Source organism: Populus alba, chromosome 19 (assembly GCF_005239225.2).
Source record: "Populus alba chromosome 19, ASM523922v2, whole genome shotgun sequence".
In the NCBI taxonomy this organism is placed as follows: domain Eukaryota; kingdom Viridiplantae; phylum Streptophyta; class Magnoliopsida; order Malpighiales; family Salicaceae; genus Populus; species Populus alba.
This window is the reverse complement of record NC_133302.1, coordinates 2,770,930-2,915,108: the sequence shown is the minus strand read 5'-3', so window position 1 is coordinate 2,915,108 and position 144,179 is coordinate 2,770,930. Positions and strand designations below refer to the sequence as shown.

General features: G+C 31.6%; 7 protein-coding genes, 3 long non-coding RNA genes and 4 pseudogenes across 10 annotated transcripts; 11 read left to right on the top strand and 3 right to left on the bottom strand.

The window, feature by feature from the left end:
- The first annotated feature begins 1,354 nt into the window (after positions 1-1,354).
- Positions 1,355-5,448, top strand: LOC118045286 (disease resistance protein RUN1-like; annotated as a pseudogene).
- Positions 5,449-8,937: 3,489 nt separating this feature from the next.
- On the bottom strand, positions 8,938-9,779 carry LOC140955087 (uncharacterized). The gene is made up of 2 exons (XR_012168762.1): positions 9,505-9,779; positions 8,938-9,296 (listed from the first exon to the last, which is right to left on the bottom strand). It is a non-coding gene; the product is annotated as an uncharacterized lncRNA (long non-coding RNA).
- A 20,122-nt stretch (positions 9,780-29,901) lies between these two features.
- On the top strand, positions 29,902-34,391 carry LOC118045282 (disease resistance protein Roq1-like; annotated as a pseudogene).
- A 2,781-nt stretch (positions 34,392-37,172) lies between these two features.
- Positions 37,173-40,813, top strand: LOC140955160 (uncharacterized). The gene is made up of 3 exons (XM_073406966.1): positions 37,173-37,513; positions 40,227-40,425; positions 40,548-40,813. Exons 1-3 carry the CDS (start codon positions 37,173-37,175, stop codon positions 40,797-40,799), a joined length of 792 nt encoding a protein of 263 aa, XP_073263067.1. The 3' UTR covers positions 40,800-40,813.
- Positions 40,814-52,877: 12,064 nt separating this feature from the next.
- On the top strand, positions 52,878-58,566 carry LOC118045276 (TMV resistance protein N). The gene is made up of 7 exons (XM_035053862.2): positions 52,878-53,212; positions 53,500-53,995; positions 54,107-55,202; positions 55,301-55,576; positions 55,683-56,579; positions 56,691-57,426; positions 58,189-58,566. Exons 1-7 carry the CDS (start codon positions 53,107-53,109, stop codon positions 58,236-58,238), a joined length of 3,657 nt encoding a protein of 1,218 aa, XP_034909753.1. The 5' UTR covers positions 52,878-53,106; the 3' UTR covers positions 58,239-58,566.
- A 3,222-nt stretch (positions 58,567-61,788) lies between these two features.
- Positions 61,789-67,152, bottom strand: LOC118045272 (phosphatidylinositol 4-phosphate 5-kinase 1-like). Its single transcript, XM_073406965.1, has 6 exons — positions 67,148-67,152; positions 66,458-66,848; positions 62,520-62,585; positions 62,233-62,426; positions 61,988-62,107; positions 61,789-61,891 (listed from the first exon to the last, which is right to left on the bottom strand). Exons 1-6 carry the CDS (start codon positions 67,150-67,152, stop codon positions 61,789-61,791), a joined length of 879 nt encoding a protein of 292 aa, XP_073263066.1.
- A 10,904-nt stretch (positions 67,153-78,056) lies between these two features.
- On the top strand, positions 78,057-78,920 carry LOC140955010 (uncharacterized). Its single transcript, XR_012168738.1, has 2 exons — positions 78,057-78,456; positions 78,582-78,920. It is a non-coding gene; the product is annotated as an uncharacterized lncRNA (long non-coding RNA).
- A 1,724-nt stretch (positions 78,921-80,644) lies between these two features.
- Positions 80,645-86,806, top strand: LOC118045278 (disease resistance protein RUN1-like; annotated as a pseudogene).
- Positions 86,807-88,509: 1,703 nt separating this feature from the next.
- LOC118045284 (disease resistance protein Roq1-like) lies at positions 88,510-95,000 on the top strand. Its single transcript, XM_035053867.2, has 8 exons — positions 88,510-88,647; positions 88,815-89,310; positions 89,457-90,591; positions 90,690-90,980; positions 91,087-92,019; positions 92,289-92,904; positions 93,715-93,781; positions 94,517-95,000. Exons 2-7 carry the CDS (start codon positions 88,820-88,822, stop codon positions 93,735-93,737), a joined length of 3,489 nt encoding a protein of 1,162 aa, XP_034909758.2. The 5' UTR covers positions 88,510-88,647; positions 88,815-88,819; the 3' UTR covers positions 93,738-93,781; positions 94,517-95,000.
- Positions 95,001-95,982: 982 nt separating this feature from the next.
- LOC118045273 (phosphatidylinositol 4-phosphate 5-kinase 2-like) lies at positions 95,983-97,088 on the bottom strand (annotated as a pseudogene).
- A 12,003-nt stretch (positions 97,089-109,091) lies between these two features.
- Positions 109,092-112,256, top strand: LOC118045279 (TMV resistance protein N-like). The gene is made up of 4 exons (XM_073406830.1): positions 109,092-109,583; positions 109,728-110,829; positions 110,927-111,202; positions 111,309-112,256. The coding sequence occupies exons 1-4, from the start codon at positions 109,093-109,095 to the stop codon at positions 112,239-112,241; spliced, it is 2,802 nt and encodes a 933-aa protein (XP_073262931.1). The 5' UTR covers position 109,092; the 3' UTR covers positions 112,242-112,256.
- A 252-nt stretch (positions 112,257-112,508) lies between these two features.
- Positions 112,509-113,117, top strand: LOC140955159 (uncharacterized). Its single transcript, XM_073406962.1, has one exon. It carries the CDS (start codon positions 112,509-112,511, stop codon positions 113,115-113,117), a length of 609 nt encoding a protein of 202 aa, XP_073263063.1.
- A 2,646-nt stretch (positions 113,118-115,763) lies between these two features.
- On the top strand, positions 115,764-119,258 carry LOC140955013 (uncharacterized). Its single transcript, XR_012168741.1, has 3 exons — positions 115,764-116,649; positions 118,600-118,798; positions 118,921-119,258. It is a non-coding gene; the product is annotated as an uncharacterized lncRNA (long non-coding RNA).
- An 8,605-nt stretch (positions 119,259-127,863) lies between these two features.
- Positions 127,864-134,485, top strand: LOC118045277 (TMV resistance protein N-like). The gene is given in 8 exon segments (XM_073406854.1): positions 127,864-128,270; positions 128,388-128,883; positions 129,027-130,119; positions 130,218-130,493; positions 130,601-131,494; positions 131,785-131,841; positions 131,843-132,407; positions 133,956-134,485. Coding segments are annotated over 8 exon segments (3,513 nt in total). The 5' UTR covers positions 127,864-128,191; the 3' UTR covers positions 134,009-134,485.
- The last annotated feature ends 9,694 nt before the right edge of the window (positions 134,486-144,179 follow it).

Here is a 144,179-nt window from a genome sequence, read left to right as displayed (position 1 = left end):
GATAAATTTTTTTTTAAAAAAAATAATGATAATGGGATCATTTGTTTTGCAGTGGAAAAATACTTTTCAACTCTTTTTTTGTTTCAAATTATTATTTTCTTGGTGTTGTAAAATTGTTTTTAATTTTGTTGATCTCAAAAATAAATTTTTAAAAAAATTAAAAAAATATATTATTTAGATATATTTCTAAAAAAAATAAGATTATAATAACTAAATGGTACATCCTTTGAATTTATTAAATAAAATATAATATAAAATATCAAAAAATCTTCTCTGCCTAAAAAAAAATCATATCAACAAAAGAGTTATTTGCTTCAATTTCATAGCTTCCCCTAGCTGGTGGGATCAAACCAACTCTGCAGCGTACCATACAAATTTGAAAGAAATAAGAAATCATGTGCAAATTATACAAAATTTATTATTAATTATCAAGATTTGTTATTGATCATCAATATTGAATGATGGTTTATTTTATAATATAAATTATGTTTGAAATAAAATTGATAAATTTAAATTAATTACAAGCAAAAAAAATATTCAAAATTTTTTAAAACGCCATTTCCGCTGGAAAAACAAAAAATAACAAGAATACGAAAAATGTCTCAGGTACTGGGAATCTTTAGCGTCAACGGACGCCACTTGCATTTGAGAAAGGGCAACTTGAACATTTAAAAAAACCTAAGAATTGGAAAAGAGTAAAGAAAACCCAAGTTGGTATACTTTAGTACTCAATTAGTTGTAAAGCTCAATTATGTGAGTCGATGATCATCATATTTTCATAATTAAACTCAATTATGCAAACAGGACATCAAGCAATTAAAAGAAATTGTTGTGATTGAATATAAAAACTTTGCACCGTTGAGTATTTTACTATTTTACTTTAAAGTTTAAATTATTTATATTTCATTTCATATTCTTTCCCATGTATAAATAATTTGGAACCACTAGCTCGAAATAAATAAAACCCTCCTGAGACTTTCAACAATGCCAGCTGCGTGTCTCCTACTTCCACCTAGTTTCGTGGAGCTTTCTCCAGCAAATGAATAGAAAGCATATCCTTTCTCCTATATAATGAATACAATTAACTTCTCTCTCCCGTTGCTGCCATTTCGTAGCTTACTCTTTGTTGTATAGAGGTATACATGTCTAACTCTTCTTTGCTTCTTTCTTGTTTTCATTTCATGTCTTTACCAATAACAAAAATTTGAAAGCTTTATTTTTTTCATGTTTAACTTCAGTTGCTATTGTCTTATGCTCCCTCATTATTAAGCTTAAACTGTTGTATCATCTTCAATGATCACTTCGCATGTATCTCTTGCTTGTATTTGCAAGAGAGTAGGTACCTTATGCAATTGCCGCATTGCTAAGTGATTTTGCCTTAATTTCTGCAGCTGCCATGATAGAGCCAGCGTCTTCTCGATCTAGACCAGAAGGGGCCTATGATGTCTTCTTGAGCTTTAGAGGAGAAGATACTCGCACGACATTTACAGATCATCTATATACTGCCTTAGTCCAAGCAGGAATCCACACTTTTCGAGATGAGGATGAACTTCCTAGAGGAGAAGAAATCTCTGCACATCTCCTCGAGGCAATTCAAGAATCAAAGATATCCATAGTTGTCTTCTCAAAAGGATATGCTTCTTCCAGATGGTGTCTCAATGAACTTGTAGAGATTCTAAAGTGCAAAAGGAAGAAAACCGGTCAGATTGTTCTTCCTATATTCTATGACATTGATCCTTCAGATGTGAGAAAACAGAATGGCAGTTTTGCAGAAGCATTTGTTAAACATGAAGAGCGTTTTGAAGAGAAGCTGGTGAAGGAGTGGAGAAAAGCTCTTGAGGAGGCTGGAAATCTATCTGGATGGAATCTCAATGATATGGCAAATAGGTATGTCTTTTTTCCAAATTTATGGAGTCAATATACTTTACATTTTTCAATGTGAAACAATAAAATACTTAATTGACTTGCTATCGATGACTTGCTTTTGTCTATGAGCAGGCATGAAGCAAAATTTATCAAAGAGATTATCAAGGATGTGTTGAAGAAATTAGAACCCAAGTACTTCTATGTTCCTGAGCACCTAGTAGGTATGGATCGGCTTGCTCGCAATATTTTGGACTTCCTAAGTGCTGCAACAGAAGATGTACGCATTGTGGGCATACATGGGATGCCAGGAATAGGAAAGACAACTCTAGCAAAAGTTGTATTTAATAAACTCTGCTATGGATTCGAGGGAAGTTGCTTTCTTTCGAATATCAATGAAACATCAAAACAATTCAACGGTCTGGCTCTTTTACAAAAGCAACTTCTTCATGATATTTTAAAACAAGATGTTGCTAACATCAATTGTGTCGATAGAGGAAAGGTTCTGATCAAAGAGCGACTTTGTCGCAAAAGAGTTCTTGTTGTTGCTGATGATGTGGCTCGTCAGGACCAGCTAAATGCTTTGATGGGAGAGCGAAGTTGGTTTGGTCCCGGAAGTAGAGTGATTATTACAACAAGAGATTCAAGTGTTCTACTTAAAGCAGATCAAGCATATCAGATCGAAGAATTGAAACCATATGAGTCCCTTCAGCTTTTCAGCTGGCATGCCTTTAAGGACACCAAGCCAACAGAAGATTATATTGATCTTTCGAAGGATGTAGTTGATTACTGTGGGGGACTTCCTTTGGCTCTTGAGGTTATGGGTACTTGTCTGTCCGTGAAAAACAGAGATGGTTGGAAATCTGTAATTGACAAATTGAAAAGAATTCCAAACCACGATATTCAAGGAAAGCTTAGAATAAGTTATGACTCACTGGACGGTGAAGAACTAAAAAATGCATTCCTTGATATCGCTTGCTTCTTTATTGATAGAAAGAAAGAGTACATCGCAAAACTGCTAGGAGCCCGTTGCGGTTACAATCCAGAAGTTGATTTGCAAACTCTCCGTGAAAGGTCTCTGATTAAAGTTAATGACATTGGAAAGGTAACCATGCATGATCTATTACGAGACATGGGAAGGGAGGTCGTTCGTGAATCGTCTCCAAAAGAACCTGGAAAGAGGACCAGAATTTGGAATCAAGAGGATGCATGGAATGTACTTGAGCAGCAGAAGGTAAGAGCTCAATGCATACACGAAAGCATGGTCAATGTTGTATTTTCTAGTCAAACTTATTACAAATAATCGTATGAAAGTTGTATTGATTTTTTTTCAGTGTACAGAAGTTGTAGAGCGTCTTAAACTGGATGTCAAAGCATCAGAAGCTAAATCACTAAGCACAGGATCATTTGCAAAAATGAAATGCTTAAATTTACTCCAAATCAACGGAGCACATCTCACCGGATCCTTCAAACTGCTTTCTGAAGAGTTGATGTGGATTTGTTGGCATGAATGTCCTTTGAAATATTTGCCATCTGATTTTACCTTGGACAATCTAGTCGTTCTTGATATGCAGTACAAGTAACCTCAAAGATCTATGGAAGGGAAAAAAAAGGTGCGAAAACATGCTACAATCCCCAAAATTTCTCCAGTAATTTATATTTACATGTTACGACTTCTTATGATTAATGTTCATTATTTTGCTCTCTACTATGACAGATTCTCAACAAGCTAAAAATCCTTAATCTCAGTCATTCACAACATCTTATTAAAACACCAAACTTGCACAGTTCAAGCCTAGAGAAACTAATACTGAAAGGTTGCTCGAGTTTAGTTGAGGTGCATCAATCAATTGGAAATTTGACGAGCCTCGTTTTCTTGAATATGAAGGGATGTTGGAGGCTGAAGAATCTCCCTGAAATCATTGGCAATGTAAAGTCTCTTGAAACTCTGAATATTTCTGGATGTTCACAACTTGAGAAATTGCCAGAACGCATGGGTGATATGGAATTCTTAACCGAGCTGCGAGCTGATTGGATTGAAAATGAGCAATTTCTCTCTTCAATTGGACAATTAAAGCATGTCAAAAGGTTATCATTGTGTGGATACAGTTCGGCTCCGCCAAGTTCTTCTTTGATTTCAGCAGGTGTTTTGAATTGGAAACGTTTGCTGCCGACACCTTTCATTGAATGGATATCAATGAAACATCTTGGGCTTTCTAATTGTGGTTTGACTGACCGTGCAATTAACTGTGTTGATTTCAGTGGTTTGTCCGCTCTTAAACAATTAAATCTATATGGAAATAAATTCTCCAGCCTGCCTTCTGGGATCAGCTTCCTTCCCAAGCTAAGGTTCTTATGTGTTGAGGCATGCAAATATCTTGTATCAATCCCAGATCTTCCCTCAAGTTTACACTTTTTGGCTGCAGGTCATTGCAAATCATTGAAAAGAGTAAAAATACCAATCGAGCAAGAAGAAAAACTATATATAGAACTAAAAGGAAGTGATTCGTTAGAAGAGATTCAGGGTATCGAAGGTCTAAGTAATAGTTTCTGGTATATTCGTGTTGATGATCACCGCAGCCATTCACCAAATAAATTACAGAAGAGCATTGTTGAGGTATTATTTCTTTCGGTTTCTCTACAATAATAATCACACACAATTGGCACATACATTGATTAATGTCTAAAATCTCAGCATTCCTTAAAATCAATATGTATATAGGCAATAATCATTATTATTATTATTATTTTATTTTAAAAAACAAAATATCATATTTAATAATATTTTTTATTTTTCTTATTGAATCTAAAAAAATAAATATTATCTTTAATAATATTTTTTTTATTAAATATTTAAAGTCTGATTCGTTTTATTTTTTATTTCTTGATTTAATGATAATATATTTTATACAGGCAATGTGCAAACGGTCGTCACCGGTATCGTATTCAACAAATTCCTGGTGAGATGCCAAATTGGATGAGCTACAGTGGAGAAGGATGCTCATTGTCATTCCATATACCTCCAGTCTTCCTAGGCTTAGTTCTTTGGGTTGTCCATCCACTTGAGGAGGATGATGATTATTACTACCACAATAAGATTATTATTACTATAAGAAATAAAAGCAACGGTCTTCAATTGTTTGAATGTTATGGATCACCAAGAACTGCAGGAGGGATGAGATACATAAGTAGAAGTGAAATGGCAATGAAAGATTACTGTGGAAATGACGAATTGGAACTATACATTTCTTCAGAGCCAATAAAGAATTACAATTCTTCATATGACAAATTGCACATCATTAAAGAATGTGGGGTCCATGTGATCGCAGGGAAGTCAGATTCATTTGAAGAGTCGGCAGTGAGAAAAGATACAGTGATGCCTTTACCACCGCCATATCATCTGCTTCCTCATCCTTATTGTGGTTCAATCACAGCGTCTACACCTAAGCAATGGAGTGACTTTTTATTTGTGAAGCTGCAAGGACATAACCTCGATTTAAAGCTTATTGGTAAGAACAAATATTTCATTTAGTTATTTTTATTATATTCTATTTAATTTATGAGATTAAATATTATCTTTAATATGAGGGCAAGGTTTGTTGAGGCTTTTCTTGGAACCTGGCTCCTTGCTTTTCTAGGAACCAAATTCCTTCCTCAATATTTACCAGCACTACACGTTTGAGAAATTTCCTTGCTTTTTTTCCTCTAGGTACTGTTACCTTTTACCTTTTATAATTATGATTATTGCATTGCTAATAATCTGCAGCAAAGACCAAAGATGATGAACATTTTTTAGTGATTTCAAAATAACAAAAAATAAGGTTTGTTGAGGCTTTTCTTGGAACCTCGCTCTGGGATTAATTAGCGAGAATAAGAAAATGATGTCCAAATTATACAAAATTTATTATTAATCATCAATATTTATTCTTGATCGTCAATATTGAATAATGGCTTATTTTCTAGTGTCGCACCCCAAAAAAAATCAGCGCGCGGCATCGGGCTGGCGATTTAAGTCTCGTTGTTGTTGTTGTTTGCTTGAATTTGGTTCATAGGAGTCGCCACATGGGATTTCAGGTTAACCGAGTTACACAATATTTTCGTTCCAGTTGAATGAGGTCGCCAGATGGGATCTCATGTAGCTTTGGTTAAAGGGAATCGCCAGATGGGATTTCAGGTTAACCGAGTTACACATATTGTTTAGTTCCAGTGATGAGGTCGCCGGATGGGACCTCATGTAGCTTTGGTTAAAGGAAATCTCCATATGGGATTTTAGGTTGACCGAGCTACAACATTCTTTGATTTTGATAAAGGAGGTCGCCAGATGGGATCTCAGATTAACGAAAAAAAAGAAGAGAGAGAGAGAGACAGAAGGAAAGAAAGAAAGAAAGACAAGAAAAAGAAATAGAAAAAAAGTAAGATCTTTAAATGAGTGGATATTGAGCAAGTTAGGAAGATAAGAAGACAAGTTTTTCTTTACAAAGCTTACTATGCAAAACATTGAACAGTTTTGCTTCGTAAGCATTGTAAAGAGGGGGCATTTGTTGCTACCCAATTTTTGACCCATGTTTTTTATATATTTTCAAAAATCCAAAAATAGAGAAAAACAATAAAAATCCAAAAATATGATTTTTAATATATTCTCGTCATTTTAGCATTTTCAGCGTCGTCTAAAAAAAAGAATTTAAATTTTCAAAAGATTTTCAAACGCGTTCGACTTTTCACGTGTCATTTTTAAAATCATTGATTTACCTCATTGAGTCGACGTTGATATTGCTCGTTTTCAAAAAATACAAAAAAATAAGAAAAATCAAAATTTACAAAAAAGAAAGAAGTTAAGGGACCAAGTTGAAAAACCTAGCAATATTTTGCCTATAAATACTGGTTTCCTCAACACATTCATAGGAGGGGTAATTTGGACATCATCAGGAAAAAAAAAACACAAAAACCCTAAAACCCAACTCTTTCTCCCAACTAAAAACAGGGGCCGGCGGCGCCTCACCCTCTGGTTTTAAATTTTTTTCCCCAGTGTTCTTCTCTGAAAACCAGCCGCCGGCCCCTACGTTGAATTTTTTTTCTCCCCCACACAGACCTTCTCAGCCGACCTCATCTTCTCCTGTAGCCTCTCCATCCTCCCCCGGCCATCTCACTTTTTTTTCTTCCTCACAAAGAATCGGCCAAACAGCCCCCCACCACTTTGATTTTTCAGTTTTCTCTTCTTCCTCCCCCGGCCACCTCACTCTCTGATTTCTCAACAGATCCAACTCCCCTCCATTCCGCAACACACAGCAGCCCCTCTCTCACTCACGGCGGTTCCTCCAACAGCAGCAGCGCCCGCAGACCCAGTTCACTGCCTCCAGCAGAGACACCCACCGATCTGCCACTCCTCCGCCTCAACACCGTCAGCCACCTCTCCCATCTCCACAGCAGCTCCAGCACCACCACGGACCAACCGACAGACCCCACCGCAGCACAACCTCGTCTCCCCAACAAGAGAACGGGCGGAGTTGTTTTCCCCATCTCCACCGATCCGATCTCCTCAGCGCCGTCCACAGCAGCGCCGTCACCCACCTTCACAACAGAACTGCCACCGGTTGAAGAAGAAATGAGCGGACGCCATGAAGAAGAAAGATTTGACAGAAAATAACAGATCTAAAAAAAAACAAAATAATCAGAATAGATTCGGACAAAAATGGAGTAAAATCAACTGTTGTGTGTGTTCTATTCTTGATTACAGGTCGTCACCGGCGAGGAAGAGAAGAAGCTGAGCAAGACCCGTTTGTTTTCTGGTATTTTTGCGGCGGCGCGTGGGAAGACGCGCCGCCTGCTGTCCCAGCGGCTTCACAACACTGTTCCGGCGATTTAGAGGTTTCCAGCACTATTCCGGAATGTTTTGGTTCATTTTATAATTTCCAAATTGTTTAATGTAATATTTATTTAGTTTTGAGTTTTTTGTGATTTTGTATTTTGTAAATATGGAGGTAAAAGAAAAGAAAAGAAACAAAAATAAAATAGTGAAAGTGTATGTATGTGCCTGTATTTTGTTTTATTTATTTGTATATATTTTTTAATGATAAAATTGCAAATATATTAAAGAAGAATTTAATATTTTGATCGGATCACGGTTAAGAATTATTAACTTATACGTAAGTGATATTTCTAATTTCTGATGAAAAGACAATTATTAAAACTTCTTTAACACGTCAAAGCCACGAAGCAGCTTACCTCAGGTAGGGTGTGTTAGGGGTGCTAATACCTTCCCTAACCACAACCAGTCCCGTACCCGTGAATCTCTAACAAGACTAGTACATCCGGTTTCCTAGTAGCCTTCAATAAATTACTAGGTGGCGACTCCAACGAACCAAATTCAAGCAAACAACAACAATGAGACTTAAATCGCCAGCCCGATGCGCGCGTTGATTTTTTTGGGGTGCGACATCTAGTATAAACTGTGTTTGAAATATCGGGTTGATGTTCTTAAGTGTTTTTTTTTTATAATTTTAATATATTGATATTAAAAATAAAAAAAAAACAAAAATAAAAAAACTGATTTTGTTTTAAAAAACAAAATTGACAATCAATTACTTGTTTACTATGTTCTTAAGAACCAAAATAAATAAATAAAGTTTTTTCTTTCCGTTTCCAAATTTGGTAGCCTGAAAACCTTGTCATAACCCAATTTTTGACCTTTTATTTTTATTTTTTTAAAAAATGATGATGAAAAAAATAAAAATAAAATAAATGAAGAATTAATTAAAATTTAGGTTAAGGGCAGCATGATTGGAAGTTTAAAGATTTAATTAAACTCTTAACTAGTTTAATTAATTAAATCAAGAGCTTAATTGGAGAATTGATTTAAATTTAGATTAATGAAATCAAGAGTTTAATTGAAGAATTAATGAGGTTGAGGACTTAATTAAACTTTGATTTAATTAATTAAAGGAATCAGGGGTGTAATGGAAAAAATACCAAAGTTTGGAGCTGATTCAAGGAAAAATTGCTAGAAAATTAAAGTCCAAGGACCAAATTGAATAGTCCAGAAACTCAGGACTGTTGTGTAAATTGTGCTATAACTCAGGGATTCAATTGAATTTAATCCAAGGGCATAATTAAAAAATCAATTATACATGATTAAGATCTCAATTGTAAGGTTTAAAACGTCCAGGGACCAAAGTGAAAATTGCCTCAAGCACACAAACGGCGCCGTTTGGAAGACTGCGTTCTTCGTCCCTTCCGTTTCGCACGGACCAGACCGATTCAACAGAGAAAAATCTGGCAGCTTGAACAAGGAAAATCCAGCAACTCAAGGCCACTGCACCACCTCATGCCCACGATCTCGTTCGTGGATTACCGAAGAGTCCTGCAAAGACAGGACTGGGAAGGGGGGAGCTCTATAAGAGAGGAGCAAACGGCAGCAACAAAGAGGGGCGATCAACCTAGAAAAATAGAGCAATCAAAACACAACCCAGAAAAATAGAGAAGAACAGAAACATCAACACAAAACAGAGAAAAGACAGAGGAAAAAAACAGGGCATAAACCGAAAAAAAACATACACAGAGAAGGAGAAAATAGGAGAGTAACAGATACAGAAGGGAGAATTATCCCTGCAATTTTTTGTGCTTCATCTCAAGAAACAGACATACCGACTCAGTTTCTTCATCGCAAGAGGAGGAAATCAGACGAAAAATTCAGGGGAAGACGGGGGCAGGTTGAAGCAGAGGAAAGGGAAGGCAAAATTCCTTCACAACTTCGGCAGCCACAAACAGTAAAGGAAAACCGGAGGGAGCACAGGAGATCGATCAAATACCAGGAGCACGGGAACGAACCGCTTGCAGAATCATAAGAACAAAGAAGAAAGGAAAAACGGGCAGCAGACCAGGTAAGTAATCTGTTCTTCTTGCGCTTTGTTTAAATTGCATTTGCACTGTGCAAGTGAATTTTAATTCACTTGCACAGTGTAGCAACACGCGTGGATTAGCACGCGTGTTGCTAGCCCAGCCCATATGGGCTGAGCTGGGCCCAGCCCAAAAATAAATGCAGGGCTGGGCCTAGCCCGGCCCAGCCCGAAAAAAAAAAAAAAAAAGAGGCAGAAAAAAAAAATGTGTATACATAAATAAAAATAATGTAAATTTATTGGTTTATTCACTAACGCTAGAGTTAGGAATAAAAATACCGGTTTAAATTTATATTATTTTTATTCGTTGTATTTTTATTTTATTTTTAGCTAGAAAAATAAAAAATATGTGCATGCGTAAAAATGAATGTAGTATTATTTATTTATTCATTGACGCCAGAGTTGAGAATAAAAAAAATATACTGATTTAAATTTGTTTTGTTTTTTTATAGCTGCGTAATATTTATCAACACCAGAGTTGGAAATATTCGTAGTTAAGTATTCACTGGTGCCAGAGTCAGGAATATTATAAACAAATTTTCATAACATAAACTAATAAACATTTAGCAATTTAAGACAAAACTAGCAATGCAGCCTGCCTCAGGCAGGACGTTTAAGGGGTGATAATATCTTCCCTTTTACGTAACCAGACCCGAACCATAGAATCTCTGTTGACCAGTTAGGGTTCCTAGTGACCATAATACTAGGTGGCGACTCCTTAAACAAGAATATCCACATTAAAGAACAGGATGCCAGAAATCCATTCTTTCCAAAGATTTTTAAATTTTTTAGGACCGTTGCGATGTCGGGTGTGACAAACCTCATCGCTGAGTAGGTTTTTGTTTTAGTTTAAGCGTGATGGAGATGATACTAAAAATAACAATCACAAAAAAAATGTTGTAAATAATGTTTGTTTTTATATTTCAAAAATATTTAAATTTTTTTAAAAAAAAAACATTATTATTTATTTCAAATTAATATTATTATAGTATTTTTAGATTATTTTGATGTATTGATATTAAAAATAATTTTAAAAAAATAATTTTTCTTAAACATAAAGTTTATCCTGCAGATCTTCCGCTGATCCCATCTCATTGTTGTATGCATCCATGCTAAAGCCAATTCAAGAAAGAAGATTTGAAGAATACCACCAGCAGCATTATGGCAGAAGGAGGGAAGACCTTAGTGCAAGGGCGGAGGCATGTTAAAGGCTTGGGTATGCTATAACTTAGATTAAAACTTTATTAATATATTTGAGTTATAAGGAAATTTAAAATTTACGTGGAGCCTTTTAATATAATGTTTTAACTTAGGTTAAAATTTCAAAATATTTTAAGAAATTCAGAAATTTGATGAAAATCATAATTTGACCAGTTTTATATTATTGGGCGTAATTTTCAATTCGACCATCAGATTGAGCTGAAATTTTACGAGAGATCTTAAAATATATTGAATAAAGTTAAGATGATAAAAAATTGTTTAAAAAGCAATTTGAAACCAATTAATCTTAAAAAAACTAAAAAGAAACATGCCATGAAAAAAAAGTATTGTTCAAAGGAATGCAAAAATGCATTCCAAGTATAAAGTGTTTTATTGTTATAAAGTTTTTCAAACTTACAATATATATAGAGAAAGAAAGAAAAAGAAAAAAGAACAAAAGGAAACAGCCCCCGTCTTTCATGTTCCCTTTCCCTTCTTTACACGGCCTCCTCCATGAAAAAGCAAACACGGCTTAAAGATAAAATAGCTTTGATTTACAACCACGGCTTGAAGGGCCTGGAATATAGGACCAGGAAAAATTCATGTATCTATTACTAGACACAATTAATTGTACATTGCTATAATAAAATTACGTATTTATTTTTAAGTGGGAAAACATTAAGCCATGAGGCCAGGGGTTCTTTGGTCTTTACCTATTTTCGTTTTGGCCACCGAATTTATTTTTTTTCAATAAAAGAGAATGTTTTGTGTAAGTATTAGATAATTGAAATCATCGCTAATCTCCTTTGTTCATTTTCCTTTTTTCATTACCCCTTCCGCTTGGCATGCGCGAAGCTTTATGTCACTTCATGATACCCATGTTTTCAACGCAGTCAAATCCATTGTTAGACGCTAAAAAGCAATAGTAAGAAAGTAAGTCCTTTAATCAAATTTTAGAGTGACCATCCTCAATGTGTTAAAAGTAAATGTTAATTACCAAGTCGTTGCAACCACTACCAAAGGAATGGTAGAGACGGCTGGGAGAGGGAGACGAAGGAGAGGTCAGGGAAAGGAGGAAGATGGGAACGGAGGCCAAGGGGTCTTCTGTTTGTGGAGGTCTGGAAATGTAAATGGAAACGGCTTTGGCTCTCTGGTTCTGTTTTTTGGCAAGGAAATGGGGGGCGGCGGCTGGCTTAGAGAAGATAAAAGATTGGGTTTTTTTAGAGTTTCTTTGGGTTTCCTCAATTTTCTATCTAAAACTGCCTCATTACTCTTTTTTTATGCGTTGTGAGAACCCTTATTTATAAGTAAAATATTGTTAGGTTCTTCCTCAACCTTTTTTTTTTTTAACAAATTTTGATTTTTTTGTATTTTGATTTTTTTAAAAAAAACAAGCAATATCAACATTGACTTCATAAAAAAAATCAATGATTTTAAAAATAATATCAAACCGGTTCAAAAAACCTTTGAAAATTTAAATTCTTTTAAAAATACTAAAAACAATACAAATATATCAAGAATATATTTTGTTGGGTTTTCATTGTTTTTTGTTAGTTTTGGATTTTTCAGAAAAATTATAAAAAAAATAGGTCCAAAATTGGATAACAACATTGGGTCTGTTTTATTGAAAACTCGGGCCTGCAGTTGACCCGGAGAAAACTGGTCAACCCATCGAGTAGATCTGGAACCCGGGTGACCTAACAAAACCTGGTAGAAACTCATTTTTTTTCAAATGTGTTTTTCCTTCTAGCTAGAGACCTCTATTTTTTTTAACATGTGTTTTTTCTTCTAGTTAGAGCCCTTGATTTATTTTTATTTTTTTTTAGTTGGTTACTAACTCATTTCAAAGTTCAGTATATAAATATTAGAAGAATGTTTTATTTTTTTTAATGTGGGATTTGAAGTCTTTTAGTATATATACTCTATGTTTTCTAGAAAAAAAAATTATGGTTTTTTAATATAGAATAAAAAATCTTTTTAATTTAAATACTTCAACTTAAAAGAATAAGATAATATCTTTTCAATGTGAAATAAAAAAATCTTTTGAAATAATCTTTTAAACTTTATTATTTATAACATGTATAACTTATATCCACATGAATTGTTTCTTAATTTTTTCATATAAAATATTAAAATCTAAATATTTTTAAAATTTTTTTCTTTGTTGACCTAAGTCAATCCTTATAACCGGAGACTCAGCTTCTTGACTGAGTCGACACCGACTAAGTTTGATAATTATAAATAAATTTAATGAAAAAAAAAATTTGGATAAAAATTTGGGCAAAAAAATTAAATTATGACATATATCATTAATTATTGACATACTTTTATAACAAACGAAACTTTATATCACTTCATGATACCTGTTTTTAACGCTTTACAGTGCTTTAATAAGTTGTTACAGTAATATCACAGAGAGAAGAACGGTTCAGGAAAAAATAATAATGGAGATGAAGCAAAATCTCTTTTTGATTTTTTTTTTTTTGTGTTTTTGGTACAGTGGTCAACAATAGCTTGGAAGAGTTTGATAGTAGTAAGTTACCTGTTCGACCTCAATAATGTTAACGCGTGGACCAGATGTTGTGGAAACTTTGCAAAGGATCTGAATAGAAACAAGTAAATAGAAAAAATATTAATTTTCAAATATAAAAACTAGAAACCTGATAATATTGAATAAAAAAATAAAATAAAAAAATTATTCTTTTCAAGTAGAAAAAAATATAAAAGTTTAATAATATTGAATAGAAATAAATAAAAATTTTAAAACTAAATAAAAATGACAAAAAAAAATATTTATTATCCTAAAAATTCTTATATTAAAATCTTAATTTATCACATGAACTAAGTCTATATGCTAAAACCGGGAAAAAAAAAACAAATGTAACAAAAAAAAAAGTCTACACAACACAATTAATTATATTAAATTAAGCATACTCGAGATTGTTCAAATTATTAATTAATTATAATTAACTTCATGTCTTCGAAAGAAATAAAAGGGAAGGACAAAATTATGTTCCCCACAACGATAAACCTAGCCCACTTTCCAAACCAATCCCCTGGTAAATAGAATGATGGTCGACCCATAAATTGCTTTTTTTCTTTCCAGTCCGCCAAGCAGTTTGGTCTCCCTCACTGGACCACTTGAGCACAAGAATCACACTAGATGTGATTAAAAGAGTACCATAATAATAATAATAATAATAATAATAATAATAAAGAGTTTGAGGGTATTGGTTTTATTATTTGTTAGGTAAAGATATAATCTAATACGTTGATGTGGAAAATAGCACAAAGTTTTTTGTCAAAAGAGTAACTGTGTAATCTAATATTCATCTCTCAAATCCCTAATCTAATTGATCATATAAATAATTGTTTTAATTAATAAATATAAGAAACAAACTCCCTTGCTAGTTCATTACTTAAAAAAAAAACTCATGATATTCGAGCAAAGTAAATAAATTACTTAACTGGGATCACTAGATGAGTTATTTGTCAAGATTAAGTTATATAGCGGTTTATAAATCATGCTATCATCTCTGTCACCATATATAAAGCTAGACAAAATAGGATAAGAAGGGATTAAATTTATTTTTAGGATATATTTGAGAATATAGTTGAACCATGTTTTTTAATATATTTTTGGATCATTATAATATACTGATGTTAAAAATAAATATTAAAAAATATTATTTTAATATATTTATAATTAAAACATATTTTATAAAGCAATTTTCACCGTATTTTCAAATAAATTAAAAATTTTCAAATAAATGAATTGATATATCGATGACACTCACTAGTCGGTTTTGAGAATTTTGAATCCAAACAAGTGAGTTTTATATGCATGCTTGTACAACTTGATTTTCTCTTTAATTTAATCAACAATAATTTCTCATATTCAATAGAAATTTGGGTTTATCATTAGAGTAAGACAAACCGTATTTTAAAATACTATTATATATGGATCAAGACAACAGTATCATTAAAATGTTAGTTATAAAATAACTTTTACATATTTTTCAAGTTTAGTACTAGAATAGCAGTGGAATAATTCTTTTAATATTTAAAAATTAAAAAAAATAATGTGTAGCTGTTTTGTATAAATTGTAAAGTTAAGGAGTCTTTTGTGCTTGGTAAAATACGTCACAATAAAGTCAATAAATAATAACAAAAGAAAAGAATAAAATTACTAAATAATAGCATGCTTTAGCAGATTGTTACAGTAAAATCGCAGAGAGAAGAACGGTTCAAGACAGAACAATAATGTTAACGCGTGGAGCCATTTGTTGCAACCAGCACGAAACTCTGGCTCAACAATTATCTTTTACCTCTTTTATAATTATGATTATTACATTGCTAATAATTTCCAAGAAAGATGAACATTGTTTAGTGAATTCAAAATAAAAAAAAATAAGGTTTGTTGAGGCTTTTTTTGGAACCTCGCTCTGGGATTAATTAGTGAGAATAAGAAAATCCTGTGTAAATTATAGAAATTTCCTTGTTTTTTTTTTCTCCTGCATGCGTTATATTTTTATCTTTTATAATTATAATTATTGCATTGTTAATAATTTGCAAGAAAGAATATTGTTTCTCTGAAAAGGGCTTCAGAAAACCCTAGATAGATAATCTCTTAGAGGAATCTCTTTATTAAAGGCGTTTTTTAAAATAAAATAATATTAAATTAAGCTCGACATTGTTCAAATTATTAATTAATTATAATTAACTTGAGGTCTTGAGGTCTTGAGAAGAAACAAAAGGGAAAGACAAAATTATCTTTGCCACAACCATAAATTGTTTTTTTCTTTCCAGCCTGCCAAGTAGTTTGCTCTTTTTTACTGGACCCCCTTAGCATGGAATTACAAGAGAAGATTTAAAAGTAGTTTGAAATATCATTACACCGGACAAAAATAAACAATATAATTAAGATGTTTAGAATGCTTTAGTCCTTTCCGAGCACTTTCCACTCAGTGTGAAAGCGGGAAATATCCACTTTCTATTTTAGGCTCCGTTTGTTTGCATGAAAGTGAATTCTTTTTGGAAAGTGAATTCCGGAGAAAATGAATTCCTGGAAAGTATTTTTCGATGTTTGGTAGTGTTATGAAAAATGAACTGGAAAACACTTTCCAGTGTTTGGTTATGTCATGGAAAATAAGCTGGAAAATAACTTATTAATATTTTATTTTTTCTCAAGTTTATTAAAATAATGAGGAACAAATCTTACAAATTAAAAAGTTGAATGAGAATGAAATTGAAAAAAAAAATATAATTTCATAAATGATCTCAAATAAAACAAATAATAATCAAAATAATAGGGATCAAATCTAAAAAATTAAAAAACAATGAAAAATGAAGAAATTAAAATAATAATAATCAACATTTCATAAATTATTTCAAATAAAATAAGTAACAATCAAAAGAATGAGGATCAAATTTGATAAATAAAAAATTTCAATAAAAAAATGATAAGAAAAAAGCAAATAGCAATTATAAAAATAAGGACCAAAGTTAATATAAAAATAAAATTTTAAGAGATGAAATTGAAAAATAAATATTCAAAACAAAATATATATAGCAATCAAAAGTTTGAGGATCAAATTTGATATAATCAGCAAATAATGACATTTCTAAATTTTTCACAACTTCCGGAAAGTGTTTTCCCCTCAAATTTTTCAGGAAAACACTTTCCTGAAAACCAAGCCAAATTTTCCTTTTACTGGAAAGTGTTTTCCATTGATCAACTTTCCTACTAGCAAACAAACACAAGAAAGTTTGGGAAGTGCTTTCCCGGATACCACTTTCCGGAAAACAAACACAGAAAAGGAATATACTTTCCTGAAAACTAAGTTAATTTTTTTTTTTGACTAAAATTGACTGGAAAGTATTTTCCGTTGACCGGAAAGTGTTTTCCGTTGACTAGAAAGTGTTTTCCGCTGACCGGAAATTGTTTTCCGCTGACCAACTTTCCTAATGACAAACAAACACAGGAAAGTTTGGAAAATAGTTTTCCAGAAACTACTTTCCGGGAAACAAACAAGGCCTTAGACGTAATAGCTTTGGCAAAAAGAAACAAATAAAGTAAGTGTTCGCACTGCTTCAGCCCAAGAGTCTTTTACATGGTTGCCTTGAATTGATTGACAAGAAGAAGTCTGAATGTTTTTAAAAAGAATCAGTCATTAACAAAAACTCCAAATCCCGAGTACTAGACACAATTAATTATACTTTGCTATAATAAAATTACGAATTTATTTTTAAGTGGGAAAAAATTAAGCCATGAGGCCAGGGGTTCTTTGGTCTTTACCTATTTTCGTTTTTGGCCACCGAATTTTATTTTATTTTCAATAAAAGAGAAGGCTTTGTGTAATTATCAGATGATTGAAATCATCACTGATCTCCTTTGTTCATTTTCTTATTTTTTTTATTACCCCTAGCATGCACGAAAGTGACGAAACCAATCTCTTTTTTTTTTTTTTTTTTTTTTTCTCTTCACTTAACAGCTTGTTTATATAGTCAAGCAACAACTTGGAGGCTGTACTCTCATGCCCCCTCATCCTAGCCATCTGTGTTAAGGGAGAAAATCATAGCCATCAGATGATGGCGAGGCTCCTCCCTTTGTCTTCTTTCACAGCTAGCGTTGTGTACGTACAAAACCGTTTCTGAAGATAAAACCATGATGTGCAGCTGAAAACTGGGCGTAAGGATGAGAGAATAAAAAACCAGCAGAAACAGCTGCAGATGAGGGAAGGAATCGAAATGCAGAAGGGGGTGCTCTTCTAAAAACAGTACCATACTAATTAATTAAGATGGGGTTGTTTCAAAACGACGTTCTCTTATTTCCTTAGCTGGAGAAGGGAAAAGCAATGTGAATCAATGTATAATTGAAGGACAGTGATGTTTGTTGCTAAAATATAAGGCAACGGTAAGTAAAGAAACAACCACGTAATTTAGTGTGGGAGATTTTTATTGTCTGATCCAAACCCCGTTCTTCAATTCCATCCAATCCGAAAAAATTTCTTCTAATTTCATTTGTAATTAACTCCCTTATTTCACCTTTTTTTTTTCTATTTAGTTCTGCAAACTCGGGGTAAAATCCTTCTCGAGACATGATTTGCTGCTTTCATACTAGAAATCAAAATCAAATCAGGCGATTCAAAAACCTAAATTCATCTACATGTATAAAGCTACAACTTTCATGAAGGATTCAAAATTAGATAAAATTAATTTGAAGTTGAAAGATTTAGAATTAGATAAAATTAATTTGAAGACTAGAATCTAGTCGCAATTAGGTTCATCTAAATGGGTCTCCTAATCCAATTTAGAAATTAACAATGCCAAGCATCTTAATACAATTGAGAATCCAACCTAAAAACAATGTATCCTAGGATCCAATAAAGATGCAAATCAATTTTTTAACATATCAAGAGTGAAATAATATAGTTGGGATAGTCGGTTATTGGAAGAAACCAAGTCAAAATCAAGGTAAAAGTTGAAACAGAGAAGGTTTAGTGTAATTATTAGATAATTAAAATCATCACTAATCTCCTTTTTTTTATTATCCTTAGCATGCATGAAACATTGAAACACCGCAATTTTTCATTTATTAATGCTTGATGAATTGTTAGAAAAGTGAGGTCTCCACAAACATTGAAACAATTCAATTTTTCATGATAAAATCCAAAGGATTGGTACTTTGGTGTTTGTGGGGCTGGTAAATGGAAGAACAGATCAAGAGATGAATTGTTATTTCTTTCAAGGTGCGTACTTTGGTGTGTATCACGTGTTTGTTGCATTTACTAAATATGATAGTGGGAACTTATTTATCAAGAATAATTAGCTCTTCCATCCAGCATTAATTCTATTATCAATTATAGTTTAGTCACTGGTTGTAGATAAATTTTTTTAAGATATTATCAAGTTTTATTTTTATCATTTAAATTTAAAATTAATTCTATTATGTATTTAAATGTGTTTAGTTACCTTGTAAACCGTATGGTAGAGTCCCTCAAATATTCTGGCCACAGCAAATTGTACGGGGCTTGCAACCACTATATTTTATGTCAAGCAGTATTTTGTCTTTGAACCCTTGGCCCTCTAAATTACCCAAAAAGGACAATAATTGAGCACAAGTGGTACAGGTCAGGCTTAAACTCAGCTTGCTAGAGCCAGTTCTCAATTTTAGGCACCAGTTCTCAATCGAATTTTAGCAAAATCTGGGCTAGGATTTGAAACAAATGTATCTATTTTTTCTCCTTTTATTATTAAAAAAATAATATTCATGGATTAATTTTCGTATAATTTAAAAAAGTAAGTCCTTTAATTAAATTTTAGAGTGCTGCAATTAGGAACGCAAAAAGACATTTCCTTTCTTGTCATAAAGTTTTTCAAACTTTTAATATAGAGAGAGAAATAAAAATAAAAATAAAAATAAAAAGCAAAAGGAAACAACCCGCAGCTTTCTTGTGCCCTTTCCCTTCTTTCCCTGAGAAAAGCAAACACCCCATTTTAATTTTCAATCAGTATGAGTGAGAAAGAAAGAGAGGACAAGCCGACAAGGGGTCCTCTCTCTCTGTCCTTACTTTTTTTAACGCGTGGAGCCACCAGTTGTTGCCACCTAATTCCTTCCTCAATATTTACCAGTACTACACGCTAGAGAAATTTCCTTGCCTTTTTTCCCTCTACGTACTGTTACCTTTTACCTTTTATACTTATGATTATTGCATTGCTAATAATTTGCAAGAAAAATGAGCATTTTTTTGTGAATTAAATTCAATTATAGAAAATCCTGGGCAAATTATACAAAATCTTGCTTTAAGTTCTTGGAACCTCGCTCTGGGATTCATTAGCAAGAATAAGAAAATTCTGTGCAAATGATATAAAATTTATTATTAATCATCGATATTTATTATAGATCATCAATATTGAATAATGATTTATTTTCTAGTATAAATTATGTTTGAAATAAAATTGATAAAAGAATGATTACACAATTATTGATAGGATTGTATATAAAAAATAATTAAATTGAGATTTTTTAATTATTTGTAAACATATCATGTTTTAGGTACATCATGTAAATTATAAAAAAAATATTTATTTTTCTGATATATATATATATATATATATATATATATATAGCAATAAGGTTAGAATGCTTTAGTAATGGTTTGTTTTTGTATTTTAAATTTTTTTAAAAAAATTTAAAAATTAATATTGATACTGTTTTAGCCCACGAGTCTTTCATGGTTGCCTTTGATTGATTGACAGGAAGAAGTCTGAATGTTTTTAGAAAAAAGTAGTCTTCATTGCTTTAATAAATTGTTACAATAATAGCACAAAGAGAAAAATGGTCGACACGTGCGTTTTAAAATTATAGTTTATATATAGAAACAATTAAATAAAAAAATTATTAATTTTTAAATAGAAAAATCAGAAGAACTTGATAATATTTAATAAAAAAATAAAAATGAAAACAATTCCTTTTTAAGTACAAACAAAATTATAAAGATTTAATAATACTGTATAACAAAAAAAATACAACTGCATTGACTGGATATTTCACTTAGAATTTCTAGTAAATTATAAAGGAAATTTCATGGTGCTTTCTCATATACATGAATTTAAAAATTATTGTCGCTGGACTGACTTGCATTGATTGACTTACTAAGTATTTGCTGCTCGAAATTTCCAAGCAATTTCGATCTTTAACTTTTAATTCTTTTATTTTGATCAATTTTCAACTCTTTTACTTTAATTTCTTTTAATTTAATATTGACTGAATTACAATATGACCTTTAATTTCTTAATTTTTTTTATTTGTCATTAATTCTTTCAATGTTCATTTTTAAACCAAATAAATTGCAATTTCAATTTTATTTTTCAATTAAATCTCTAATTGAGTTTTTAAATTGGTTATTCATTTCAAACTCATTCTTGAACTTCTATTTTCTAATTGCAGCCAAACTAAACTAATTTAAGCTTCTGTTTTATCTATTCAACCTTAAATTATGATCTAAAAACTCTCAAACTTAATTTTTATGTATAATATTTAATTATTGGTGTAATTTCAATACTAACTATATATTTTTTTTATTATTTTTTCTGATTTTTTTCATGTCACTTCACGATACCCATGTTTTCAACGTCTTACACTGCTTTAATAAATTGTTACAATAATAGCACAGATAGAAGAATGGTTCAAAAGAGAAGAATAATGGAGGGGAATCAAAATCTTTGCTTGATTTTCTGTTGTGTTTTTGGCACATTGATCAACAATAGCTTGGAAGACTTTGATAGCAGAGGAAGAAAAATAATACCAGTTACCTTTTCGACCTCAATAATGTTAACGCGTGGACCCAGTTGCTGTGGAAACTTTGCAGAGGAAGAAAAATGATTGCATTGCTAATAATTTGCAAGAGAGAATTCTTTCTCTGAATAGAAAAAACTATTATTTTTAAAATAAAAACAACTATATAGAAAAATTATTACTTTTTAGGTAGAAAAACCTCATGATATTGAATAAAAAAATAAAATAGAAAAATTATTCTTTTCCAGTAGAAAAAAAATATAAAATTTTAATAATATTGAATAGAAATAAATAAAATTTCTAAACTAAATAAAAATAACAGAAAAAAATATTTATTATCCTAAAAATTCTTATATTAAACTCTTAATTTGTCACATGAACTGAGTTTACATGCTTAAAACTGAAAAACAACAAAAAAAAACAAATGTAACAAGAAAAATTCCACACAACATAATATGATGGGATCGTATATTTTGAAATAAATTGAGGTTTTAATATATCATTTTTTATATTGTTGAAGAGTCTCTCCTAAAACAAATAATAAAAATATTGTACAACTCTTTTGAATGAATTGTTAATGCACGGACTGTTTTGGGTCCTGACCTGGCTGATTTAATTTGAATGTATTATTTGATTGGTCCAAATAAAGGTCGACTCAAAATTTCTATTAATTCACAAAAGAAATTTCCTAGTACTTTATACTGTATATAATTTGAAAAATTATGATAGACCGATTTACTTGCAATGTATTTGCAAGAAAGTTAAAGAATTAGAGTTTTTAAATATTTAAAATTATAATTTTAAATTCTAAGAAAAAAATCAATTATTTTTAAAATTGTTTTAAAAAATAAAAGCATCAACTATTTATATAATAGCTAAATAAATATATTAAAATAAATAAAAAAATAACTAGTAAAATCAAGTGAATAATCCAAAAAATAAAAAGAATTGATTTTAGTTTGTTTTGTATTTTGATTGACCGATTTGCTAAGTATTTACTAACATAAATAGCATAAATAAACTTTATTTTAATAGTATGTTTGATATTTAAAAAAAAAAAACTTATAAATATTATATGGGTTTGGCAACCCATTTTTTTATTAAATTTTAAATTTTATTTGTTTAAAAATATAGTTTTATATTTTTTAATTATTTTAATGTGATAATATCATAAATAAATAAATAAAATTTTTTCTAACTTTTACTACATCTTACTTGCCTTGACTCGAAATTCGTGGTGCTCTCTCCTGCAAATGAATAGAAAGCATATCCTTTCTCTCTCTCCTATATAAAGAATACAATTAGAAATTTTCTTTTTCTTTTTTATTACCCCTTCATGCACGAAACTTTATGCCAATTGTTAGATACTAAAAACAGCACGAACGTATCAAATCCCATGAATATATATATATATATATATATATATATATATAAACAGAATTTTGACTAGAAAAATTCTATCAAATTCTCTACTTTATTACTCTTTCATTTTCTTCTCTTTTTTAACATATCTTTTCAAATTGTTTCGAAAACTTTTATATCAATCAATATATACCTGTTTTCAACGTTTTACACTGCTTTAATCGTCAAAAATAAAATAAAATAAAATATTAGATGCTATAAAACAAGATATATACAATTTAATTTGAGAGTGTAATAGATATTATATTTCAAAATATTTTTGAAATATATTAAATATTACTTTTTTTTTTAAAAAAATAATTTTAATATCATATATTAGAACAATAAATAGTAATAATAATTTAAAACAATAAAAAATTTCATAATCTTTTAAAAATATAATTTTACTGGACTCCAAAACACACCCATGCTCCCTCAGCAACCACCACGAAATTACCACTCTAAATTACAGCTTAATAATTTATTTTAGCAATTATTGCTTGCTCTTTGACAGTTATTGCTTTGCTAATAATTTGCAAGAAACTTAATTTTCTTTTATTTTCTTTTTATCATGGAAATTTTTAAGTCACTTCTGTGCCTACCACGAAATTACCTACAAGTAATTTTGTTAACTTAAGCCATTATTCAAAATAACAAAAAATAAGGTTTGTTGAGGCTTTTCTTGGAACCTCGTTCTGGGATTAATTAGCGAAAATAAGAAAATTCTGGGCAAATTATACAAAATTTATTATTAATAATCAATATTTATTCTTCATAATCAATATGAATAATGGCTTATTTTCTAGTATAAAAATAAATAAATTGAGGTTTTTCAATTACCTTTAAACATATCATAGTTTTGGACGGTACATCTTTTGATTTTATTAAAAAAAACATGTAATGTAAATTATAAAAAATATTTTTTTTTCCTGATATACATAGTAATAATAAATTAGATGATAGTAACTCGAAAATAGAAATTAGTTTGATAAGTTGAACTCCTGAATGAGACGAGTTTAAATTTTATAATTTTTACACTTATACGGTTATGTGAAAAAAAAAAAAAGTTTAGTGATAACTGCTTTAGCCCAAGAGCCTTTCATGGTTGCCACAGGTTAATTATTTAATCTCATGCTCATTGCCTGCAGCTAAGCTTCGGCAGCCACCAAGTTGCTATTAAGGTAAGTTCTGCCGCCCGCGAAATCCCTTTATCCTGCTTTTAATTTTTAAGAGGCGCGTATCAGGTGTTTGATAAAATTCCTCATCTTAAAAAAAAATAATAAAAAAAACCATGTTTACTGTTTAGAATGCTTGAGTCCTTTACGAGTGGAGAGTGGGAACTATCCACTTTCCCATTCTCCACTGAGCGTGAAAGAGGGAACTACTGTGAGAGCTTTATGCCACTTTCTATCTTAGGCTCCGTTTGTTTGTAGGAAAGTGAATTTTTTTTAGAAAGTGAATTCCGGGGAAAGTGAATTCCGAGAAAGTATTTTCCGATGTTTGGTAGTGTTATGAAAAATAAACTGGAAAACACTTTCCAGTGTTTGGTTATGTCATGGAAAATGAGCTAGAAAATAACTTATTAATATTTTATTTTTCTCAAGTTTATTAAAATAATGAGGAACAAATCTTACAAATTAGAAAGTTGAATGAGAATGAAATTGAAAAAAAATATATAATTTCATAAATTATCTCAAATAAAACAAATAATAATCAAAATAATAGGGATCAAATCTAAAAAATTAAAAAAAAAATGAAAAATGAAGAAATTAAAATAATAATAATCAACATTTCATAAATTATTTCAAATAAAATAAGTAACAATCAAAAGAATGAGGATCAAATTTGATAAATAAAAATTTCAATAAAAAAATGATAAGAAAAAAGCAAATAGCAATTATAAAAATAAGGACTAAAGTTAATATAAAAATAAAATTTTAAGAGATGAAATTGAAAAATAAATATTCAAAACAAAATATATATAGAAATTAAAAGTTTGAGGATCAAATTTGATATAATCAGCAAATAATGACATTTCTAAATCTTTCACAACTTCCGGAAAGTGTTTTCCCCTCAAATTTTTCAAGAAAACACTTTCCTGAAAACCAAACCAAATTTTCCTTTTACTGGAAAGTGTTTTCCATTGACCAACTTTCCTACTGGCAAACAAACACAAGAAAGTTTGGAAAGTGCTTTCCCGGAAACCACTTTCCGGAAAACAAACACAGCTAAAAGGAAAACACTTTCCTGAAAACCAAGTCAATTTTTTTTTTTTTACTAAAATTGACTGGAAAGTGTTTTCCGTTGACCGGAAAGTGTTTTCCGTTGACTAGAAAGTGTTTTCCGCTGACCGGAAATTATTTTCCGTTGACCAACTTTTCTAATGACAAACAAACACAGGAAACTTTGGAAAATGATTTCCGAAAACTACTTTTCAGAAAAGAAACAATAACTTAGATGTAATGGCTTTGGCAAAAAGAAACAAATAAAAGTTAGTGTTCGCACTGCGTTAGCCCAAGAGTCTTTCATGATTGTCTGAATGTTTTTAGAGAGAAGCAGTCTTCGCTTTAATAAACTGTTACCTTTCCCTTCTTTACATGGCTTCCTCGATCGATGTAAAAAAGCAAACGCCCTTTTTTATTTTCAATCAGTATGAGTGAGAAAGAGAGGACAAGCGGGTACTCTCTCTTTTTCTCTACTTTTTTTTAATGATTTTAATATGTTAATATAAAAAATAAAAATAAAAACTGGTTTTTGTTTTCAAAAAGAAATTGACAGTCAAGTCATGTTTTTAAGAACCAAAATAAATAAATAAAGTTTTATCTTTCCGTTTCTAAATTTGGTAGCCCGAAAACCTCCTCATCGCTGAGTAGGTTTTGATTTAGTTTAAGCATGATGGAGACTATGCTAAAAATAACAACAACAACAATAAAAATAATATTTTTAAATATTTTTAAATCATTTTAATATATTAATATTAAAAATAATTTTTAAAAGATAATTTTTCTTAAACATAAAGTTTAGTCTGCAGATCTTCCACTGATCCCATCTCATTGTTTGTATGCATCCAAGCTAAGCCAATTCAAGAAAAGAAGATTTGAAGAATACCAGCAGCAGCAGGAGTAATACATTAACATAACAGCATTATGCAGGATGAGGGACGACCTCAGTGTAAGGTCGGAGACATGTTAAAGGCTTGGGTGCGCTATAATCTAGATTAAGATTTTATTAATATTTTTTAATTAATTTTATATATAAAAAATTGTAATTCTTAATTGAGTTATTAAAAAAATTTAAAATTTACGTGGAGCCATTCTAATATAATGTTTTAACATGGATTAAAATTTCAGAATATTTTGAAAAATTTAAAAATTTGATAAAAAAATTACAATTTAACTAATTTTATGTTATTAAGTGTAATTTTCAATCCAACCATCAGATTGAACTGAAATTTTACAAGAGACCTTAAAATATATTGAATAAAATATAGTTAAAATTTTATGATGAACAGAGCTTGATACTGCTAACAAAAAAAACCATCAAATAAAAACAAATCAAAAATAAAATAATTATTTCCATTAAAAAGTAAAATAAATTAACTCTTCCTTCATTTTATACGTTGCCATCCTTACATTAGAGTACACTCCCACATGCGTTATGGCAGCGGTTTGCCCTGTTATTGTTCTCATTTCTCTTATTGTTGAAAGATCCCTTCGCCTCCTTGGAAAAGACATTCCAAGTGTGCAGTGTTTATTGTCATAAAATTTTTCAAACTCCCAATATTGAGAGAGAAATTAAAAGTAGCAAAAGTAAACAACCATGAGGACAATATCCTTGGTTTCCTCTCCAGCTAACCTGATACATATGAGTCTCAAGACATATGACCATTGATAGAAAGGTGTGTTGAAGCAAAATCTTTTTTTAATTATCTGTAGCGACCTCAATAATTTTGTCAATATGCACCTACCATGAAATTACCAATACGTAAATTCCAGCTCAATATTTGTCAATACGAGCTTGAGAAATTTCCTTGCTTTTTTTTTTCCCTGTACGTGTTTTCTTTTTATCTTTTATAATTATAATTATTGCATTGCTAATAATTTGCAAGAAATAATATTCGTTCTCTAAAAAGGGCTTGAGAAAACTCTAAGCATAGTATGTAATCTCTTATATGAATCTCTTTATTAAATCATCAAAATATCAAAGTCTGTTTCCAAAGACTATGACTACAGTTTATATATAGAAACAACCAAATATAAAAATTATTATTTTTTAAATAGAAAACCCAGAGAGCTTGATAATATTTAATAAAAAAAAATAAAATAGAAAAACTATTCCTTTTTAACTAGAAAAAAATTATAAAGATTTAATAATACTAAATAAGAAAAATTAAATTTCTAAACTAAATTAAAAAAAAAAACAAAAAAAAAACTGAGAAAATATGTATTATCTCAATAGTTCTTGTATTAAAATCTCATTTATCATATGTTATATCTATCAAAATAATAATAATAATAATTTGTGATATGAACTAAAGCTATATGCAAAAACTAGAAAAAAACCCGGCAGAGATCCGTTTTGTTTTTTTCAAGCTAGAGACCCTTTTTTTTATATTGGTTACTAACCCATTTCAAAGTTCACTATATAAATGCTGGAAGAATATTTTATTTTTTTTGATGTGGAATAAAAAAATTTCTTTTGGTTTAAATACTTTAATTTAAAAAAAAATAAGATAATATCTTTTTAATATGAGATAAAAAAAACCTTTTGAAATAATTTTTTAAACTTTATTATATGCAACATGTATAACCTATATTTATATGAATTGTTTTCTTTAATTTTTTTTCATATGAAATATTAAAAATTAAATATTTTTATTTTATTTTTTTTTGGGTTGACTTGGATCAATCTGTGTAACCCAAGACTCTATTTTTTAGTCTGGTGAATTTTAGGTTGGTTCGATAACTATAAGTAAATTTATTGAAAAAAACATAACTTTTTATTTTTATAAAAATTAAATTATGACATATATCACTAATTATTGATATACTCTTATTACAAACACGAAATTTTATGTCACTTCATGATACCCATGTTTTCAATGCTTTACACTGCTTTAATAAATTGTTACAGTAATAACATAGAGAGGAACGGTTCAAGAAAAAACAATAATGGAGTTGAAGCAAAATCTGTGTTTGATTTTTTCTTTTTTTTGTGTTTTCTGTACATTGGTCAACAATAGCTTGGAAGAGTTTGGTATCAGTAACACGCGGACCCAGTTGTTGTGGAAACTTTGTAGAGGATCTGCACTCTGCAGGAAGAAAAATGATTTTAATGGATGTACTGTACATCATTTGAATTTATTAAAAAGTAACAGGATATATACAATTAGATGCTATTTTTCGATCTTAGAAGTAACATGATTTTAATTTACACCTTCTTTCAACGTTTTTACACTGCTTTAGTCGTAAAAAACAATTATTAGATGCTATAAAACAAGATATATACAATTTAATTTGAGAGTGGAATAGATATTATATTTCAAAATATTTTTGAAATGTATTAAAATATTACTTTTATAAAAAAATTATTTTAATATCATATATTAGAACAATAAAAAAATAATAATAATTTAAAACAATAAAAATTTCAAAATCTATTAAAAATATAATTTTACTAGACTCCAAAACACACCCATGCTTCCTCAACAACCACCACGAAATTACTACTCTAAATTACAGCTCAATAATTTATTTTAGCAATTATTGCTTGCTCTTTGACAATTATTGCTTTGCTAATAATTTGCAAGAAACTTTTCTCAATTTCCTTCTATTTTCTTTTTATCATGGAAACTTTAAGTCACATGTGCGCCTACCACGAAATTACTGATAAGTAAATTTCAATGCGTAATTGTGTAGGTTTCAATTAAAAATGCTTTAATTTGAAAAATTATGTTAACAATAATATAAATTAATTTTTTCTTCATAAAAAAGTAATTGGGTATTAATTTAGGCTATAAAAGATAAAATAATAATAATAATAAAAAGAGTTCGAGGGTATTCATGTTATTATTTGTTAGGTAACTATATAATCTAATTTGTTGATGTGGAAAATAGCACAAAGTTTTTGGTATGGCTATCAGTGAGAAGCAAAAGCAGTAGCAGTCCATGAGGACCATCGCAATCCTATTGCTTCGCCGACATTCAAAGTGTGAAAGCATTTTATTGTCATAAAGTTTTTCAAACTTCCAATATAGAGAGATAAATAAAATAAAAAGCGCAAAGGAAACAATACTAAAGGTCAGTTTTTCACTCTGTGTGAATATACAGTAAAAGCTTGATTTTGTAAGGGAGATGAAATCGGAGTATTCTGTTGAAATTTAGTTGAAAAATTCAGAAACTAAAATTTAAAAATAAAATAAAAAATTATTTTATTTTTTGAATTGGTATAAAAGTTTTTTTTTGGCCATTCTAGATGAAACAGAACAAAATTCATAACCTGAGATGCAATATGCTTTTTAATTAAAGATATATTAAAATAATAATAATTTTTTAAAAATTATTTTTTATTTAGTACATTAACAATAAAAAATATTTAAAAATAGTAATTTAATATTTTCTTAAAAAATATTTAAAAAACACTTTTAATTTTTTTTTTTGAACTGTACTATTCCTTAAAAAAACTCAAAATCTAAATAACATCTACTACTTTCAGAGTATTGCAGGGAAGTCATAACTTTTTGCCTAATCAGTCTCTTTTGGAAATTTATACCATTTGATTTTGACAGTATCGGATTAAACAATTGTATGGAAATGGTCTTGTTAATTTACCGTGTGGAAAATCAATATTATTGTCCCGGAGGGAAGTAAGGAAATTTCATGGTGATAAACCTGGACTATGATTTTCAACTTTCGTAGGCGAGCACTAAAGTCCCAAGCTTCAAGAATTTCTCTTCTTTTCCTTTTGTATTTTCTCATTTTCTTGGCATGCGCGCAGCTGCTTCGTGGAAAAAACGTTTCAGTTGCGGAAAATAAAGATAAATGTGGAAAAAAAGTCCCACAAACATCTCAAATAAAGATATCTTTTCGTCCCTTGTTGTTATCGTGTGGATATTATTTCAGAAAATCAATTCAACCGTACTCCAAAGAACACTCAGACTCCACCACGAAAGTTACCACTCTAAATTCCAGCTCAATAATTTATTCTTTGACAATTATTGCATTGCTAATAATTTGCAAGGAAACATACTTTCTAACCGATACTCAATCGATCTGCACCTACCACGAAATTACCAATAAGAGTCTGTTTGATATTTTTCCAACTTTTACTATTTTACTTCAAAGTTTCAATAATTGTTTTTTCATTACATATTCTTTCCAACGTGTAATAATTTGGAACCACTCGCAATAAATAAAGCCAGCAAAGGCAGATGTGTGTGTCTATATATACATGAACTGCTGATTCCATTTGAACACCCCATTTCTCCGATTCAATAACTTCACTTGCAAAACTTCTCTCTCCGATTGCTGCAATTTCATAGCTAACTCTTTGTTATACAGAGGTATATATGGCTAACTCTTCTTTGCTTCTTTCTTGTTTTAATTTCATGTCTTTACCTATAACAATAATGTGAAAGCTTTGCTTGTTTCATGTTTAACTGCAGTTGCTGTTGTCTAATGCTCTCTCATTATTAAGCTTAAATTGCTGTATTATCTTCAATGATCACTTCACATGTATCAGCAATTGCTAATTGATTGTTCCTTAAATTCTGCAGCTGAAATGACAGAGCCAGAGTCTTCTCGTTCTAGACCAGAAGGGGCCTATGATGTCTTCCTGAGTTTTAGAGGAAAAGATACTCGCAAGACATTTGTGGATCATCTATATACTGCCTTAGTCCAAGTAGGAATCCACACTTTTCGAGATGATGAAGAACTTCGTAGAGGAGAAGAAATCTCCGAGCATCTTCTCGAGGCAATTCGAGAATCAAAGATATCCATAGTTGTCTTCTCAAAAACATATGCTTCTTCTAGTTGGTGTCTCAAAGAACTTGTAGAGATTCTGAAGTGCCAAAGGAAGAAAACCGGTCAGATTGTTCTTCCTATATTCTACCACATTGATCCTTCAAATGTGAGATACCAGAGTGGCAGTTTTGTAGAGGCATTTAATAAGCATGAAGAGCGTTTTGAAGAGAAGGTGGTGAAGGAGTGGAGAAAAGCTCTTAAGGATGCCGGAAACCTATCTGGATGGAATCTCAATGATATGGAAAATGGGTATTCCTTCTCTCCCTAAGATTCACTTGCACACGTTTATGGAGTAATTTTACATTACATTTTTCAATGTGAAGTAATAATATATTTCTTTTTAGCATACTTAATCGACTTGCTATCGATGACTTGCTTTTTTTTTTCTGTGAGCAGGCATGAAGCAAAATTTATCAAAGGGATTATCAAGGATGTGTTGAATAAATTACATCGCGAGTGCTTATATGTTCCTGAGCACCTGGTAGGTATGGATCGGCTTGCTCACGATATTTATGACTTTCTAAGTACTGCAACAGATGATGTACGCATTGTGGGCATACATGGGATGCCAGGAATAGGAAAGACGACTCTAGCAAAAGTTGTATTTAATCAACTCTGCAATGGATTCGATGGAAGCTGTTTTCTTTCGGATATCAATGAAACATCAAAACAATTCAATGGTCTGGCTCTTTTACAAAAGCAACTTCTTCATGATATTTTAAAACAAGATGTTGCTAACATCAATTGTGTTGATAGAGGAAAGGTTCTGATCAAAGATCGACTTTGTCGCAAAAGAGTTCTTGTTGTTGCTGATGATGTGGCTCATCTGGAACAGCTGAATGCATTGATGGGAGATCGAAGTTGGTTTGGTCCTAGAAGTAGAGTAATTATTACAACAAGAGATTCAAATCTTCTTCGTGAAGCAGATCAAACATTTCAGATCAAAGAATTGGAACCATATGAGGCCCTTCAGCTTTTCAGGTGGCATGCCTTTAAGGACACCAAGCCAGCAAAAGATTATATTGAGCTTTCGACGAAAGCCGTTGGTTGCTGTGGAGGACTTCCTTTAGCTCTTAAGGTTATTGGAGCTCTTCTGTTCAGGGAAAACAAACATAGATGGGAAATTGAAATTGAGAACTTGAGCAGAATTCCAAACCACGATATTCAAGGAAAGCTTCTAATAAGTTATCACGCACTTGATGGTGAACTACAAAGAGCATTCCTTGATATTGCATGCTTCTTTATTGGTATAGAGAAAGAATACGTCGCAAAAGTTCTAGGAGCCCGTTGCCGTTACAATCCAGAAGTTGTTTTGGAAACTCTCCGTGAAAGGTCTCTGATTCAATTTCGTGTAATTAAAGATGAAAGACAGTTATTTGGAAGGAAGGTAAGTGTAACCATGCACGATCTATTACGAGACATGGGAAGGGAGGTCGTTCGTGAATTGTCTCCCTTGGTTCGTGGAAGAAGGACCAGAATTTGGAATCAAGAGGATGCATGGAATGTACTTCAACAGCAGAAGGTAAGAGCTCAATGCATACATGAAAGCATAGTCATGCATATTTTCTAGTCAAACTTATTACAAATAATTGTATGAAAGTTGTAATATTTTTTTTTTTTTAGGGTACGGATGTTGTAGAGGGTCTTGCACTGGATGTGAGAGCATCAGAAGTTAAATCACTTGGCGCAGGATCATTTGCAGAAATGAAATGCTTAAATTTACTTCAAATCAATGGAGTACATCTCACCGGATCCTTCAAACTGCTTTCTAAAGAGTTGATGTGGATTTGTTGGCATGAATGTCCTTTGGAATATTTTCCATCTGATTTTTACCTTGGACAATCTAGTTGTTCTTGATATGCAGTACAGTAACCTCAAAGAACTATGGAAGGGAAAAAAGGTACGAAACATGCTACAATTCCCAAAAATTTTCCAGTATGTAATTTATATTTACATGTTATGACTTTCTATGATTAATTTTCATTATTTTTCTCTCTATTATAACAGATTCTCGACAAGCTTAAAATCCTTAAATCTCAGTCATTCTCAGCACCTTATTAAAACACCAGACTTGCACAGTTCAAGTCTAGAGAAACTAATTCTGGAAGGTTGCTCGAGTTTAGTTGAGGTGCATCAATCAATTAAAAATTTGACGAGCCTTGTTTTCTTCAATCTGGAGGGATGTTGGAGGCTGGAGAAATTGCCAGAAGGCATGGGTGACATGGAATCCTTAACCGAGCTGCTAGCAGATGGGATTGAAAATGAGCAATTTCTCTCTTCAATTGGACAATTAAAGCATGTCAGAAGGCTATCATTGCGTGGATGCATTTCGGCTCCACCAAGTTGTTCTTTGATTTCAGCATGTGTTTCGAATTTGAAACGTTGGTTGTCAACATCTTTCACTCAATGGAGATTAGTGACACATCTTAAGCTTTCTAATGGTGTTTTGTCTGATTGCGAAACTAACTGTGTTGATTTTAGTGGTATGCTCTCTCTAAAAGTATTGGATCTAAGAGAGAACAAATTCTCTAGCCTGCCTTCTGGGATCGGCTTCCTTCCCAAGCTATGGTACTTGGTTGTTAACACATGTGAATATCTTGTATCAATCCCAGATCTTCCCTCAAGTTTATGCATTTTGGATGCATCTGATTGCAAATCATTGGAAAGAGTAAGAATACCAATTTTGGCAAAAGAAGAACTATATATAAATATATATAAAAGTCTTTTGTTAGAAGAGATTCAGGGCATCGAAGGTCTAAATAATAGTTTCTGGAATGTTAGTGTTGAAAGACGCAGTCATTCACCAAAAAAAATTACAGAAGAGCGTTTTTGAGGTACTATTTCTTTCAGTCTCTCTTGCACAAGAAGAAACACACATAATTGATACATACATTGATTAATGTCTAAAATTGCAGCATTTCTTAAAATTAATATGTATACAGACAATTATTATTATTTATTATTTTAAAAAATAAATATCATCTTTAATAATATTTTTTTATTTTTCTTATTTAATCTAAAAAATTAAATATTATCTTTAATAATATTTTTTATTAAATATTTAAAGTATTTGGTTTTCTTTTTATTTCTTGATTTTATGATAATATATTTATACAGGCAATGTGCAACGGTCGTCACCGGTATAATATTCACGACAGTCCTGGTGAGATGCCAAATTGGTTGAGCTACCGTGGAGAAGGATGGTCATTGTCTTTTCATATACCTCCAGTCTTCCATGGCTTAGTTCTTTGGTTTGAGACGGAAACTCGTCTTTTCATGGAAGCTGACATTATTATTATTATAAGAAATAAAAGCAACGAAAGAATATTGTTTAAAGATAAACGAGCACAGATAGATATATTTGTTAAGGGAGGGATAAGATACATAAGTAGAAGTGAAATGGCAATGGAAGATTACTGTGCGGATAACGAATTGGAAATATACTTTTATTATTCAGACCCAAGAGAGCATTCATTCGAACCCATTCAAGAATGTGCGGTCCATGTGATAGCAGGGAAGTCAGATTCATTTGAAGAGTTGGCAGTGGGAAGAGATACAGTGATGCCTTCACCACCGCTGTATCATCTGCTTCCTCATCCTCGTGGTTCAATTACAGCGTCTACACCTAAGCAATGGTGTGACTTTTTACTTGCGAAGCTGCAAAACCATAGCATCCCTTCATTGAGTCTTGGTAAGAACAAACATTTCCTTTAGTTATTTTTATTGTATTCTATTTAATTATGAGATTAAATATTATCTTTAATTATTTAATTATTACTATTTAATATAAAAAATTAAATATCATTTTTAATAAAAAAAATTTAAATATTTAAGGCTTTTGGTAAGAATACATATTTCCTTTAGTTATTTCTATTTTATTCTATTTAATTTAAGAGATTAAATATCATCTTTAATTATTACATTTTTCTTTTTTAATCTAAAAAATTAAACATTATCTTTAACAATAATTTTTATTAAATATTTAGATTTTCTTATTTAATCTAAAAAATTAAATATTATCTTTGACAATATTTTTTATTAAATATCTAGAGTCTGCTTGGTTTTATTTTTTTTCTTGATTTTATGATAATATTTTTTCTTATTTAATATAAAAAATAAGTATTATCTTTAATAATTAGATCTATCGAATATCACTCAAAAAAATAAATTATATCTTTAATAATTATTTTTTGAAAAAAGAAGAAGCCAACAATCACTAACATATTTTATTAAAATCTCTTTAGTTTATTTATAAAATATTGAAAATTGATTTTTGTTTTTTTTGCTTTAAAATAAAAAAATTGAATAATGTTTTTATATTTTATTTCAACTCGATATTTTTAAAACAAAAATGAAAAACATGTGATGTTAACCTTTTTTTATTATAAAGTAAGTTTTTTAATTGAAAGTGATGGGAATTTGTTCGTAATAACAAAATGCATATATAATCATGCACGGTTAACTTTATTTCCAAACTTGAAAGTTCTACTGAATTGGATGGTTTTATAGGTATCAACGAGCTGGATGGATGAGATAGCACAAGATTATTTTACATTGAAATGCTTGAAGTTACTTCAAATTAGTACGGTACTTCTATCTGATGTATTGATATGTATTTGTTGGCTTGAAGATCATTTTCCAAGCTTGGAAGTTTTATTGAATACTCTTTGAAATCTTTTCCATCCGTTTTTATACTGGACAACCTAGTTGTTAATTATTATCCATGATGTAATTTGTATTTGTTGGCTTGAAGATCATTTTCCAAGCTGGAAGTTTTATTGAATACTCTTTGAAATCTTTTCCATCCGTTTTTTATACTGGACAACCTAGTTGTTAATTATTATCCATGATGTAATTTATATTTTCAAGTTATAAATTTTGATGAATATTGTTTCATTTTTTTCCTCACTTAAACAGATGAAAATCCTTGATGTTAGTTAGAAATAAATTGGTTTTCTAGGAAGAGATTATTGATTGGAAACAAGAGCAAAAGAAAAAAGCAAACACCCCATTCGATTTTCATTCAGTATGAGAGTGAGAAAGAGAGAGGCCAAGTGGGTCCTTGAATATTTTTTTTTGTCTTGCTTACTAGGACAAACCATTTTTTTTCAAAATTTTGAATAGCATGCCATCAAAAGGAATTTTGTTCAATCCCAATCTCACATTGTCTGTAGAAGTATTTACTTTTGACTGTACACTTTGTTATTTTCCAATCCCTCCCCAGTTTTGCAACCATTTCTCTACTTTCTATGCTCTTGGCTTGCTAGAAACTGAAGAAAACACATTGCTCTAATTGCCTGCCTTCACTCTTCAGATTGCTCAAAAAATCCCTTGAGATCTTCTCCATAGTTAACACATCACACAATGGCTACTCTAAAAAAATTAGCCATAAGCATTGAACACCTTCAACAATCAACGTCCCTTCCTTCACAATATGCATCGCCCATAAATCTTTCTTTTGGGATGTCGCCGGGAGTTTAATCTCCGAGTGTAAAAATTATGTATAAATTTTCATTTTCCTTCCATCCATTACTTGTCCTCTACAAAGATTCTATGTGTGAAATCTCGGAATCTTTTCGAGTATAACTTGGGATCAACAGCTGAGATAGACCTTGTAAGGACTTGTATGCATGCTCTAGCTTTTTGCTGATATTATAATCCTGGAGGATGTCAATGATACCAAAGTGAAGAACTATACCAAAGTGAAGAACTACATCTCACAATCACCAAAATTCGAAGTAAAGTAAAGGAGAATAAAATGTGATAACAATGAATGATCACTCAAGCACAGCGAATCTTACGCTTTGAAAACACTTTTCATCATCAATTTTCCTTTTCTCATTGATTTTAATTCTTCTAGGCAGATAAAATAGCATTGATATACAACCATGATTTTATTCTGTTAAAAATGGACAACAACAACATGTTGCATCCACAATCTTACCACTACATTATAATTATAAACAAAACTAAAAAAATATATATAGAAGGACAGAGTTCACAGACATGCACTAAGAGTTAACAGACATGCACTAACACACACTGAAAATCAGTGTATAGCTGTTATAACAAACAAGTGTACAATCTGTTTTCTCCAACCTTCCAGCATTATTCTCCCGAGCATATACACAACCGAATGTATAGGCAAATTCTGTGAGCTATTCTGTCAGCTTAAGATTAGGCAATTCTGTTAGCTCTGTTATCTTTTGTTGTATATATACCTGATTGATTGATTCAATAAAATAAGCAATTTTGTTAGCTCTATTCTCTTTTTTCTGTTAGCGGCCCAAACTCCATTAAAACTTACCTCCACCAACTATCTAGTCTGGAAACTTCAATTCCAGACTCTATTCATAGGATATGATCTCCTTCGATTCATTGATGCATCACTTTCCTGTCCAGCATCAAATCTTCAAGGAACCACTACACACTATATAGATGAGAAAGGATGAACTACTTCTCAATGCCATTCTTGGTTTTCTATCACCCACAATAATGTCGTTCATTGCTCAAGCACAAACATCAAAGGAAGCCTGGACAATATTGGCTGATACATATGCCAAACCATCTTGTGGCAGAATCAAGCAAGTGAAAAACCAATTAAAACAAATCACAAAGGGATCGATGGGTGTCTCTGAGTTCCTTCAGACCATGAAAGCCCGAGATGATGAGCTTGCCATTCTTGGAGCACTAGTTGATATTGAAGATCTCTTAGAAAGAATTCTTGAGGGACTTGGTGCTGAATACAAAGAGTTGGCTAGGGCAGTACAAGCTCAAGATACTCCAATCTCCTTTGATGAGCTACATGAAAAACTTCTAAACTTTGAAGCATCTCTGCAAAATATGCCCAAGCCTATTTTCCTGCCTTTGCTCATATAGCTAACCGTGCCTATACGTCTCACGTCACTTGCCACACTCAACCTCTTCCTCTGGAAAAAACACAGGCTGGCATTCATCATCCAATACGAACAACAGCAATATAGGTTGGCGCTCGTCCAACAGATAGAATAATTGGCTTTCTACCTCTCCACAACCTGGATCTCACAATTCTCACAACTCTCAAAAGCCATACCTTGGTTTTTACTAAATCTACAGAATCCAAGGATGTACACCTAAGTACTGTCGCTCTTTCAAATTCATACCTATTGCAGCACACTTCAGCAATGTCAAACTCACCCTTGCAACCAAAAGCACACTTTGCTACCAACTCTAACCACAATCCAGCTTGGCTGTGAGATAGTGGTGCTTCTCATCATGTTACCTCCGATTTAAACAACCTCTCAATTCATGCTCCAATTCATGCTCCATACAATGGATCTAACGACATTATGATTGGAGATGGCACAGGACTTCCAATAACACAAACTGGTTCTACCTCTCTTCACAACTCCAATACTCAGTTTTCTTTGACCAATGTTCTCTGTGTACCCAACATTGCAAGAAATTTAATTTCCATTTCTAAATTCTGCATTTCAAGTAATGCTTCCATTGAATTCTTACAATTTATTTTTCTTGTCAAGGATCTTCACACAGGAGCAATGCTTTTGATGGGTAAAGCTAAGGATGGTGTTTATGAGTGGCCAACATCCACACCTCTATTTGCCTTTTCCATCATCAAAACCACCTCATTCAACTGGTATCACCGATTTGGACATCCTACTCTTGGCTTCGTCCTTATACCTCTCATAAATTGGAACCTCGTTATAAACCATGTATCTTTTTTGGGTATTCTCTAACTCAAAGTGCCTATCTCTGCTATGATCCATCAACGTTAAAAAATTTTGTTTCAAGGCATGTCAAGTTTATTGAATCAATTTTCCCTTTTAAATCAACTCTTACACAAGCTCAACGACCCGAATCATCCACAGTCTCTACATGTCTACCACCAATTATCATACTCAGCACTGTCACTCCAACACTCATACCACCATCTGTAGGTGGCCCTCACCAGCAACTCCGCAATGAAGCTCCAACAGTCACACACGTTACAACCCCTGACTCTGAAACTTCTCCACTCAACACAACCATTATCCAAAACCAGACACCTCAAATAAGTACCACAAATAACCTACCAACAGCTACCCAATCGAACCATCCCATGCAAACAAGGGCCAAGAATAACATTAACGAACCTCTTCAAAAACTGAATCTTCACACCTCGTTATCCAAGAATTCTGATCTTGAACCCATGACATAAGCACAGGCACTCAAAGATCCAAAATGGCATCAAGCCATGTCAGAAGCATATAATGCTCTTATTCGAAATGGAACCTGGCAACTCCTACCTCCTAACTCTAGTCAAAGGATTTCATCAACGCCCAGTCATTGACTATTATGACACCTTCAGTCCAATCATCTCAGGGGATAGGTGTAAGGAGTGTACTGAATTAAGCAAAAACTTGTTGCATCCATAGTCTTACAGCTATTACTTGCGCTTAAGGTAACAATATTTTTTTTTTTCTAAATTAAATATCAATAATTTTTGTATGAATTGTAAATCCAGGTATAGTTTTGGGTTTTCTAATAAAAACTTTCGACTAAAATTAATAATAAAAACAGTATGTAAATCTAGAGATCAAAGATAATACAATTGCATTGACCGGAGATTTCACTCGAATTTTGAGTAGAAATTAAAATTCTATCAAATTCTCTACTTTATTAGTGTTCAATTTTTTTTCTTTTTTTTCATATATTTTCCAACTATTTAGAGAACTTTTATGTCACTTAATGATGCTCCTGGTTTCAACGTTTTACACTGCTTGAGTCCTCAAGAACACTATTAGATGCTATAAAACAAGAGATATATGAATATTTTGGAGTGTGGTAGATCTAGTGTTTTAAAATAACAAAATAAGGTTTGTTGAGGCTTATCTTGGAACCTCGCTTTGGGATTAATTGACGAGAATGAGAGAATCCTATGCAAATTATACAAAATTTATTATTAATCATCAATATTGAATAATGACTTATTTTCGAATATAAGTTATGTTTGAAATAAAATTGATAAAATTAAAAGACATGAAACACAATTAATGATGACATTGTATATTTGGAGACTAAATTGAGGTTTTTCAATTTAAACACAATCAAGTAGGCCTAGGCCACATTGATTCAGTTAAAAATAAATCTGATTTGGTTTAGGTATCAACAACATGTTGCATCCAGTCTTGCCACTACATTTTAATTACTTCTACAAATATTTAATTTTTTTTATATATAATTACACTCCATCAGCAACTACCTCTCGAAATTAAGTAATGGCGACAGAACTATTGTGAGATCAGAGAGAATGGGGGCTAAACTGGTGCAATTGAATAACCAGAGGTGACTTCCATTCTACTGACATAGCCATTTTGTTTTTTTGATAGATCAGCCTAGTATATTTAATTTAGTTTTTTTCCCTTTCCTAAAGAGAAAACATTGCCACTCCAAATCAGCATGATCACTTCATATTTGTAAGGATTTTCCAATCTAATAAAGTGGCCAAAATTTGTTTAGATTTCTAGCTAAATACAATATCATAATTGATGCTTTTTTTCTATGCTGCAGGCGTTCAGTTACTATAGAGGGTATTGTTTCTGAGTTTCAAAGAGGGATGAAAAGTTCTAACATATATACTGATATTGATAGTGAAGAAGGAGCAAAAATATTTAAAATTCTTGAGACATCAGCTGAACGAGAAGTCCTAATGGCAGAGATGAGTCCACAGCAACTAGCATCATTTGCCTCTTATCAATCAAAACTAGAGGTAGGTTCAGCTGATGTGTTGAATAAAGTAAATTTAAAATGCTTAACGGACTCGCTATCCATCAGTTGAAACATTGGTCTATATGTAGAAAGAGATATTAATCACAGGAAGTCTGACTTTAGGCGACAAGGCAACTGGACATGGAGAAAGCAATTGGGAAAGCTTTACAAGATGCTGGCTTAGGGGAGAGAGAAGTGACAGAGAAGGGTAGTTGGGTTAATCTAATTATTAAACAAGGCTTAATATCAATTTGGAACCCGACAAAGAAGCAGGGTAATCTAATTGCTCAGTTCTGCTTCCATTTCTCATGCCTTTTAGCTCTGTATACTGTGCTGTTTGCATTTGAATGGATCCACCTTTGTATGCTTATATAACTATAGATTATGTATGTTGCATCCTTTGTTTCAGCAATGTTCTGTATTCTATGCCTCCCTAATATTGCAAAACGTTTTCTTGAGATTCTTGGCAAGTATTGATTAAACTTACTAAGTCGAGGGGCAGGTTTATACTATGTCAAATAACCATCGCAATCCAAATCTTTAAATTGTTAGGTGAAGTTCCAAAATATAATTTATATTATTTTTCAACACATTCTTTTAAGTGAAAGCGTTTGAGCTTGAAACTTATAGAAACCATCATATCAAATAAATGAGGATGGTGACATTCGAACTCATGACTGTTTGGTCATCAAGGCTCTGATACCATATTAAAAACCATTTCAACGCAAAAGTTTAAGTTATTAGATAAAGTTTTAAGATATGATTTATATTATTCTCTAATATGTATGCTGTAACAGTACTATTACCCTTGAGTTCTGAAGATATTGGGCCTTTGGAAATTTTGAAGAGAATTGGAGCACTTGCTTATGGATTAGCTCTTCCATCCAGCCTTTTCATCTAAACATCCAGTGTTCTATGTATCCATGCTTTAGAAGAATCTTCGTGCTCCATCACATGTATTGGAGCCATAAACAATAGCATTTCAAGGAGATATGTCATGTGAAATTCGTTCTAATGAGATTGCTTCAGTGAAAGTAATGTGAGAAGGCCATCCGAGTGATAAAGCAACACGAGAACCTGAGAAGATGATACGTAATAAATATCGTTATTTCTTTCAATCAAGCTAACAAGTTTTCTAATTAAATTCGAGGATGAATTTATTTTAACAGGGGATGGGTTGGTGTGAAGCTTTGATTAATTGATATATTTTGATGTAATGAGTAAATACCTCAAGAAATTTAAATATTTGAAAAATAAAAGGTTAATATTGAAGAATTGTATAGAAATAATCGTATTGAAATTATAGAAAATATGATTTTGTCATAAATTCTAAAAAACAATTATAGTTTAGCCACTGGTTGTAAATAATAATTTTTAAAATATTTTTTGATAAATATTGATGATTTATTATCAATTATTATTGTTATCATTTAAATTTAAAATTAATTATATTATGTATTTAAATTTGTTTCGTTTCTTTGGAAACCATATGCTAGAGTCTCTCAATATATTAAAAGGGCTAACTAGAAGGTAAAATAATGATCAGTTTTAATTAGCTCCTGAAGGACTTTGCATTCTATTTTAGGTGGATTATACTTGCAAGTTGCAACCACTATATTTTATGCTATGCAATATTTTGTCATAGAACCTTTGGCCCTCTAAATTACCCAAAAAGGACAATAATTGAGCTTGGTGATCTACGAGCACAAGTGGTACAGGTCTGGGTTAAACTCAGCTTGCTAGAGCCTACTAAATTAATTTTAGCAAAATTAAGGATCCAAGAATTGGCCTCTGTAACATAGTTTGTATTGTGAGCCAATCTGGGCTAGGACTTGAAACAAATGTTGTATACTGTTTGCACTGTCACTTTGCTTATCTATATTAATTAGAAAAGGCCTCCACCCTCTTAGGTTTTTATTGAGATTAGGGATTCTATTGTAGCTATTTTTTTCTCCTTTTATAATAACAAAGTAATATTTATGGATTAATTTTCGTATACAAAAAGTAAGTCCTTTAATCAAATTTTAGATTGACCATCCTCTATGTGTTAAGAGTAAATGTTAATTTATAAAATAATAAATATGTTTAGTCTCGATTAACTGTTTGATACTCGTTAAAAAACTAGTCATGAGGCATGACATGTATTCGTTTACAAAACTAAGCCTAGTAGCAAAGAGGCCTGCTTATTATGCCTTTAGCTTAGACTGCTGTAGAAATAAGTAGGCCTGATCAATTGGACTAAATTTTTGTTTTGCTGTAGAAACACTTTTTTCCTTTGTGAGAAAAAGCAAGTTAAAAAAAAAAAAAGAGGGCAGAAATTTGAAAAAAAGAAGATAAAAGAGAAAAATGCTTTAGTTTTTGTTTTTAGGTAGCTTTTTTTCTCTTTTCTTCACCTATATTGGCGCTATAAAGTTTTTTTTTATTAAGGTTTGGTTAATAAACACTTCTTTCATCCTTACTGGCGCTATAAAGCTATTGCTGTTTTTTTCTGGGGGAGGATCTCAAGCAGTAAGATCTCAGCAGAGGTGGTCCGAGCTTTGTCTGCTCTTTGTCCTGTTCTTGCATTCTTCGTAGCAGACTCCGATGTTCATAGCTTTCCTGGAGCTTGGGAACCTCCAGTTTAGACAGCTTATTGTTTTCAGTTTATCTTTCTGTGTGATGTTATGTTAGGTTTTCATGTGATGGCAGAACAAACTCATGTTCTGATTAATTATATCAGCTCCTTTCAAAAAAATAAAAATAAATAAAGCTATTGCTGTTGATAGCTTTCGCTGGGTTGATCTCTTTGGTTTATCTCTATCTTTCTGGACCTCGTTATGGCCGTTTGATTGGAATTGATAATGCTACAAGCACTTTTACAAATTTGACAGCAGCAAGAGTGTTAATCTGCACAACTCGGAAATTTGACGAGAATGATGCTTGTTAGTTCTTTAATGAATGCACTGCAAGAATGAATTCTGCAAAGATATCGGACTGTGAGTTTGTTTCTCATTCTCAAGGTAAATACATTTATATGTGTGAGAAGATAATTATAGTTGATTTTTTAAAATGTTTTTTATTTTATAATATATTAAAATAATTTTTTTTATTTTTTAAAAATTTATTTTTGATATTAACATATAATCTGAAAAATTAAAAATATATTAATTTACAAAAAATAAAAAAAAATAATTTTTTTTAAAATATTTTTAAAATACAATACCAAACAGTTGCGGATCATGTGAAGGCAATAGAAGCCACGAGGTATTTCAGGTATTATATAGCATATAATATTCACTATATAAATACTATAAATAAAAATCTTTTAAAATAATCTAAAAAACACGTTGTAATTTGGAGGAAAGGAAATGTTTGTGGCAGGAGCTTGTTACACTAAAATCATCAAAATATCAAAGTCTATTTCCAAATACTATTTTTACAGTTTATATATATATTTTTTGAAGTTTCGTAGAATAGTAGTCAAATAATGTTTTTAATATTTAAAAATTAAAAAAATACAGTGTAACTGTTTTGCATAAATTCAAAAGTTAAGGACTCCTCTTTGCTTCGTAAAAATATCTCACAATAAAGTTAATATATAATAACACAAGAAATATCCAAGTTAATAAATAATAGCATATCTTACACGCTTTAACATAGGCATATTTTAAAGTATGATTATAATTATTTGTTAAAATATTTTTATTCAAAAATATATTAGAATAATATATTTTTTATTTTTTAAAAATTATTTTTAATATTAATGTATTAAAATAATTTAAAAATACTAAAAAATATATTAATTTAAAAATAAATAAATAAATTAATTTTTTTTAAAATATTTTTAAAATATAAAAACAAACCAAGCACGGAGAGAAAAAAGGTTCAAGACATAAAAATAATGTTAACGCGTGGACCAAGTTTTTGCAACCAAATTCCAGTACACGCTTGAGAAATGGTGTTATCGTGAGCCATGGCTTGATATTGATTGTTTCTGAAAGCAAGAGCACAGAGTGAAAACGGTCCAAGAGAGAACAATAATGTTAGCGCGTGGACCCAGTCATCGTTAGCCATGGCTTGATCTTGATTGTTTCTGAAAGCACTTGCGAGCAATCTTGTTTTTTCAATGCTGCCGTTTAGCAAGTGGAGTACTGTAGCCTTGTCCACATGTCATCAAATCATATGGCCCATTGATAGATAGAATGGTGTGTTGAAGCAAAATCATATGGCCCATTGATAGCGTAACGCGTGGACCACCACGAAGTTACCTTTTACCTCTTTTATAATTATGATTATTGCATTGCTTATAGTTTGAAAGAAAGATGATGAACATTTTTTAATGAATTAAGTTCAATTCAAAATAATAAAATAAGGTTTGTGGAGGCTCAGGGATTAATTAACAAGAATAAAAAAAATCTATATAAATTATACAAAATTTATTATTAATCATCGATATTTATTATTGATCATCAATATTACATAATGACTTATTTTTTAGTATAAACTATGTGTGAAATAAAATCAATAAAAGACATGGTATACAATTAATGATGGCATTGTATGTAAAAATGAATAAATTGAAAATTTTCAATTATCTTTAAACATAGCATGATATATCTAAATTATAAAAAAAAATTATTTTTCTGATATTGATAGTAATAACAAATTAGATAATAATAACAAGAAAATAGGAATTAATTTGAATAAATGGTACCAGTTACTATTATGATATATTTAGAGATGAAGTTGGGAGAATAGAATGAAGTCAAATATTCTTAATTAAAAAGAAAAACACAAAAAGAAATTAAAAAAAAAAATGTTCTTGATAAATATAAAAGATGGGTGAAATTAGAGAACAAGAAAGAGATATAGAAACTTAATTACAATTTTATTATAATTTCTTCCATAAAATTATTCAAAATATAGTATTAGAATTACATAATTCTAGGTTTTAATATATAATTAAAAACATTTTCATGAGCCAAATAATAAAAATATTGTATAACTCTTTTGAATGAATTGTTAACGTAGGGACTGTTTTGGGTCCCTGACTTGGCTTATTTGATTTGAATATATTATTTGATTAGTCTATTTATAGGTTTAGTCTATTATTGCTGCCTTGCATTAACTGGAGCTCGAAATTTCCAGTAATACACAGGAAATTTCCTGGTGCTAAACTTCAAAGAATTTATTTTCTTTTCCTTTTGTATTATCTTATTTTCTTGGCATGCGCGGCTGCATCAAGGAAAAAACGTTTCAGAAAGAATCCAATCGATGAATGAGATATATTCTCATTGGTCACAGCCATCTATGTTGTTTACAGAATTCAAATGGTTAGACAAAAAGGATCATTAACAAAAAGAATGGACCTTGAGTGATTAATTGGAACCTCGCTCAGTGATTAATTGACGAGAATAAAAAATTCATGTGCAAATTATACAAAATTTATTATTAATCATCGATATTTTATTATTGATCATTAATATTGAATAATGGCTTATTTTCTAGTAATGTTATGAGAAGCAGCAGAGTCAAGAGGTCATCTCTGATATTTTATTATTAGTCATAACCTCAGATGGGAGGGGCACTGAGAAATTCCATTAACATAGTCAAAGAGGTTGTATCCTAGAAGAAGGGCTCCAAATTGTGCTCTCCATCAAGGAAAGGTGGATGGCGTCAGTTTTTTATTTATTTGTGTTGTGATGTTAAGAGCAATGAGGGCATTTTCGGTGGAAGAGATGGGATGAGTGTTTGGGCAGAGTTCAGCAGTTTGATATGCAGAAGCCAACAGTTTAGAGAGGAGGATTTGTTTTTTCATTGGAGAATATGCTCTGATACCATATAGAAACTGAAGCTACACATGATTTCAATGAAAAAACCATCACAGATTACTACTGAGGGAAATATATACAAGAACATAACCTATTTATTACATATGGATGTTTGCTATAATTTTGCAAGAATATAATTTGCAATTAATGAAAATATTCGTAATAGCTGAAATGATGAACTTGGATAGTAATATGATGCAGTCTTCCTTAATACTTTCTTCCTTAATACTTCAATTTTATTTTCCAATTAAACCTCTAATTGATTTTTTAAATTCGCTATTTATTTCAAACTCATCATAAGAAGTTAAATAACTTGAATACGGGCTTCTACCACTCATCAATTATCCCTGGGAGACCAAATATGATATTGTTCACCATTGAACACTGAATTTGCAAATGCAGTATTACTTGAAGTAAACATAGAAATAATAAAAAACAAATAACTATTGTTTATGCTCGTCTTCTATGTGTTTAGCACTTAGAATATTTGTCTCACATCCCATAGAATATACAACTCTAATACTACTAATAAAAATTAAGGTTCTGCAAATAACACTATTGAATAATTTGCAAGAAAGATGATGAACAGTTTTTAATGAATGAAGTTCAATTCAAAATAACAAAATAAAGTTTGTTCAGGCTTATATTGGAACCTCGTTTTGGGATTAATTAGCGAGAATAAGAAAATCCTATGCAAATTATACAAAATTTAGTATTAATCAACTATATTTATTATTATAATCCTATGCAAATTATACAAAATTATCATCAATATTGAATAATGGTTTATTTTCTAGTATAAACAATGTTTGAAATAAATTTGATAAAAGACATGATACCTATATAAAAAATAAAACTAATGATGGGATCGTATATGAAAATAATAAAATAAGTTTTTTCAATTACCTAAGAACCGGGTTACAATGTTGAACAAACTTACCTAAATTATTATTTTTTAAATATTATTTTGGGATTTAAAAAAAAACTAAAATGATATTATTTTTAATATTTTAAAAAAATTGAATTGAATTTTGATAAGATAAATCAAATTTAACTATCTTAATTTATACTTGATTTAATTTAAAACATGATATCAATCTCAATCTCAACAACACAGGTTTAATCACGACTCATAATCGTATGATTTTTGCGTGGATTAAATAAATTATATACTTGTCTTGGAAATAATTGAAATAAGAAAGCCACGAGCACACAACCTGTACATGGCTTCATCAAAGGTCGACGGGGGATAAATATAAAAGAAGAAAAGTCTTTATTCTAGATAGAAATAGAACGGCTGCTGGTGAACCGGCGTGGAGATATTCGATGAATAATTGAAGGGTTTGTCTTCATCTGACTAGCCATCTTCAATTCAACGATCCTTTTCGACCTCAATAATGTTGTGGAAACTTTGCAAACGATCTGGTGGAAGAAAAATGAAATTTGCAAAGTATTTGTGTGTGTTATATATATAGTCGTGTTAATTTAAGGATTGTTTTTAAAACTATTATTTTTAAAATAAAAACAACTAAATAGAATTTTTTATTTTTTAAATAGAAAAAACTAGCTAGGAAAGCCAGTTGAATAAAAATAAAATACAAAAATTATTCTTTCCAAGTAGAAAAAATTAAAAAAGTTTAATAATACTGAATAGAAAAAAAATAAAATTTCTAAACTAAATAAAAAAATAAAAATAATTGACAAAAATATTTATCATGATCCCAAAAGTTCTTATATCAAAATCTCATTTATCATAACAGAAAAAACAATGTACCAATGTAACAAGAAAATAGGAATTAGTTTGAATAAAAGTTCCTATTATGATATATCTGGAGATAAAGTTCGGAGAATAGAATGAAGTCAAGTATTCTTCATAAAAAGAAAAACAGAAAAAGAAATAAAAAAAAGTTCTTAATAAATATAAAAGATGGGTGAAATTAGAGAACAAGAAAAAGATATAGAATCTCTTTGTAGGATTTCAAATTAAAAACTTAATTACAATTATATTGTAATTTCTTCCCTAAAATTATTCAAAATATAGTATTAGAATTACAATAATGCGAGGTTTTAATATATAATTAAAGAGTCTTTCCTGAATCAAATACTAAAAATATACACAGGAAATATACACAGCAATAGTATAACTATTTTGAATGAATTGTTAATGTAGGGACTGTTTTGGGTCCATGACTTGGCTGATTTTATTTGAATATATTATTTGATTAGTCTATTTATAGGTTTAGTCTACTATTGCTGCCTTGCATTGACTGGAACCCGAAATTTCGAGTAATATACACAGGATCAAGGAATTTGTTTTCTTTTTCTTTTGTATTTTCTCATTTTCTTTTCGCCTCAAGGAAAAAACGTTTCAGAAAGAATCCAGTCGATGAATGAGATATTTTCTCATTGGTCACAACCATCTATGTTGTTTAAAGAATTCAAATGGTTAGACAAAAATGATTATATTATGATTATATTTCCAAGCAATTTAGGGAGGAAATTTCCTTGTGCTCTCTCTTGTACATTATTAGAAAAACTGTCATTGACTCATTGACTTGCAAAAGTATTTGCAAGAAAGCTAAAGAATTAGAGTTTTTTAAAATTTTAAAATTATTAAAAACATCCAATTATTTTTTTAAAAAAAATCAAGAATAAAACATCAACTATTTATATAATTGCTAAATAAATCTAATAAAATAAATCAAGAATAAAACATCAATTCATAATTTTTTTTTTAATGTATATGCTATTTGATTAATCTAATCATAGGATATGTTAAGCATTGACTCGAAATTACCATTCAAAATTCTCGGGAAACTGACTTAAATGCTAGGCACCAATACCTTTTGCTCGATCTATAGGGAGAGAATCAGAGTAGAAAATGTGTTTTCTTACTTCAAGATCGTGGACAATAAGCTAAAGATTATGGGAAGGTGTTTTTTGTTTGCTAGAAGGATCAATTGGTAGCCGGGATATCTGCAGATTTTAGGGACAAAACGACGTTATTTTCGTTTTTCATTGAATATCAAAATTTGCTTTTCTCTTTTCCAGGCAAAGCGCACCATTTCAATCAATGTTAAAAGGCATTGTTTTGCTTTAGGTTTTCTTCATTCGGAACCATGCTAAACACACCGTTTGGAACCATGCTAGATGCACCATTTTAGCACCTTTTGTGCTTCTGTCCCTAGACTTTTAATTCTTTTATGTTGATCAATTTTCAACTCTTTTCCGTAATTTCTTTTAATTTGCTCTTGACCAAATTACAATATCACCTTTAATTTCTTTCATTTCAGTCATTCAGTCATTGATTCTTCCAATCTTCATTTTTAAGCCAAATGGATTCCCAACTTCAATTTTTTTTTCAATTAAACCTCAAATTAATTTTTAAAATTGGTTATTAATTTCTAAGTCAATGTACTTGAACTTCTATTTTCTAATTGCAGCCAAATTAAACTAATTTAATTTTTTTTAATTCAACCATTAATTATTATCTAAAAATTTTTGAACTCAATTTTTACACGTAATACTTAATTATTTTTCCTATTTCAATCTCAGCTATATATTTTTATTTTTATTATTTGTGTATTTTTTCTAATTATTTCTAACTACTCAAAAAATAAAAAAATTACCAAAAATAATAAAATAATTAAAATTAACTAAATTCATAGTCATCATACCCCGCTCAATCCGACAGGTCAACCCATAACCCAAGTGACCTAGGGCTTCGGCCGGGTTTATTTTATTGAAAACCCGGGTCTGCAATTGATCCTGAAAAAATTGGTCGACCCACTAGGTCAATTTGGAACCAGGGTAACCCGACAAAACCCGGTAGAGACCTGTTTTGTTTTTTCAAATATGTTTTTTCTTATAGCTAGAGATCCCTTTTTATATATATATATATATATTTTGTTACTAACCCATTTCAAAGTTCACTATATAAATACTAGAAGAATATTTTATTTTTTCATTGATCAATTTTCAACTCTTTTCCTTAATTTATTTTAATTTGCTCTTGACCGAATTAAAAATATGACTTTTAATTTCTTCATTTTTTTCATTTCATTCATTGATTCTTCCAATCTTCATTTTTAAGCCGAATTGATTCCAAACTTTAATTTTCTTTTCCAATTAAACCTCTAATTGATTTTTTAAATTCACTATTTATTTCAAACTCATCATAAGAAGTTGAATAACTTGACTACGGGCTTCTACCACTCATCAATTATACCTGGGAGACCAAATATGATATTGTTCACCATTAAACACTGGAATTACAGATACAATATTACTTGAAGTAAACATAGAAAAAATAAAAAAAATATAGTGTTTACGCTCGTCTCTCTGTATTTAGCACTCGGAATATTTATCTTATGTCCCATAGAATATAAAACTCTGATACTACTAGTAAAAATTAAAGTTTTGCAAATAACATTGTTGAATAATTTGCAAGAAAGATGATAAACAGTTTTTAGTGAATTAATTTTAATTCAAAATAACAAAATAAAGTTTGTTGAGGCTTATCGTGGAACCTTGCTTTGGGATTAAATAGCAAGAATAAGAAAATCCTATGCAAATTATATAAAATTTATTATTAATCATCTATATTTATTATTGATCATCAATATTGAATAATGGCTTATTTTCTAGTATAAACAATGTTTGAAATAAAATTGATAAAAGACATTATATATAATTAATGATGGGATGGTATATAAAAATTACTAAATTAAAGTTTTCAATTATCTTTAAACATATTATAATTTTAATAGATGGGTTGTACATCATGTAAATTATAAAAGAATATTTATTTTTCTGATATATATATATATATATAGTAATATCAAATTAGATGATACTAACAAGAAAATAGGAATTAGTTTGAATAAATGATACCAGTTCCCATGATGATATATCTAGAGAAGAAGTTCGAAGAATAGAATGAAGTCAAATATTCTTAATAAAAAAGAAACACATAAAGAAATAAAATATGTTTTTAATTAATAAATATAAAAGTTACCACTCTAAATTCCAGCTCAGTAATTTATTCTTTGACAATTATTACTTCTAAAAAAAATGATTTTTTTTTAATTATACGCAATCAGCAACTACCTCAAAATTACCACTCCAAATTCCAGCTCAATATCGATCAACATGTGGCTAAAGAATTTGATTACTGCTCAATATTTACCAATACGCGCTTGAGAAATTTCCTTGCTTTTTTTTCCTTGCAGAAATTTGAAAAAAAAGAAGATAAAAAAGAAATATGCTTTAGTTTTTCGCTTTTATTCACCTATATTGGCGCTATAAAGTTTTTTTGATTGAGGTTTGGTTAATAAACTCTTATTTCATCTTTACTGGCGCTATAAAGCTGATATTGCTGTTGATAGCTTTTGCTGGGTTGATCTCTTTGGTTTATCTCTATCATTCTGGCCAAAAGATTATTTCTTTAATGTATGTTTCCGGAGATTATTGCGGTGGGAAATGTTTTGGCAGCTAATGCAATTCACAATGACCTTGGTCCTTGAGATCTTTATCTATTTTGGTTCTGGTCACCAAACTTCATTTTTTTTCAATTACATCCTTGCAAGTTCTATTAACACGATTCTATTTGTTGTTATCCACTTCAATTTTCATGTTCTGGCATTTATCATATATCTTTAAATATTCCTACATTAAATTAGAAATCAATTTTTTTTAACCTTCCTAACCCAGTTGCTATTAAGGTTAGTTTTCCACCTGCATGTTCTTCCTTCTCTAGCGTGGACCTCAATAATGTTAACATGACCTTTTACCTTTTATAATTATGATTATTGCATTGCTAATAATTTGCAAGAAAGATGAATTTTTTAGTGAATTAAGTTCAATTATAGAAAATCCTGTGCAAATTATAAAAAATCCTGCTTTAAGTTCTTGCAACCTCGCTTTGGGATTAATTAGTGAGAATAAGAAAATCATAGATATTTATTATTAATCATAGATATTTATTATACAAAATTTATTATTAATCATAGATATTTATTATAGGTCATCAATATTGAATAATGACTTATTTTTCTAGCATAAACCATGTTTGAAATAAAATTGATAAAAAACATGATTACACAATTAAATATGGGATCATATATAAAAATAATTAAATTGAGATTTTTCAATTATCTTTAAATATATCATGGTTTTAATCGGTGAATGGCACATCATGTAAATTATAAAAAAATATTTTATTTTTCTGGTATATATATAGTAATAACAAATTAAATGATAGTAATAAGAAAATAGGAATTAGATTGAACAAATGATACAAGTTCCTATCATGATATATCTAGGAAGAAATTCAAAGAATAGAACAAAGTCAAATTAATATTCTTAATAAAAAAGGAAAAAAAAAACATATAAAGAAATAAAATATGTTTGTAATAAATATAAAAGACAATTATATTATAATTTCTTCCTTAAAATTATTCAAAATATAGTATTAGAATTCCTTAAAATAAAAGACAATTATATTTTAATCCATAATTAAAGAGTTTCTCCTGAACCAAATAATAAAAAAATTGTATAACTTTTTTGGATGAATTGTTAATGTAAGGACTGTTTGGGGTCCTGACATGGCTGATTTTATTTGAATATATTATTTGATTAATGTTGACTCTACTATGGCTGCCTTGCATTGACTGGAAATTTCAGTATTCAAGAACCTTGCTTTGCTCTGCAGCTAGCTTCTCTGTCCCATTGCTGCCATTTCATAGATAACTCTTCTTTGCTTCTTTCTCGCTTTAATTTCATGTCTTGCTCATAACGATAACTTGAAAGCCTCACGTTCAGATAGATAATCAGTGACCAGTTCATCCTATATCATTCTATTTAATTTAGAAATGCAGAAAGAAAAACGCAAGCAATCCAAAGATGAAGACAACGATTCATCCTTGCGGAAGAGAAGAAAAGCTGACCTCAGTAAGCCTGTCAGTTTTGTCTCCACAGGTAAGGCTGATGCGTGAGTCTATATATATATAGGAGCTGCTAATTCGATTTGAATATGTTATTTGATTAGTCTGATCACAGGATAGGTTGTGTATACTACTTCTGCCTTGCTTTGACTCGACATTCCTGGTGCTTTCTCCTGCAAATGAATAGAAATCACATCCTTTCTCTTTCTCCTATACAAAGAATACAATTAACCTCATTTCCATATCATAGCTTTGGAATTTCATAGCTAACTCTTTGTTATATTGCTCCATTGGTAATTGATTGTGCCTTGATTTCTGCAGCTGCCAAGACAGAGCCAGAGTCTTCTCGATCTAGACCAGAAGGGGCCTATGATGTCTTCTTGAGTTTTAGAGGAGAAGACACTCGCAAGACATTTACAGATCATCTATATACTGCCTTGGTCCAAGCAGGAATCCACACTTTTCGAGATGATGATGAACTTCCGAGAGGAGAAGAAATCTCCCATCATCTCCTTAGGGCAATTGAAGAATCAAGGATATCCATAGTTGTCTTCTCAAAAGGATATGCTTCTTCTAGATGGTGTCTCAATGAACTTGTAGAGATTCTTAAGTGCAAAAATAGGAAAACCGGTCAGATTGTTCTTCCTATATTCTTTGACATTGATCCTTCAGATGTGAGAAAACAGACTGCCAGTTTTGCAGAAGCATTTGTTAAACATGAAGAGCGTTCTCAAGAGAAGTTGGTGCAGGAGTGGAGAAAAGCTCTTAAGGAGGCTGGAAATCTATCTGGATGGAATCTGAATGATATGGCAAATGGGTATGTCTTTTTTCCAAATTTATGGAGTCAATATACTTTACATTTTTCAATGTGAAACAATAAAATGCTTAATTGACTCGCTATCAATGTCTGGCTTTTGTCTATGAGCAGGCATGAAGCAAAATTTATCAAAGAGATTATCAAGGATGTGTTCAATAAATTAAGTCGCGAGTACTTATCTGTTCCTGAGCACCTAGTAGGTATGGATCTTGCTCATGATATTTTGGACTTTCTAAGTACTGCAACAGATGATGTATGCATTGCGGGCATACATGGGATGCCAGGAATAGGAAAGACGACAATAGCAAAAGTTGTATTTAATCAACTCTACTACAGATTCGAGGGAAGCTGCTTTCTTTCGAATATCAATGAAACATCAAAACAATTCAATGGTCTGGCTCTTTTACAAAAGCAACTTCTTCATGATATTTTAAAACAAGATGTTGCTAACATCAATTGTGTTGATAGAGGAAAGGTTCTGATCAAAGAGCGACTTTGTCGCAAAAGAGTTCTTGTTGTTGCTGATGATGTGGCTCATCTGGAACAGCTGAATGCATTGATGGGAGAGCGAAGTTGGTTAGGTCGCGGAAGTAGAGTAATTATTACAACAAGAGATTCTAGTGTTCTACTTAAAGCAGATCAAACATATCAGATCGAAGAATTGAAACCATATGAGTCCCTTCAGCTTTTCCGATGGCATGCCTTGAGGGACACAAAGCCAACAGAAGATTATATGGAGCTTTCGAAGGATGCAGTTGATTACTGTGGAGGACTTCCTTTAGCTCTTGAGGTTATGGGTGCTTGTCTGTCCGGGAAAAACAGAGATGGTTGGAAATGTGTAATTGAAAAATTGAGAAGAATTCCACACCGCGATATTCAAGGAAAGCTTAGAATAAGTTTTGACGCACTGGACGGTGAAGAACTACGAAATGCATTCCTTGATATCGCTTGCTTCTTTATTGATAGAAAGAAAGAGTACGTCGCAAAAGTGCTAGGAGCCCGTTGCGGTTACAATCCAGAAGTTGATTTGGAAACTCTCCGTGAAAGGTCTCTGATTAAAGTTAATTGCTTTGGAAAGATAACCATGCATGATCTATTTCGAGACATGGGAAGGGAGGTCGTTCGTGAATCGTCTCCAAAAGAACCTGGAAAGAGGACCAGAATTTGGAATCAAGAGGATGCATGGAATGTACTTCAGCAGCAGAAGGTAAGAGCTCAATGCATACATGAAAGCATAGTCATGTGTATTTTCTAGTCAAACTTATTACAAATAATTGTATGAAAGTTGTATTGATTTTTTTTTAGGGTACGGATGTTGTAGAGGGTCTTACACTGGATGTCAGAGCATCAGAAGCTAAATCACTGAGCACAAGATCATTTGCAAAAATGAAACGCTTAAATTTACTCCAAATCAATGGAGCACATCTCACCGGATCCTTCAAACCGCTTTCTACAGAGTTGATGTGGATTTGTTGGCTTCAATGTCCTTTGAAATATTTTCCATCTGATTTTACCTGGGATAATCTGGTTGTTCTTGATATGCAGTACAGTAACCTTAAAGAACTATGGAAGGGACAAAAGGTGCGAAACATTCTACAATCCCCAAAATTTCTCCAGTATGTAATTTATATTTACATGTTATGACTTTCTATGATTAATTTTCATTATTTTGTGCACTTTTATACAGATTCTCAATAGGCTAAAAATCCTTAATCTCAGTCATTCTCAGCACCTTATTAAAACACCAAACTTGCATAGTACAAGTCTAGAGAAACTAAAGCTGAAAGGTTGCTCGAGTTTAGTTGAAGTCCATCAATCTATTGGAAATTTGAAGAGCCTTGTTATCTTGAATTTGGAAGGATGTTGGAGGCTAAAGATTCTCCCTGAAAGCATTGGCAATGTAAAGTCTCTTAAACGTTTGAATATTTCTAGGTGTTCACAACTTGAGAAATTGCCAGAACGCATGGGTGACATTGAATCCTTAACCGAGCTGCTAGCCGATGGGATTGAAAATGAGCACTTTCTCTCTTCAATTGGACAATTAAAGTATGTCAGAAGGTTATCATTGTGTGGATACAATTCGACTCCACCAAGTTCTTCTCTGATTTCAGCAGGTGTTTTGAATTGGAAACGTTGGTTGCCAACACCTTTCATTGAATGGATAACAGTGAAACATCTTGAGCTTTCTAATGGTGGCTTGTCTGATCGTGCAATTAATTGTGTTGATTTTAGGGGTTTGTCCGCTCTAATCGAATTGGATCTAAGAGGAAACAAATTCTCTAGCCTGCCTTCTGGGATCGGTTTCATTCCCAAGCTAAGGTGCTTGTATGTTCACGGATGCAAATATCTTCGATCAATCCTGGATCTTCCCTCAAGTTTACAAACTTTAGGTGCGCTTTATTGCAAATCATTGGAAAGAGTAAGAATACCAATCAAGTCAAGAGAAGATCTCCATATAAATCTAGATGAAAGTCATTCGTTAGAAGAGATTCAAGGCATCAAAGGTCTAAGTAATATTTTCTGGTGTATTCGTGTTGATGACCGCAATCAGTCTCCAAATAAATTACAGAAGAGCGTTATTGAGGTACTATTTCTTTCTGTCTCTCTTGCACAAAAGTAAACACACACATTTGGCACATACATTGATTAATGTCTAAATTCTCATATTCATTGAAATCAATATATATTTATACAGGCAATGTGCAATGGTCGTCACCGGTATTTTATTGACAGCATTCCTGGTGAGATGCCAAATTGGATGGGCTACAGAGGAGAAGGATGCTCATTGTCATTCCATATACCTCCAGTCTTCCAAGGCGTAGTTGTTTGGTTTGTCTGTCCACTTGAGAAGGATGATCATTATTACTCACGGTCTGACACTATTATTATTATTATAAGAAATAAAAGAAATGGTATTCAATTGTTTGAAAATGAAATAAGTAATTGTATTGCGGGATGGATAAGATACATAAGTAGAAGTGAAATGGCAATGGAAGATTACTGTGGAGATGACGAATTGGAACTACACATATATTCAAAGCCAATGAAGAAATTGATGGCACTTGCCAATAGTACATGGTGCGGATGGTATTCAGATTTTCTTACAGAGTCACTGTTTTGCAATGAAATGGCAAAGGTTCGTCCCTATTGTGGTTTTGTTAAAGCAGCAACACCTGAGGAGTGGAGTGACTATTTATATTCAACAGAGTTAACGGGGCGCGTTGAAGAATGTGGGGTCCATGTGATCGCAGAGAAATTAGATTCATTTGAAAAGTCAAAAGTGGAAAGAGATACAGTGATGCCTTCACCATCGTCATATCATCTGCTTCCCCATCCCCATTATGGTTCAATTATAGCGTCTACACCAGAGCAATGGAGTGACTATTTATTTGCGAAGCTGCATAAATATAACCTCCATATAAGGCTTCTTGGTAAGAATGCATATTTCCTTTAGTTATTTCTATTTTATTCTATTTAATTTAAGAGATTAAATATTATCCTTAATTATTTTATTTTTCTTATTTATTCTAAAAAATTAAATATTATCTTTAATAATATTTTTTATTAAATATTTAAAGTCTAATTGGTTTTATTTTTTATTTTTTGATGTTATGATAATATTTTTCTTATTTAATTTAAAAAATAAATATTATAATAATTAGATTTATTGAATATCACTTAATTATATCATTATTTTATTGGTAGCAACTTATGAGTCTTTTAAGCCGAAAAAATAGCAGCTAGGAAGAGCTAAAATTAGCGAGTATTTAGAGTGTGTTTGATTTTATTGTTTATTCTTTGATTTCTTGATAAAAATTTCAAATTCTTGAAAACAAAAATTAAAAACTTATGCATTTTGATTTTGATTTTGATTTTTTTTTTTGAAAAACAAAAGGCCAACAATCACTAACATAATCTATTAAAATCACTTTATTTTATTTAGAAAATATTGAAAACTGATTTTTTGTTTTTTTACATTAAAATAAAAAAATTGAATAATGTTTTTATATTTTATTTCAAATTCGATATTTTTTTAAAAAAATGAAAATGATGTGATATTAATCTCTTTTTTTATTATAAAGTAAGTTTCTTAATTAAAAGTGAAGGGGATTTGTTTGTAATAACAAAATGCATATACAATGATGCAAAAGTTGTATTTAATCGACTTTGTATTGAATTTGATGGTTTTTTAGGGAACAACATATATACAAAGCAGTCAAGAGGAAGAGATCCTTTTACATAGAGACGCTTAAAGTTACTCCAAATCAATACGGTACTTGTATCTGACAAGTTGATATTTATTTGTTGGCTTGAAGATCATTCTCCAAACTTGAAAGTTCTATTGAATGCTCGTTTAAATCTTTTCCATCTGATTTGAAATTGGACAACCTAGTTGCTATTATCCATGATGTAAGTTACATTTTCAAGTGACAACTTTTGATACAACTTTTGTTTTTCTTATACGTTTGTCATTAGCTTTATGGCACTAGCGCCAATTAATATTTGTAATTTATGTTTTTTACTACTTTTTCATCTTCTTTTTTTTATGTACAACTTTTGTTTTTTTTTCCTGTTAGCTTTATGGCACTAGCACCCATTTATAATAAATCTTGGAAAAAAACATAACATTGTTAGAAGACCAAACTTGCATAGTTCAAACCTAGAGAAACCTGACAATAATCTAATTTGTAAAATAATTAATTTATTATTAAATAAAGAAAAAACATAACAATGTTAAAACACTAAACTTGCATAGTTCAAACCTAGAGAAACCACAACAGTCTAATTTTAATTAAAAAAAGAAAGATGAAAAAGCCTTGAGAAAGCCAAAAGGCAAAATAATCCAAGAAATTCAAAAGCTAAGGGGCATGTTTAAATTATAAGAAAAAGTGATAACCGAAATAAAATGAATATGCCCTGGCCAAAACAATGAAAAAAGGCACATTAGAGAAGAGCGATAAAAGAAAAAATAGAAGACATAAAGAGTTGAATTGTTGATAGTGATCCTCAGTCTTTGATACCTTAAAACACTCTTTGAATCTTATGAATCATTTTCTTTCATAGCTAAGAACTACAACCTATGTTACATGTTTGTCAAAGTCCATTCTAATAAAGCAAACAAGCAACTTGAAATAATAAACAATACTCTCAAAATGCAAAGAGTACTTTTTTATAAGAGTCATGATATCGAGAACAAATTACTCATTATTATTCATGCTGATAAAATTAGAGTTCATAAGAAGAAATTTTTCTCAAACAAAACCTTGAGTTTTTTCTCAAACCTTCACTTTGAAACCCATACAAACAAAAGGTCACCTCCTAACGGATCTTCACCAATGACAAATATTGTTAACACAAGTATAATTTATATCTTTCCCAATAACCAAAGAGTTGCAAAGTTTTAAAAGTAAATTGTGTTAAATTCACATCAAAACAATTTTTGTTTTTAAAATGCATGAACAATATTTAAAAATATTATAGACAAAGATTTCTTCACCAAAACCAAAAAAACAAGGAAAGAAAAGCTACTTAAAACTATCATTTGTTCAAATCACTTGTCGCACCCTCGCGGCGGAGCGACGACTTTCAATTGAATTTCAGGGTCATTTTTTATTGATTTAAAGGAGTCGCCACCTAGTATTATAGTCACTAGGAACCCTAACTGGTCTTTCAGAGATTCTAAGGCAAGGGACTGGTTGCGTAAAGGGAAGGTATTAGCACCCCTAGTACGCCATATCTAAGGTAAGTTGCTTGGTGTTTGGTTTGCTCTATAATTGCTATGGTGTTGGTGTTTTCTAATCCCATCAGTTTTTCTAGGTTTAATTCAAATAAAATTTATTAGGATAGAAATCCAAGGAGATTCCATGTGCTTCAAAAGCTCATTTTTCCCTTAGTATTTCAAAAGTTTGCGACTCGTAAATCGCAAGGAGGAGGGACAAAAAAAATTTAGAAATCTAGGGCGCTAAAAAAACCTATTTTTTTTAGTATCTTATACACTCACGGCTCGTAAACCGTGGAATTTTTTTTTGAAATGTCCTTGATTATAATCAAGGCTTCTTTCAAGGATGTGTGCGGATTTATTACTCTCAATAATATTTTGGATATTTGTCCTTTAAGAATTTCTTTATCCAAACATTAGCGGTGAATAATAGATGAATTCCCCCTACCCAAAATAAGATTTTTATATGTTTTTGAATATTGGCCAATACCCTTTGGAGTTTTACAAACATGTTGTAAAATCCAAAAATGCAAGAAAAATAATTTTTGTTGTGTTTAAGAAATCCATGCGAAAACACATTTTTCAAAACTTCCAATATTTTTTTAATATATAAAAAAGACATTCGAAACATGTTAGGGTATTGGTCGTATGCAACACACAAAAAATATTTTTATATATTTTTTTGTCAAAAAACACAAGCATCACAGTTAATCGCAATTAAAGACAAGAAACCATGTGAATATATTCTCAAAGTTTGAAAGACTTACCTGCGAGGCAGCAACTGGAGGCGAAGTGTGTGGGGACAATGTGTGGCTGTTGTGGTTTGGAGGTTAGCTCTTGCTTTGTTTGGTTGGCGGCAGGGAAAAGAGAGTGCAGGGGAGCTTTGTTAGTTAAAAGGAGAAGGAAGAGGGCTTCCTTGGGCGGTGGCTATTTTTTTTTTTTCAAAGAAAGGTGTGCAGCCGGCTGGCTTAAAAGAGATGGGTTTAGGGTTTTGTGAATGCCCTAATTTTTTTGTCTTAAAATTGCTCTCCTCCAAATTTTCTCCTCCTTTTTTTATTATGACTGGAGGTTCATTTATATAGAAAATCTCTATCTGTGCTATTCAAGAAAATATTGCAATAATTATTGCAGAGATTGTCTTCTATAACCAGCACTAACAAATCCCATATATATGGTATTTTATATTGCATTGATTATTTTCCATAACCAGCACGAATCAAATCATATATCTATGGTATTTTATATTGCAATAATTATTTTCCATAACCAGTACGAATTAAATCATATATCTATGATATTTTATATTGTAGTAATTATTTTTCATAACCAGCACAAATCAAACCAAATTATTTATGATTCAGTAATTACCTCCTTGACATATTGCTTCCATAATATTAGTCATGATGCTCTAGGTTATCGCCACATGTAAACCCTTATATTTTTATTTTTTAGTTTTTTTTATATATATATTTCCTAAAAAAATCAAAACATGGGTCAAAAATTGCGTAGCAACATCACTAATGGAACACATTTTGAGATAATGACCCGTAAAGGGGGTAATATTTGCTTAGAAAGGGATTTGATCCTTTCGGGAAACCGAAAAAGAAAAAAATATATTTTATTGGTTTTAGGTGGATGATTTATTGATATTTTAAGAAAGAAGCAGTCTTCATTGCTTTTCAAAACCAAACTATGGGTCCATAAACATGTGGCACATACCTAGTTGAAAAGAAGATGCAACACCACTTGAGGGCCCCATCATTTAGACTTTTGATGGCAACCAAAGCTAAATTTAAAAACAAGACCATCTGAATTGTATAATCGTGTAGTTCACCATCTCTAAGCATGATTTTTACGATGCTCATCTATACTTGACCATTCATATCTTTCACCACGGTTCTCTGTCACCACTTCACATGCGCACATTCCCAAAAAAAGAGATAGCATGGAAAAATGTCTTTGCTTGTCGTCATAAATACAAGGGCTAAGATCTAACATAAGGAAAATAGATTTAGGAAAAGGAAAGCAGAAACAAAGCAAGGCACTAACAATTAGGAGGGGCAAAAACATGAATTCAGAAAAGGAAAATGCATACCGGCCTTCCATGACCCAATCCATATTGGGCAGCAAATGATAACCCCGCATCAATGTTTCCTCGTGATGTGAATTTCTTTTTTCTGATACAGAAACACAAAACCAAATTAGCTCAAGGTCGATTGTTGTAAATTTTTAAGGTAGCAGAATTATAGGATAAAAGTAATTTACCAAAATGCTTGTCATTTGGCGACATCATCTCCTCACTAGAGTAATCATCACGGAAGTGAAGACCAATTAGAAGACTATAATCCATAATTCTCTCTGCTTCTAAGAATTCACAGTCCCTATAAATTTGACTGAGAAAGAAAGAACAGAAGACAAACACATGTTAACCTCTCAAGATTAGTGCCTCACCAAAGAACAAGATAAAAGATGCAAAACTTAGAACAAAATGAAAAAAGTGCAATGTTGTGGAATCTACCTAATGAGTTCATTAAACCATGAACGTTCCAGGAGAAATACAAAGTTTAGATCGAGGTCCTTAAGTGTGGTTGTTTCATCAATTTCACCCTCAAGCTTGTTAGTCGTGCGTCTATGAGAAGAGCCTTTCAAGTCAAAGCGTTTATGGATACGGTACTCAGAACAAAACAGGTTTCCCATTACAACAAAACGAGTCTGGAATTACATTGCATTGTGAACAGTAATTAGAATATGATTACATTATGTAGAAAGAACATCTCAATGAAAACTGCACCGTCATGATTATACCTTCTGACCTCCCACTGGCTTAACACAATGAACACCAAAGAACTTCATTACCAAGGAGTTCTTGTACTGGCAAACATGTTGGTAGTAACTTGGAAGCATCTTAATAAAAACTTGAATATGGTTCACAATAGGTGTTGTAACCCATTTTCGGGTCCCCAAATAAATGAAATAAAATAAATAGCCGAAGGAGGTTAGAAAAATAACAGGAGGCAGAAGCGTTCAGCAAATGGTCAGAAAAATCGGTCAAGGAGGTTAAAAAATACAAAGATGGATTTTTGATAATATATTCTTGAATGATGAGAGCCCTGTTGGATAAAAAAATTGATTTTTGAGGAGAAAAGTCCAAATTTGGAGGTTTATGGACTTAATTGGATTTTTAATGGAATTTATAGAGGATTTGAGTGAAAGAAAAATTGATTTTTAAGTCAATTTGGGCTTTAATTAGAAGAAATTTAAGTTCTGGGGCCAAATTATAATTTTTAGGAATTTATTAAGTCAAATCAGGGGCATAATTGCATAAATATTGAAGTTTAATGGCCAATTAGGGATTTAATTGTGAAAATCCGAAACCAGGGACCAATTTGGAAAAGGTGCCTTAAATTACTGTTCACTTTCTTCCTCAAAAACCTGCCTGAGTGACTGCTTTCCAGGCGCGTTTTCCGGCTCGTGTGGCCTCCAAATCCGACACAACATACACCAACATGTCCACATGAAACCCCTTTATCCCGGAGAATGGTCGGGTCGGGTCGAAAAAGTTATAAACGGCTCCGGTGAGTGGCTCAAAGTGGCCACCTCGGGCAGTTCACAGCCTGGAGCTGCCAAATTTGGCAGCTCGAGGTGCACACTTTGAGCCAACGGTTGAGATGCTTCCCAACTGAATCAAGGGCTGAAATGTTTCCCCAACGTAGACAAGATTACCCTCTTCTACAGCCTATAAATAGAGTCGGATTTGATGATCTGAGGGTGGAGAAATTCGGGTACAAAGTCAGCCAAAAACCAGCATTTTCACCCAATTTCTGCAGATTTTTCTTCTTCTTTCTCCCTTCCTCTGCAACAGGAAACCGACGCCGTCTTCCTCCAACTCCACCACTGCAACCACCGGCTGAACCACCTCATCACAGCAGCCACAACCCCCTTCGGCCAAGTGAGCCTCTCTTCCTTTCTTCCTCCTTCCTTTTCCTTTCCTCCTCCTCTTCTTCTTCTTCCTCCTTACCTACTGTTCACTGCCTGAACAGTAGGCGTGAAATATAATTCACGTCCTACTGTTCACGCAGGACGTGAATTATATATATATATATATATATCTGTGTGTGTGTGTGTGTGTGGGTGTGTGTGTATTATAATTTTATAGAATAAAAAAATAAAAAAAAAATCTTTGCATATTATATGTATAAAAATAAGAAAAAATATTTTGAAAAATCTTTGAAAAATATTATTTATTTTCTGCATATTTTTGTCAAAGTGGTTTAATGTTGGTTTGTATTTTTATACCGTAAAGATACAAAACCAGTGTTAAAAATACCCGGTTTTCGTCAAAATATCAAAGATTTTCAGAATAAAAAATGTTTTTGCTTTCAAAAAAATTCTAAAAAGTCCCTAAAAATGTTGTTGATTTTTCTGCATATTTTTATCAAAGTGGATTAGTATTGGGTTGTATTTTTATACCGTAAGGATACAAGCTCAGTATTAAAATACCCGATTTTCGTCAAAACAATAATAATAATAATATTTTCAAAAAAATTATTTTTGTTTTAAAATACGGCCTAGTCTCTCCAATATATATATATAAATATTATAACATCATATTTTCACGCAACAAAGGAAATTTTCAAAACAATATATGTATTAGCATGCATTTTGGCTTTAATAACCAGTTTATTCAAGCCATGAGAACTAGGCCAATATTTCAAAAATTTTAAAAATCTTTTTTTTGTTTTCTTTTAGTATTTGGGATTACGAATTTATACGTAAAACGTTTTCCTAAATATTATTAATGAAATTTTGGTATGGACGTTAGAACGGTTAGGATTTTACCCGATAAGATAAAGTCTTTCTTACCGAGGAGGATTTTTCTTGAACCATAGATAGACCAACAACTAGGAAAACACAAAAATACCTTAGTTTTTATCAGACAATAAAACAATGCAGCTTACCTTAGGTAGGGCGTATTTGGGGTGCTAATACCTTCCCTTTACGCAACCAGTCCCCGTACCCGATCTCTGAGACTAGTTAGGGTTCCTAGTGACCAAAATACTAGGTGGCGACTCCCATTCCATTTTCTACCAATAAAAGACAATATTTTTGTTGTATCTCCATAGATATAGATAGATTTACATTATAGATTAAGAAAATGGAAACAAACATATTAGATTTTCGCCGCGACGCCGCATACGTGCGACAAAATGGCGACTCCACTGGGGACCTTGTAGACTAAGCTTTGTTTTTGTCTGATTTGTTTGTGTTGTTGTGTGTTTATTGTTAATATGCCTTTCCTTTTATTGGCGTATTTATTTTTATTTTACGCATATTATTTATGCATTGTATAAAATTGTCTCATGCATCACTTGCTTTTATTTTTTAGAAGCACACACAAGCCTTAAGTTAAGTGGGGAATTAGCGATTTACCCTAAGACTATCGGTCAGGGTTTAAATGCGTGAAACACCCAACTCATATCCGAGTGCCTGCTTGGTAATGGCGGGCATACGTGTCTTAGCTATTCCTTGCAACGCCCCCATACTGTCTTTACGAAGAACGTCACTGGGCATATATGAGAACCTTCAAGACTAGATAGAAAAAACTACCCACTCTCACTTGATAAATAGAGCTTGTGCTTAGGTTATGTATCTTTGTTTGCAATGTTATACTCATCGCACATCACTTGTGCATCACATTTTCATCACGCATTTTGTTATCATATGCATTACAGATCGTGAAACATAGGTCCCACACCCAGAGTCCATCAAACTCGTTTAAGATCAAGAATGGAGAATGAAGAGAGGGCCATCCTAGAATCCCGCTACCAAAGTGAATTGGAAGCCGTAAGGAATGAAGTGTCTCGAATGACCAATATACTTGAGCAACTTTTAAGAGCCAAGAACGGGGAGGGAACATCTACCCAACCACCTATAGGAGCATCGTCAGTTCATGTCCCGGGGGTATCTCAGAACTTGGGGGCAGATTCAGTGACGGGGCAGCATTTTGCGCCTGCCATTCCCATTCAGCCCCCTCAAGCTCACATTACTGTAGATGGGCCTTCCGATAATAGGTCCACTGGATTTATGAACAATGACAAGATATCAGCCTTGGAAGAAAGGTTAAGAGCAGTCGAGGGAAATGACTGGTTTGACCCCATGCGAGCGTCTGAAATATGCTTGGTACCAAACATCACGGTACCAAAAGATTTCAGGATACCGGAGTTTATAAGGTACACTGGGTTGGAATGCCCAAACACTCACCTTCGATCTTATTGCAATAAGATGGTTGAGGTGATTCATGACGATAAGTTACTGATCTACTTTTTCCAAGACAGTCTATCAGGGTCGGCGCTAAGTTGGTACATGAGGTTGGATAATGCCAAGATCAAGAAATGGAAGGATTTAGTTGAGGCTTTCCTTAAGCAATACAAGTTCAATTTGGAAATTGCTCCAGATCGAACGAGCCTTATGTCAATGGAAAAGAGAAGCCAAGAATCAGTAAGGGCTTATGCGCAAAGATGGAGGAACGAGGCCATGCATGTGCAACCCCCTTTGATAGAAACGGAGATGGTGACTTTGTTCGCCAATACATTCAAGGCACCCTACTATGAGCATTTAATGGGTAGCTCATCTCAACATTTCTATGATGTTGTACGCATAGCGGAAAGAATAGAGCAAGGGATTAAAGCTGACGCATAATTGAGCCATTGGAGACAAAGGGTTTTATCGGAAGAAAAATGAACCCCAAATTGACCAGTAAGAGAGTACTTGATACCCAGTTGAAGATTAAGCATCAAATCATAATTCTTGTGCCCTTTTGAAATTGTTTGTCCTTGTTTCTTATTAACCTCACCATCAACAGAACTACAAGGACTTCTACCTGGCTGCAGCAGCTGCTGCTGCACATTACCCTCACATCCACCTCCATTATCATCATTACCATCTCTATAAAACATAGAAGCCTCCATATTATCAACAATATCACAAGTAATATCACCAGCCTCCCCATCCAACTCCCAAATACAAATCCAAGGAAAATTCCCATCCACTGATGACCTCTTCCTCCCTCCCCCGGCCCCAACTACTGGATCCAACGCCACCCCTTTAAAATCCTCTCCACCACCACCAAGAACTCTCCCAAACCATTACCCCTTTCAATCTGTTGGCTATTTGACGAGCCTTGGTTTCTTGAATCTGAAAGGATGTTAGAGGCTAAAAATCCTTCCACGGAGCATTTGTGATATGAAGTCTCTTGAAACTTTGAATATTTCAGGGTGTTCAAGACTTGAGAAGTTGCCAGATTACATGGGTGATATGGAATCTTTAAATAAGGTGCTAGTGGATGGAATTGAAAACGAGCAAGTTCTCTCTTCAATTGGACAATTAAAGCATGTCAGAAAATTATCATTGCATCAGTTTCTATAAGAACTCACGTCATCTACATTTTGGCATCCACCAATTTCTTCTTGATTTCAGCAAGTGTTTTATATTGAAAACGTGTGATGCCGAAAGCTTTCATGGATTGGAGATTAGTGAAAAGTCTTGAACTTCCTGATGATGATTTTTCTAATCACGCAACTAACTGTGTTGATTTTAGAGGTTATCCTCTGTAGAAGAATTGGATCTATCACAAAATAAATTCTCTAGCGTGCCTTCTGGGATCGACTTCCTTCCCAAGCTAGGGACCTTGAGTGTTGTTGGATGCGACAATCTTGTATCAATCTCAAATCCTCCCTCAAATTTATACTGTTTGAATGCACTTTATTGCAAATCATTGAAAAGAGTAAGAATACAGTCAAAAGAAGAAATACTTATAGATCTAAATGATTGTCCTTTATTAGAAGAGATTCAGGACATCGAAGGTCGCAATAATATTTTCTAGTCTATTTATGTTGATTTCCCCAGGGATTCATCAAATAATTTCTAGAAGAGCCTTATTGAGGTACTATTTATGTCTCTCTTGTGCAAAAATAAACACACACATTGATTAATTTTTAAAATCTCAGCATTACTTGAAATTAATATATATTTATACAGGCATTGGGCGCCAGTTGTTATCGGTATTTTATTTACAAAATTCCTGGTGAGATGCCAAATTGGTTGAGTTATATCATCTTTTCTTATATTTCCCTTGTGATTTAGAGCTCATTTGAAAACATGGGCCAACCCGCGTTTTCCAAAAAATATTTAAAAACTATTATAAAAATTAATTTTTTTGTGTTTTGAATCGTTTTGATATACTGATCTCAAAAATAATTTTTTTTTAAAAAAAAAAAAACATCATTTTTGCATTTCGGCAAGAAAAGCAATCACAACCATACTTCCAAAAGGTTCTTAATAATAGCGTCAACACATGAGCAATGAAGTAACTATTTATTTCCGAAGCTACAAAAACATAATCTCGATTTAATGTTTTTTCGTAAGAATAAATATTTCATTTAGATATTATTATTTTATTTCTTTTAATTTAAAACATTAAAAATTATCTTTAATTATTTTACTTTTCTTATTTAATTTTAAAAATTAAATATCATCTTTAATAATATTTTTTTTTATTAAATATTTAGAGTATGTTAGATTTTATTATTTATTTATTTTATTTTATGATACTATTTTTATTATTAAATTTAAAAAATTAAATGTTATCTTTAATAATTAGATCTATCCAATCTCACTTAATTAAATCATTATTTTATTGCTAGAAAATTAAGAGTCTTTTAAGCCAAAAGAATTGTAGGAAGAGCTAAAATTAGCAAGGAATATTTAGAGTTTATTTGATTTTATTGTTTATTCTTTGATTTCATGGTAAAAATTTTAAATTTTGAAAAACAAAAATTGAAGACTTATATGTTTTGAACTTTTTTGTTATATATATATATATATATAAAAACAAAAAACAAAACCAACAGTCACTAACATAATTTCGTAAAATCACTTTAGTTTATTTGAAAAATATATTGAAAACTGATTTTTTGTTTGTTTACATTAAAAACAAAAATTGAACAATCTTTTTATATTTTACTTCAAATATGATATTTTAAAACAAAAATGAAAACGACGTGAAATTAACCATTTTAATTATAAAGTAAGTTTCTTAATTAAAACTGAAAGTGAGTTAATTTGTAATAACATGAATTTTGTTGGTTTTTCATGGAACGCAATAGGTCAGCACTGGATGCAAGAGCCTTAAAAGATAGATCATTGATCATTTACAGAGAGATGCTTGAAGTTAATTACTCTAGATAAGTATTGGGCTTTTCAGATTTCTTTCTGACAACTTATTCATGATGGAATTTATACTTTTTCATTCTTTTTAATCACTTCTCGATATTCTTAACAAAAAGATGAAAACCTTGATCTTAGTTAGAAATAAATTGGTTTTCCGGGAAGATATTATTTGAGTTGGTTCTTCAACTTTTAGTGTTATAGCTCAAGACAATTGATAAAAACTACCAAGACAATTTTTGAGACAGTGAGCATGAGTTGATGTGGACAATCTAGCTATTATTGATATGCAGTTCAGTAACCTCAAATAACTATGGAAGGGAAAAATTGTCATTGACTGATTTAATTGGAAATTATTTGCGAGAAAGCTAAAAAGAATTAGAGTTTTTTAATTTATAAAATTATAATTCTAAATTCTAAAAAAAAATTCAATTATTTTAAAAATTATTTTAAAAAATAAAACATCAACTATTTATATAATAGATAAATAAATTTATTAAAATAAATTGAGCATAACTAGTAAAATCAAGCAAATAATCCAAAAATAACAAGAAAATAAATATATTTCCTAGATCTGATTTGAGTATATTTTTTTATCTTGATTGACTGCCTTGTCAAGTCTTTATTCAATATAAACGAACTTTATTCTAAAAATCTGTTTGATATTTCTTCATTTATTAATTTACTCAACAATAATTTGTCATCTTCAATAAAAATTTTAGTTTATCTTCCGAGTAAGACAAACCCTGTATTTTAAAATACTATTGCCAAAAGATCCCCTTATATATGGATCAAGACAACGGTATCAATCCCATGGTAGTAATAGAATAATTTTTACATAATTCTCAAGTTTAGTAGAATAGTAGTGGATTAATTTTTTTAATATTCAAAAATATTAAAAAAAAAATACTGTGTAGCTGTTGGTATAAATGATATTGCTTTTGAAAAAAAATTAAATTTTTATTTATTTTTTTATCTATTATAAATTAATATATTTTTAGTATTTTCAAATAATTTTGATATATTGATATCAAAAATAATTTTTTAAAAATATATATTATTTATATATATTTTAATATAAAAAATTATTTAAAAATCAATCACAATAAAAAACCAAGCTCTAAAAGGAGTAAAAGTAGTATATCTGTTATGACTATTTATTATGGGCTATGCATGACATGGAGGGCAGCCTCTAAAATGATCCAATCAGTCAAATATGCCAAGCGGTAGGCCTAGCTGAAGAGAAATTTGTTGCCCAAACCTTGACTAACCTCGCATGTCTAAGAGGAGACTTTGACTCCAAAACTAGCAAGTAAATTTCCTCGTCTTTTGTTTAATTTTTCTCAAGATGAGGAAATGGTTGGATTAATTTTCATTCACGAAAATCAAATTTCTCTTAATGGGATCTTGTCCAAATCAAGCCTCGAGAAAGCATGTGCAATTTATCTGCTGGGAAGTCATAACTTTTTGCCTAATCAGTCTCTTTGGGAAATTTATACCATTTGATTTTGACAGTATCAGATTGGACAATTGCATGGAAATGGTCTTCTTGGTTTACCGTGTGAAAAATCAATATTATTGTCCGGGAGGGAAGTAATGATTTTTTAAAAAAAATTATTTAAAAATATATTAAAATAATTTTAAAAATCAAAATATTTAAAAATACTTAAAAAAATATAAGACTAAAAATTAATCTAAATGTTTTTGAAAAATAGTTCAACCAAAGTGATAAAGTGATCAATATCGATTACCTTTTATGTAAGATTATCTTTTATCTTTGACAATTATTGCATTGATAATAATTTGCAACAAAACATTCTTTCTCAATTTCCTTTTTTTTTTTATCATGTTAGTAGATGCTAAATGATGTTTGTTTTTGTGTTTTAAAAATATTTAAAAAAAATTGAGATTTTTTTATTTACTTTAAATTAATATTTTTAGATAGTTTTAGATCAATTTAATGCGTTGATTTTAAAAATATTTAAAAATAATTTGAAGGTCTTTAAATAAAATATTTTTTAGAAAATCATGACCCATCATCACTGGGTATCGAAAAAACAATTATTGTTGATTTAGCCTCATCTTCTCTGCTTGTAAAATTGGGGCAGATTATGAACTTAATCGAGCAATTACTGCTCGAAATTCCTAGCAATTTACAAAGGAATTTTCCTTGTTCTTTCTCTGTATATTATTAGAAAAACTGTCATTGACTGATTTAATTGCAAAGTCTTTTTAAAATAAAAAATATAGAGAGAAATAAAAATAATAAAAAAAAAGAAGCAAAAGGAAACAACCCCCATCTTTCTTGTTCCCTTTCCCTTCTTTACATGGCGTCCTCAATAAAAATAGCAAACACCCCATTTGAATATATAATTAAAGAAAGAAAGAAAGAGAGGAAAATTCCTTCCTCAATACTTACCACTACACGCTTCAGAAATTCCTTGCTTTTTATTTTCCTCTACGTACGTGTTACCTTTTACCTTTTATAATTATGATTATTGCATTGCTAATAATTTCCTTGCATTTATTTAATATTTAATTAAAGAAAGAAAGATGTTGAACACTTTTTTAGTGAATTCAAAATAACAAAATAAGGTTGTTGAGGTTTTTATTGGAACCTCGCTCAGGGATTAATTAACAAGAATAAAAAAATCTCTGCAAATTATACAAAATTTATTATTGAATCATTGATATTTATTATTGATCATCAATATTGAATAATGGCTTATTTTTCTAGCATAAATAAAATTGATAAAAGACATGATTACACAATTAATGGTGAGATCGGTTATAAAAATGACTAAATTGAGGTTTTTCAATTATCTTTAAACGTATCATGGTTTTAATAGGTGGACAGTACATCCTATTATGTAAATTATAAAAAAATATATTTATTTTTCTGATTATATAGAAATAACAAATTAAATAATAGCAATAAGTAAATAGGAATTAGTTTGAATAAATGGTACCAGTTCCTATTATAATATATCTAGAGAAGAAGTTCGAAGAATAATAGAATGAAGTCAAATATCCTTACATAATGCTAGGTTTTAATATATAATTAAAAAAATTTCCATGAACCAAATAATAAAAATATTGTACAACTTTTTTGAATGAATTATTAACATAGAGGCTTATATTTGAATATATTATTTGATTAGTCCACTTATAGGTTGACTCTATTATTCCTGCCATGCATTGCCAGGAAATTTCACTAGAAATTTCTAGTAATTTAAACAGGAAATTTCCTGGTGATAAACCTGGAATATGATTTTCAACTTTCGTAGCATTATGTAAGGATATTTGACTTCATTCTATTTCTCTTCTTTTCTCATTTTCTTGGCATGCGCGCAGCTACCTCGAGGAAAAAACGTTTCAAATACGGAAAATAAAGATAAAAGTGGAAAATAGAAGCGGGAAAAAAATTCCCAAATATCGACAAACATGACAAGAGAAGCTTGATATCTTTTCGTCCCTTGGTATCGTGTGAATGTGGATATTATTTCAGAATATCAATTCAACCGTACTCCAAAGAACACTCATACTCCAATATCAGCAACCACCACGAAAGTTACCACTCTAAATTCTTTCACAATTATTACTTAAAAAAAAAATGAACTTTTTTTTTTATTATACGCCATCAGCAACTACCTCAAAATTACCACTCCAAATTTCAGCTCAATATCGATCAACATGTGGCTAAGTAATAGATGCTTATAATAGGGTGTTAATCTGCAGAACTTGCAAGTTCTATTAACACGATTCTATTTGTTGTTATCCACTTCGATTTTCATGCTCTCGCATTTACTATATATCTTTAAATATTCCTACATTGAATTAGAAATCAATTTTTTTTAACCCTCCTAACCCAGTTGCTATTAAGGTTAGTTCTCCACCTCCATGTTCTTCCTTTTCAGGCGTGGCATTGGTCTTTAGCTACACTTAGTCAATAAAAGCTTAGCAGTTTGATACAAAAGCTCATGGCCAAGTAAGAGATATTTATTTTGGATGTAATAAATATTCATATTGGAACATAATATTCATCTCTCAAATCCCTAATCCAGTAGATCATATAAATAATTGTTTTAATTAATAACTATAAGAAATAAAACCCCTTACTAGTTGATTACTTGAATAAAAATTCAAGATTGTCGAGCAAAGTAAATAAATTAATTAACCAGGGTTACTAGAGGAGTTATTTGCCAGGATTGAGTTATATAACAGTTTATAGATGTCGTTTACATATTTTTCAAGTTTCGTAGAATATTAGTGGAATAATGTTTTTAATATCTAAAAATTAAAAAATACGGTGTAGCTGTTTTGTATAAATTGTAAAGTAAAAGCACAGAGAAAAAAACGGTGCAAGACAGAACAATAATGAAGGACCTCACTAATGTTAATGTGTGGGACCCAGTTGTTGCATCCACCACGAATGTTCCAGCTCAATATTTACCAGTACTACACGCTTGAGAAATTTCCTTGCCTTTTTTCCCTCTCCGTACTGTTACCTTTTACCTTTTATAATTTTGATTATTTCATTGCTAATAATTTGTAAGAAAGATGATGAACTTTTTTTAGTGAATTAAGTTTAATTATAGAAAATCCTGTGCAAATTATACAAAATCCTGCTTTAAGTTCTTGGAACCTCGCTTTGGGATTAATTGGTGAGAATAAGAAAATCATAGATATTTATTATTAATCATAGATACTTATTATACAAAATTTATTATTAATCATAGATATTTATTATAGGTCATCAATATTGAATAATGGCTTATTTTCTAGCATAAACCATGTTTGAAATAAAATTGATAAAAGACATGATTACACAATTAAAGATTGGATCATATATAAAAATAATTAAATTAAGAGTTTTCAATTATCTTTAAATATATCATGGTTTTAATCGGTGAATGGCACATCATGTAAATTATAAAAAAATATTTATTTTTCTGATATATATATATATAGTAACAACAAATTAAATGATAATAACAAGAAAATAGAAATTAGATTGAATAAATATCAACAAATTAAATAATTAAGTTGATAGCTTTTGATTTATCTCTATCATTCTGGGCAAAAGAAGGGGCTGCCAAGCGCAGCAACCCTGCTGCAATGTGTAGCAGTGTGTGAGAGTAATGGGAGTGAGTTTGAGTGAAGTGATCCTCCTTCTTCACGTGTATTGTAACCCTTTCTCTATATCTCTAATAATATTAGCTCTTCCCCCGTGGATGTAGGCGGTTTGCCGAACTACGTTAAATATTGTGTCAATGTGTTTAGCCTCCAATAAACAACTATCAGTACATCACTGGTCGGATTCCCCAACACTTACTTAGTCCCTGTTATTTATAGAGCTTATAATTTAGTTAAGTAAAAAAAAGTTTAGCAGTTTGATACAAAAGCTCATGGCCAAGTAAAAGATGTTTATTTTGGATGTAATAAATATTCATATTGGAACATAATATTTAACTCTCAAATCCCTAATCTAGTTGATCATATAAATAATTGTTTTAATTAATAGCTATAAGAAATAAAACCCCTTACTAGTTGATTACTTGAATAAAAACTCAAGATTGTGGAGCAAAGTAAATAAATTACTTAATCAGGGTTACCGGAGGAGTTATTTGCCAGGATATTTTGAAATCCAGTTGAGAAATTTCCTTGCTTTTTTTCCTCTACCGCTCTACATGTTACCTTTCACCTTTTATAATTATAATTATTGCATTGCAAATAATTTGCAAGAAAGATGATGAACTTTCTTTTAGTGAATTAAGTTCAATTAAAGAAAATCCTGTGCAAATTATACAAAATCCTGCTATAAATTCTTGGAACCTCGTTTTGGGATTAATTAGCGAGAATAAGAATATTCTGTGAATTATACAAAATTTATTAGTAATCATAGATATAATATTTATTATAGGTCATCAATATTAAATAATGATTTATTTTCTAACATAAACTATTGAACGGAATTTATATATAAAAATAATTAAATTGAGATTTTTCAATTACCTTTAAACATATCATGGTTTTAATTAGTGAACTGTTCATCATATAAATTATAAAAAAATATTTATTATATATATATATATAGTAATAACAAATTAAATGATAGTAACGTTATTATAAAGAATATGTTATACTCATTGTCAAATTGGATGAGTTACCGTGGAGAAGGATGCTCATTGTCAAACTGCTATTCCTATCACATTATTATAAAATTGGATGAGTTACCATAGACCTAACCCCTTTCAAGCCTAGTCCCCTGGTAAATGGAATGATGGTCCCATAAATAGCTTTTTCTCTTTCTAGTTTGATCTCCAAGCAGTTTGGTCTTCCTCGCTGGACCACCTTAGCACGAGAATCACGCTAGAGGATTTAAAAATAGTTTGAAGTATTATTAAACCTGATAAAAATAAATAACTGATAATAATATAGTTGGGATTTAATAAAAAATTCATTAAAAAATCGCTTAAAAAAAACCAAAAATTAAACAACCGATAATAATATAGTTAAAATGATAAAATATTGTTTAAAAAACAATTTGAAACCAATTAATCTTTCAAAAAAAAAAACAAAAAGAAACATGCGATGAAAACCAATTCATGAAAAAGTAATTGGATATTAATTTAGACTAAAAGGATGAAATAATAAAAAGGGTATTCATTTTATTGTTCAAAGGAAACCGCCCCCATCTTTCATGTTCCCTTTCCCTCCTTTACACGGCCTACTCAATGAAAAAGCAAACACCCCATTAGATTTTCATTATGAGAGTGAGAATGAGAGAGAGGTAATTTCGACTATACAGAGAACTCGACTGGACAGAAAACTTAAAGATAAAATAGCTTTGATTTACAACCATGGCTTCAAGGGGCTGGAATAGAGTTTGTTTCTATGTTTAAAGGTCCCACTAATGCATGTTCTCCACAAACTACCCCAAATCCGCCACTACAGCTCAAGTAGCTTTGAGTCATTCCATCAAATAGGAATTGAATGACACGTATCAGGTGTTTGATAAAATTCCTCAGCTGGGAAAGAAAAAAAAACCATGTTTAGAATGCTTTAGTCCTTTCGAGTGGAAAGTGGTGTGAAAGTGGGAAGTACTGTGAGAGCTTTATGCCACTTTCTATCTTAGATGTAATTGCTTTGGCAAAAATAAACAAATAAAAGTTAGTGTTCGCACTGCTTTAGCCCAAGAGTCTTCCATGGTTGCCTTGGATTGATTGACAAGAAGAAGTCTGAATGTTTTTAGAAAAAAACAGCCTTCATTGCTTTTCAAAACCAGTCTCTGAATCAAAATCTTTGTTACTTCGACTTCAGTAATGTTACCGCGTGGACCCAGTTATTGTGGAAACTTTGCAAAGGATCTCGAGGAAGAAAAATGATTGCATTGCTAATAATTTGCAAGAGAGAATTCTTTCACGGAATAGAAAAAAATATTATTTTTAAAATAACAAGAAGTAAATTTAAAACTACTATTTTTAAAATAAAAAACTATAAATTCCTGATAATATTGAATAAAAAATAAAATACAAAAATTATTCTTTTCAAGTAGAAAAAATTATAGAAGTTTAATAATTCTGAATATAAAATAAATAAAATTTCTAAACTAAATAAAAATATTTGATAAAAATATTTTCTATCCCAAAACTTCTTATATCAAAATCTCATTTATCATATTTTATTGATAAATAATAAAAGACATGACATACAATTAAACTATGTTTGAAATAAAATTGATAAAAAACATGACATACAATTAATGATGGGATGGTATATAAAAATGATTAAATGGAGATTTTTCAATTACCTTTAAACATATCATGATTTTAATAAGTGAACAATACTGTTAAATAATATATTTATTTTATTTTATTTATTAAGGCTAGAATATTATTTTCAGCTTAATATATATATATATATATATATATATATAAGCTCTTTGTATTTAGATTAAGCAAGAACAATAATTCAAATCAATTAAGGAGAATTCTAGCCTCATTTCTTTTAATATTCATATTTATTTTTATGTTAATTGAATTATTTTAACAGATACATCATGTAAATTATAAAAAAATATATTTATTTTTCTGATATATATATATATATAGTAATAACAATTAAATGATAGTAACTAGAAAATAGAAATTAGTTTGAATAAATGGTAGCAGTTTCTATCATGATATATCAAGGAAGAAGTTCGAAGAATAGAATAAAGTTAAATATTCTTAATTGTCGCATCTGACATCGTGGCGTCCCTAAAAAATTAATTTAAAAATCTTTAGAAAGAATGGATTTCTGACATCCTGTTCTTTGATGGGCATATTCTTATTTAAGGAGTCGCCACCTAGTATTATGGTCACTAGGAACCCTAACTGGTCAACAAGATTCTATGGTTCGGGACTGGTTACGTAAAAGGGACACCCCTTAAACGTCCTGCCTGAGGCAGGCTGCATTGCTCGTTTCGTCTTAAATTGCTAAATGTTTATTTTTTTTTTATGTGTATGAAAATTTGCTTACAATATTCCTGACTCTGGCGCCAGTGAATATTAACTACAAATATTTCCAACTCTGGCGTTGATAAATATTACGTAGCTAAAAAAAAAAACAAATTTAAATCAATATTTTTTATTACTAACTTTGGCATCAGTAAATAAACACATAAAATAAATTTATTTTTACGCATGCACATTTTTTATTAAATGAAAATAAAATACAATGAATAATATAAATTTAAATCAGTATTTTTATTCCTGACTCTGGCGTCAGTGAATAAACCAATAAATTTATATTATTTTTTTTCTTGCTAAATAAAAATAAAATACAATGAATAATATAAATTCCGGTATTTTTATTCCTGACTCTGGCGTCAGTGAATAAACCAATAAATTTATATTATTATTTTTTTCATGCATACATATTTTTCTTATTTTTATTTTTCTGCCTTTTATTTTATTTTTTATTTTTCGCTACCTCTTTTTGATTTTTCTGTTTTTTATTTTTTATTTTTATATTTTTTTGGGCCAGCCACCCCATGGGCTGAGCTAAGCCCATTGAGCAGCACTGTGCAAGTCTTCTTACCTGGTCTGGCGAGGCGATGGCGGTTACCCGGTTTACTGTGATGTTCTTTGAATGAATACTGGTCTTTCTTTTGTTTGCAGGGACCTCCTCCTCTCAGTCTCTTCCCCTCCGTTCGTCTTCTGTTCCTTTTCTTTTTGTTTTCTCAGTCCTTGCGATGAAGAACAGAGGACGTTGCTGGTTTCTCCTTTCGAAATTGGGTCTCGTTCTTTGCTCTGTTTGTGGCTTGCGTTTTATTGGTTCTTGACTCTGTATTTCTGGGTTGAATCTTCAGCCTTGGTTCTGTATTTTTGGGTTGTGTTTGCGTTGTTCCGGCGACTTTTTTCTGGGTTTTTTTGTATCGGGTTTTCTTATGCAGGGACGTCTGCAGAGATGAAGGCAATAGCGGGAACAATTCTCTGTGTATACTGGATTCCCTTCCTCTCCTTCTCTCTGTGTATTATTTCTTTGCTCTGGGGTTTTTGCTTTTGTTTTGGCTCCAATTTTTCTGGGTTGATTGCTCTGCCTCCTCTGATTTTCGGCCCCCCTCCTGGTTTCTGGGTTTTCTTCTCCCTTTTATAGAGAAGCCAGCCCTGCAACCAGTCCTGTCTTTGCAGGACTGTGTTATGGAATCCATGAACAAGATTATCGGCAAGAGACGTGGTCCAAGATCAGATTTGTTGCAGATTATCAGCTCCCCTGCTGAATCGGAAGCTCTCCTGTTGAATCGGGATGGAGAAGACGCACGGCTGTTCCTTAGCAACGGTGTCGTTTTGGCTGGAAAACGGGAGTTTTCAATTTGACCCCTGAACTTGGGAAATTCGGCAATTGGACCCCTAAGCAAATTAAAATTTTCTTTTAATTTTGCCCTCTTTTGATTAATTTCAATTAAATCCCTAAATTGGTACACTGTTTACAAAACAGTCCTTAATTCCTGGATTATTCAATTAGATGCTTAATTCTTTCAAAATTGATCAATTAACTCTCAAATTACATCCCTAAACTTCAAAATTTATTGTCTTAACCCCATTGTCTACTATATTTAATTTTTATTATTTGTTCAAAAATTAGGTTATGACATTAATACAAAAAAAAGAGAACACATGCTTAATAAAAAAAGAAAAAAAAACACAGAAAGAAATAAAATATGTTTGTAATAAATATAAAAGATGGATGAAAATATTTAAGAATAAGAAAGAGATATAGAATCTCTTTGTAAATTTTCTACAAACTTCATTACAATTATATTATAATTTCTTCCCTAAAATTATTCAAAATATAGTATTAGAATTACATAATACTCGGTTTTAATATATAATTAAAGAGTCTTTCCTGAATCAAATAATAAAAATATCGTATAATTCTTTTGGATGAATTGTTAAGTAGGGACTGTTTGGGGTCCTGACATGGCTGATTTTATTTTAATATATTATTTGATTAGTGTTGACTCTACTGTTGCTGCATTGACGGGAAATTTCAGTATTCCATATCCTTGCTCTACTCTGCAGCTGACTTCTCTGTCCCATTGCTACCATTTCATAGCCAACTCTTTGTTATATTTAACTTACTCTTCTTTGCTTCTTTGCTTCTTGTTCGTAGCGATAACTTGAAAGCCTTACGTTCAGATAGATAATCATTGACCAGTTCATCCTATTTAATTTAGAAATGCAGAAAGAAAAACGCAAGCAATCCAAAGATGAAGAAATCGATTCATCCTCGCGAAAGAGAAGAAAAGCTGACCTCAGTAAGCCTATATAAAGAATACAATTAACCTCATTTCAATATCATAGCTTTGGAATTTCGAGTTGAATGCTTTAGTCCTTTCGAATGGAAAGTGGTGTGAAAGTGGGAAGTACTGTCAGAGCTTTATTCTACTTTCTATCTTAGACGTAATGGCTTTGGCAAAAGAAACAAATAAAAGTTAGTGTTCGCACTGCTTTAGCCCAACAGTCTTTCATGGTTGCCTTGGATTGATTGACAGGAAGAAGTCTCAATGTTTTTAGAAAGAAACAGCCTTCATTGCTTTTCAAAACCAATCTCTGAATCAAAATCTTTGTTACTTCGACTTCAGTAATGTTAGCGCGTGGACCCAGTTATTGTGGAAACTTTGCAAAGGATCTGCAGGAAGAAAAATGAAAAGCTTTTCAAAACCAATCTCATGCCAAATTGGTTTGTCTGTCCAGTACTTGAGCTTGCTTCTCCACGGCAGCAAAGTATTGTCATTGACTGATTTAATTGCAAAGTATTTGCAAGAAAGCTATATCAATTACAATGTTTTAATTTCTAAAATTATAATTTTAAATTGTAAAAAAAAATTCAATTATTTTTAAAATTGTTTATTGAAAATTTTGCTTCAGGAGCTGTCAAGATTAAGTTAAGTTAATCTTTATTTTCAGTAACAATAAATAGCTAAATAAATCTATTAAAATTAATTAAAAAAATAACAAGTAAAATTAAGCAAATAATCCAAAAATAACAAGAAACTAGGTCTGATTTGAGTATGTTTTTTTATCTTGATTGATACTTGCTAAGTATTTGCTAATCATAAATAGCATTAACGAACTTCAGAGTCTGTTTGATATTTTTCTAACTTTTACTATTTTACGTATTCCCGCAATAAATAAAGCCAGCAAAGGCAGATGTGTGTGTCTATATATACATGAACTGCTGATTCGATTTGAACACCCCATTTCTCCGATTCAATAACTTCAGTTGCAATAACTCTTTGTTATACAGAGGTATAGCTAACTCTTCTTTGCTTCTTTCTTGTTTTAATTTCATGTCTTTACCAATAACAATAATGTGAAAGCTTTGCTTGTTTCATGTTTAACTTCAGTTGCTATTGTCTTATGCTTTCTCATTATTAAGCTTAAATTGCTAATTGATTGTTCCTTCAATTCTGCAGCTGAAATGGCAGAGCCAGAGTCTTCTCGTTCTATACCAGAAGGGGCCTATGATGTGTTCTTGAGTTTTAGAGGAGAAGATACTCGCAAGACGTTTACTGATCATCTATATGCTGCCTTAGATCAAGCAGGAATCCACACTTTTCGAGATGATGATGAACTTCCTAGAGGAGAAGAAATCTCCGAGCATCTTCTCAAGGCAATTCGAGAATCAAAGATATCCATAGTTGTCTTCTCAAAAGGATATGCTTCTTCTAGATGGTGTCTCAATGAACTTGTAGAGATTCTGAAGTGCAAAAGGAAGAGAACCGGTCAGATTGTTCTTCCTATATTCTATGACATTGATCCTTCAGATGTGAGAAAACAGACTGGCAGTTTTGCAGAGGCATTTGATAAGCATGAAGAGCGTTTTGAAGAGAAGTTGGTGAAGGAGTGGAGAAAAGCTCTTGAGGATGCCGGAAACCTATCTGGATGGAGTCTCAATGATATGGCATATGGGTATTCCTTTTCTCTCTAAGATTCATTTGCAGACGTTTATGGAGTAATTTTACATTAAATTTTTCAATGTGAAGTTATAAAATATTTCTTTTTAGCATACTTAATTGACTTGCTATCGATGACTTGCCTTTTTTCTGTGAGCAGGCATGAAGCAAAATTTATCATAGGGATTATCAAGGATGTGTGGAATAAATTATGTCGCGAGTACTTAGATGTTCCTGAGCACCCCGTATGTATGGATCGGCTTGCTCACAATATTTATGACTTTCTAAGTGATGCAACAGATGATGTACGCATTGTGGGCATACATGGGATGCCAGGAATAGGAAAGACAACTATAGCAAAAGTTGTATTTAATCAACTCTACTATAGATTCGAGGGAAGCTGTTTTCTTTCAGATATCAATGAAAAGTCAAAACAAGTTAATGGTCTTGTTCCTTTACAAAAGCAACTTCTTCATGATATTTTAAAACAGGATGTTGCAAACTTCGATTGTGCTGATAGAGGAAAGGTTCTGATCAAAGAGCGACTTCGTCGCAAAAGAGTTTCTTGTTGTTGCTGATGATGTTGCTCATCAGGACCAGCTAAAAGCTTTGATGGGAGATCGACGTTGGTTTGGTCCCGGAAGTAGAGTAATTATTACAACAAGAGATTCAAATCTTCTTCGTGAAGCAGATCAAACATATCAGATCGAAGAATTGAAACCAGATGAGGCCCTTCAGCTTTTCAGCAGGCATGCCTTTAAGGACACCAAACCAGCAGAAGATTACATTGAGCTTTCGAAGAAAGCCGTTGGTTGCTGTGGAGGACTTCCTCTAGCTCTTGAGGTTATAGGAGCTTGTCTGTATGGGAAAAACAAAGATAGATGGAAAAGTGAAATTGACAACTTGAGCAGAATTCCAAACCACAATATTCAAGGAAAGCTTCTAATAAGTTATCACGCACTTGATGGTGAACTACAAAGAGCATTCCTTGATATTGCATGCTTCTTTATTGGTATAGATAAAGAATACGTCGCAAAAGTGCTAGGAGCCCGTTGCCGTCCCAATCCAGAAGTTGTTTTGGAAACTCTCCGTGAAAGGTCTCTGATTCAATTTCATGAAATTAAAGATGAAAGACAGTTATTTGGAAGGACGGTAAGTGTAACCATGCACGATCTATTACGAGACATGGGAAGGGAGGTCGTTCGTGAATCGTCTCCCTTGCTTCTTGGAAAAAGGACCAGAATTTGGAATCAAGAGGATGCATGGAATGTACTTCAGCAGCAGAAGGTAAGAGCTCAATGCATACATGAAAGCATAGTCATGCGTATTTTCTAGTCAAACTTATTACAAATAATTAAATGAAAGTTGTTGTTTTTTTTTTTAGGGTACGGATGTTGTAGAGGGTCTTGCACTGGATGTCAGAGCATCAAAAGGTAAATCAGTCAGCGCAGGAACATTTGCAGAAATGAAATGCTTAAATTTACTCCAAATCAATGGAGTACATCTCATCGGATCCTTCAAACTGCTTTCTAAAGAGTTGATGTGGATTTGTTGGCTTCAATGTCCTTTGAAATATTTGCCGTCTGATTTTACCTTGGACAATCTAGCTGTTCTTGATATGCAGTACAGTAACCTCAAAGAACTATGGAAGGGAAAAAAGGTGCGAAACATGCTACAATCCCTAAAATTTCTCCAGTATGTAATTTATATTTACATGTTATGAATTTCTATGATTAATTTTAATTATTTTGCCCTCTATTATAACAGATTCTCAACAGACTAAAAATCTTTGATCTTAGTCATTCTCTGAACCTTATTAGAACACCAAACTTGCACAGTTCAAGTCTAGAGAAACTAATTCTGAAAGGTTGCTCGAGTTTAGTTGAGGTTCATCAATCAATTGGACATTCAACGAGCCTCGTTTTCTTGAATCTCGAGGGATGTTGGAGCCTAAAGACTCTCCCTGAAAGCATTGGTAATGTAAAGTCTCTTGGAACTTTGAATATTTCTGGGTGTTCACAACTTGAAAAATTGCCAAAACGCATGGGTGATATGGAATTCTTAACGGAGCTGTTAGCCGATGGGATTGAAACTGAGCAATTTCTCTCTTCAATTAGGCAATTAAAGTATGTCAAAAGGTTATCATTGCGTGGATGCTGTCCGACTCCACCAAGCTATTCAAATATGAAACATTGGCTGCCAACATCTTTCACTAAATGGAGATTAGTGAAACACCTTAAGCTTTTTAATTATGGTTTGTCTGATCGCCTAACTAACTGTGTTGATTTTAGAGGTATGTTCTCTCTAGAAGTATTGTTTCTAAGAGGAAACAAATTCTCTAGCCTGCCTTCTGGGATCGGCTTCCTTCCCAATCTAAAGTACTTGGATGTTCATGCATGCAAATATCTTGTATCAATCCTAGATCTTCCCTCAAGTTTAAGCTTTTTGATTGCATCTTATTGCAAATCATTGGAAAGAGTAAGAATACCAATCGAGTCAAAAGAAGAACTATGTGTAAATATATATGAAAGTCTTTCGTTAGAAGAGATTCAGGGCATCGAAGGTCTAAATAATAGTTTCTGGAATGTTAGTGTTGCAAGACGCAGTCATTCACCAAATAAATTACAGAAGAACGTTGCTGAGGTACTATTTCTTTCAGTCTTTCTTGCACAAGAAGAAACACACAATTGGCACATACATTGATTAATGTCTAAAATCGCAGCATTCCTTGAAATTAATATGTATACATGCAATTATTATTATTATTATTATTATTTTATTTAAAAAAATAAATATCATCTTTAATAATATTTTCTTATTTTTCTTATTTAATCTAAAAAATTAAATATTATCTTTAATAATATTTTTTATTAAATATTTAAAGTCTTTGGTTTTCTTTTTTATTTCTTGATTTTATGATAATATATTTATACAGGCAATGTGCAACCGTGGTCACGGGTATCGTATTAACTTCAGTCTAGAACATGATTGAACTACATGAGATGCCAGATTGGATGAGCTACAAGGGAGAAGGAGGCTCATTGTCATTCCATATACCTCCAGTCTTCCATGGCTTAGTTCTTTGGCTTGAGAAGGGCACTCATCTTTACACACACACTAACATTATTATTATTATAAGAAATAAAAGCAACGGAAGAATATTGTTTAATGATAAACGAGCACAGATAGGAATACATATATTTATGGAGGGATGGTTAAGATACATAAGTAGAAGTGAAATGGCAATGGAAGATTACTGTGAAGATGACGAATTGGAACTATACATTTATCCAGAGCCAACAGAGTATGCACTGCGCATGGGTCATTATTGGAAACGAGGCGTTGAAGGATGTGGGGTCCATGTGATCGCAGGAAAGTCAGATTCATTTGAAGAGTCGGCAGTGGGAAGAGATACAGTGATGCCTTCACCACCGCTGTATCATCTGCTTCCTCATCCTCATCGTGGTTCAATTACAGCGTCTACACCTAAGCAATGGTGTGACTTTTTACTTGCGGGGCTGCAAAACCATGACATCGGTTTATTGCTTCTTGGTAAGAACAAATATTTCCTTTAGTTATTTTTATTCTATTCTATTTAATTTATGAGATTAAATATTATCTTTAATTATTTCATTATTACTATTTAATATAAAAATTTAAATATCATTTTAATAATAAAAAATTAAATATTTAAGGCTTTTTGGTAAGAATACATATTTCCTTTAGTTATTTCTATTTAATTTAAGAGATTAAATATCATCTTTAATTATTACATTTTTCTTATTTAATCTAAAAAATTAAACATTATCTTTAACAATATGTTTTATTAAATATTTAGATTTTCTTATTTAATCTAAAAAATTAAATATTATCTTTGACAATATTTTTTATTAAATATCTAGAGTCTGCTTGGTTTTTTATTCTTGATTTTGTGATAATATTTTTCTTATTTAATATAAAAAATAAATATTATATTTAATAATTAGATCTATCGAATATCACTCAAAAAATAAATTATATCTTTAATAATTATTTTTTGAAAAACAAAAAGCCAACAATCACTAACATAGTTTATTAAAATCACTTTAGTTTATTTAGGAAATATTGAAAACAGATTTTGTTTTTTTTTACATTTAAATAAAAAATTGAATAATGTTTTTATATTTTATTTCAAATTCAATATTTTAAAACAAAAATGAAAAAATATAATATTAACCTTTTTTATTATAAAGTAAGTTTTCTTAATTAAAAGTGAAGGGGATTTGTTTGTAATAACAAAATGCATATATAATCATGCACGGTTAACTTTATTTCCAAACTTGAAAGTTCTACTGAATTTGATGGTTTTATAGGTAAGAAGGAGCTGGATGGATGAGTTATTTTACATAGAAATGCTTGAAGTTACTCCAAATTAGTATGGTAATTCTTTTCCATCCGCTTTCAAATTGGACGACCTAGTTGATATTATCCATGATGTAATTTATACTTTTGATGAATATTGTTTCATTTTTTTTCTCACTTCTTCTATGTATTCTCCAAAAAATGAAAATCTTTGATGTTAGTTAGAAATGAATTGGTTTTCTAGGAAGAAATTATTAGTTGAGATATATACTATTTGAGTTGATTCTTCATTGTTTAATGTTATGATATATTTAAGATAATTGATGAAAACTAATAATACATAGGAAATTTCTGAAAGCATCCTTAATTAGTGTCATAAGTAAAGTCTTGTTAGTTTTGGCTATAAGATCTTGCTATGTATTTATGCATGGTTTTTACTACTTTTTGGCTTTTATTTATTTGTATATACAACTTTTGTTTTTCTTGTCAGTTTGTCATTAGCTTCATGGCACCAACATCAATTAATAATAAATCTTGGACTATTATTAAATAAAGAAAAAACATAAATATTGTTAAAACAAAAAACTTGAATTGACAATAATCTAATTTAGAAAATAATTAATTTATCCTTGTAGTCTAAGAAAATAGTATTTAATTCTTTTGTTTTTATATTCATGTATGATTTAATGTGTTGATTGAAATTGACAATTGAGTTGTTAGTCATAACAAAAGGCATGTACAATCATGCACATTTAACTTTCTTTTCAAATTTGAAAGTTCTATTAAATTTGATGGCTTTTTAGGATACAGAAGACTTGAATTGACGTGAGAGTACAAGATCATTTTACATGGAGATGCTTAGAGTTGCTCCAAATCAGCACAGCACTTCTATCTGACATGTTGATATGTATTTGTTGGCTTGAAGATCATTTTCCAAGCTTGGAAGTTTTATTGAATGCTCTTTGAAATCTTTTCCATCCGCTTTTATATTGGACAACCTGGTTGTTAATTATTATCCATGATGTAATTTATATTTTCAAGTGTTGATTGAAATTGACAAGTGAGATTAATTATTCACATATTGTTATATTGGTTTTGAGTTCAAATAAATGTTTAAAAAAAGAGTTTTTTCATGAATACAACCCTTTATGTATTCAATATCAATGATGGGAGATTTTAACGTCTTGTGAATGCATTTATTTATATATGGATGATTTTGTTAAGAATTGGTTGGTAAAAAACTTAATTTTGATATATAAACACCGAAGAGAGAACAATAAATAGCTAAGAATTGATGTGAAAAAAATAATTTATGTGTTAGTATAAGCTAATTGAAATGAAGATTAAAAAAAAAAGGAAAAAAGGAAAAAGAGAGACTAGTAAAGGGTCTTCTTAGTTAGCCGTATGGAAAATCATGTCATTTACGGGACAGCTGGAGAGAGTGTATTGATAATTTCACTCGAAAAGTTTTAGTACTTTACAAAGGAAATTTCTCCTATATATGAATTGAAAAACTATTTTGACTGATTTCTTGCAAAGTATTTGCAAGAAAGCTAAAGAATTAAAGTTTTTTTAATTTTTAAAATTATAATTTAAAATTCATTGACGAGTGTGTCTATATGTACATATAGGAACTGCTGATTCGATTTGAATATGTTATTTTATTGGTCTAATTCATGACTTGCATTGACTCAGAATTAGCACTAGAAATTCCTAGTTTCGTGGTGCTTTCTCGGCCTGCAAATGAATAGAAAGCATATCCTTTTATCCTTTTTTTTTTTATCGCGTGGGACCCAGTTATTGCGACCACCACGAAATTACCACTCCAAATTCCTTTTCTTTCTCTGTATATTATTAGAAAAACTGTCATTGACTGATTTAATTGGAACTTATTTGCGAGAAAGCTAAAAGAATTAGAGTTTTTTAATTTATAAAATTATAATTTTAAATTGTAAAAAAAATTCAATTATTTAAAAAAATAAAAACATCAACTATTTATATAATAGCCAAATAAATTTAATAAAATAAATTGAGAATAACTAGTAAAATCAAGCAAATAATCCAAAAATAACAAGAAAATAAATATATTTTATATGTTTGATTTGAATATATTTTTTATCTTGATTGACTGACTTGCTAAGTCTTAATGAACTTTACTCTAAGAATCTATTTGATATTTCTTCATTTATTAATTTAATCAACAATAATTTCTCATCTTCAATAAAAATTTGAGTTTATCTTCCGAGTAAGACAAACCGTGTATTTTAAAAATACTATTGCCAAAATATCCCCTTATATATGGATTAAGACAACAGCATCAATCCCATGTTAGTAATAGAATAAGTTTTACATAATTCTGAAGTTTAGTAGAATAGTAGTGGATTAATTTTTTTAATATTAAAAATATAAAAAAAATACCGTGTAGATGTTGGTATAAATAATACTGTTTTTGAAAAAAAAAATATTTTTTTATTTACTTCAAATTAATATATTTTTAGTATTTTTAAATTATTTTGATGTGCTGATGTCAAAAATAATTTTTTAAAAAATAAAAAAAAATATTATTAACATGTATTTTGATATAAAAAAATTATTTAAAAATAAATTATAACTACACTTAAATAAGCTCTAAAAAATAGTAAAAATAGTAGTGATGTTTTTTTATTATGGGCTATGCATGACATGGCCGGGGCAGCCTCTAAATGATCCTGTCAGTCCTTCATGCCAAGCGGTAGGCCTAGCTGAAGAGAAATTTATTGTTTCATAATGATCTTCTTAAATGAAGTTGTTTTTTTCCGCCTTAATGTTTAGCATTTTTTACTTTCCCTGTTCTTTCCCCATTTCTCCGATTCAATAACTTCAGTTGCAAAACTTCTCTCTCCGATTGCTGCAATTTCATAGCTAACTCTTTGTTATACAGAGGTATAGCTAACTCTTCTTTGCTTCTTTCTTGTTTTAATTTCATGTCTTTACCAATAACAAAAATGTGAAAGCTTTGTTTGTTTTTTGTTTAACTTCAGTTGCTCTTGTCTTATGCTTTCTCATTATTAAGCTTAAATTGCTAATTGATTGTTCCTTCAATTCTACAGCTGAAATGGCAGAGCTAGAGTCTTCTCGTTCTATACCAGAAGGGTACTACGATGTCTTCTTGAGCTTTAGAGGAGAAGATAATCGCAAGACGTTTACTGGTCATCTATATACTGCCTTAGTCCAAGCAGGAATCCACACTTTTCTAGATGATGTTGAACTTCCTAGAGGAGAAGAAATCTCCGAGCATCTTATCGAGGCAATTCGAGAATCAAAGATATCCATAGTTGTCTTCTCAAAAGGATATGCTTCTTCTAGATGGTGTCTCAATGAACTTGTAGAGATTCTTAAGTGCAAAAGGAAGAAAACCGGTCAGATTGTTCTTCCTATATTCTATGACATTGATCCTTCAGATGTGAGAAAACAGACTGGCAGTTTTGCAGAGGCATTTGATAAGCATGAAGAGCGTTTTGAAGAGGAGTTGGTGAAGGAGTGGAGAAAAGCTCTTGAGGTTGCCGGAAACCTATCTGGATGGAGTCTCAATGATATGGCAAATGGGTATTCCTTTTCTCTCTAAGATTCACTTGCAGACGTTTATGGAGTAATTTTACATTACATTTTTCAATTTGAAGTTATAAAATATTTCTTTTTAGCATACTTAATTGACTTGCTATCGATGACTTGCCTTTTTTTTCTGTGAGCAGGCATGAAGCAAAATTTATCGAAGGGATTATCAAGGATATGTTGAAGAAATTATGTTGCGAGTGCTTAGATGTTCCTGAGCACCTCGTAGGTATGGATCGGCGTACTCACAATATTTATGACTTTCTAAATAATGCAACAAATGATGTATGCATTGTGGGCATACATGGGATGCCAGGAATAGGAAAGACAACTATAGCAAAAGTTGTATTTAATCAACTCTGCAATGGATTCGATGGATTCGATGGAAGCTGTTTTCTTTCGGATATCAATGTAAGGTCAAAACAAGTTAATGGTCTTGTTCCTATACAAAAGCAACTTCTTCATGATATTTTAAAACAGGATGTTGCAAACTTCGATTGTGCTGATAGAGGAAAGGTTCTGATCAAAGAGCGACTTCGTCACAAAAGAGTTCTTGTTGTTGCTGATGATGTGGCTCATCTGGACCAGCTAAATGCATTGATGGGAGATCGAAGTTGGTTTGGTCAGAGAAGTATAGTAATTATTACAACAAGATATTCAAGTTTACTTCGTGAAGCAGATCAAACATTTCAGATTGAAGAATTGGAACCAGATGAGGCCCTTCAGCTTTTCAGCTGGCATGCCTTTAAGGACACCAAACCAGCAGAAGATTATATTGAGCTTTCGAAGAAAGCCGTTGGTTGCTGTGGAGGACTTCCTTTAGCTCTTAAGGTTATAGGAGCTCTTCTGTTCAGGAAAAACAGAGGTAGATGGGGAAGTGAAATTGACAACTTGAGCAGAATTCCAAACCAAGATATTCAAGGAAAGCTTCTAATAAGTTATCACGCACTTGATGGTGAACTACAAAGAGCATTCCTTGATATTGCATGCTTCTTTATTGGTATAGAGAAAGAATACGTCGCAAAAGTGCTAGAAGCCCGTTGCCGTTACAATCCAGAAGTTGTTTTGGAAAAACTCTGTGAAAGGTCTCTGATTCAATTTCATGTAATTAAAGATGAAAGACAGTTATTTGGAAGGACTGTAAGTGTAACCATGCACGATCTATTACGAGACATGGGAAGGGAGATCGTTTGTGAATCGTCTCCCTTGCTTCTTGGAAATAGGACCAGAATTTGGAAGAACGACGAAGCATGGGATGTACTTGACCAGCAGAAGGTAAGAGCTCAATGCATACACGAAAGCATAGTCATGCATATTTTCTAGTCAAACTTATTACAAATAATCATATGAAAGTTTTATTGTTTTTTTTTTAGGGTACGGATGATGTAGAGGATCTTGCACTAGAGGGTCTTGCACTGGATGTCAGAGCATCAGAAGCTAAATCACTTAGCACAGGATCATTTGCGAAAGTGAAGCGCTTAAATTTGCTCCAAATCAACGGAGCACATCTCACCGGATCCTTCAAACTGCTTTCTAGAAAGTTGATGTGGATTTGTTGGCATGAATGTCCTTTGAAATTTTTGCCATCTGATTTTACCTTGGACAATCTAGCTGTTCTTGATATGCAGTACAGTAGCCTTAAAGAACTATGGAAGGGAAAAAAGGTGCGAAACATACTAAAATCCCCAAAATTTCTCCAGTACGTAATTTTTATTTACATGTTACGACTTTCTATGAATAATTTTAATTATTTGCGCTCTATTATAACAGATTCTCAACAGGCTAAAAATCTTTGATCTTAGTCATTCTCTGAACCTTATTAAAACACCAAACTTGCACAGTTCAAGTCTAGAGAAACTAATTCTGGAAGGTTGCTCGAGTTTAGTTGAGGTGCATCAATCAATTGGACATTCGATGAGCCTTGTTTTCTTGAATTTGAAGGGATGTCGGAGCTTGAAAACTCTCCCTGAAAGCATTGGCAATGTAAAGTCTCTTAAAACTCTGAATATTTCTGGGTGTTCACAACTAGAAAAATTACCAAAAGGCATGGGTGATATGGAATCCTTAACTAAGCTGCTAGTCGATGGGATTAAAACTGAGCAATTTCTCTCTTCAATTGGGCAATTAAAGTATGTCAAATGGTTATCATTGCGTGGATGCAGTCCGACTCCACCAAGTTGTTCTTTGATTTCAGCAGGTGTTTTGACTCCACCAAGTTCTTTGATTTCAGCAGGTGTTTTGAATTTGAAATGTTGGTTGTCAACATCTTTCACTCAATGGAGATTAGTGAAACGTCTTAAGCTTTCTAAAAGTGGTTTGTCTGATCACACAACTAATTGTGTTGATTTTAGGGGTTTGTTCTCTCTAGAAGTATTGGATCTAAGTGAAAACAAATTCTCTAGCCTGCCTTCTAGGAACGGCTTCCTTCCCAACCTATGGTGCTTGGTTGTTAAGACATGTAAATATCTTGTATCAATCCCAGATCTTCCTTCAAGTTTAAGCCGTTTGGATGCATCCTCTTGCATATCATTGGAAAGAGTAAGAATACCAATCCAGTCAAAAAAAGACCTATGTGTAAATGTATTTGAATGTCTTTCGTTAAAAGAGATTCAGGACATCGAAGGTCTAAATAATAGTTTCTGGAATGTTAGTGTTGAAAGACGCAGTCATTCACCAAATAAATTACAGAAGAGCGTTGTTGAGGTACTATTTCTTTCAGTCTCTCATGCACAAGAAGAAACACACACAATCGCAACATTTCTTTTAAATTAATATGTATACAGGCAATTATTATTATTATTATTATTATTATTATTATTTTAAAAAATAAATATCATCTTTAATAATATTTTCTTATTTTCTTATTTAATCTAAAAAATTAAATATTATGTTTCATAATATTTTTTATTAAATATTTAAAGTCTTTGGTTTTCTTTTTTATTTCTTGATTTTATGATAATATATTTATACAGGCAATGTGCAACCGTGGTCACGGGTATCGTATTAACTTCAGTGTAGAACATGATGAACTACATGAGATGCCAGATTGGATGAGCTACAAGGGAGAAGGAGGCTCATTGTTATTCCATATACCTCCAGTCTTCCATGGCTTAGTTCTTTGGCTTGAGAAGACCACTCATCTTTACACACACGCTAACATTATTATTATTATAAAAAATAAAAGCAACGGGAGCATATTGTTTAAAGATAAACGAGCACAGCTAGGATTTCATATATTTATGCAGGGATGGATAAGATACATGAGTAGAAGTGAAATGGCAATGGAAGATTCCTGTGAAGCTGACGAATTGGAACTATGCATTTCTTCAGAGCCAACAGAGTATGCACTGCGCATGGGTCATTATTGGGAACCAAGAGTTGACGAATGTGGGGTCCATGTGATCGCAGAGAAGTCAGATTCATTTGAAGAGTCGGCAGTGGGAACAGATACAGTGATGCCTTCATCACCGCTGTATCATCTGCTTCCTCATCCTCATCGTGGTTCAATTACAGCGTCTACACCTAAGCAATGGTGTGACTTTTTACTTGCGGGGCTGCAAAACCATAACCTCGGTTTATTGCTTCTTGGTAAGAACAAATATTTCCTTTAGTTATTTTTATTCTATTCTATTTAATTTATGAGATTAAATATTATCTTTAATTATTTAATTATTACTATTTAATATAAAAAATTAAATATCATTTTTAATAAAAAAAATTAAATATTTAAGGCTTTTTGGTAAGAATACATATTTCCTTTAGTTATTTCTATTTTATTCTATTTAATTTTAGAGATTAAATATCATCTTTAATTATTACATTTTTCTTATTGAATCTAAAAAATTAAACATTATCTTTAACAATATTTTTTATTAAATATTTAGATTTTCTTATTTAATCTAAAAAATTAAATATTATCTTTGACATTATTTTCTATTAAATATCTAGAGTCTGCTTGGTTTTTTTTTCTTTGATTTTATGATAATATTTTTCTTATTTAATATAAAAAATAAATATTATATTTAATAATTAGATCTATCGAATATCACTCAAAAAATAAATTATATCTTTAATAATTATTTTTTGAAAAACAACAAGCCAACAATCACTAACATATTTTATTAAAAATCACTTTAGTTTATTTAGGAAATATTGAAAACAGATTTTTGTTTTTTACATTTAAATACAAAATTGAATAATGTTTTTATATTTTATTTCAAATTCAATATTTTAAAACAAAAATGAAAAAATATAATATTAAGCTTTTTTTATTATAAAGTAAGTTTCTTAATTAAAAGTGAAGGGGATTTGTTTGTAATAACAAAATGAATATATAATCATGCACGGTTAACTTTATTTCCAAACTTGAAAGTTCTATTGAATTTGATGGCTTTAAAGGTAAGGAGGAGCTGGATGGATGAGTTATTTTACATAGAAATGCTTGAAGTTACTCCAAATTAGTACGGTAATTCTTTTCCATCCGCTTTCAAATTGGACGACCTAGTTGTTATTATCCAAGATATAATTTATATTTTTGATGAATATTGTTTCATTTTTTTTTGTCACTTCTTCTATGTATTCTCCAAAAAATGAAAATCTTTGATGTTAGTTAGAAATGAATTGGTTTTCTAGGAAGAAATTATTAGTTGAGATATACTATTTGAGTTGATTTGAGTTGATTCTTCATTGTTTAATGTTATGATATATTTAAGATAATTGATGAAAACTAATAATACATAGGAAATTTCTGAAAGCATCCTTAATTAGTGTCATAAGTAAAGTCTTGTTAGTTTTGGCTATAAGATCTTGCTATGTATTTATGCATGGTTTTTACTACTTTTTGGCTTTTATTTATTTGTATATACAACTTTTGTTTTTCTTGTCAGTTTGTCATTAGCTTCATGGCACCAACATCAATTAATAATAAATCTTGGACGATTATTAAATAAAAGAAAAAACATAAATATTGTTAAAACACCAAACTTGAATTGACAATAATCTAATTTAGAAAATAATTAATTTATCCTTGTAGTCTAAGAAAATAGTATTTAATTCTTTTGTTTTTACATTCATCTATGATTTAATGTCTTGATTGAAATTGAAAATTGAATTGTTAGTCATAACAAAAGGCATGTACAATCATGCACATCTAACTTTCTTTTCAAATTTGAAAATTCTATTGAATTTGATGGTTTTTTAGGATACAAAAGACTTGAATTGACTTGAGAGTACAAGATCATTTTACGTGGAGATGCTCCAAATCAGCACAGCACTTCTATCTGACATGTTGATATGTATTTGTTGGCTTGAAGGTCATTTTCCAAGCTTGGAAGTTTTATTGAATGCTCTTTGAAATCTTTTCCATCCGCTTTTATATTGGACAACCTGGTTGTTAATTATTATCCATGATGTAATTTATATTTTCAAGTGTTGATTGAAATTGACAACCTAGTTTTATTTAATGTGTTGATTGAAATTGGCAAGTGAATTTACTCACATATTGTTATATTGGTTTTGAGTTCAAATAGACCTTTAAAAAGGGAGTTTTTCATGAATGCAACCCTTCATGTATTTAATATGAATGATGGGAGATTTTAATGTCTTGTGAATGCATTCATTTATATATGGATGATTTTGCTAAGAATTGGTTGGTTAAAAACTTAATTTTGATATATAAAAACCGAAGAGAGAACAATAAATAGAGAGAATAGTAAAGATTTTATGTGCTTTCTTGTTTTTTTGAATTGGATTACCTTTGTCTTTCGTTTCAAGTAAAATTCTAGTATATATCACTAAATTAAGAATTAAAGGTCTAATTATATGAAACACAATTTTAAAGACTATATCAACTACATTTCATATGCTCAACTCTAAGCAAATTAAAATTTCAAGGCCATTTGTATTTTGAAAACACAATCTCAATAATCTTAATATTGAATTATTATTTCTTAGGTAACTAAGATTTGTTGAGTTGGAAAATAGCACTAAGAAACACAAAAGCCGTACTGTTTTTTTTCTTGACATTGTTCAAAGGAATGCAAAAAGACACTTCAATTGTGAAAGTATATTATTGTCATAAATTAAAACTTCCAATTTAGAGAGTGAAATAAAAAGCTAAGAGCAAAAAAATAATTTGTGTGTATAAGCTAATTGAAATGAAGATTAGAATAAAAAGGATAAAAAATTGAGAGACTCGTTAAGATTTTATGTTAGTGCTCAACATGTTCTTTCTTATTTTAGTTTTTTCAATTGGATTACCTTTATCTTAACGAGTGAAATAAAGAAACACTCCCCCCTCTTTCTTGTTCCCTTTCTTCTTTACATGGCTTACTCAATGAAAAAACAATTAAGCACCCCATTTGATTTTCAATCAGAGAGTGAGAAAGAGAGAGGCCAAGGTGGTCCTTCAATATTTTCTTCTTTTTTGTCTCGCTCACCATCTTTTTCAATCAGTATGGCAAACCATCTTTTTCAAAATGTTGAATAGCATGCCATAAAAAAGAATTTTGTTCAATCTCAATCCCACATTGTTTGTAGAAGTATTTACTTTTGACTGTACACTTTGTTATTTTCTAATCCCTCCCTAGTTCTGCAACCATTTCTCTACTTTCTATGCTCCTGGCTTGCTAAAAACAAAAGAAAACACATTGCTCTAGTTGCCTGCCTTCACTCTTCAGATTGCTCAACAAATCCCTTGAGACTTTCTCCATAGTTATATGCATGCTCATAATCCTGGAGGATGTTAATGATACCAAAGTGAAGAACTACATCGAAGATCTCATTACCATTATGTGAAGGTGTTAAAGTGTTACTTCCACCCCCCATGCACTGATCCATTTCAGTAGTCCTCATTACACGCTCGGCTCTTCCAGCTGGAATAGATTTCATATGAGTACTACAAGCATGCAGCACCAAATAAAATCTTGACATTGCATCACACAATCACCAAAATTCAAAGTAACAAAACGAAGAACAAAATGTGATAACAATGACAATAATCACTCAATGTTTTCTCATGATGTGAATTTCTTTTTTCTGATACAGAAACACAAAACCAAATTACCTCAAGGTCGATTGTTGTAAATTTTTAAGGTAGCAGAATTACAAGATAAAAGAAATTTACCAAAATGCTTGACATTTGGGGACATCATCTCCTCGCTAAAGTAATCATCACAGAAGTGAAGACCAATTAGAAGACTATAATCCATAATTCTCTCTGCTTCTAAGAATTCACAGTTCTTGTAAATTTGACTGGGAAAGAAAGAACAGAAGACAAACACATGTTAACCTCTCAAGATTAGTGCCTCACCAAGGAACAAGATGGAATCTACCTCATGAGTTCATTAAACCATGACTGTTCCAAGTGAAATACAAAGTTTAGATCGAGGTCCTTAAGCATGGTTGTTTTATCAATTTCACCCTCAAGCTTGTCGGTCGTGCGTCCATGAAAAGAACCTTTCAAGTCAAAGCGTTTATGGATGCCAGGAATTACATTGCATTATGAACAATAATTAGAATGTGATTATACATTATGTAGAAAGAACATCTAAATGAAAACTGCACCATCGTGATTATACCTTTTGATCTCCCACTGGTTTGATCATGAAATGATCATCTTGAGTTAGATAAAAGAAGCTTCCACTCTTCCCAGGGGAAGAAAATTCTCTGAGTACATCACTTCCACAAATCGCTAGCTTGTAATTTACTGGATCTATTGCAAACAATTCCCTTAGACATCTAAATATCAAACCAACCAACCACCACCATAACATAGGAAATCAGAGACATATATGTGCGTGTGAAAGAAATGACATTTCTTTATTCATTTATTAATGCTTGATGAATTGTTAGAAGAGTGAGGTCTCCACAAACATTGAAACACCGCAATTTTTCATGATAAAATCCAAAGGTGTTTGTGGGGCTGGTAAATGGAAGAACAGATCAAGAGATGAAATCTCTCTATACCGCTGTTATTTCTTTCAAGGTGCGTACTTTGGTGTGTATCACATGTTTGTTGCATTTACTGAATATGATAGTGGGAACTTATTTATCAAGAATTAAAGCAGTTGCTTATGGATAAAACATGAATTACTGTATACGTGGGGCCCATTAAAAGGTTGATGCGTCATTCCCAGGTGAATTAATTCATCTAGACACTGTTCACTTCAAGGATATTGTTCACTCTTGAAGTGAACAGTGCCAAACAAATTAATTTACCTGGCACTGTTCACACGAATAGTTCTATTCACTTGGCACTGTTCGTAGTAAAAAAAATTGTGTTTTATTTTTTTTATTTTTATTTGTGTTTTATTCAAAAAATTAGAAGATGATTGCTTGATGATGTAACAAAAAATTCAGTTTTTGTTGTTACGCGCTTAAGAAACCATGGAAAATATAGTCCTTGTTTGGTAGATTTCGTACGTGATGAAATTGCACATAGTTTAATGGAATAATAAAAAATATTTGATAATATTATTTATTTCATGATGTAATAACAGTAGTTAAATCTACAATATTTAAATTAAAAACCATCAATATATATATATATATATATATATATATTATTTTATAACCTCAATTTGAAAATTATTTTTTTAACCAAACACATTAAACTACTTTTTGTTCAACCTCAATTTCAACCACAGTTTTAACCAAACATATATTTTTCCATACCAACCTCAACTAAAAGTAATTTTTAAAAAATAATTTTTTTCAAACCACAACAACAGCTACCACAATACCAAACACAAACTAAATTTAAAAATAGAACCATCAAACACGTGTTAACCTCTCAAGATAAAGGATGCAAAACTTGTACAAAATCAAACACCTCTCAAGATAAAGGATGCAAAACTTGGAACAAAATCAAAAAAGTGCAATGCTGTTGAATCTACCTGATGAGTTCATTAAACCATGTATCATATATCTTTAAATATTCTTACATTAATTAAAAATCAATTTTTTTTAACCCTCCTGAGCCATAAACCGATCCTTGCCACAGGTTAATCATATAACCTCATGCTCATTACCTACAGCTAAGCATCGGCAAAGCCAAGTAGTTGCTATTAAGGTCAGTTCTCCACCTGCATGTTCTTCCCTTTCAAGCTAAGCGTGGGCATCTTTGGCTACACTTACTTAGTCCCTGTTTTTTATAAAGCTTATAATTTAGTTCAAGTCAATAAAAGCTTAGCAGTTTGATACAAAAGCTCATGGCCAAGTAAAAAAATGTTTATTTTGAATGTAATAAATATTCATATTGGAACATAAAATTCATCTCTCAAATCCATAATTCATTTGATCATATAAATAATTGTTGGTTACTTAAATAAACAATTATATAATTAAATACTTAATTATAAATTAAAGAGATGGACAATTATATATTTCTAAAAACTTAATTGCAATTATATTATAATTTCTTCCCTAAAATTATTCAAAATACAGTATTAGAATTACATAATGTTAGGTTTTAATATATAATTAAAGAGTCTCTCTTGAACCAGATAATAAAAAATATTGTATAACTCTTTTGTATGAATTGTAAATCCAGGGACTGTTTTGGTCCCTCACTTGATTTGAATATATTATTTTATTAGTCCAATTATAAGTTGACTCTACTATTGCTGACTTGACTGGAAATTTCACTCGAAATTTACGTAGGGCTGTTTTTCCTAGTGCTTTCTACGTAACCTGAATTGAAAAACTGTCATTGAGTTTTTAGAGTTTTTCAATTTCTAAAATAAATATAGTTTTGTTCTTCTCTAACATAACAAGTTTTTTTTTTAATTATACTTATAAAAAATTACATTAAAATTAATTAAATCTCGGGATAATACGATAAATTTATATATCATAGTAAGTCAATATATAATTATGCAGTTTGTAATGTTACAAATTAAATATTAGTTTTTTTTCAAGGTGATATCTCTTATTAAATCAGAGACACTCTCTATTATTTACATGCAACATGGTCATCGAATAATTAAATAATTTACAAAATAAATGAATTTTTATTTTAGAATAAGTAAGTACTAATAACTATAACTAGAAATAAGTATAATTATAATATTTTAAAAAAAATCATAAAAAAAGTCTGTGTGTTAAATAAAAAACCACTTCTGTTTTCCCCTACGCGAAGTCCACTTTATTTGGAACTCACAACACGGTATGCTCATCTAACGGTCCAGCATATTCTGGGAATCTGATCGGGTCAAGCTACGAACAATTAGGAGGCATAATGCTATATATGAGGCATGACCATCTCCCACATATAGCTTTGCAATATAATCCGGGACTTGCTAATAATATATTACGGTTGTCAAAATTAATTATTATTAGCAAAAACTTATTTTATTTGTGAATCTCTCAACCGCTGGATTTGGATATAAGGATAAGAGATTGTGGGCACCTCTTTTCTTTTTTTTTTTGACAACTCATGATTTATGTTATTGTCCCCCCCCCCCTTTTTAAATAATTAAAATATAAATCACTTGATTATGTTCCACATTAAGGATATAATTAATCGGACCCACCATTATGTTCCACATTAAGGATATAATCCAATGTTTCATAATGATCTTCTTAAATGAAGTTGTTTTTTTCCGCCTTAATGTTTAGCATTTTTTACTTTCCCTGTTCTTTCTCTGTATATTATTAGAAAAACTATTATTGACTGATATAATTGATATAATTGAGTTTCAATGTTCCCAGTTCTCTATTTGTTCCTGTCTCTGCAATTCCCATCCCTCTGCAACTACAACTCTTATAAAGAGTTCTCATTGTAACAGACTTTACGTGTATATATATGGCTGAGTAAACACAGTTTTACTCAAGCAATTTCAGTTGTAATTTAATTCTTTCATGGTATCAGAGCGTCTCATAGCTAACGCTTCCAACGATCCTATGGCTACTACTTCAGATTTTTCTTCCGCTGCATTTCATCTTCCAGCTCAAGTTATTTCCATCAAACTTGATGGAACTAATTTCCTTGCCTGGACTGCTCAATTGCTTCCTCTGTTTCGGAGTTATGGTCTCATGGGAGTTGTTGATGGATCTGATTTTTGTCCTCCTCAATTTTCCAGCGAAGAATATAAAATCCAAGGTATTACTAATTCTGCTTATATGGCTTGGCAGTATAAGGACCAAACAATCCTTGGATGGATTATCTCCTCATTATCTCCTACGGTGGTTTCCACCATTTATGGCCTTGAAACTTCTCGTCTTGCTTGGCAAGCCCTTGGTGCACGTTTTGCTGCGCCATCAACTTCTAGAATTTCTCTTATCAAGCGAAAGTTGCAATCTTTACAGCAAGGCTCCTTGCCTTGTCAGAAATTTCTGGATGAAGTCAAAACTCTTGCAGATGAACTCTCTGTTGTTGGCAAACCTATTGATGATTCTGATCTAATATTATCTGTTCTCAATGGTCTCAACTCTTCATTTCATTCATTTGTCACTACGTATATGCTCCTCTCCAAAGAGAAATCCATGTCATTCTCAGATTTTCATGCAGAACTACTGAACCATGACCTTATGCAACAATTTCATAGTCAATCTCTTCACCATGAGGCAGGTTCTTATGCTCTTTACTCACATAAACCTGCAGCTAAAATCAGTTCTCGTCACGCAGTAATAAATCTCGCTTCTCCGGGGTATCTAAAGGATCGGGTAGTGCTTCCTCTCAATTTCGGCAACCACTACCTCACCTCCCACGTCCATCTTCATCAGCTCCTTCTGACTCTCGTTCCAGATCTCCATGCCAAATCTGCAAACGAGAGGGCCATCAGGCCTTGGATTGCTTTAACCGCATGAATTACTCTTTTCAAGGACGACATCCTCCTACTGACTTAGCAGCCATGGTTGCAGAAGCCAATACAACTTATTTAAATCAACATCAATGGTATGCAGACACTGGTGCTAATATTCACGTTACTTCAGATATTGCTAATCTTGCAACTTCTCATCCTTACGAAGGTGATGCTTCTGTGGGCGTAGGTAACGGTACAGGTTTGCACATATCTCATACCGGCAATGCTTCCATTAAAACCCTCTCTTCTACTACTCTTGCCTTAAATAATGTTGCTTATTGTCCTCAAGCATCAGCTCATCTCCTCTCTATCAATAAATTCTGTCAGGATAATAATGTCCTTTTTGAACTCACTGGTTCTGATTTTTCTGTTAAGGATATCCTGACGAGGAACACGCTCCTGACGGGACCAAGTGATAATGGATTGTATCCGATCAACCTTCGTCAACTATCTGCTTCACCATATCATGCTTTCACAATGACTGTTGGTGTCAAGGCTCCTACTTCCATCTGGCACTGTCGCCTAGGCCATCCTTCCCTAGAAACTCTTCGTCGTGTCATTTCCAAATTTTCTCTTCCAGTTAGTGATTCCATCAATAAAACATCAGTTTGTGCACCTTGCCAACTAGGCAAGTCTAAACAATTGCCCTTTTCTGACTCATCAAGAGAGTCCACTGCTCCCCTAGAAATAATTCACTCTGATGTCTGGTCCAATTCCACACCTTCATTAAGTGGTTGTCGTTATTATGTTATTTTTATTGACGATTTTTCTCATTTTTGTTGGATGTTTCCTATTTCACATAAGTCTGATGTTTATTCTACATTTGTTAAATTCAAGCTTTTAGTGGAGAAACAATTTAAATTCCCAATTCGGCAATTTCAAAGTGATAATGGTGGTGAATATTGTTCCACCATCTTTAAACATTTTTTAAGGGATAATGGAATTTTTCATCGACTATCATGTCCTCACACTTCTCAACAAAATGGCCTTGCTGAGAGGAAACATCGTCATATTATGGATATGGGACTTACTCTTCTAGCTCAATCAGGCTTATCTAAGAAATTTTGGGTTGATGCTTTTCTCACTGCTATCTTTATCATTAATCGACTACCTACTAAAGTTCTTGATTATGTTTCACCATATGAACGTCTTTTTCATCTTCCTCCAGACTTCACATATTTTCGAGCATTTGGATGTCAATGTTTTCCATGTCTTCGTCCTTATACAAATGATAAATTATCATATCGTAGCATGCCTTGTATTTTCATTGGTTATAGCTCCAATCACAAAGGATTTCGATGTTTAGATCCTTCCTCCAGACGTGTCTATATCTCTCGAAATGTGATTTTTGACGAAGAGCAATTTCCTGCACACTCCATTATCACAGATCCTGCCAGCTGCGTCTCCTCTTCAGGTATGTCTCCAGGTTCGTTCTTCACTCCTCCTTCACATATTTTCCCCTCATCCTCTGATTTTTCTCCTCCCCCAGCAACTTCCTCACCTACCCAGGTTCTCACTGACCTTCCCTTACATAATATTCATCCTGCTCCAGCTATTAATTCCAATGAATACCATCTCCCCTCCTCTCTCCCATCTCTCTATTCTGGCCAACCCGATTCTTCTGAATCCATTCCCATACCTAGTGCACCAACTCTTAGTCCTTCTTCTGACCACCATGACAATACCATCCTTAACCTCCAAAATGGTGCCCTATCTACTCATGAGTCTTCCACCAAAATAATCACTAGATCACAGACTGGTCATCATAAGCCTCGTAGGTTCCCTGACTTTCATTTATATTCCACTCGTCACCCCCTTCAAGCTTTGCATGCAGGTCTGATTTGTGTTGAGCCCCGTTCCTATGCTGAAGCAGTAACCATTCCTGAGTGGCGTGCGGCAATGGACAGTGAATTCTAGTCCTTGTTACAGAATGATACATGGTCACTATGTTCTCGTCCCCCTGGTAAGAATTTGGTTCCATGTAAATGGGTTTTTAAACTCAAACGGCGACCTGATGGCAGTATTGAACGTCACAAGGCCAGATTAGTTGCTGTGGGATATCTACAAAGAAGTGGCGTTGATTTTCTTGACACATTTAGTCCAGTCATCAAGCCTTCCACTGTCCGAATGGTTCTTGCCATCGCTGTTTCTTTCAACTGGGATATTCGTCAACTTGATGTCTCGAACGCCTTCCTTCATGGTGTGTTAGAAGAGGAAGTTTATATGACACAACCCAAAGGATTTGTTGATCCTGCACACCCCCAATTTGTTTGTAAGCTTCATAAATCTCTTTACGAGTTGAAACAAGCTCCCCGTGCCTGGTTTAATCGACTGTCTACTGCTCTTTTGGCTCTTGATTTTCAAAGTTCACAAGTTGATCCCACACTATTTATCTGTCATCGTGACAATGTCCATGCATTCTTCTTAGTTTACGTGGATGACATTCTGGTTACCTCAAATGATCAGAATTTTATTACCACTCTTATATCTCAATTACAACTTGAGTTTGCTATGAAGGATCTTGGTCAGTTGACATATTTTCTGGGAATTGAAGCCATACGTAATTCTTCAGGGTTACATCTTCGACAAACAAGGTATATAATTGATCTTCTGGACCGTGTGCAGCTTACTGGTATCCGCCCATACCGTGCACCTTGTGTCTCCGGGTCTAAGCTATCCAAGTTTGATGGAGAAAGTATTCCAGACCCATCTGAATATAGGCAAACAGTGGGGGCTTTACAGTATGTAACTCTCACACGCCCGGACATTGCATACTCAGTCAATCAACTCTGTCAACACATGCAAGCGCCTACTTCAGCTCACTGGACAGCAGCCAAACGCGTGCTACGATACTTAAAACAAACACTTGATTATGGTCTCTTCTACAGACCTGGTTCCTTTGCAATCAATGCCTATTGTGACTCTGATTGGGCCGGTGATCCTGACGACAGACGCTCCACCTGTGGCTATGGTGTTTTTGTTGGGTCCAATCTCATATCTTGGTCTGCTAAGAAACAACCTGTAGTGTCAAAATCCAGTACTGAAGCTGAATACAGGTGTTTAGCTCTAGTTACAGCTGAGGTGTATTGGCTAAGAATGTTGTTGCGTGAGTTGCAGGTTTCTCTTGCTTCTGCTCCAGTCGTATGGTGTGACAATATAAGTGCCTTTGCTCTTGCCTCCAATCCTATTTTCCATGCCCGATCGAAACACATTGAAGTGGATTACCACTTTGTCAGAGAAAAGGTGGCAAATAAAGATATACTACTTCAACATGTTCCCACCTCTCTGCAACCTGCAGATATTTTTACCAAGGGACACACGGCTGATCGGTTCTGTTACCTCCAGGATAAACTTTCTGTGACAGATGTCCCTGCCAGTTTACAGGGGAATGATAAGGATAAAGTTCACAATATTAAGATTGACGATAAACACTGATATCTTTATCCTAGAGTTTCAATGTTCCCAGTTCTCTATTTGTTCCTGTCTCTGCAATTCCCATCCCTCTGCAACTACAACTCTTATAAAGAGTTCTCATTGTAACAGACTTTACGTGTATATATATGGCTGAGTAAACACAGTTTTACTCAAGCAATTTCAGTTGTAATTTAATTCTTTCAATAATTGCAAAGTATTTGCAAGAAAGCTAAGAGAATTACAGTTTTTTAATTTATAAAATTATAATTTTAAATTGTAAAAAAAAAATCAATTATTTTTACAATTCATCAACAGATATAAAAAAAAAAAATTATATCACTGGCTGTCTTCTCCCAGTGATCTTTCTAGCACTTCCATTTCCAACATCATGATCGATTTATCACAATTTATTTATAAATTAGATAAGATTCAAACAAAGGAGATTAAACTGTAAAATAAGAAAAACACCCTTAGCAATCTAAAATAATTGAAGTAATGAGTACATGCATGAATTAAGCAAGATAATTAGTTGATATTGAATTAGTTGATATTGTGACTATTCAAGATAATTATAATCTATAGGTAATTGTATACCATAAATTAATATCAACTAAATAATTGTATTCAATTGTTTGAAGTTAAACCAAAAAAATACATGCCACCAGAAAATAAAAAGAGAATAAACTAACAGTGATATATGTTATGAAATTACGATAATTTTATAAAAAACCAAGAAACATATATCTAACAAAAATTATTGGAAAACAAAACTAGTAAAAAAAACTATTAAATCTTATTTTAGTATCTTTATAAGATATGTAAGATAATAAAAATGGTAAAATAACATTTTATTTAGTACTCTTTTTAAAATAAACATACAAAATAAAATTTTATTATTATTATTATTATTATCTTTGACAACTATTGCATTGCTAATAATTTGTAATAAAACATACTTTCTCAATTTCCTTTTATTTTTTTTATCATGTTAGTAGATGCTAGATGCTATTTGTTTTTGTGTTATAAAAATATTTAAAAAATTTAAATTTTTTTATTTTTTTATTTACTTTAAATTAATATTTTTAGATATTTTTAAATTATTTTAATGGGCTTATTTTAAAAAAAATTTAAAAATAATTTGATGGTTTTTAAATAAATTTTTTTTAGAAAATCATGACCCATGACTGGGTATCGAAAAAACAATTACGGTTGATTTAGCCTCATTTTCTTTGCTTGTAAAATTGAGGCAGATTATAGACTTAACCGAGCAATTACCGCTCAAAATGCCTAGCAATTTACGAAGGAATTTCCTTGTTCTTTCTCTGTATATTATTAGAAAAACTGTCATTGACTGATTTAATTGCAAAGTCTTTGCAAGAAAGCTAAAAGAATTAGAGTTTTTTTAAAATAAAAAATATAAAATGAGAAATAAAAAATAAAAATAAAAAAAAGGAGCAAAAGGAAACAACCCCCATCTTTCTTGTTCCCTTTCCCTTCTTTACATGGCGTCCTCTATGAAAATAGCAAACACCCCATTTGAATATATAATTAAAGAAAGAAAGAAAGAGAGGAAAATTCCTTCCCCATTTGAATATGTTTAAGGTTGTTTTTAAGTGTTTTTTTTTTAAAAAAATATATTAAAATAATATTTATATTTATTTTCAAAATATATTTTGAAACAGGTACACGGGGAAGAAAAATGAAATTTGGTAATATTTGTGTGTATTATACAATTGTGTTAATTTAAGGATTATTTTTTAGTTGTATTAGTTTATATAAATGTATTCCAGTACACGCTTGAGAAATGGAGTTATCGTGTTTTTTCAGTGCTGCCATTTAGCAAGTGGAATACTGTAGCCTGTCCACATGTCATGAGTCTCATCCGCATCGATAATGTTAGCGCGTGGACCCAGTTGTTGCCACGACCATGAAATTACCACTCCAAATTCCTTGTTGTTTCTCCATATATTATTAGAAAAACTGTCATGGACTGGACTGCTTTAATTGCAAAATATTTGCAAGAAAGCTAAAAGAATTGGAGTTCTTCAATTCCTAAAATTCTAATTTTAAATTGTAAAAAAATTCAATTATTTTTAAAATTGTTTTAAAAAATAAAACATCAACTATGTATATAATAGCTAAATAAATCGAAAATAACTAGTAAAATCAAATAAAAAACTAAAAATAACTAGTAAAGAAAAAATATATTTACTGGGTTTGAGTATGTTTGCTAATAAATAATAGCATGCACGAAACTTCACGATACCCATGTTTTCCACGTTTTACACTGCTCTTAATAGATTGTTACAGTAAAAGCAAAGAGAGAAGAACGGTTCGAGACGCTTAGTGAGGACATCCTCCAGCTCATCAGATCCCACATGTTAAATTATCAACTTGTTGGACCTCATTAATGTTAACGCGTGGACGGTATATCTAAATTGAGATTTTTCAATTACCTTTAAACATATTATAATTTCAATAAGTAAACATTATATACTTTGAGTTTATTAGAAAAAAAAATCTAATATAAATTAATAAAAATATTATTTTTCTGATATACATAGCAATAAAAAATTAGATGATAGTAATAAGAAAATAAAAATTAGTTTGAATATATCTAGTAAAGAAGTTCGAAGAATAGAATGAAGTCAAATATTTTTAATATCTTTTAATAATAAAATAAAATAAAATATATTTTAATAAATATAAAAGATGAAAAAATTAGAGAACAAGAAAGAGAAATAGAATCTCTTTGTAAGAACTTCTGAAAATTTAATTACAATGTAGAATTTCTTCCTTAAAATTATTGCTAGGTTTTATATATAATTAAAGAGTCTCTCCTGAACCAAATAATAAAAATATTATATAACTCTTTTAGAATGAATAGTTAAGATGATAAAAAAAATTTAAAAAAGCAATTTAAAACCAATTAATCTTAAAAAAACCAAAAAGAAACATTTTTGGCCAGGGGATATTTGGTCTTTACCTATTTTCATTTTTGGCCACCGAATTTTATTTTTTTTCAATAAAAGAGAAGATTTTGTGTAATTATTCGATAATTGAAATCATCACTAATCTCCTCATTTTCATATTTTTTATTACCCCTAGCGTGCACGAAATTTCATGTCATTTCATGATACGCTTGTTTTCAACGTTTTAGTAAATTAACAGATTGTATATTTTGAAAAAAAAAAAAAGGTAACAAAAAAAAAATTACACACAAGGCAGTGATTAACAGATTAAAAAGATGATGGATATTTTTTTGTAAATTAATTTCAATTCAAAATAACAAAATAAGGTTTCTTGAGGCTTACCGTTAAACCTCGCTTTGGGATGAATTGATCACAAGAATAAGAAATCATGTGCACATTATGCAAAATTTATTTTTAATCATCAAGATTTATCATTTAATATCAATATTGAATAATGATTTATTTTATAATATAAATTATGTTTAAAATAAAATTGATAAAATTAAAATACATGAAACGAGGTTGTATATTTTGACTTAATTAAAATCATTTTCTTTTTCTATTATATCCTTCAAAATTATTTATTTTATGTAAAAAAAAAACTTGTTAGTTTGCAGTACACATGTCATGAGTCTCCACTGCATCAAATTTGCAAAATCATATGGCCCATTGATAGAAGGTGTGTTGAAGCAAAATCTGTTTTATTGATCATCAATATTGAATAATAGCTTATTTTATAGTATAAACTATGTTTGAAAAAAAATTGATAAAAGACATGATATACAATTAATGATAAGATCGTATATAAAAATTGGAAATTTCCTGGTAATAAACCTGGAGTATGATTTTCAACTTTCGTAGGCGAGCACTAAAGTCCCAAGCTTCAAGAATTTCTCTTCTTTTCCTTTTGTATTTTCTCATTTTCTTGGCATGCGCGCAGCTGCTTCATGGAAAAAATATTTCAGATGTGGAAAATAAAGATAAATGTGGGAAAAAAATCCCAAATATCGACAAACATCCCAAATAAAGATATCTTTTCGTCCCTTGGTATCGTGTGAATACCATGTGGATATTATTTCAGAAAATCAATTCAACCGCACTCCAAATAACACTCATACTCCAATATCAGCAACCACCACGAAAGTTATTCTTTGACAATTATTGCATTGCTAATAATTTGCAAGGAAACATACTTTCTAACCGATACTCGCAATAAATAAAGCCAGCAAAGGCAGACGTGTTTGTCTATATATACATGAACCTGCTGATTCGATTTGAACACCCCATTTCTCCGATTCAATAACTTCTGTTGCAAAACTTCTCTCTCCGATTGCTGCAATTTCATAGCTAACTCTTTGTTATACAGAGGTATATATGGCTAACTCTTCTTTGCTTCTTTCTTGTTTTAATTTCATGTCTTCTACCAATAACAATAATGTGAAAGCTTTGCTTGTTTCATGTTTAACTGCAGTTGCTGTTGTCTAATGCTCTCTCATTATTAAGATTAATTGCTGTATTATCTTCGATGATCACTTCACATGTATCAGCAATTGCTAATTGATTGTTCCTTAAATTCTGCAGCTGAAATGACAGAGCCAGAGTCTTCTCATTCTAGACCAGAAGGGGCCTATGATGTCTTCTTGAGTTTTAGAGGAGAAGATACCCGCAAGACATTTGTAGATCATCTATATACTGCCTTAGTCCAAGCAGGAATCCACACTTTTCGAGATGATGATGAACTTCCTAGAGGAGAAGAAATCTCCGAGCATCTTCTCGAGGCAATTCGAGAATCAAAGATATCCATAGTTGTCTTCTCAAAAGGATATGCTTCTTCTAGATGGTGTCTCAATGAACTTGTAGAGATTCTGAAGTGCAAAAGGAAGAAAACCGGTCAGATTGTTCTTCCTATATTCTATGACATTGATCCTTCAGATGTGAGAAAACAGACTGGCAGTTTTGCAGAGCCATTTGATAAGCATGAAGAGCGTTTTGAAGAGAAGTTGGTGAAGGAGTGGAGAAAAGCTCTTGAGGATGCCGGAAACCTATCTGGATGGAGTCTCAATGATATGGCAAATGGGTATTCCTTCTCTCTCTAAGATACACTTGCACACGTTTATGGAGTAATTTTACATTACATTTTTCAATGTGAAGTAATAAAATATTTCTTTTTAGCATACTTAATTGACTTGCTATCGATGACTTGCTTTTTTTCCGTGAGCAGGCATGAAACAAAATTTATCAAAGGGATTATCAAGGATGTGTTGAATAAATTACGTCGCGAGTGCTTATATGTTCCTGAGCACCTCGTAGGTATGGATCGGCTTGCTCGCAATATTTATGACTTTGTAAGTACTGCAACAGATGATGTACGCATTGTGGGCATACATGGGATGCCAGGAATAGGAAAGACAACTATAGCAAAAGTTGTATTTAATCAACTCTGCTATAGATTCGAGGGAAGCTGCTTTCTTTCGAATATCAATGAAACATCAAAACAATTCAATGGTCTTGTTCCTTTACAAAAGCAACTTCTTCGCGATATTTTAAAACAGGATGTTGCGAACTTTGATTGTGTTGATAGAGGAAAGGTTATGATCAAAGATCGACTTCGTCGCAAAAGAGTTCTTGTTGTTGCTGATGATTTGGCTCATCTGGACCAGCTAAATGCATTGATGGGAGATCGAAGTTGGTTTGGTCCCAGAAGTAGAGTAATTATTACAACAAGAGATTCAAATCTTCTTCGTGAAGCAGATCAAACATATCAGATCGAAGAATTGAAACCAGACGAGTCCCTTCAGCTTTTCAGCAGGCATGCTTTTAAGGACTCCAAGCCAGCAAAAGATTATATTGAGCTTTCAAAGAAAGCCGTTGATTTCTGTGGAGGACTTCCTTTAGCTCTTAAGGTTATAGGAGCTCTTCTGTACAGGAAAAACAGAGGTAGATGGGAACGTGAAATTGACAACTTGAGCAGAATTCCAAACCAAGATATTCAAGGAAAGCTTCTAATAAGTTATCACGCACTTGATGGTGAACTACAAAGAGCATTCCTTGATATTGCATGCTTCTTTGTTGGTATAGAGAAAGAATACGTCGCAAAAGTGCTAGGAGCCCGTTGCCGTCTCAATCCAGAAGTTGTTTTGGAAACTCTCCGTGAAAGGTCTTTGATTCAATTTCAGCAGTTACGTGGAAGGATGGTAACCATGCATGATCTATTACGAGACATGGGAAGGGAGGTCGTCTGTAAAGCGTCTCCCTTGCTTCTTGGAAAAAGGACCAGAATTTGGAATAAAGACGATGCATGGAATGTACTTGACCACCAGAAGGTAAGAGCTCGATGCATACACGAAAGCATAGCCATGCGTATTTTCTAGTCAAACTTATTACAAATAATTGTATTAAAGTTGTATTTCTTTTTTTTAGGGTACGGATGTTGTAGAGGGTCTTGCACTGGATGTCAGAGCATCAGAAGCTAAATCACTTGGCGCAGGATCATTTGCAGAAATGAAATGCTTAAATTTACTCCAAATCAATGGAGTACATCTCACCGGATCCTTCAAACTGCTTTCTAAAGAGTTGATGTGGATTTGTTGGCATGAATGTCTTTTGAAATATGTTCCATCTGATTTTACCTTGGACAATCTAGCTGTTCTTGATATGCAGTACAGTAACCTCAAAGAACTATGGAAAGGAAAAAAGGTACGAAACATGCTACAATCCCCAAAATTTTTCCATATATAATTTATATTTACATGTTATGACTTTCTATGATTAATTTTCATTATTTTTCTCTCTATTATAACAGATTCTCGACAAGCTAAAAATCCTTGATCTTAGTCATTCTCAGCACCTTATTAAAACACCAGACTTGCACAGTTCAAGTCTAGAGAAACTAATTCTGGAAGGTTGCTCGAGTTTAGTTGAGGTGCATCAATCAATTGGAAATTTGACGAGCCTCGTTTTCTTGAATCTAAAGGGATTTTGGAGTCTGAAGACTCTCCCTGAAAGCATTGGAAATGTAAAATCTCTTGAAACTCTGAATATTTCTGGATGTTCACAACTTGAAAAATTACCGGAACACATGGGTGATATGGAATCCTTAATTGAGTTGCTAGCCAATGGGATTGAAAATGAGCAATTTCTCTCTTCATTTGGACAATTAAAGCATGTCAGAAGGTTATCATTACATGGATGCAGTTCGGCTCCACCAAGTTCTTCTTTGATTTCAGCAGGTGTTTTGAATTGGAAATGTTGGCTGCCAGCACCTTTCATTGAATGGGTATCAGTGAAACGTCTTGAGCTTTCTAATTGTGGTTTGTCTGTTCGCGCAACTAATTGTGTTGATTTTAGGGGTTTGTCTGCTCTAGAAGAATTGGATCTAGATGGAAACAAATTCTCTAGCCTTCCTTCTGGGCTCGGCTTCCTTCCCAAGCTAAGTTCGTTGCATGTCAATGCATGCAAATATCTTGTATCAATCCCAGATCTTCCCTCAAGTTTACACTTTTTGTTTGCAGCTGATTGCAAATCATTGAAAAGAGTAAGAATACCAATAAAGCAAGAAAAAAAACTATATGTAGCACTAAAAGGAAGTCATTCGTTAGACGAGATTCAGGGCATCAAAGGTCTACGTAATAGTTTCTGGAGTATTTGTGTTGATGATCACCATAGTCATTCACCAAATAAATTACAGAAGAGCGTTGTTGAGGTGCTATTTCTTTCAGTCTCTCTTGCACAATAATAAACACACACGATTGGCACATACATTAATTAATGTCTAAAATCTCAACATTCCTTAAAATCATTAAGTATACAGGCAATAATCATTATTATTATTATTTTATTTTAAAAAATAAATATCATCTTTAATAATATTTTTTATTTTTCTTATTTAATCTAAAAAATTAAATTAATATTATCTTTAATAATATTTTTTATTAAATATTTAAAGTCTGATTGGTTTTATTTTTTTATTTCTTGATTTTATGATAATGTATTTATACAGGCAATGTGCAACGGTCGTCACCGGTATTGTATTCACGACATTCGTAGTGAGATGCCAAATTGGATGAGCTACAGTGGAGAAGGATACGCATTGTCATTCCATTTACCTCCAGTTTTCCATGGCTTAGTTCTTTGGATGAAAGATTATTATTACTTAGACATTTTTATTATTATAAGAAATAAAAGCAACAATATTCATTTGTTTAAAGGTCCTGGAGCACCAAGAATTGAGGGAAGGCTAATATACCTAAATAGAAGTGAAATGACAACGGGATGGATGAGATACATAAGTAGAAGTGAAATGGCAATGGAAGATTACTGTGCAGATGACGAATTGGAACTATACTTTTATTACGAATGGTGGGAAGCTCTGCACATTAACGAATGTGGTGTCCATGTGATAGCAGGAAAGTCAGATTCATTTGAAGAGTTAGAAGTGGGAAAACATACAGTGATGCCTTCACCACCGACATATCATCTGCTTCTTCATCCCACTTGTGGTTCAATCACAGCGTCTACACCTAAGCAATGGAGTGACTTTTTATTTACGAAGCTGCAAGGACATGCCCTCGATTTAGGGTTTGTTGGTAAGAACCCCGATGACGAAATCTAATTTAGAAAATAATTAATTTGTCCTTGTAATCTTAGAAAATAGTATTTAATCCTTATGTTTTCATATTTATCTATGATTTAATGAGTTGATTGAAATTGGCAAGTGAGTTTACTCACATATTGTTATATTGGTTTTGAGTTCAAATAGATGTTTAAAAAGGGAGTTTTTCATGAATGCAACCCTTCGTGTATTCAATATGAATGATGGGAGATTTTAATATCTTGTGAATGCATTCATTTTTAATATCTTGTTTTTCGCTGATATCATAATCTTGGAGGATGCCAATGATACCAAAGTGAAGAATACATCTCACAATCACCAAAATTCAAAGTAAAGTAACGGAGAATAAAATGTGATAACAATGAATGATCACTCAACCACAGCGAATCTTACACTTTGAAAACACTTCCAGGCAGATAAAATAGCATTGGTTTTATTCAGCTTAGGCATCAACAACAACATGTTGCATCAGTGTATAGCTGTTATAACAAACAAGTGTACAATTTGTTTTCTCCAACCTTCCAGCATTATTCTCCCGAGCATATAGGCAACCGAATGTATAGGCAAATTCTGTGAGCTATTCTGTCAGCTCAAGATTAGGCAATTCTGTTAGCTCTGTTCTCTTTCGTTATATATAGACCTGATTGATTGATTCAATAGAATAAGCAATTTTGTTAGCTCTGTTCTTTCTTTTTTTTCTGTTAGCGGCCTAAACTCCATTAAAACTTACCTTCATCAACTATCTAGCCTGGAAATTTCAATTCCAAACTCTACTCATAGGATATGATCTCCTTCAATTCATTGATGGATCACTTTCCTGTCCAGCATCAAATCTTCAAGGAACCACTACACACTATGGATGAGACAGGATGAACTACTTCTCAATGCCATTCTTGGTTCTCTTTCACCTACAATAATGTCGTTCATTGCTCAAGCACAAACATCAATGGAAGCCTGGACAATATTGGCCGATACATATGCCAAACCATCTTGTGACAGAATCAAGCAAGTGAAAAACCAATTAAAACAAATCACAAAGGGATCGATGGGTGTCTCTGAGTTCCTTCAGACCATGAAAGCCCGAGATGATGAGCTTGCCATTCTTGGAGCACTAGTTGATATTGAAGATCTCTTAGAAAGAATTCTTGAGGGACTTGGTGCTGAATACAAAGAATTGGCTAGGGCAGTACAAGCTCGAGATACTCCAATCTCCTTTGATGAGCTACATAAAAAACTTCTAAACTTTGAAGCATCTCTGCAAAATACCAATAACACTGCCCAAGCCTATTTTCCTGCCTTTGCTCATATAGCTAACTGTGCCTATACTGGCTCCCGTCACTTGCCACACTCAACCTCTTCCTCTGGCAAAAACACAGGCTGGCATTCATCATCCAATACTAACAACAGCAATATAGGTTGGCGCTCGTCCAACACATATAATAATTGGCTTTCTACCTCTCCACAACCTGGATCTCACAACTCTCAAAAGCCATACCTTGGTTTTTACTAAATCTACAGAATCCAAGGATGTACAACTAAGTACTGTCGCTCTTTCAAATTCATACCTATTGCAGCACCCAACAACATCACTTCAGCAATGTCAAACTCACCCTTGCAACCAAAAGCACACTTTGCTACCAACTCTAACCACAATCCAGCTTGGCTGTGAGATAGTGGTGCTTCTCATCATGTTACCTCCGATTTAAACAACCTCTCAATTCATGCTCCAATTCATGCTCCATACAATGGATCTAACGACATTATGATTGGAGATGGCACAGGACTTCCAATAACACAAACTGGTTCTACCTCTCTTCACAACTCCAATACTCAGTTTTCTTTGACCAATGTTCTCTGTGTAGCCAACATTGCAAGAAATTTAATTTCCATTTCTAAATTCTGCATTTCAAGCAATGCTTCCATTGAATTCTTACAATTTATTTTTCTTGTCAAGATCTTCACACAGGAGCAATGCTTTTGATGGGTAAAGCTAAGGATGGTGTTTATGAGTGGCCAACTTCCACACCTCTATTTGCCTTTTCCACCATCTAAACCACCTCATTCAACTGACATCACCGATTTGGACATCCTACTCTTCCTATTCTAAATCATGTCATCTCTAAAAACAAACTTGGTTTATCTTCTTCCAGTGTTTAAAATTTGTCTTGTACTGCATGTCATTGCAATAAGAGTTACAAACTTTCGTTTTCCAAATCAACAATTACTTCCACCCGCCCCTTTCAAATCATCTTTTCAGATGTATGGACTTCACCAATTATATCTTCTGATGGTTTTAAGTATTGTGTCTTTTTTGTTGATCATTTCATAAGTATATTTGGCTTTATCCTTTAAAACAAAAATCACAAGTAAAATACATATTCCTTAGATTCAAAGCCATTACAAAAAAACACTTCAATCAAAACATTCATACATTGTACTCTAATAATGACGGTGAGTATATTGGGCTTGCTAACCTTCTTACGTTTCATGATATCTCTCACCTTATCACTCCACCTCACACACCTAAACAAAATGGTTTTTCTAAACAGAAACACCTCCACATTGTTAAAATAGGTCTCACTCTCCTCTCTCATGCTTCTATTTAAGTTATTGGCCATATGCATTTTCTACAGCAGTCTACTTAATTAATAGGATGCCAACACAAACATTAAATATGTTTTCTCCTTACAAAAAAACTTTGATTCACCTCCCAATTACTCCAAACTCACGGTTTTTCGTTGTCTCTGCTATTCTTGGCTTTGTCCATATACCTCTCATAAATTGGAACCTAGTTCTAAACCATGTATCTTTTTTAGGTATTCTCTAACTCAAAGTGCCTATCTTTGCTATGATCCATCAACGTTAAAAATTTTTGTTTCAAGGCATGTCAAGTTTATTGAATCAATTTTCCCTTTTAAATCAACTCTTACACAAGCTCAACGACCCGAATCATCCACAGTCTCTACATGTCTACCACCAATTATCGAACTCAGCACTGTCACTCCAGCACTCATACCACCATCTGTAGGTGGCCCTCACCAGCAACTCAGCAATGAAGCTCCAACAGTCACACACGTTACAACCCCTGACTCTGAAACTTCTCCACTCAACACAACCATTATCCAAAACCAGACACCTCAAATAAGTACCACAAATAACCTACCAACAGCTACCCAATCGAACCATCCCATACAAACAAGGGCCAAGAATAACATTCACGAACCTCTTCAAAAACTGAATCTTCACACCTCGTTATCCAAGAATTCTGATCTTGAACCCATGACATAAGCACAGGCACTCAAAGATCCAAAATGGCATCAAGCCATGTCAGAAGCATATAATGCTCTTATTCGAAATGGAACCTGGCAACTCCTACCTCCTAACTCTAGTCAAGGGATTTCATCAACGCCCAGTCATTGACTATTATGACACCTTCAGTCCAATCATCTCAGGGGGATAGGTGTAAGGAGTGTACTGAATTAAGCAAAAACTTGTTGCATCCATAGTCTTACAGCTATTACTTGCGCTTAAGGTAACAATATTTTTTTTTCTAAATTAAATATCAATAATTTTTGTATGAATTGTAAATCCAGGTATAGTTTTGGGTTTTCTAATCAAAACTTTGGACTAAAATTAATAATAAAATAAGGACCAAAGATAACAGTATGTAAATCTAGGGACCAAAGATAATACAACTGCATTGACCGGAGATTTCACTCGAATTTTGAGTAGAAATTAAAATTCTATCAAATTCTCTACTTTATTAGTGTTCAATTTTTTTTCTTTTTTTTTCATATATTTTCCAACTATTTAGAGAACTTTTATGTCATTAATGATGCTCCTGGTTTCAACGTTTTACACTGCTTGAGTCCTCAAGAACACTATTAGATGCTATAAAACAAGAGATATATGAATATTTTGGAGTGTGGTAGATCTAGTGTTTTAAAATAACAAAATAAGGTTTGTTGAGGCTTATCTTGGAACCTCGCTTTGGGATTAATTGACGAGAATGAGAGAATCCTATGCAAATTATACAAAATTTATTATTAATCATCAATATTGAATAATGACTTATTTTCGAATATAAGTTATGTTTGAAATAAAATTGGTAAAATTAAAAGACATGAAACACAATTAATGATGACATTGTATATTTGGAGACTAAATTGATGTTTTTCAATTTAAACACAATCAAGTAGGCCTAGGCCACATTGATTCAGTTAAAAATAAATCTGATTTGGTTTAGGTATCAACAACATGTTGCATCCACAGTCTTACCACTACATTTTAATTACTTCTAAAAAATTTTAATTTTTTTTTATAATTACACTCCATCAGCAACTACCTCTCGAAATTAAGTAATGGCGGCAGAACTATTGTGAGATCAGAGAGAATGGGGGCTAAACTGGTGCAATTGAATAACCAGAGGTGACTTCCAGTCTACTGACATAGCCATTTTGTTTTTTTGATAGATCAGCCTAGTATATTTTAAATTAGTTTTTTTCCCTTTCCTAAAGAGAAAACATTGCCACTCCATATCAGCATGATCACTTCGAGTCCGTTTGTCGTGGTAATAATAAAAACTCGATTTACTGTGCATGGGACCCACGCAACTTTTGCGTTCAAAACGCCGAAAATAAAAAGCATACAAAACCTGCTTCTCATCACTGTAGCTGATAAATAATACCGAACAGTGCAATTCACTGGACTGTTCACAATGAATTGCACTGTTCATGCACTGCTCGTATTAATTTGTACTGTTCACTGTAGCTGATATAACTGTTCACGCACTGTTCACACTTCACTGCGTTTTTTTTTGTTTTTTTATTTTAATAGTTGTATTAATTTTTTTAAAAAAAATACTAGTTTAGAGAATTAAATTTATTCGCGATGTGAGCAATATTTTTTTCTTGAAAAACTAGTATAGAGTCAATTAAATTTACTCGCACAATAATATTAATTTTATATCTGATAATATTTTATCTAATTTTATTACACGCTTAAAAAGTTATGAAAACTGTAGTTTTTATCGGATGAATTTTGTACGTAATGAAATTATAAATAGTTTAATGGAATAATAAAAAATATTTTATATAAAGTATTATTTTTTTCATGATGTAATAAGAGTAATTAATTTTACAATATTTAAATTTAAAACCATTAATATTAATATATATTTTTTAAAATTATTTTATAACCTCAATTTCAAAAGCATTCTTAACCAAACACATTAAACTACTTTTTTTTTCAACCTCAATTTCAACCACAGTTTTAACCAAACATCTATTTTTTCAAATCAACCTCAACTAAAAGTACTTTTTATAAAACAACTTTTTTCAAACCACAACCACAACAGCTACCGCAATACCAAACACACTCTTCATATTTGTAAGGATTTTCCAATCTAATAAAGTGGCCAAAATTTGTTTAGATTTCTAGCTAAATACAATATCATAATTGATGCTTTTTTTCTATGCTGCAGGCGTTCAGTTATTATAGAGGGTATTGTTTCTGAGTTTCAAAGAGGGATGAAAAGTTCTAACATATATACTGATATTGATAGTGAAGAAGGAGCAAAAATATTTAAAATTCTTGAGACATCAGCTGAACGAGAAGTCCTAATGGCAGAGATGAGTCCACAGCAACTAGCATCATTTGCCTCTTATCAATCAAAACTAGAGGTAGGTTCACCTGATGTGTTGAATAAAGCAAATTTAAAATGCTTAATTGACTCGCTATCCATCAGTTGAAACATTGGTCTATATGTAGAAAGAGATATTAATAACAGGAAGTCTGACTTTAGGCGACAAGGTAACTGGACATGGAGAAAGCAATTGGGAAAGCTTTACAAGATGCTGGCTTAGGGGAGAGAGAAGTGACAGAGAAGGGTAGTTGGGTTAATCTAATTATTAAAGAAGGCTTAATATCAAATTGGAACCCGACAGAGAAGCAGGCTAATCTAATTGCTCAGTTCTGCTTCCATTTCTCATGCCTTTTAGCTCTGTATACTGTGCTGTTTGCATTTGAATGGATCCACCTTTGTATGCTTATATAACTAAAGATTATGTATGTTGCATCCTTCGTTTCAGCAATGTTCTGTATTCTATGCCTCTTAGGTTTTTATTGAGATTAGGGATTCTATTGTAGCTATTGTTTTTCTCCTTTTATTATAACAAAGTAATATTTATGGATGAATTTTCGTATAGATAAAGTAAGTCCTTTAATCAAATTTTAGATTGATCATCCTCTATGTGTTAAGAGTAAATGTTAATTTATAAAATAATAAATATGTTTAGTCTCGATTATCTGTTTGATACTCGTTAAAAAACTAGTCATGAGGCATGACATGTATTCGTTTACAAAACTAAGCCTAGTAGCAAAGAGGCCTGCTTATTATGCCTTTAGCTGAGACTGCAGTAGAAATAAGTAGGCCTGATCAATTGGACTAAATTTTTGTTTTGAGAAACACTTTTTTCCTTTGTGAGAAAAAGCAAGTTCAAAAAAAAAAAAAACAGAGAGCAAAAATTTGAAAAAAAGAAGATAAAAAAGAAAAACGCTTTAGTTTTTGCTTTTAGGTAGCTTTTTTTCGCTTTCTTTACCTATATTGGCGCTATAAAGTTTTTTTTTATTAAGGTTTGGTTAACAAACACTTCTTTCATCCTCACTGGCCCTATAAAGCTATTGCTGTTTTTTTCTCGGGGAGGATCTCAAGCAGTAAGATCTCAGCAGAGGTGGTCCGAGCTTTGTCTGCTCTGTCCTGTTCTTGCATTCTTCGTAGCAGACTCGATGTTCATAGCTTTCCTGGAGCTTGGGAACCTCCAGTTTAGACAGCCTTATTGTTTTCAGTTTATCTTTCTGTGTGATGTTATGTTAGGTTTTCATGTGATGGCAGAACAAACTCATGTTCTGATTAATTATATCAGCTCTTTTCAAAAAAATAAAAATAAATAAAGCTATTGCTGTTGATAGCTTTTGCTGGGTTGATCTCTTTGGTTTATCTCTATCTTTCTGGACCTCGTTATGGCCGTTTGATTGGAATTGATAATGCTACAAGCACTTTTACAAATTTGACAGCAGCAAGGGTGTTAATCTGCACAACTCGGAAGGAGAATATTCTTTCCGACGAGAATAGTATTGACAATGTTGTTGTTTCATTGTCTGGGAAAGTACTTAGGGAGTTGCCAGCCCTAGCTAGCCCTAGAGGATTTTCAACACACTATGCAGCCATTTGAATGTGTCAAAGATGATGGTGATTCGGGTATTTTTGATGATGCTTGTTAGTTCTTTAATGAATGCACTGCAAGAATGAATTCTGCAAAGATATAGGACTGTGAGTTTGTTTCTCATTCTCAAGCTAAATTGTGAGAATATGATTATAGTTGATTTTTAAAATATTTTTTATTTTATAATATATTAAAATAATATTTTTTATTTTTAAAAAATTTATTTTTGATATTAACATATAATCTCAAAAATTAAAAATATATTAATTTAAAAAAAATAAAAAAATAATAATTTTTTTAAAAATATTTTTAAAATGTAATACCGAACAGCTGCGGGTCATGTGAAGGCAAAAAGAGCCATGGGGTATTTCAGGTATTATATAGCATATAATATTCACTATATAAATACTATAAATAAAAATCTTTTAAAATAATCTAAAAAACACGTTGTAATTTGGAGGAAAGGAAATGTTTGTGGCAGGAGCTTATTACACTAAAATCATCAAAATATCAAAGTCTATTTCCAAATACTATTTTTACAGTTTATATATATATTTTTGAAGTTTCGTAGAATAATAGTCTAATAATGTTTTTAATATTTAAAAATTAAAAAAATACAGTGTAGCTGTTTTTGCATAAATTCAAAAGTTAAGGACTTCTCTGTGCTTCGTAAAATACCTCACAATAAAGTTAATATATAATAGCACAAGAAAGAACCAAGTTAATAAATAATAGCATATCTTACACCGCATTAACATAGGCATATTTTAAAGTATGATTATAATTATTTGTTAAAATATTTTTATTCGAAAATATATTAGAATAATATATTTTTTATTTTTTAAAAATTATTTTTAATATTAATGTATCAAAATAATTTAAAAATACTAAAAAATACATTAATTTAAAAATAAATAAATAAATTTAAAAAATTAAATTTTTTAAAAAATATTTTTAAAATATAAAAACAAACCAAGCAGGGAGAGAAAAACGGTTCAAGACATGAAAATAATGTTAACGCGTGGACCAAGTTTTTGCAACCAAATTCCAGTACACGCTTGAGAAATGGTGTTATCGTGAGCCATCGCTTGATGTTGATTGTTTCTGAAAGCAAGAGCACAGAGTGAAGAACGGTCCAAGAGAGAACAATAATGTTAGCGCGTGGACCCACTTATCGTTAGCCATGGCTTGATCTTGATTGTTTCTGAAAGCACTTGCGAGCAATCTTGTTTTTTCAATGCTGCCATTTAGCTGGTGGAGTACTGTAGCTTTTCCACATGTCATGAGTCTCCACCGCATCCATAATGTTAGCGCGTGGACCTGGTTGTTGCAACCACCACGAAATTACCACTCGAAATTCCTTGATCTTTCTGTGTATATTATTAGAAAAACTTTTATTGACTGATTTAGCATGTGTTTGGTATTTTAGTAATTATTATAGTTGTAGTTTGAAAAAAATTATTTTATAAAAAATATTTTTAGTTTAGGTTGATTTAAAAAATTATATGCTTGATTAAAACTATAATTAAAATTAAAATTATATAAAAAAATAATTTAATATGTTTAATTAATAATATAATTTACAATGACCTTGTGAATGGACTATCCGAATACGTTAGTGAGACAGAATATAATGAGGGAGAAGACGAAGAGAGTTTATATGAAGAAAATAACAAATAAATTAAGATTAAAGTAATGAGTTTTGAAGGGTTAATGATGATATTAGTGTCTCCTCCAGTGATTCAGAGATTATGGCATCAAATGTCCACATATCACATTATATATTAGCATGTTTGAGAGTGTGGTTCTAGTTGTTTTTTAAAGTGTTTTTTAAAATATTTTTCATTTTAAAATATATAAAAAAATATTTTAAAAAAAAAAATTAATTTTAATATCAGCATATTAAAATGATTTAAAAACATAAAAATATATTAATTTAAAAAAATTAAAACTTTTTTAATTTTTTTTTAAAATATTTTTGAAACACAGTACTAAACAGTTGCTAGTGATGTGAAGGTAAAAGAAGCCATGGGTATTTCATATATCATATTGGCACTAAATAAAAACCTTTTAAAAATAACTTAAATAACACGTCGTAATTTGGAGGATGGGAAATGTTTGTGGCAGGAGCTTATTATACTAAAAATCATCAAATATCAAAGTATATTTCCAAATACTATTTCTACAGTTGATATATATATATATATATAACTTTATAGAAAAATTATTTTTTAAAAATAGAAAAACTAGAAAAGCCTATAATATTGAATAAAAATAAAAATAGAAATTTAATCAACATTAATTTCTTATCTTCAATAAAAATTTGGGTTTATTATTCGGGTAAGACAAACTCTGTATTTTAAAATACTATTACCAAAAAATCCATCAAGACAACAGTATCATTCAAATGTTAATAATAGAATAACTTTTACATTTTCTTGAAGTTTCGTAGAATAGCAGTCGAATAATGTTTTTAATATTTAAAATTTAAAAAAGTAAAGTGTAACTGTTTTGCATAAATTTAAAAGTTTGGACTTGTCTTAATGTATTTGAAAGTGTGGTTTGATTATTTTTTAAAGTATTTTTTATTTGGAAATATATTAAAATAATATTTTTTTTATTTTTTAAAAATTATTTTTAACATTAATGATTTAAAAATATTAAAAAATATATTAATTTAAAAAAAATTAAATTTTTTTAAAAATATTTTTAAAACATAAAAATAAATTGATAGATAAAAATTGTTCAAGACAGAACAATAATGTTAACGGGACCAAGTTGTTGTAACCAAATTCCAGTAGTCGCTTGAGAAATCGTGAGCCATCGCTTGATATTGATTGTTTCTGAAAGCAAGAGCACAGAGTGAAGAACGGTCCAAGAGAGAACAATAATGTTAGCGCGTGGACCCACTTATCGTTAGCCATGGCTTGATCTTGATTGTTTCTGAAAGCACTTGCGAGCAATCTTGTTTTTTCAATGCTGCCGTTTAGCAAGTGGAGTTCTGTAGCTTGTCCACATGTCATCAAATCATATGGCGCCCATTGATAGATAGAATGGTGTGTTGAAGCAAAATCATATGGCCCATTGATAGCATAACGCGTGGACCACCACGAAGTTACCTTTTACCTCTTTTATAATTATGATTATTGCATTGCTTATAGTTTGAAAGAAAGATGATGAACATTTTTTAGTGAATTAACTTCAATTCAAAATAATAAAATAAGGTTTGTTGAGGCTCATGGATTAATTAACAAGAATAAAAAAAATCTATGTAAATTATACAAAATCTATTATTAATCATCGATATTTATTATTGATCAATCAATATTGCATAATAATTTATTTTTTAGTATAAAACTATGTGTCAAATAAAATCAATAAAAGACATGGTACACAATTAATTATGGCATTGTATATAAAAATGATTAAATTGAAAATTTTCAATTATCTTTAAACATATCATGATATATCTAAATTATAAAAAAATATTTATTTTTCTGATATAGATAATAATAACAAATTAGATAATAATAACCAGAAAAGAAGAATTAATTTGAATAAATAGTACCAGCTCCTATTATGATATATCTAGAGACGAAGTTCGGAGAATAGAATGAAGTCAAATATTCTTAATAAATTGAAAAAAAGATAAAAAGAAATAAAAAAATGTTCTTAATAAATATAAAAGATGGGTGAAATTAGAGAACAAGAAAGAGATATAGAATCTCTCTGTAGGATTTCTAATAACTTAATTATATTATAATTTCTTCCCTAAAATTATTCAAAATATAGTATTAGAATTACATAATTCTAGGTTTTAATATATAATTAAAAAGTTTTTCATGAGCCAAATAATAAAAATATTGTATAAATGTTTTGAATGAATTGTTAACGCAGGGACTGTTTTGGGTCCCTGACTTGGCTTATTTGATTTGAATATATTATTTGATTAGTCTATTTATAGGTTTAGTCTATTATTGCTGCCTTGCATTGACTGGAACTCGAAATTTCCTGTAATATACACAGGAAATTTCCTGGTGCTAAACTTCAAAGAATTTATTTTCTTTTCCTTTTGTATTTTCTCATTTTCTTGGCATGCGCGCAGCTGCATCAAGGAAAAAACGTTTCAGAAAGAATCCAATCGATGAATGCGATATATTCTCATTGGTCACAGCCATCTATGTTGTTTACAGAATTCAAATGGTTAGACAGAAAGGATCATTAACAAAAAGAATGGACCTTGAGTGATTAATTGGAACCTCGCTCAGTGATTAATTGACGAGAATAAAAAATTCATGTGCAAATTATACAAAATTTATTATTGATCATCGATATTTTATTATTGATCATTAACATTGAATAATGGCTTATTTTCTAGTAATGTTATGAGAAGCAGCAGAGTCAAGAGGTCATCTCTGATCTTGTGGACCGGAAGTAGTTGCATAGTTAGTCGTAACCTCTGATCAATGGAGTCGTGGGTAAGACGTGGCCTATTTGAGTGGTACCGATTGGTTGAAGACTTGCAGTTGTCTTTGAATGGACCGACCTTGAGGGATTTTATTGTGGCCTGGAGACCGAGAACATCCATTAGTCTTATTTGAACCCTTCGGGTGAGACCCACCATATGAAATAAAGTTCTGTTTGTGGTGATAAGAATAATTTGCAGAGGCCACAAGCTGATGAGTTGAAGATTCCAAACGCCGCAGGTAACTGTCATGCCCCTCAAGAATATCGTGAAGCTCTTCAAAAGTTAGAAGAGGTGTAGCAATTATTCTTATTGGAGAATATGCTCTGATACCATATAGAAACTGAAGCTCCACATGATTTCAATGGAAAAACCTATTTATTACATATGGATGTTTGCTATAATTTGCAAGAATATAATTTGCAATGAATGAAAAGATTCGTAATAGCTGAAATGATGAACTTGGATAGTAATCTGTTGCTTAACTGTGCAGAATTGATACAAAATTGATGCAGTCTTCCTTAATACTTTCAACCTTTTACACTGATCGAATCCTCTAGAAAACTATTAGATGCTATAAAGCAAGAGAGGAATATATTTTGGAGTGCCATAGGTATTATGTTTTAAAATCCTTTTTTTTTTAGAAATGTATTAAAATTTATTTTTCTAAATTTATTTTTAATATTAACACATCAAACTAATCTAAAAAAATTAAAAAAATTAATTTAAAACAATAAAACATTAGCAACCACCATGAAATTACCACTCTAAATTCCAGCTCAATAATATATTCTTTAGCAATTATTGCTGGCTCTTTGACAATTATTGCATTTCTAATAATTTGCAAGAAAACATACTTTCTCAATTTCCTTTTTTTTTTTTAACTATACTCAATCTGCCATGAAATTACCAATAAATAAATTCCAGCTCAATATTTTCCAATACGCGCTTGAGAAATATTCTTGCTTTTTTTTTTTCCAGTACGTGTTATCCTATTATCTTTATAATTATAGTTATTGTATTGCTAATAATTTGCAAGAAAGAATATTCTTTCTCTGAAAAAGGGCTTGAGAAAACCCTAAGCATAGTAGATAATCTCTTATAGAAATCTATTTATTAAATAATCAAATATCAAAGTCTGTTTCCAGAAACAACTAAATAGAAAAAAATTTATTTTTTAAATAGAAAAACCAGAGAGCTTGATAATATTTAATAAAAAAATAAAATAGAAAAATTATTCCTTTTTAAGTAGAAAAAATTATAAAGATTTAATAATACTGAATAAGAAAAATTAAAATTTCTAAACTAAATTAAAAAAATAAAAATAACTGAGAAAAATATTTATTATCCTAATAGTTCTTATATTAAAATCCCATTTATCATATTTTATATTTATCAAAAATAATAATAATTTGTGACGTGAACTAAAGCTATATGCGAAAACAAGAAAAAAAAGTATTAAAAACAAATTCAGCTGTGATTAACAGATTAACTATGGAAAGATGATGAATATTTTTTTGTAAATTGATTTCAATTTAAAATAACTAGAAAGAAGTTAATTAGGATTTCTTCCTTGAAATTATTAAAAATATAGTATTAGAATTATACAATGCTAGGTTTTATTATATAATTTTTAATATTATTAAAGAGTCTCTCTTGAACCAAATAATAAAGATATTATATAACTCTTTTGTATGAATTGTAAATCTAGGGACAGTTTTGGGTTTTCCAATCAGAACTTCAGACTAAAATTAATAAAAAAATAAGGATCAAATATAACGGTATGTAAATCTAGGGACCAAAGATAATACAACTGCATTGACTGGAGATTTCACTTAGAATTTCTAGTATATTACAAAGGAAATTTCCTGTGCTTTTTCATGTACATGTATTGAAAAATTACCGTTGACTAACCAACTTGCTATGTATTTGTTGCTCGAAATTTCGTAGCAATTTACGGAGAAAATTTCTTTGTGGTCTCTCTTGTACATTATTAGAAAAACTATCATTGACTGATTGACTTGCAAAAGTATTTGCAAGAAAACTAAAGAATTAGATTTTTAAAAAAAACTTTAATTATTAAAAACATCCAATTATTTTTTTTAATCAAGAATAAAACATCAACTTTTTATATAATAGCTAAATAAATCTAATAAAATAAATCAGAAATAACTAGTAAGTAATGCAAAAATAATTAGAAAATAAATATATTTCCTTAATTTGAGTATGTTTTCTATCTTGATTGACCGACTTGCTAAGTATTTGTAAGGCATAAAGGAATTTCACTTTAAAAGTCTTGTTTGATATTTGTCTTACTTTTACTATTTTACTTCAAAGTTTCAATTCCATATTATTTACAATGTATATGTTATTTGATTAATCTGATAATAGGATATTGTAAGCATTGACTCGAAATTACCATTCGAAATTCTGGACTGGAAACTGACTTAAATGCTAGCTACCAACCCCTTTTGCTTGATCTATAGGGAGATAATCAGGGTAGAAAATGTGTTTTCTTACTTCAAGATCGTTGAAAATACGCTCAAGATTATGGGAAGGTGTTTTGTTTTTGCTAGGAGGATCAATTGGTAGCTGGGACTAGGACCAAATGAGGAGAAAAGAGTTAGCTTTCCATGTATGTTTAAGAAAACCCAGATTTCTGCAGATTTTAAAGACAAAACGATGTCATTTTTGTTGTTCTTTGAATATCAAAATTTGTTCTCCCCTTTTCTAGGCAAAACGCACCATTTTAATCAGTGTGAAAAGGTGTCGTTTTGCTTTTGGTTTTCTTTATTTGGAATAATGCTAAACGCACCGTTTAGAACTACGCTAAATGCACCATTTTAGCACCTTTTTTGCTTCGGTCCCTAGACTTTCAATGCTTTTATTTTGATTAATTTTCAACTCTTTTCCTTAATTTATTTTAATTTCTCTGTTTCTTTCATTTCAGTCGTTGATTCTTCCAATCTTCATTTTTAAGCCGAATTGATTCCAAACTTCAATTTTCTTTTCCAATTAAACCTCTAATTGATTTTTTAAATTCGCTATTTATTTCAAACTCATCATAAGAAGTTGAATAACTTGAATATAGGCTTCTACCACTCATCAACTATCCCTGGAGAGACCAAATATAATATTGTTCACCATTAAACACTGGATTTGCAAATGCAGTATTACTTGAAGTAAACATAGAAATAATAAAAAACAAATAACTAGTGTTTATGCTCGTCTTTCTCTGTGTTTAACACTTAGAATAGAACAATAAAGGAGGGGCAGACGCTCAGTGAGGACATCCTCCAGCTCATCTGATCCAGCTCAAGTGGTTGCAACGTTCAGATAGATAATCATTTACCAGTTCATCCTATATCATTCTATTCAATTTAGAAATGCAGAAAGAAAAACGCAAGCAATCCAAAGATGAAGAAAACGATTCATCCTCGCGAAAGAGAAGAAAAGCTGACCTCAGTAAGCCTATATAGAGAATACAATTAACCTCATTTCAATATCATAGCTTTGGAATTTCATAGCTAACTCTTTGTTATATTGCTCCATTGGTAATTGACTGTGCCTTGATTTCTGCAGCTGAAATGACAGAGCCAGAGTCTTCTCATTCTAGACCAGAAGGGGCCTATGATGTCTTCCTGAGTTTTAGAGGAGAAGATACCCGCAAGACATTTGTAGATCATCTATATACTGCCTTAGTCCAAGCAGGAATCCACACTTTTCGAGATGATGATGAACTTCCTAGAGGAGAAGAAATCTCCGAGCATCTTCTCGAGGCAATTCGAGAATCAAAGATATCCATAGTTGTCTTCTCAAAAGGATATGCTTCTTCTAGATGGTGTCTCAATGAACTTGTAGAGATTCTTAAGTGCAAAAACAGGAAAACCGGTCAGATTGTTATTCCTATATTCTATGACATTGATCCTTCATATGTGAGAAAACAGAATGGCAGTTTTGCAGAAGCATTTGTTAAACATGAAGAGCGTTTTGAAGAGAAGTTGGTGAAGGAGTGGAGAAAAGCTCTTGAGGAGGCTGGAAATCTATCTGGATGGAATCTCAATGATATGGCAAATGGGTATTCCTTTTCTCTCTAAGATTCACATGCACACGTTTATGGAGTAATTTTAAATTACATTTTTCAATGTGAAATAATAAAATATTTCTTTTTAGCATACTTAATTGACTTGCTATCGATGACTTGCTTTTTTCTATGAGCAGGCATGAAGCAAAATTTATCAAAGAGATTATCAAGGATGTGTTCAATAAATTAAGTCGCGAGTACTTATCTGTTCCTGAGCACCTAGTACGTATGGATCTTGCTCCCGTTATTTTTTACTTTCTAAGTACTGCAACAGATGATGTACGCATTGCGGGCATACATGGGATGCCAGGAATAGGAAAGACGACAATAGCAAAAGTTGTATTTAATCAACTCTGCTATAGATTCGAGGGAAGCTGCTTTCTTTCGAATATCAATGAAACATCAAAACAATTCAATGGTCTGGCTCTTTTACAAAAGCAACTTCTTCTTGATATTTTAAAACAAGATGTTGCTAACATCAATTGTGTCGATAGAGGAAAGGTTGTGATCAAAGAGCGACTTTGTCGCAAAAGAGTTCTTGTTGTTGCTGATGATGTGGCTCGTAAGGACCAGCTAAATGCTTTGATGGGAGAGCGAAGTTGGTTTGGTCCCGGAAGTAGAGTGATTATTACAACAAGAGATTCAAGTGTTCTACTTAAAGCAGATCAAACATATCAGATCGAAGAATTGAAACCATATGAGTCCCTTCAGCTTTTCCGATGGCATGCCTTGAGGGACACAAAGCCAACAGAAGATTATATTGAGCTTTCGAAGGATGCAGTTGATTACTGTGGAGGAATTCCTTTGGCTCTTGAGGTTATGGGTGCTTGTCTGTCCGGGAAAAACAGAGATGGTTGGAAATCTGTAATTGACAAATTGAGAAGAATTCCAAACCGCGATATTCAAGGAAAGCTTAGAATAAGTTTTGACGCACTGGACGGTGAAGAACTACAAAATGCATTCCTTGACATCGCTTGCTTCTTTATTGATAGAAAGAAAGAGTACGTCGCAAAAGTGCTAGGAGCCCGTTGCGGTTACAATCCAGAAGTTGATTTGGAAACTCTCCGTGAAAGGTCTCTGATTAAAGTATTGGGAGAGACGGTAACCATGCATGATCTATTACGAGACATGGGAACGGAGATCGTTCGTGAATCGTCTCCAAAAGAACCTGGAAAGAGGACCAGAATTTGGAATCAAGAGGATGCATGGAATCTACTTGAGCAGCAGAAGGTAAGAGCTCAATGCATACACGAAAGCATAGGCATGCGTATTTTCTAGTCAAACTTATTACAAATAATTGTATGAAAGTTGTATTGTTTTTTGTTTAGGGTACAGATGTTGTAGAGGGTCTTGCACTGGATGTTAGAGCATCAAAAGCTAAATCACTTAGCGCAAGATCATTTGCAAAAATGAAATGCTTAAATTTACTCCAAATCAATGGAGTACATCTCACCGGATCCTTCAAACTGCTTTCTAAAGAGTTGATGTGGATTTGTTGGCTTCAATGTCCTTTGAAATATTTGCCATCTGATTTTATCTTGGATAATCTAGTTGTTCTTGATACACAGTACAGTAACCTTAAAGAACTATGGAAGGGAGAAAAGGTGCGAAACATCTTACAATCCCCAAAATTTCTCCATTATGTAATTTATATTTACATGTTATGATTTTCTATGATTAATTTTCATTATTTTGCCCTTTATTATGACAGATTCTCAACAAGTTAAAAATCCTCAATCTCAGTCATTCTCAAAACCTTATTAAAACACCTAACTTGTACAGTTCAAGTCTAGAGAAACTAATTCTGAAAGGTTGCTCTAGTTTAGTTGAGGTGCATCAATCAATTGGAAATTTGACGAGCCTCATTTTCTTGAATCTGAAGGGATGTTGTAGTCTGAAGATTCTTCCTGAAAGCGTTGGCAATGTAAAGTCTCTTGAAATTCTAAATATTTCTGGGTGTTCACAATTTGAGAAATTGCCAGAATGCATGGGTGATATGGAATCCTTAACCGAGTTGCTAGCTGATGGAATTGAAAATGAACAAATTCTCTCTTCAATTGGAAAATTAAAGTATGTCAGAAGGTTATCATTGTGTGGATACAGTTCAGCTCCACCAAGTTCTTTGATTTCAGCAGGTGTTTTGAATTGGAAACGTTGGCTGCCAGCATCTTTCATTGAATGGATATCAGTGAAACGTCTTGAGCTTTCTAATTGTGGTTTGTCTGATCACGCAATTAACTGTGTTGATTTTAGGGGTTTGTCCGCTCTAAAAGAATTGAATCTAGATGGAAACAAATTCTCTAGCCTGCCTTCTGGGATCGGCTTCCTTCCCAAGCTAGAGTACTTGACTCTTAATGCATGTAAATATCTTGTATCAATCTCAGATCTTCCCTCAAGTTTATACTGTTTGGATGCATGTAATTGCAAATCATTGAAAAGAGTAAGAATACCAATCGAGTCAATGAAAGAACTAGATATAAGACTACATGAAAGTCATTCGTTAGAAGAGATTCAGGGCATCGAAGGTTTAAGTAATAGTTTATGGCATATTCTTGTTGATGACCACAATCATTCACCGAATAGATTACAGAAGAGCATTGTTGAGGTATTATTTTTTTTAATCTTTATTGCACAAGAAGAAACACACACAATTGACACATACATTGTTTAATATCTAAAATCTCAGCATTTCTTGAAATCAATATGTATATAGGCAATAATCATTATTATTATTATTTTATTTAAAAAAATAAATATCATCTTTAATAATATTTTTTATTTTTCTTATTTAATCTAAAAAATTAAATATCATCTTTAATAATATTTTTATTAAATATTTAAAGTCTGATTGGTTTTATTTTTATTTCTTGATTTTCTGATAATATATTTATACAGGCAATGTGCAACGGTCATCACCGGTATTGTATTTCCAACATGCCTGGTAAGATGCCAAAACTGGTTGAGGTATAGTGGAGAAGGATGCTCATTGTCATTCCATATACCTCCACTCTTCCAAGGCTTAGTTCTTTGGGTTGTCCGTCCACTTGATCATTGTTACTCACGGTCTGACACTAAGGTTTTTATTAATATAAGAAATAAAAGCAACGATATTCAATTGTTTGAATGGCAGCTCCCGTATGATTCATTTCAAACTCTCATGTCACTGTCACCTGAGGGATGGATAAGATACATAAGTAGAAGTGAAATGGCAATGGAAGATTACTGTGGAGATGATGAATTGGAACTATACATGTATGCAGAGCCAACAGAGTATGCAGTGCGCATGGGTCATTCATGGAAACCAAGTGTTACAAAATGTGGGGTCCATGTGATCGCAGGGAAGTCAGATTCATTTGAAGAGTCGGCAGTGGAAAGAGATACAATGATGTCTTCACCATCGCCATATCATCTGCTTTCTCATCCTCATTGTGGTTCAGTCACAGCGTCTACACCTAAGCAATGGAGTGACTTTTTATTTGCGAAGCTGCAAGGACATGGCCTCGATTTAAACCTTCTTGGTAAGAATACATATTTCATTTAGTTATTTTTATTATATTCTATTTAATTTATGAGATTAAATATTATCTTTAATGATTTTATTATTATATTTAATCTAAAAAATTGAAAATCATTTTTAATAATAAAAAAATTAAATATTTAAGGCTTTTTGGTAAGAATACATATTTCCTTTAGTTATTTCTATTTTATTCTATTTAATTTAAGAGATTAAATATCATCTTTAATTGTTACATTTTTCTTATTTAATCTAAAAATTTAAATATTATCTTTAACAATATTTTTTAATAAATATTTAGAGTCTCCTTGGTTTTATTTGTTTTCTTGATTTTATGATAATATTTTTCTTATTTAATATAAAAAATAAATATTATCTTTAATAATTAGATCTATCGAATATCACTTAAAAAATAAATTATAACTTTAATAATTATGTTTTGAAAAACAAAAAAGCCAACAGTCACTAACATATTTTATTAAAATCACTTTAGTTTATATAGAAAATATTGAAAACTAATTTTTGTTTATTTACATTAAAATAAAAAATTGAATAATGTTTTTATATTTTATTTCAAACTCGATATTTTAAAACAAAAGATGTGATATTAACCTTTTTTTATTATAAAGTAAGTTTTTTAATTAAAAGTGATGGGAATTTGTTCCTGATAACAAAATACATGTACAATCATGCACATCTAACCTTCTTTTCAAACTTGAAAGTTCTTCTAATTTGATGGTTTTTATCATAGTTTTGAAACCCGGCCCGACGGGTTGACCCGGGACCCGGCCGACCCGGGCCTGAGGCCAGGCCGGGTCTAAGTAAAAAACAGCTGGGGATTTGGCCCGGTAAAACCCGGTCGACCCGGGTAAACCCGGATGAGACCCGGCCTTATTTTTTTTTGCCAACTGTCTTGCTTTTCGTCTCTCCTTCCATGGCAACTGTCTTGCCCAAGGTTTTTGTATACACTGTCTATCATTTTATTTTCTCTACACAATAAAAGAAAAAAAAGGGAAAAACAAGTGAAATCAGAGGGCTAATATCAGCAATAGTAGCCTCATTTTCCTTTTCTCAATCAAATTTTGTTTTTTTTTGCTGATGGCCCTTTTAGTTTCTCTCCTTTCTCTTCTTCAAACCCTTCTCCTTCCCCTCAATCTTTTTCTTCATCTTCTTCTTCTGTGCAATCTCAGCCATTCACTTTGCCTCAATCAACGACGGCGGCTAATTTAGAGCTCCTAGGAATGGTCACCCACGAACAACACTACTGGGTTTGATATGAGGCTTTAGAGAGAGGTGCTAAGGTTTTGAGAGAGTAATTCTCTTCCTCTCATGCTAAAAAGATTGAAACTTTTCAAGGTGTCCACAAGTACAGTTTGTAAGGGTGCTTGTACGTTTTTGTGTTTTTGGTGGTGGGATTCATAAAAAATTTATGGAAATGGATTTTCGTTTTTGGAATTGGAATTTGATTTTCTTTATTGAGTTTCTTTGTTGGGTTTTTAATTGGGGGTATTTTTGTAAAATTTCTTACCATATTTTTTTGTTCTCGTACAAGAAATGACAGCATCAACGTGGATGGGATACAACTATACAGATCATGGGATATGACAAGCAAAATTAATTACGTTGCCTAAACTCAAAGTTGTCTTTTTGGAGCATTTGCTTTAATGAGGAGTTGAAATCCAATAGTTTTTTTTTTTTTTTGGTTGACCCGGGTTAACTGGGGTCAACCCATCTGACCCGTGACCCGATCATTAAACCGGGTCGACCACCGGGTCGGGTTTAAAAACTATGGTTTTTATGGTTACAAAGGACCTGGATTGTTGAGCTAGCACAAGATCATTTTGGAGGATACCTGGATGCTTGAACTTACTCCAAATCAGTACAGTATTTATGTCTTACAAGTTGGATTTGAAGATCATTTTCCAAACTTGAAAGTTTATTGAATGCTCTTTGAAATCTTTTTCATCCGCTTTCAAATTGGACGACCTAGTTGTTATTATCCATGATGTAATTTATACATTTGATGAATATTGTTTCATTTTTTTTTCTCACTTCTTCTATGTATTCTCCAAAAGATGAAAATCTTTGATCTTAGTTAGAAATAAATTGGTTTTCTAGGAAGAAATTAATAGTTGAGATATACTATTTGAGTTGATTCTTCATTGTTTAATGTTATGATATATTTAAGATAATTGATGAAAACTAATAATACATAGGAAATTTCTGAAACCATCCGTAATTAGTCTAATAAGTGTCATAACCCAATTTTGACCATTTTTATTTTTATTTTAATTATTATTATTATTTTATTTATTGAAAATGATAAAAAATGATAATAATGATGAAAAACAAGTAAAATGAAATAAATAAAGAATAAATTAAAAATTTAGGTTAAGGGCAACATGATTGGAAATTTTAGGGGTTTAATTAAACTTTGAAATTAATCTAATTAATCCAATCAAGGGCTTAATTGGAGAATTGATAAGTTTTGAGACTTAATTGAGCTTGGAATTAATTTAATTAATCCAATCAAGGATTTAATTGGAGAATTGATAAGTTTTGAGACTTAATTGAGATTGATATTAATTTAATTAATGAAATCAAGGGCTTAATTGAAAGATTATCAAAGTATAGGGCTGCGTCTGGTTAAATTGGCAAGAAATTAAAACCCAAGGACCAATGTGTAAATTGCGCTGAGATTCAGGGGTTCACTTACAATTTAACCAAGGACTGGACTGCCAAAATTCAAAATGTCAAGGATCAAAATGAAATTAGCCATGTCCATCAACACTGTTCATCTTCTTCTTCACTCGACCGAACAAAAACGGATGCATCGCCATTACTCCTGCAATAACAACCAATTTATTACCTGGTAACGGTGGCATCCTGTAGCTATAAAGCCAGAGAAAACAAGGAGGCTAGGGGGAGAATAAAAAAAAAGCAGAGGCGAACAAGGAGGAAAGAAAAGGACCGGGAAACAGAACCAGGGAAGATTCTGGTCCATCAACCAGCAGCACCTCGTGCTTTTACCACCATCGTCTTCGTCTTGAACGGAGAAAACTGGACAGAGAAACCGGAGAGAAAAGCAGAGGAACGACGCAGAGACAAGGAGCAGCCCCACCATCGTCTTTGTCCCTTCATCTCAGCCCATCGGACGAAAGCACAAAGGAGACGCAAACTCAGCCCATCGGACGAAAGCGCAGAGACGAGAACCGGAGTTGACCATTGTCTTCACAGTCTTCAGCAACCAGCCTCCAGAACCAGAGGCAGCAGAACAAAGAATCACAAAAGAAAGGGGATGACACCGAGAACGTGGTAGAACCAGAGACAGAGGACGGAGACCAAAAAAAAAAGACAGAAAGAAAGACGAGAGGATGAAGAAGAAAAACAAGACGAAGCAGATTTGAGCGTCCGATTCGATCAGCAACCTCACGTCTTCATCGCCATCGTCTTCGTCTCAGAACCAGAGCTTGTCAGGAAGACGCCACAGCAAAAGAGACGAAGAAGAAATCCAGAAAGCAAGAAAAAAAATGAAAACCAGAGAGAGAACATAGGAGAATACGGTTAGCCAGCACACCTTCGCCATCGTCTTCGACGTCTCCAGACCAGGTAAGTTCTGCATTTCCATCTTGCAATTATAATCACGTAGTTACTGTCTGAAGCCATTTTTAATTCACCACCCACTGTTCATTGTTTAATTCACTGCTTGTGCATGCACACGCGTGAATAAGATCCTCGTGACTGCTGCCCGTCAATGACTAGGCTGGGCCGGCTGGGTCCAGCCCAGTCCAAAAAAAAAATAAAAAAAATATAAAAAAATATGTATGCATGAAAAAAAATAATATAAATTTATTGGTTTATTCACTGACGCCAGAGTCAAGAATAAAAATGTCGGTTTAAATTTATATTATTTTTATTCATTGTATTTTTATTGTATTTAGCTAGAAAAATAAAAAAACATGTGCATGCGTAAAAATAAATTTATTTTTATTTTTTTATTCACTTGCGCTAGAGTAGAGAATAAAAATATTGATCTAATTTTTTTTCGTAGCTACAAATTTTTACCAACGCCAGAGTTTGAATTATCCGTAGTTGAATATTCACTGGCGCTAGAGTCAGGAATATTAGAATAAACCATCAGAGCATAAACCAATAAAAATTTAGCAATTTAAGACAAAATCAGCAATGTAGTCTGTCTCAGGCAGAACGTTTAAGGGGTGATAATATCTTCTCTTTTACGTAACCAATCTCGTACCATAGAATCTCTGTTGACCAATTAGGGTTCCTAGTGACCATAATACTAGGTGACAACTCCTTAAACAAGATATTTTCTCCTAAAAGAACAAGATGCCAAAAATCTATTCTTTTTCCATAATTAATTCAAGAGAATTATTTTTAGTGGCTGCCGCGATGTCGGGTGCGACAATAAGTAAAGCGTTGTTAGTTTTGACTATAAGATCTTGCTATGTATTATTGCATGGTTTTTATATTTTTTTTTGCATTTCTTCTTTTCTATATACAACTTTTGTTTTTCTTGCAAGTTTATCATTAGCTTCATGGCACCAACACTAATTAATAATAAATCTTGGACTATTTAAAAAACATAAACATCTTTAAAATACCAAACTTGAATTGCTCAAACCTAAAGAAACCCTATGACAATAATCTAATTTAGAAAATAATTAGTTCATCCTTTCTAAGAAAATAGTATTTAATTCTTATGTTTTTATATCCATTTATGATTTAATGTGTTCATTGAAATTGACAATTGAGTTTACTCACATATTGTTATATTGGTTTTAAGTTCAAATAGATGTTTAAAAAGGGAGTTTTTTTCATGAATGCAACCCTTCATGTATTCAATATGAATGATGGGAGATTTTAATGTCTTGTGAATGCATTCATTTATATATGGATGATTTTGCTAAGAATTGACTGGTAGAAAACTTAATTTAGATATAAAAACTGAAGAGAGAACAATAAATAGCTAAGAATTGATATGAAAAAAATAATTTCAAGGCCATTTGTATCTTGAAAACACAATCTTAATAATCTTAATGTGAGGAGTGATTTCATCTTAGTACAGCATTTCATTGGGCCTTTGGTTACTCGAATTCATCTTAGTACAACATTTCATTCTTAAAATGATGGTAAATCAGAAATAACCATCTGATACTTGAAGATCTGTTGAAGATATTGGGCCTCTGGAAATTTTGAAGAGAATTGGAGCAGTTGCTTATGGATTAGCTCTTCCATCCATTATTAATTCTATTATCAATTATGTTATTTGTAAATAAAAAATTTTAAGGTATTATTTTGATAAATATTTGAGAAATATTGATTATCTATTATTAGGCTTGCTATTGATTTATTCAATACACTGAGTGCATTAGTCTTCTATTTGTTCTTATTTCGTAACAGGAGTCCCTCAAATATTCTGGCCACAGCAATATTTTAGGTGGATTGTATGGGGCCTGCAACCACTATATTTTATGCCATGCAATATTTTGTCCTAGAACCCTTGGCCCTCTAAATTACCCAAAAAGGACAATAATTGAGCATGGTGATCTACGAGCACAAGGGGTACAGTTCTCAATCGAATTTTAGCAAAATCAAGGATCCAAGAATTGGTCTCTGTAACATGGTTTGTATTCTTAAGCAATCCGGGCTAGGATTTGAAACAAATGTAGCTATTTTTTCTCCTTTTATTATAAAAAATTAATATTCATGGATTATTTTTGGTATAATTTAAGAAAGTAAGTAATTTAATCAAATTTTACATCCACCATCCTCAATGTGTTAAAAGTAAATGTTAATTACCAAGTTGTTGCAATTAGATCCGGGTGAGGCCGGTGTTTTTTTTTTTTAAAAAAAAAAAATATAAGATTTGTCGCACCTGACATCGCGGCGGCCCACAAAATTAATTCTATTGAATTATGAAAAAAAGAACAGATTTCTAGCATCAGGTTCTTTTATGGGAAAATGTCTTGTTTGAGGAGTCGCCACCTAGTATTATGGTCACTAGGAACCCTAATTGGTCAACAGAGATTCTATGGTTCGGGATTGGTTACATAAAAGGGAAGATATTATCACCCCTTAAACGTTCTGCCTAAGGCAAACTGCATTGCTGGCCTTGTCTTAAACTGCTAAATGTTTATTAGTTTATGCTATGATGATTTGTTTAAATATTCCTGACTCTGGCGCTAGTAAATATTCGAGCTCGAATAATTCCAACTCTGGCGTTGGTAAAAATTCGTAGCTGTGAAAATTAATTAGATCAATATATTTTATTCCCTACTCTAACGCCAATGAATAAATAAATAAAAATAAATTTATTTTTACGCATGCACATATTTGTTTATTTTTCTAGCTAAATAAAATAAAAATACAATGAATAAAAATAATATAAATTTAAACTGGTATTTTTATTCCTGACTCTGACGTCAGTGAATAAACCAATAAATTTACATTATTTTTATTCATGCATACATTTTTTTTTTCTGCCTTTTATTTTTTTATTTTTTCTATTTTTTTTATTTTTTGGACTGGGCTGGACCCAGCTGGCCCAGCCCGGTCACTGGCCCAAGCCAGTGACCCGGCTGGGCAATATAAAGCATGGGTGAATTAAATCACGCGTGCATGTGCAGGTAAAGAGAGTGAATTAAAATGAAAAGTGGGGGAAGTGAAGCCTATTTACTTGGTTTTGGAAAAACCGAAAGCAGTAGCAACGATAGCGACGGTGGTGCTGGTCACGGTGGCCTTCCTCTGCTTAGATTCTTCCCTTCTGCTTTCCTTTGTCTTCCTTCTGTGCCCACTGTCTTCTCTGGTGTTTTTTGTGGTCGTTCGTTTCTCGGTTCTTGAGATGAAGGAACTAAGAAGATGATGATGATGCCGGCTTTCTGTGGGTTTTTGTTTTGACTGAGTTTGGGTCGTTCTTCTTTATCTGCTGTTATTTTTTCTGGGTTTCTTCCTTTGCTTCTAATGGTTCGGAGTGGTGCAGCTGGAGACGAATGCCCAGGCTGATCAATGCTCGTAGTTTCTCTGTTTTCGCTTGTTCACTTTGCTTGCATTCTGGGTATTTTATTGTTTGTCTGGTTTGCACTTCACTTTTTCTCCTCCTTTTCTTTCCCCTGGGTTTTTTCTGCCACTGGTTCTGTGATCACCAGTGGCTTTTCGGTTCTGCCCTCTCTCTCTCTAACTCTCCAACTCTGCCCCCAGCCCCTGTGAGGTCGCCTTTGCTCAGCTTTATAGAGCCAGCGGCAGCCTCGGTGGTGGTAACGGCTGGCCCCTCCCCTAAATGCTCCGTAACCGACGCCTTCAATGAAGAAAACGTCTGCGTCGGCTGCCAACGAACGAAATGTCTCTGCCTTTAATGGCAGAGCCGTTGCAGAGTAATGGAGACGGTGAACAGTCGTTTCCAAACGACGCCGTTTCCTGGTTCCAAAGGCTATGAGTTTGGTCCGTGAACTTTTATAATTTTGTAATTAAATCCCTGGTTAAAATGTAATTAGCCCCCTGCATTTGCGCGCCTTTTTCAATATAATCCTTGGAGTTTAATTTCACAATTTGGATCCCAAACGTTTAATATTTCTTCAATTAAGTCCCTGATTTCATTAATTTAATTAAATCCAAGGTCCAATTAAGTCTAAAACTTACCAATTCTCCAATTAAGCCCCTAATTGGATTAATTAAATTAATTCCAAGCTTAATTAAGTCTCAAAACTTATCAATTCTCCAATTAAATCCTTGATTGGATGAATTAAATTAATTTCAAGCTTAATTAAATCTCAAAACTTATCAATTCTCCAATTAAACCCTTAATTGGATTAAATAAATTAACTCCAAGATTAATTAAATTAATTTCAAAGTTTAATTAAACCCAAAAACTTTCAATCATTTTGCCATTAACCCAAATATTAATTCATTCTTCATTTATTTCATTTTACTTGTTTTCTCATCATCATTATTATTTTTTCATCAATTTTTTTATCCTTTTCAATAAATAAAATAATAATAATAATAAAAATAAAATGGTCAAAAATTGGGTTATGACAAGATTTGAAACCCATTAATATATATTCTCTATATTCCCAATAAAAAAATTATTTTTTTTTTCAATGTAGGATAAAAAAAATTGGTTTAAATGCTTCAACTTAAAAGAATAATATAGTATCTTTTTAATGTGGGATTTGAAAACCATTAGTATATACCATAGTTATTAAACCCGGCCTGGCCGGGCTGGCCGGGTCGCGAACCGGTCGACCCGGTGGCTGGACTGGTCTGGGTAAAATAAAAAACCGGTGGGAGCAAAATACCGGTCAAATCTAATCGACCCGTGACCCGGCTGAGACCCGACATATATATATATATATATAATAATAGTAATAATAATAATAATAATAATAATAATAATAATAATAATAATAATTTTATTTAACACTGCACCTAACATCAAAAGGAAAGTTAAAGTTTGTGACCTAATTTCTTTCTTTGAACAACCAAAAGATGTATTAGCTTCTTCTCCAGGTGCTTTATCTCTCCTGTGTTGATATTTATGTCCAAGTTATTTGTACATGCTTAGTAAAAACCAAAAGCATAAGTGATTGAGTATATGTTCTATCTTCTTCGTCTCTCTAAAAGACGCATGCGGATTTTTTGGGCTAAGCCTTAAAGTTTCGAAGCTGGGGAATTGTAGGGAAGTTGGCATTCTTCAATTTTTTTAGGGTGAAACGATGTCAAATCTTAAAGCTAGTATTAATTTGTCGCTGATATTTGTGTGCCCTCGAGCTCCTGTCGCTGTATAGAGTACCGGAGTAGCCGCTCCGCTTGATGACATCTCATAAGCAGCCGTGAATGGTGAATTAGCCCAAACCTATTTAAGAATCATACACAAGGAAAACGCAGGTGTGGCAGTCCTAGTTTAGCAGCTTTAGAAAAAGAAAGAACTCATGAAATTGGTGATTTATGTTTGAGTTTCATGTTAAATGAATTATTCTGTCTCCTACCACAAGATTTGTAACTATATTTCAAGACCTATACCCTGAATGAATATGAATGTGAATACAATCAAAGTTTTTTTTTTTTTTTTTTTAATATGGGATTTGAAATCCTTTATTATATATACTCTATATTTACAAGAAAAAATTTATGTTTTTTCAACGTGAGATTTTTTTTTTGATTTAAATACTTCAATTTAAAAGCTTAACATAATATCTTTTCACTGTAGGATAAAAAACTATTTAAAATATTTTTTTAAACTTTATTATTTACTATATATATATATATATATATATATAGCCTATATTTATATGGATTTTTTTAATTTTTTCATATAAAATATTAAATTTTTTTTTTAATTTTTCCGGGTTAATCTGGATCAATTTAAATTAATTCATAAAATTCAGGACCGGACCTCTTAACCGAATCAACTCCAATTCAGGTTTAATAAACACGGTTGCAATCACTGTGAAAAGGAACACAAAAAGACATTCCCTTTCTTGTCATAAAGTTTTGAATAGCATGCCATCAACAGGTACTTTCGTGTATTATTGTCATAAAGTTTTTCAAACTTTCAATATAGAGAGAGAAATTAAAAAAAAAAAAAAAAAGGAAAAGGAAACAGCCCCCACTCCATCTTTCTTGTTCCGTTTTCCTTTTTTACATGGCTTACTCAATGAAAAAGCAAGCACTAATGCACCTTCTCCACAAACTACCGCCAATTTCGCCACTATATAAATATATTATGGAAAAGAAGATAAAAAGAAGTCTTTTGGTACATAAATAAATATATTATGAAAATTAACATGGTATCAGAATATCTGTGAAGTATTGCTGGGAAGTCATAATTTTTGACACGCCTGATCACAGTCTTTTATGGAAAAAAGAAGAAGCCAGGCAATGAAAATAGGTTGGTGTAAATTTCCATCATTTGATCTTGACAGCATCAGATTAGACAATTGCATGGAAATGGTCTTCTTAGTTTGCCGTGTGGCAAATCATGTCATTTAGAGGGCTGCTGGAAAGAGTGTCTATTGATAATTTTACCTTCTATGCATTGACCGGTAATTTATAAAAATTTGAGTTTATCTTCCGAGTAAGACAAACCTTGTATTTTAAAATACTATTGCCAAAAGATCCCCTTCTAGATCAAGACAACAGTATCAATCCCATGTTAGTAATAGAATAAGTTTTACATAATTCTCAAGTTTAGTAGAATAGTAGTGGATTAATTTTTTTTAATATTCAAAAATATATATAAAAAAAATACTGTGTAGCTATTGGTATAAATGATACGGCTTTTAAAAAAAATTAATTTTTATTTATTTTTTATTTATTTTAAATTAATATATTTTAGTGTTTTCAAATCATTTTGATGTGCTGATGTTAAAAATAATTTTTTAAAAATAAAAAAATTATTAATATATATTTTAATATGAAAAATTATTTAAAAATAATCATAATCACATTATAAAATAAGCTCTAAAGTGCAGTAAAAGTAGTAGTTATGTTTTTTTTCAACTTGCATGTCTGTTATGACTATTTATTATGGGCTATGCATGACATGGCCAGGGCAGCCTCTAAATGATCCTATCAGTCAATTATGCCAAGCTGAAGAGAAATTTGTTGCCCAAACCTTGACTAACCTCGCATGTCTAAGAGGAGACTTTGACTCCAAAACTAGCAAGTAAATTTCCTCGTCTTTTTTTTAATTTTTATATAAGACGAAGAAATGGTTGGATTTTTCATTCACGAAAATCAAATTTCTCTTAATGGGATCTTAAGAAAATTTATATGATGACCTTTTCTTGTCCAAATCAAGCCTCGAGAAAGCATGTGCAATTTATATAAGAAGCAAATTATATTTCTTGACTTGTATTTGCCTTTTGGAATTTTCTGTACAAAATTCTTGCCAGGTGTTGGAGATAATTCAATGAACTTCCCCAAATTTTGAATTCCCCTCCTGTTCTGCGGTGGTATCATTGCATGCTTTTTACTGCTTTTTGGCCTTTCATTCGAAGGATAGAAAAATAATAAGAACATTTTTTATTCATTATTAATGCTTGATTTTAGCACGATAAAATCCAAAGGATTTATGGTCTGGTGTTTGTGGTGCTGGTGAATGTAAGAACGGACCGAGAGATGAAATAGGAAAAACCCATGTCTATTAGTTGGCAGCGATGATCATTAGGCCCTTGCCGCCCACGAAATCCCTTTATCTTGTTGTTAATTTTTTTAATGAAGCGTATCAAGTGTTTGATAAAATTCCTTAACTGGAAAAAAAAAAAAAAAACCTTGTTTACACTTTACAGTGCTTTAGAATAAGTTTGGTTTTTAAAATATTTTTTTTAAAAAATACATCTAATTAATTTTTTGATGATTTCAAAATAAAAAAATATTATTTTAAAATAAAAAAATATTTTTTAAATACTTTTACACAGCAAAAACAACTACTTTTCAAATCTTCCTACCCATCGTTAAATCAAACCTATAAAACCTAATCATTATATCTCTCTCCATCGTTTTCCTCTGCTTTTATCATGGCATCAACTCATTGAGTTGATGTCTGTGAAGTCACCTCGTCCTTGAACTCACTTGACCCAGCCACCGAGTTATCTTTTCCGCTCACCTTTTTTCATATCCTGTTCTTGAAAGTTGCTCCAGCTGAACACGCGTATTCCTCTACAAACTCACCGAGGCAACACCAGATTATTTTAACTCAGTAATCCTTCTAGGTAAGCCCAGGCCACATTGATTCAGTTAAAAATAAATCTAATTC

Excerpts from the sequence above, each read along its gene's own strand:
- LOC140955160 (XM_073406966.1), top strand. The coding sequence starts at position 37,173 with ATGTCGTTCATTGCTCAAGCACAAACATCAAAGGAAGCCTGGACAATA. Across the intron at positions 37,514-40,226 it reads CTAAACTTTGAAGCATCTCT|GCGTTCAGTTACTATAGAGG; the intron begins GCAAAATATGCC and ends TCTATGCTGCAG. Across the intron at positions 40,426-40,547 it reads CTTATCAATCAAAACTAGAG|GCGACAAGGCAACTGGACAT; the intron begins GTAGGTTCAGCT and ends GTCTGACTTTAG.
- LOC118045276 (XM_035053862.2), top strand. The coding sequence starts at position 53,107 with ATGCAGAAAGAAAAACGCAAGCAATCCAAAGATGAAGACAACGATTCA. Across the intron at positions 53,996-54,106 it reads CTGAATGATATGGCAAATGG|GCATGAAGCAAAATTTATCA; the intron begins GTATGTCTTTTT and ends GTCTATGAGCAG. Across the intron at positions 56,580-56,690 it reads TACAGAAGAGCGTTATTGAG|GCAATGTGCAATGGTCGTCA; the intron begins GTACTATTTCTT and ends ATATTTATACAG.
- LOC118045272 (XM_073406965.1), bottom strand. Across the intron at positions 62,586-66,457 it reads CTCTTACTGGTCAATTTGGG|TACAAGAACTCCTTGGTAAT; the intron begins GTTCATTTTTCT and ends CATGTTTGCCAG. Across the intron at positions 61,892-61,987 it reads ATGATGTCGCCAAATGACAA|AAAAAAGAAATTCACATCAC; the intron begins GCATTTTGGTAA and ends TTTCTGTATCAG.
- LOC118045284 (XM_035053867.2), top strand. The coding sequence starts at position 88,820 with ATGGCAGAGCTAGAGTCTTCTCGTTCTATACCAGAAGGGTACTACGAT. Across the intron at positions 92,020-92,288 it reads TACAGAAGAGCGTTGTTGAG|GCAATGTGCAACCGTGGTCA; the intron begins GTACTATTTCTT and ends ATATTTATACAG. Across the intron at positions 92,905-93,714 it reads CCTCGGTTTATTGCTTCTTG|GTAAGGAGGAGCTGGATGGA; the intron begins GTAAGAACAAAT and ends ATGGCTTTAAAG.
- LOC118045279 (XM_073406830.1), top strand. The coding sequence starts at position 109,093 with ATGACAGAGCCAGAGTCTTCTCATTCTAGACCAGAAGGGGCCTATGAT. Across the intron at positions 109,584-109,727 it reads CTCAATGATATGGCAAATGG|GCATGAAACAAAATTTATCA; the intron begins GTATTCCTTCTC and ends TTCCGTGAGCAG. Across the intron at positions 111,203-111,308 it reads AACTATGGAAAGGAAAAAAG|ATTCTCGACAAGCTAAAAAT; the intron begins GTACGAAACATG and ends CTATTATAACAG.
- LOC140955159 (XM_073406962.1), top strand. The coding sequence starts at position 112,509 with ATGTGCAACGGTCGTCACCGGTATTGTATTCACGACATTCGTAGTGAG.